Here is a 138,219-nt window from a genome sequence, read left to right as displayed (position 1 = left end):
AGCAGATCTGTCATGATCCACCTGATCCCCACGTACAGACAGAGGCTGAAGCTCTCCAAACCTGTCGTGAGGACCAAAAAACTGTGGAGCAACGAGGCTGTGGAGGAGCTTCGCACGTGTTTGGAGACCACAGACTGGGACACAATGAAGGCTGATTCTAACAGCTTGGACAAGTTTACGGACACTGTCACCTCCTATATCCACTTCTGTGAGGACAGCATTGTGCCATCACGCACCAGGGTGAGTTATAACAATGACAAACCCTGGTTTACTCCTAAACTCAAAAAGCTGTGGCTGGAAAAGAGTAAGGCGTTCAGAAGCGGAGACAGGGACTGCTACAGAGAGGCCAAGTACAGGTTCACTAAAGAAGTGGACATTGCCAAACATCAGCACTCTGAGAAGATGCAGCAGCAGATCTCAGAGAATGACTCGGCCTCTGTGTGGAAAGGTTTTAGGAATATTACAAACTACAAGCCTAAAACCCCCCACTCCACTGATGACTTGCTCTTAGCCAACACCCTTAACGACTTCTACTGCCGTTTTGACGAGCCATCAGGCAGCCTTCACACCTCCAACGACCCCAACAATAGAGGCACTTTGGACACTCATTCCCCCACCTCTCCCCCCTCCATAGAGCCATCACCACCTTCAAACTGTTCACCTGCAACACCCGCCCCCTCACCCCACACAAAAGAGGATTTCACACCACCTCCTCCGACCACAACTCTTCATATTCATGAAGCAGATGTGAGGAAGCAGTTTAGGAGTCTGAATGCTCGGAAAGCTCCTGGCCCAGACGGTGTGTCTCCTGCCACCCTCAGACACTGTGCAAACGAGCTGGCCCCAGTGTTTTCTGGCATCTTCAACTCCTCACTGCAGGCATGTCATGTGCCTGCCTGCTTCAAGTCCTCTACCATAATCCCTGTCCCCAAGAAACCTAGGATCACTGGACTAAATGACTACAGACCCGTGGCTCTGACATCTGTGGTCATGAAGTCATTTGAGCGCCTAGTTCTCTCCCATCTCAAGACCCTCACGGCCCCCCTCCTGGACCCCCTGCAGTTTGCATATAGAGCCAACAGGTCTGTAGACGACGCCATCAACATGGCCCTACACTTCATCCTGCAGCATCTGGACTCCCCAGGAACCTACGCCAGGATCCTGTTTGTGGACTTCAGCTCTGCCTTCAACACCATCCTTCCAGACCATCTCCGAGGCAAGCTTTCCCAGATGAATGTGCCTGATCCCATCTGCCGGTGGATCACTGACTTCCTGACGGACAGGAAGCAGCACGTGAGGCTGGGAAAGAATGTCTCGGACTCCCGGACCATCAGCACCGGCTCCCCTCAGGGCTGTGTTCTTTCTCCTCTGCTCTTCTCCCTGTACACCAACTGCTGCACCTCCACCCACCAGTCTGTCAAGCTAATCAAGTTCGCAGATGACACCACCGTCATTGGGCTCATCTCGGACGGGGACGAGTCTGCCTACAGGAGGGAGGTTGAACGTCTGGTGTCTTGGTGCAGCCACAACAACCTGGTGCTGAATGCCCAGAAGACAGTGGAGATTATTGTGGACTTCAGGAAGCACACAGCCCCACTCCCCCCCATCATCCTGACTGACACCCCCATCACCTCTGTGGACTCATTCCGCTTCCTGGGTACCACCATCACCCAGGACCTGAAGTGGGAGCCCACCATCACCTCCGTCATCAAGAAAGCCCAGCAGAGGATGTACTTCCTGAGGCAGCTGAAGAAATTCAACCTGCCAACACGGACGATGATGCAATTCTACACTGCAATCATCGAGTCCATCCTCACCTCCTCCATCACCGTGTGGTACGCTGGAGCCACTATCAGGGACAAACAGAGACTGCAGCGTGTTGTGCGCTCTGCTGAGAAGGTGATTGGCTGCAGACTCCCATCTCTGCAGGACCTGTACACCTCCAGGACACTGCGGCGTGCAGCCCGGATCTCAGCTGACCCTTCTCACCCTGGACACAGTCTGTTTGACCTGCTCCCCTCAGGCAGGAGGCTCCGGTCCATTCGCACCAGAACCTCTCGCCACAAGAACAGTTTCTTCCCCTCTGCTGTTGGACACATGAACAATAACCACATGATTGTCCCCGCCACTAACACATGACCCTACGCTGTGTCACTGCATCATTTCATGTTTGGCACTGATCACCACCTGCACTCATGTATATATCTTTCTACGTAGCACTCATAATTCTTATTCTCATGTATATATCTCATGTATATCTCATGCACATATCTTTCTTTCTACATAGCACTTTAATTCTTATTGTCTGCACTGAAGCACCGCAGCAATTTCCTAATGTTGTAAACCTCAACATCTGGCAATAAACCCATTCTGATTCTGATTCTGATTCTGATCTGGCTGCGATTCGGTCAGGCGACCGTGGACGTTTATGCATCCAGGGAGAATGCTCAGTGTCCCCTGTTTTACTCGCTGCACGATCAGAGAGCTCCACTCGGGGTGGATGCTCTAGCTCACGAGTGGCCGAGAACCCTCCTCTATGCTTTTCCCCCAGTGGCCCTCATTTCTCCAACTCTGGCCAGAGTGAGGGAGAGAAGTCACTATATGATCCTGATGGCCCCGCACTGGCCAGGGAAACACTGGCTGGCGGAGATTTTTCAGCAGCTGTGCGGCCCACCTTGGCCGTTACCACTACGCAGAGACCTCCTGCCTCAGGCGCAGGGGGAAATATTCCACCCCCACCCAGAGAGGCTAGCTCTATGGGCTTGGCCCGTGAGTGGTTTAACCTGAACACGGTGGGGCTCCCTCATAGTGTTATCGACACTATTCAGTGTTCCCGAGCAACGTCTACTCGGACGCTATATGAGCACAAGTGGCGTGTGTTTGAAAGCTGGTGCTTAGGATCACAGGCCATCCCTTTTCAGTGCTCTGTGGCTGTGATTCTGTCATTTCTTCAGGCCCTGATTGATAAGGGTAAAGCCTTCTCCACCATCAAGGTGTATTTGGCAGCAATTTCGGCCTGCCATATTGGTTTTGAGGGAAAGACTGTTGGCCAGCATCCCTTAATATGCCGTTTCATGAAGGGTGCACGGCGTAAATTGCCTACGTCTAGGCCGTTGGCTCCATCGTGGGACCTGCCCACAGTATTGGCTGCGCTCTCCTGTTGCCCATTTGAACCCCTGGAACAGGTTGAGTTAAAATTTCTGTCCTTGAAGACGGCTCTTTTGATTGCTTTAGCTTCTGCTAAACGTGTGGGAGAGATCCACGCTCTCTCAGTGCATCAGTCATGCATTCAGTTCTCCTCGGATAATACGAGGGTCAGTATGCGGCTCAATCCTGCCTTTGTCCCGAAGGTTGTCAGCACATGTTCCCCTATAGAACTGCCGGCCTTTTGCCCACCGCCTTTCTCCTCAGAGGAGCAACAGCGGCTGCATACCTTGTGTCCGGTCCGTGCCCTGCGCATTTACATGGACCGAACTCAGAGTGTCAGACAAAGTGACCAGCTGTTCGTGTCCTGGGCTAAACCACATATGGGAAAGCCTGTGTCTAAACAGCGCCTCTCCCATTGGATAGTAGGAGCAATAGGGCTTCGGAGCGTGATGTCACGGGGGTGGGCGTGGAAAGGATTTTGGCCCGATTCACCATTTTGGGGGTCTAAGCTAGGAGCGATAGCATAGCCATGGTTCGTACTTGCTGTGTGCTCGGCTGCAATGTTCGATCTTACGACCGGCACGGGAATAAGGTTGGATTGTCTTTTTATGCTTTCCCAACCTGGAAGCGACATGAGGCAGCTCGTGTATCGATGTTACCAAACGAAGGCGTCTAGCCTGGATAGCAGCCGTGAGACGAGCTGATATCAAGTTCTGTTATGTCTCCATTCCGGTAAGTTCTAAATATGTTCTTATCACACTTTATAGCTGAATAATATTACCGTTGATGGTCTCGGAAGTTATAGAAATTGCGATCAAACATCGAATGGAGTGACTTTGCAGACATATGTGCTATGTAACGATTCGCTAATTGTTTCGCACAACTGTAGGGAAGCCTGCCTATGAAATGGATCAAACATACCATTCTGGGCTCTTGTGTTGCAGTCTTGTGCGTTCCTCAATAGCTTCTGCCTGTTCTTCAGTTACTTTAGCTGTGTTTATGTACTTTACGCAGTGCAGTTGTAGCTCGGTAAGGCCAAGGGACTGTGCACCTGTGCTGTGCAAACACGCCAGAGACAGTGGTAATGTGGATGACTGTACAGTGTGTGATGTGTAGTATTTCTCCAATCCAGACAAACACACTGCTTTATTGTGTTTTTGAAGTGTGTCTAACACTGGTGACAACTCCTCAAACGTAGCAGAGGGAATCTTTCTTTTTGAAGGACGGCTTCTTCTGCCTTTCACCACAGACGGTCCGTTTATATTTTCATCAAGAGGGAGGACACTGATTGGCGTTAATAATTTGCCCGATTATCAATGTGTTAATTTGCATCTACTATACAATTATGGGCACATAATATGATAACGATATTTTAACAGTTCAATGATAAAGATTTAACATTAATTATGGTGGGGGGTGGAAAATGGCTATTTCACTCGATGCACTCCAGCTGACTTACCTTGGTATGAATGACGACGTACTCAGATTTTGGCGGCTTGAAAATAGCCAAATCTTGCACCCAGCCATTTGTAAATTGGATATGCGCCTCCAGTGACTTGTAATTACAAAACTGGTTCGCAGTGTAAGCACTTACTCCACAAACAAGATAGGTGAAGATATCGGGGTAGGACAGTGGTGGTAAGTCGTCTGGGTCTTTACTCCACTGCCGTATGTCGTATGGGTCCAGATTTGCGATGCACTCTATTTTTTTCAAATACCGCTGCTTCGCCTCTGGACGCAATCGATCTCTATACCGTCCGTTTTCTTTCGAGCTGCTTTTAAGCATGTTTCTTGTCGTAGTCGCCGTTCCAATACAGTGTATTTGTTTGGATCGTAGACCCCGAAAATGGAGCTGCGCTTCCACAATGCATTGCGGCGTGACGTCAACTCCGAAGCCCTATTTGAGCTTCTGATGAGGTCACGCAGGAGGCGTTCCCATAGTGAGACACTCACTCATGCTACTCAGAGAACCGGGGTTATATACATAACCTTAAGTTTTGTGGCTTTGGTTCACTTCACCTCACTCTTCCCCATTCTTGTCATTAAATCAGGCCGTTCTGCAACCACGGCAGCCATTCACTCTATGGCTTTATTCATGGTGTATTTTACCCCTTCACCAAAGGCCGTTCTCGTTTCCAACATTATATTTGCAGTGTTCGTTTATCTATCAATATCTGCGGAGTATGGTTTTGTACCGAGTATCCTATTTTCTAAAGCACAGCATGTAAAGGGTAGCTCGCTTAGCAGGATGCTAGCATGTAGCGCTTAGTGAGACACGCCTCAGATGAGTTGAGCAAAGACCCCGTCTGTGTACTTTATACGTGAGCAACAGATTTAAATAAAATTAATGTTTCAAAAGGCAAACTTGAAGATAAAAAAAACAATATACTTACCGGAGAACCGTCAGGGTTTGCTGCTCCTAAATTCAAAACTGCCTCTGCAGACAGGCAGGGGAGGCGTGGAAATTGTCTTTGAGTTAGTCAAACGTTTTCCTTAGTTCGAGTAGATGATAAAATGAAAGAAAAATGAATGGGATTTTAAGTAGGACTAGGCGTTCTGTAATGATCTTTATTTAGGAGAAAAACTCAATCACTCACCTTTAAACAGCTCTCTTTTAGGAGACACACTGCTGGCTAACGGTGTCATGTGATCAAACAGCGTAATTTAATTGGCTGAGAGCCGCTCGACTCGATCTAGTGCTGATTGCTCTGGCTTGGGTCATTCAAGTTCATCACTTTTGCAGGTGAATTTTTGCAGGTGAATATTTGATGGTGAATTTTTTTGCAGGTGAATATTTGATGGTGAATGTTTTGCAGGTGAATTTTTGGTGGATTGTCTTTTTATTACCAGTTAACAATATAAAACAGTATAAATCTTAGGAACTTTGGAAGCACAATCAAGCCAGCCCTCACGAGGTATTATGATAAGAGAAACTGAGAACCAAATTCAGAATAGAAGTCCTTTAGAATTGGCTGTTTTTTCATCTCAGTTCAGAATACTATTAAAAGGAAACATCTTGTTTCCACAGACTAATTTGACCTTAGATCAACTGTACACATCATCACAGTGGTATTCAGTCAATATCGAGTCAGTCTGATTTTAGATTTCAAAATTATATCCCTTGAACTTGCATATGAGTCACTTTCGTATGAATTCAGAAACTTATTGTTTCCGCAAAATAATTTGGCGTTAGATAAACAGCATACGCCCACACAGTCCTACTCAGTCAATATCAAGTCAGTCTGGTTTTCGGTTTCAAAATCATAGCACTGCAAAATTCCCTGTATATATGCAATATTTTTGTCTCAACTATTAAAGCTATTAAAACAAATTTTCCCGTTTCCATGGACCCACTTAAGGATTTGACTTAAGCCACTCAACATAAAGTCAGTAATATTTTGGATTTCAAAATAGTAGCCAGTTGGAATTTCTTACAGGCACTCTGACATGTCATCTGTTTTGTTTTTGTTGTTCTTTTTTCTTAATTTAACATGACATCATAGGGAAACTTCCTGGCTCCACAGACTGGAAACATGCAGGTACTATCCACTGCGGGTTGATCAGTTCATTGTAGTCTAAGTGGAACAAATGGAAGAAAAAAATATGTCGGCCCCACATGCAGAAACTGAGTAACATTTATAACACAAATAACAATATAATTGTAGCTATAATGTAATTACTGAATTTAATACAGCACTGTGTCACATTACTTTGTTACTGGAAATTTTAATATGATTACAGTAACAAATTACTTTGTAATAAGCTAACACTGGTAACAACACCAAAACAATGATGTGTTCTTTCAGTTAATATACACGATATATCAGACACATAGATTATGAGAGCTGACTGGGCTATAGACTCCTATACAACTGGACTTATCTTTTCACTGAGATAAATCATCCTTTCATGGTCATTAAAAAATACAATAAAGGCACTTTTAGATAGGCTTTGCTTTTCAGCCCAAGTGATGTCCATCATTTGCATCCAGTCTTTATAATATCATACACGGGAGGATGCAGTCTGTCATGTTTCTGCTGGAAGGGACAAACTGGGACTTGATATCCACTACATAAATGCCTTCAAAGGTAAGTTGGTCTTTAGTTTGGATTAGATTTGGAGTTTGTCACTTTGTCTTTTGTCACTCACTTGGTATGCCTCTGCAATTCAGGTCGGGGCATTTTCATGACTGTTCCATTCCAAAAAGGAGACTTTCTTTTGGAATACAGAGGTAAACTCATAACAAAAGAAGAATGTGAGCGGAGACGCAGAGTTTATCATGACAGCCTGAAGGTGTTCATGTTTGAATTCAAGTTTGATGGAAAACTCTGGTGGTGCGTATTATATCAGTGTAGTTTGATTAAGATTAAATTACACATTGCTTTTGATTTATGAAAAAAAAGCTTCCTAACTAACTAGTTAAGCTAATACTTTTTTGCCTAACCCCACAGTGTGGATGCATCTCAAGAAGATGGGTCATTAGGCAGACTTGTCAACGACAACCACATCAGTCCAAGTGCTAAGATGAAAATATTAAATATCAATGGAAAGCCCCATCTATGCTTATTTGCAAGCAGAGACATAAGTCCAGGCGAAGAAATAGACTATAATTATGGTGACTCGGATTGGCTCTGGAGATGCAAGGTATTTCTACAATTGTACTTTTTGGAACTGATAAATTGCATACCGTAAGCCATTTTTACATTTGTACCTACTCAAATTGGCTTAACGTGACTTAGGGCATCTAGTTTTTCACTGAAATTGAGTATCACCTACTGTGCCTGGGGTCACTATAGCAATGCAGCCGAGCATCCAGTGATATAAATGCCACAGCAAGCATGGACGTCAAGGTGACAAAATGCCTGCTGCTCAGTCTATACTTTAGTGTTCAATTCAGGGATCACGCTGTTAATTTTGGTCGCTATTTCAAACATTTCAGAGTTTCAAAAATGATGGCTTGGATTTTCACGAAGGAGGCGCACTCATAACTTATCGAGTGACACCATTGACCAGCCACCTGGTGGCATTCAGTCTATGTCAAATTTTCTGATCACTTTGGATCACTTGGAACCTTGGTGTAGTTACTGAAAAACTACATGGTACTATAACCTACTGGAAAAACAGGGGTAGGTACTAATGGAAAACAGGCAATTGTGATGGCTGCCACATCAAAGCCCTCTAAAAGCACTAAAAAAAAATATCAGCAGGTATGCAGAAATAAAAAATGGCTTTCGGTTTCTAAATTTTAACAGTGATTGATGTTTAATGTGATTCTACACAGCAAAATCTCCAGTGTTAAATTAACACTGGAGAGTGTCTATAAGGGTCCACACCTCTGAGTGTTAAATACAACACTGTTGAGTGTTAAATTAACACTTTTGACAGTGTTATATGTTTAAAAGTAACCTAGTCAGTTTTGAAGATTAACAATGGCTAACACTGAGCAGTGCTGATTTTCTAACACTGGAAAATAACTCAAAATGTTAGAAATATTCCAGTGTTAGAAAATCAGCACTGCTCAGTGTTAGCCATTGTTAATCTTCAAAACTGACTAGGTTACTTGTAAACATATAACACTGTCAAAAGTGTTAATTTAACACTCAACAGTGTTGTGTGGACCCATATAGACACTCTCTAGTGTTAATTTAACACTGGAGATTTTGCTGTGTAGCCTCTTTAGTTAGATTCATTTTAAATTTTGTCCCTCGAAGATAAATGGGCCCTAGTGACAGTTCGTTGCTGCTACAGGTGATTGTTTTACTCCTTTAGCAATGGCTTAAAAAATAAAGAAATCACACTGACTATTTGTCTCTTAATCATAGGGCCTTAAATTCTCTATACATGACAGTGAATATTTTAAAGACATTAGCTTGAAACTTATCTTTCTCATACAGTTTATTTAATGTTTCAAAAGCCTCTTCAAAAATGCACAGAACTTTCCTTTTCTATCTGTTACACACGAAGACTGAGACCAGCCAGATTCAGAAGACTGTGAGCTGCCTAAAGCCGCAACCAAACAGCTTTCCAAACAATGATCTGGACCTGAAACATCCAGAGCCTGAAAGGGTAAATATAATCCAGTGTACCACTTAATGAACTAATTTAATCTATCATCATTCTTTATGGATGCTGTGTGTGTGTGTGTGTGTGTGTGTGTGTGTGTGTGTGTGTGTGTGTGCGTGTGTGTGTGTGTGCGTGTGTGTGTGTGTGTGTGTTTGGCAGTCACCTGGGTGTGATGTGATTTACATGGACGACGTTTATTAGTTGATATCTGCAACTGAATTGAAAACACCTCACCTTTCCAACTGTCCAAAACAAATAAATGTTGCAATATTTTGCTAACAGTTTCACAATCATAGTCTGGTGTGCACAACAATATCATCTTTGGACAAGTGCATTCAGTGTGTGGGACCGGTTTCCTCCCTCAAGTGGCTTGGCTATAAGTGCAAAGGTGAGACATTTAGTGAATAGGTACAGTATATAGTAAAAAGCATTAATAGAGTTCAACAAGTTAAGACTAGCTGAAATGAACACTGCTCCCTTTTTAATTAATGGGTGGTCACGTCTAATTAAAGAAATGTAGTATTACCTCATTGGTGCAGGACCTTGTAAAAATGGTATACTTGGGATTGTCCTCAATTCCCCATTCCATAACATAAACTGCTCAAAATAATAAAGGGAACACTTAAACAATGCGATGTTACTCCAAGTCAGTCACACTTCTGTGAAATCAAACTGTTCACTTAGGAAGTAACACTGACAACCAGTTTCACATGCTGTTTTGCAAATAGAGTAGACAACAAGTGGAAATTATAGTCAATTCACCATAATAAAGGACTGGTTCTGCAGGTGGTGACCACAGACCACTTCTCAGCACCTATGCTTTCTGGCTGATGTTATGGTCACTTTTGAATGCTGGCGGTGATTTCATTTTAGTGGTAGCATGAGACAGTCTACAACCCACACAAGTGGCTCAGGTAGTGCAGCTCATCTAGCGTAGCACATCAATGTGAGCTGTGGCAAGGTTTGCTGTGTCTGTTAGTGTAGTGTCCAGAGCATGGAGGTGCTACCTGGATGTGGAGTAGGCCATAGGATGGCAACAACCCAGCAGCAGGACCGCTACCTCCACCTTTGTGCAAGGAGGAACAAGAGGATCCCTGCAAAATGACCTCAAACAGGCCACAAATGTGCATCTGTCTGCTCAAATGGTCAGAAACTGACTTCATGAGGGTGGCTTGAGGGTCCAGCGTCCACAGGTGGGGATTGAGCTTGCAGCCCAACACCATGCAGGATGCTTTGCATTTGCCAGAAAGCACAAAGTTTGGCAACTTCGGCACGGGCACCCTATGCTCCTCACAGCTGAAAGGAGGTTCAAACTGAGCACGTGACAGTCTGGAGATGCCGTGGGGAACGTTCTGCTGCCTGCAACATCCTCCAGCATGATCATATTGGCAGTGGGTCAGTAATGGTGAGGGGTGGCATTTCTGTACCTGCCAGAGAGCCTGACTGTCATTGGGTAACAAGATGAGGTCCTCGGACCCTTTGTGAGACCACATGCTGGTGCGTTTGGCCCTGGGGTCCACCTAATGCGAGACGACACTGGACCTCATGTGGCTGGAGTATGTCAGCAGTTCCTCCATGACAAAGGCATTGATGCTATGGACTGGCCCGCCTGTTCCCCAGACCTGAATCCAATTGAGCACATCTGGGACATCATGTCTCACTCCATCCACCACAAACTGTCCAGGGGTTGGCAGATGCTTTAGTCCAGGTCTTGGAGGAGATCCTTCAGGAGACCATCCGCCACCTCATCCCGAGCATGCCCAGGCATTGTAGGGAAGTCATACAGGCATCTGGAGGCCACACACATTCAACTACACACTTTCATGCCATTCAACTACCTAAAGAACAAGGTATTTAATAAGAATAATTCATTCATTCACATCTGGGATGTCCTTTTTTTTGGGAGGGGGGGGGGGGGGGGGGATTAGCAGTGTATGTGTAGTCATTAAAATATCCTTAAGTGTGAACAGTTTTGGGTTTTTTTTTCAGCATTTCACATTACTGCAATGCTTTGACAAAAAACTACTTCACTTAAATAGAACTGCAAAGCCAAATAAAGTCTATCAAAATGTGTTTCAGTTTGTTTAGGGGTCTGGCACAAATCCTGCCTTGCAAAATTGGCAAATCAGAATTGTCACCAGTCAACACAGGTGTGTATCCCATTCATATTTGGCTTGACTTTTTTTCAGTTTATTTTTTACCTGTCTAAAGTATTTATCAATTAAAATAACTTTTATTCTTACATTCCAGAAAGAAGAAATTTCTGAATATTCAGGGGAGGATGGATTGCCACATTCAGTTCTGGATCAAATATCAAGCGATGATGATGGCAACCACAGCATATCAGAAGAAGAATATGTGCCAGATTCAGAGTCATATGATGAAGATTCAGATGAAGACATCTCATTATTGCCAAGCACATCAAAAGGTCTGCTATGGCAAGATGACCTCTCCAAAGCGCATGAACAATCAGATTCAACGAATTTAATCCACAACTTGACAAAGGACAAGCCACAAGATAAAAGTGAGCTTTGCGAAACTGAATCAGAAAAAATCACTTTAAGTAAAAGAAATTACTGCTATTTTTGTGGCAAACCACAAGCTAAAATTTCCCGCCACCTGAAAACGCACAAAACGGCTCCTGATGTTGTGCATGCATTTTCCCTGCCTAGAGACTCAAACGAGCGTAAAAGCATGTTAGAGAAATTGAAAAATAAGGGAAATTTTAAGCATAATGCTGCAGTTTTGCATGGTGGAGTGGGACCACTGAAAGTGAAGAGAAGACCCAAGATTAAAGCAGTTTGTTGTTGTGTCTGCGTACCGAATTCTCAGTGCATAACATGGAAGAAGCTATTAAGCCTGCTAACTTCCAGAGAGTTGTGCAAGCAGTAAAGAAAGTTTCAGGTTTTGATGAAGAGACACTTAGGCACTTAGACTAAAACAGATATACTTGTGTTTGCTATGCCATAAAACAATAAAAGAAGGTACGACCTCTTCTCGTGACCCCAGGATGTGAGTGTGTATGCCAGAACACTCTGGAAGGCACACAGAGTCTTTACAGACTGCTAAGGATCAGACCTCTATCAACATGCAATTGATTATAAAACTCTAAGCATATATGAGTAAATACTTCTAAGCATAAATGACAATCCAATAATATAAGCCTGACATATTCCACTACAGATTACAGAATACATGCCCCAAAATGTATTTTGTAACGTTTTTACCTTACTCAATGAGAGTAACGTATTCTGAATACTTTGGATTACTTAATATATTATCATGCTTTTTACAACTACATGAATGTACAATTGCTGTGTGATTTATTACTATTACTGAAGATCCGCGGCTCCGAACCGTAGTAAAGGGACCTCTGGCTAATACGTGGGGTTCGTGTCGGGCTCGTAGCCGAAAACTAGCTTTACTTTGTTGTCTGGGTCAACTTTGCTTGCGAGAGACAGAGAGAGGCGTTGAAAGGCTGCTGCAACGGAACTTATTGTTTCGGAGGAAAACACGAACACAGTGTACAGTTGAGTCTTAATAGCTTACTTACAACTGGGCTCGTCAGGCACTCTTCTTGGCTGCAGTGGTTATTATTATATTTACATGCTTCTAGCTCCCGTTTCTGCTCGATGACAACTCGTACTTTCCACTCGCCTTTTTCTCCCTCCTTGTGCTCACAGACACATAACGGGTATGGCAGTCCATTCTCCCTGCAGCACGGACCACACTGTCCATGAGGCTACATTCTTTAGAGCTATGACTGTAGCATTCTGCCTATTAGCTTAGCACAACAACAACAACAAAAAGGTGCTCTGTCGCTACCCGATCTGTACCGGAAACCCGATCGGTACCCCGCATGCACAAATCTTACGTCACTTCCTCTCTTTGCCAGCATTGCGACATTCAATATATTTGAATGATACGGTTAGCGCCCAGTTAGCTCCTAGCATTTCTCAACATCTCTGCCTCCTTTTCGACTACCAGGACATTTAAACTATGGATAATCCGTATACAAACAAATTCATGCTTTTCTCCGATTGAACAACAGCACCGTAAAATAAGAAGAATGGCGCCTAATTACAGAGTTAATATTACAGACTTTGTAATATGTCACGTGAAGATTCATCAGCCAGATGAAGTGTTTACTGACAATTGACAGTGATAGCGGACATCATCATCACTATTCCGATCAATCCTCTCCACACAGACAAGCATAAACACACTCGACTATCACTAAATCAAAATTAATACACGTTTCTAATGACGCTAATTCAGTTTACATTAGGGTTCATTCGCTCGGTCAGCAGGTGGCAGAAAACATCTACACATGCGCGGTACAGATCGGGTAGACCCGATTTGTACGGTCCGACATTGCACATGCGCAGTAAGGATCGGGGAGTACTGATCCGTCACTATCTTTTTATTTTTTTGTTTTTGTCTACATTATATTAAATGTTTCATTATCGGAAATATTTTAAGAGATACTTATTATTCTTAACATCTTAACAGATACTCTGACCCGTAACTGTCGTAAAACGCTTCGACCGGAAGTAGACACCTTTTGCGCATGCGGGGTACCGATCGGGTTTCCGGTACGGATCGGGTAGTGACATGCTCTCTCACCCAGGAAACACACAGTCGCAGAGAGAGCGCGTCATCCTGTAACCATGGCAACCGTAACGCTGCCGTCTGGAACAACAGAACAAACAAAACCCAAACAGTCCTGACCAGCGACAATATGAAACAGGAAAATACCGCCATGTAATCCATTTATTTCAACAAAGTAACTGTATTCTAAATACCACCTTTTTAAATGGTAACTGTAATGGAATACAGTTACTCATATTTTGTATTTTAAATACTTAACGGCGGTACATGTATACCGTTACTCCCCAACACTGATGTTAACTGAAAGAACACATCACTGTTGTTAACCGTGTTAGTGCATTACAAAGTAATGTGTTACTGTAATCATATAACATTTTCCAATCTGTGGAACCAGGAAGTTTCAATATAATGCCACGCTAAATTAAGGAAAAACAACAACAAAAGATGAAACTGATGACATGTCAGAGTGCCTGTAACAGATTTCAATGGGTTATTATTTTGAAATCCAAAATGTAACTGACTTTATATTGAGTGGCTTAAGTGAAATGAGTCCATGGAAACCAGAAGATTTTTTTTTAATAGCTTCAAGAGTTGAGACAAAGCCTGAGCTGGTCCAGAGGCTTTCCGCGCTGACGAAGAAGTCCAGTCAGCGGCCTGGAAGGTGAACACTGACGCCGAACCAGACATTGACAAGGAGGTGGCATGGCAGCTGCAGGACCAGATGAGGCGGGACCAGACAGTAGAGTGGCAGCCACAGATGATGGAGTAGGTGGGTGCACTGCAGGCTGGATGGATCCCACTGACCCTCCAGCGGGGACTGAAGACAGATGAAGCGATCCCTGACACCTTCCAGCGGAGACTGAAGACAGGTGAATGGGCCCCTCGGACCCTCCAGCGGAGGCAGAAGACGGCTGGCACGGTTCTCCAGAACACTCAGTGGACACGAGGAACTGCTGGCCGGGCTCTCCAGAACCCCCAGCAGACACCAGGAAATGCTGGTCGGGCTCTCCAGAACCACCAGCTGATGAGGCAGACAGTGGCGTGGGAGCCGCGGAGTGCTGGGTTGGCTCACCTGAGCCTCCAGCAGGAGCAGATGCAGGGCCAGAAGGTGTGGGGACCCCTGGCTGTATAGGCAGTTGAATAATGGCAGTTCAGTATGAGTGGCAGACTGAACTGGAGACTGAGCTAAAGACTTCACTGAAGGCTGAACAGGAGACTGAGCTGAGCTAATAACCAAAGTGATGGTTGAGGTGAGAATGGAGCTGGTGGTGGAGCAGATGACTGAGCTTCAGGCTCAGTAGAGAGATAACATATTAACCAAAATTCTAGAAAAAGCACATTACATAAAAGGTATAAATTGACTTGCGTGTAATTGAATGAAATCAGTATTTGATCCCATACCACCCAGCCAAAATTCAGGGCATTATGCCACACAGATTGCAATCACTCAGTCAATTGTAGACAATCCTGATCTCAAATGAACACAGAATCAATTTCATTTTTCTCCATTCCAACCTCTCCAGCCTTTGGGCGAGATCAAAGAGCTGTCAAAGGGCATTGGGGACAAGATTGTTGACCTACACAGGGCTGAAATGGACTACAAGACCACCAGCAACTAGCTTGGTGAGAACTGTTGGCATTCAAATCAGAAATAGAACAAATGACCATCTATCACCCCTGGTCTGGAGCAAGATCTTCACCCCTGATGGGTGATGATCATCAGGAATTTGGTGGATAACCCCAAAATTAAAATTGTAATCATCTGAAGGCAGCTGGTACCACAGTCAGCAAGCACACCATTAGTAACACACTACACCAGGGGTGTGCAACTCCAGGCCTCGAGGGCCAGTGTCCTGCAGGTTTTAGATGTGTCCTTGATCCACCACAGCTGATTCAAATTGCTAAATTACCTCCTCAACATGTCTTGAAGTTCTCCAGAGGCCTGGTAAGGAACTAATCATTTGATTCAGGTGTGTTGACCCAGGATGATATCTAAAACCTGCAGGACACCGGCCCTCGAGGCCTGGAGTTCCCCTTCTCTGCACTACATAGTAATAGACTGACATCTTGCAGTGCCTGCTAGGTCACTCTCCATGTACAAGCCCATCTTAAATTTGCTGGTGAACATCTTAATGATTTATAGAGAAAGTGGCAGAAAGTGCTTTGAAAACCAAAATCAAACACTCTGACAGACTGATATACATACAGAAAATAATTACTTCAAACCATTCCTTCTAAAGGTGGTTCAACAAGTTAATGAATTATAGTGTCTTAATTTTTTTACAGGTCTTCATATCACCCCTGTGAATTTTTTTGTAACGACTGTATGTTGTAACTCAAGTAGTGCAGAGCTGTTGTTGCATAATGTGATTTTACTGTGTATTTTGTTTATACTGTGTGCATGCTTGTTATCAAAGTATGGTTGGCTATTGCCAGGAAACCATCTGCTATGTTGCTATCTGTTAAATATCGGTACATGTGATTATTATCATATCATGGTCAGGGTTTTATCAGCTTACTGTTTCCCTTAAGCCCGTGGTCATCCTCTGTACTTTGAATGCTGTCAGCAGTCAAAATAACAGAGCAGGACACCAGGGGCGATTCTAGTATTAGAGCTTTGGGGGTGCTGAGCACCCAGAGAGCTGCCCAGCCAGGCAAGATAAATCATAAGATTCTTAACTTCATCAAGTCTTTCTGTCCCTGGGTCCTCATCTCAAAACATGACATCATTGTTTTGTACATTTTAACACAATTTAATCCCCACATTTGTGAAAGAAAAGCAAAACACTTTTTTGAAAAGTCTGTAACAAAACCATCAAATCTGATCAAGGTTATTTAAATGCTGCTAAAGAAGAATGGATTGGAATAAAAAAAAAAATACATATCCTAACCTTAATTACTGGGGAGAATAATGAATGATGCTCATAGTGAGTAAAAAGTAAACTGAGTGCATTTTTTGGACAGAGATTCACTTTTAATGTGTGTGTATAATATAATACAGATACATAAAAAACACTCCCAAAACAGAATAAATTATTACAAATAAAAATCTTTACTGCAGACACTAATTTTACTAATTTAATAATACTAATTTTGCGCTGTAAGATTTATGAGGTTCATTCTTTCATAGTGGTACTAGGGAGAGCTTGACATTTTTATCAGGTGGTACACACTGTAAAAAGTTTGAGAAACACTGATAAGTGTATGTGTGCTTTTGGACAAAAATTAAAGCTGCTGTAACGAATCTTTGAAACAAGTTAGCTTAAAACATTTTTAGAATATAAACAGAGCATCTGCTTCTCTTTACAGCTCCTCACTCCACCAGGGCTGTTTGGCACTTTCTGATAGTGTGCAAATGTGGTGCACGTGCTGCGACAGTCATACAGACAACTGGACGGTCCAAAAGTTGGCCTACCTATTACTGGATGAGGTTTTAGTAGAGTTGTGGCTGAACCACATAAAAATATATTATTAATTATAATTAATCTCCCCGATCAATTATAATGTTATGTTGGAATGTTGTTAAAGAGGGTCAAAAATGTTCCAAACCAGTTTGTTTTGCAGATTCTGTATAGCAGCTTTAATATAGGGAGGACACAACTTCCAGATTGTGTGAGTAAAATAAGTTTTTTTCTCTTTGTCAGTTTAATAGTTTCTGTTTTGCCTGTCACTGTTCCCTGACTGTTTTCTTACTTTCAATCAAAAGGAAAATAACCAAACCACATGAACATCTAATAAAAGATATAAATACACATCCAGTCATCCACCCATTCACACACACATTCACACACTGGTGATGGCAAGCTACATTGTAGCCACAGCCACCCTGGGGCGCACACATGTCAGTGTGCCCCAGGGTGGCCCCAAAACACACACACACACACATACGGGTCTATGTGGTATGGAGGGACTATACTATGTCAATCCGCCCGGTGGTGGTTTAAGTGGACTACCGTTTTCAAAGGACTTAGAGCCAAGGGAGCGAGGTTAAAGTGTTTGAAAAAATCTGAAAAAAATTTGGGTCACTTCAGACCTCATACACTCCCTATAGAAGTCTAGATACACTGATACACACCAACCAGACTCTATCGTGTTTTCTGGAGACATTGTCCACTTGACAACGATGTGTTTTATGAGGTCCAAAAAACCCCAATATTGGGTCTTTAAAGGGACAATGATGTAATTTTTAAATAGGTCATCATTACCATGAATACACATCTGACAGGACACAGGATTACTGGAACATCATTTTATTAGTGTTCTTGGATCTGAACATTAATTTTAACCATAAATAAAAAAGAAATCTATGGACAAAAATGCCCACGCTTCCCACAGAAATATAAAAATATAGAAGACAGAAAAATTAAAAACATTTAAAATGAATTTTTGGTGGCTAGTTTCCCTTCATTTATGTGGTCTTTAAAATGCCTCATCACTGCAGCAACCTCAGCCTTGGACCACATGTTTTTGGGAGCTCTTCGGGAATTGTGGGATTGAGCAGCATTTTTATCTGGAAGATATAAAGTAGTAGTAGTTAAAACAAACAAAAAACCAAACAAAAAACATATGCTTGTTAAAAGAATGGATGCTACCCTGTACTAACTTCTGAAATGAGTTGCTACCATCAATATCAAAACGTGCTAAAATTCTCTTTGAAAATTTATTAAATTTCTAAAATGAGACAACATTTAGTGTTCCACTGTGAATAAAAGACTGAATAAAAAGTTGAATAAAAGTCTCTTGATGCATGCTCAATCATCCAGGTGAGTAAATCCCAAAACGTTGATTCTGTTAATCTGGACGTAGCGTTTTCAGTGGGAGAAACATTTTGTCACTCATCCAAGTGACTTTTTGCCACCACTCTGCAGTTTGCCATATGTTGCAAAGTGATGAAACAATAGACTTCAAGAACCTTAAAGCACAAACATCTAAGTGACGAAACATTTCTCCCACTGAAAAAACTACGTTCAGATGAACAGAATCCACCTTTTTACTTACTTACCTGGATAATGAGAATGCATCATGCAAGCACCATAGTATGTCACATGAAGTAGTCTGTAGACAGGCCTCACCCAGTCATTAAATTGTTTGTCAGCTATACAATTACCCTTGAGCTTCTTAGAATAATAGACTACGCATAATGGCTGTGATGTGATGATTCCGTCAAATCCCTAGAATTAAAGCAGGAAGTCTACTTTAACACATATGGATATTGTTTGATTTTAAAATCCATTGTGGTGGTGTACAGAGACAGAATTGCAACGAAATTACAAAGAACGTGTCCATAAGCTTAGAGAACCAACTGCACCCCTTACCTTCAGAGGTAACTTGCTAATAGTCTCACTTGCTGCAGGCATTGTGAGTGGTCCTTCATCTGCTGATTACACAATTTGATTAAGTTTTAATATTTGTAACAAACATTTTATCCACAGAAACCAAGCTAGTGGTAACTTACCACAATCTACAGTGTCTTGGAGCTGCACTGTGTTTGTGGAATCAGCTACTGCATGTACAGGCTCACTGGTGCCACACGCCGACATTGTGAGTGCTATGTCATCATCTGATTCACTCTCAATGTCCTTTGTTTCAGCATCACTTAATGCAATTTCATCTGAGAAATTGTGGAAAAAACCCCCATAAAAACCTAACACAAACCCCCCAAAAACCTCACATTAACAACGAGATATGATAAAATACAGAACAAATACTGGAAATTATAGTACATAGTTTTACTATTTAAGGCCACCACTCTGCAGTTTGCCAAATGTTGCAAAGTGATGAAACAATAGACTTCAAGAACCTTAAATCATGGACATTTAACAGAATGGTCTGTGCTTTTAGGTTTTAATTCTGTTGATAAAGCATAATATTCAACTACTGCCCTAATATTTGCTCCTTTCAATACAAACCTTCTATTTTGATCTCATCCAGTGATTTCCCCTGGATCTGGGAAAGATGTCCTTTTTCCAGTGTTAAAAGCAGTTTGGAAATCTTGGCCAGCTGTGTTGTGGGAACTGGTAATCTGTAGAATTCGCGGTGAACGCAGATATCATGACCCAGGAAATCTGCAACCTGATCAAGTTCGTTGTTTTTCAAATTAAGGACTTGTGAGAGTGTGGCAACATGTTTTCTGAGCTGTGTCGATCTTAGATACTCAGGCTGCTTTGCTCCACACTGGTGTGCATGAACACGCAAGGAGGCCATTCCTCTGTAATGACTCATTGATCGGGGTCTTGCAAAGAGGTAGATATTAGTGGCACAAATACCACAGTCAGGCCTCCTACTAACCAGTAGTGACAGAGCATCCAGCATGCTTGGTGTTAGCAGAACTGGAACATTTCTGTCCCTTTGTAACTATTTCTGTAGAATAGAAATAATGGGAAAGAGTCTCTGTTCCATTTCTGAGAGCCCCATGGCAACATCTGTGTGGAGTGCTGTTTTGTCTCTTTCAAGAAAACTTTTGAGGCGCATCTTTGAAACCTCTTCAGAACATCTTTGATTGAACACAATGATTTGTGAGAGTGTAACTTGTGCAAGTTGGGCATAATTCTGAGCTGTGGCTTCGTTCTCCAAGCTGCAAAAGGCACTTTCTGCAGATTTTTGAAGGTAGTGATGGAAAATCCGAACATCTTCTGTAAAGGGCAATGTTGATGTCTTGTTAAACTTTGCCTCACTCATTGTGTTCAAGGCACGGTGAGACACCATCTCGGACCATTTGGAGACATACAACTTCTTGAACACATCAGTGGACTTGATTAGGGCTTCATCCTCTGTCATGAGGGCACGACAATGGATAATGTCAGACATTTTATGCAGTGTATGTCCCAGTTTCAGCGCAAGGCTTGGAGTTTTGTATGACGATGGACTGCTGGACTTCCAGACCAGCAGGTTTAGGGAAGTCGTTTATGGGGTCACATCTTCGTCCAGTCCTCTCCCTCATGCATGAGTAACACAAAGAACTTTGGTAACTTGTGTCTTGCTTTTGCTGTGTAGTAGAATTGTCTTGAATGTTCCAGCGAATAGGTTTATGCTACGAACCTATCAGAATACATTTTAAAAGTAACCTTCCCAACACTGGTTAACATACACAGTATTACTCCTATACAACTGGACTTAACTCTGCACTGAGATAAGTTATCCTCTCATGGTCATTAGAAATACATTAAAAACACTTTTTTAAACACTTTGCTTTTCAGCCCCAGTGATGTACATCATTTGTATGCTGTCTATATAATACCATACACAGAAATTGTATGAAATGCACATTGGGTGTGATGGTTGCTTACATTAAAGTGTCCTTAAATATGTTAAATGCTTTCATAAAATATTATGTTTCTCCATGAATTTAAGAAGATCAGAACAAAATAAACACTGCTCACAGATACGGAGGATGAACATAGACTTACAGGAAACAGCAAGATGTTAGTGATAAAAGATGGTTTCCTGGCAAAAGCCAGTCATAATTTGATAACAAGGACACCCACAGTACAGGCACATTATGCAACAGCAGCTCTGTACTGGATGAGTTACAACATATAGTCATGCGAAAAAAATAATCATCCATTATTGCTATGAAGTCTGGTAAAAAACTAAGTGGACAACATAACCCCGAACAAGTAGACACCATAATCCACAACATTCACAAACACTAATTATCATCCATCCATATTCTTCAACATATCCGGGACTGGGTCAAGAGGGCAGCAGCCTAAGCGGAGAAGCCCAGACCTCCCTCTCCCCAGCCACCTCCTCCAGCTTGTCCAGGGGGACACCAAGGTGTTCCCACCAATCTGTCTGTCGATCTCCGGCTCCCTTCTCCCATCACTCATGAACAAGACCCCGAGATACTTAAACTCTGCCACTTGGGGCAGGAACTCATCCCTGACCCAGAGTGGGCACTTCACCCTTTTCTGGCTGAGGACCATGGCCTCAGATTTGGGGGTGCTGATTCTTATTCCCACTGCTTCACTTACGACCTGCGGTCTAGAGCGTCCTAGTGCCACGTGCACTTACACTTACGCTGAATATCAGATGAATGAATATTTCATCATTGCCTTCACACTGTTGGCCTCAATAGGTTATACATGACTAACTTTAGTTCTTGCTATGTTCCCCCCTGTCCTTTTTGTTGCCTTTTTTCCTTGTTTTTTTTTTTCTACCTATTTGTTATTTTTCCCTCTCCATGTTTATGTATTTGTGCTTATGGAGGGTGTTGTCATCTATTAGCATGGTAGTGGCACTCTTGGTAGTTAAAAATAGGATTCTCACAACCTGTTTATCAATAAAAGGCAAAATCAGATAAAGGTCTTCTAATTGCCACTCTCCACTTGTGCTAATCTAACAATTTTAGGAGCTGACCTGTTGTTTTTGTGCTGTTTCCAAGAAATTATAATGTTTATACAAGCTTCTGGATGTTTTAAAAAGCAAGAGCGAGAGGGAGAGAAATTCTCCCCTTTTAGCACTTTCATGTGTAACGTTATTATCTCATTCTTGTGTTGAGGTTATTTTTAATCACACAAATGTCTCTGCAGCAATGACAGTAAATAATCCATCTTTAAAAACTGATTAAAAATACTATCTAGCATGTTTCTATATAGTTTCTAAATAAGAACTTTAAAGGTCTTAGGCAGGAGCCTAAAGTTTTAATTGCTAACTTTCTGATTATTTTCTTTATATGAATCTGAAATCTGAAACTTTAAAGTTCTTAAAAAAAACTGCGTAAAGAAATTTAACTTTTATTAGTTTTCATGTGACTATCATATACAAAATTATCTTTAGAAAGGATCAGATCCACTTTTACTGGTAAATTAGTGCTGTGAAAATCATATCAACATCTGAAATGTGTGACATCCTCAGAAGTTCAAAAAAAGAAGAACTTGAAACTACTGATAATTTGAGGTTACAAGTGCTACAGATCTCACCATTTAGGAAATAGTTTGCCTGCTTGTGAGCAATGGAGGAAATTTCTGCCAGTGCTGAATCTGCTGAACAAGACAACCCAAAACTGTCAACACATCACACAGGTAGGAAGTGATAGATTTATTTTAACAGCTGTTGTTACTGTTGTATAATTCAGTCTTTTTTTCTTCTCTTTTCAGGTCCAAAGAGCCGTAAGGAGAATCGTTATTTAGGTGTTATTGTGCTGTGGAGTCTGCTGGGTGTTTTACTTCTTATTGGATTTGTCACTTATGGTGTCCACTGTGAGTCTGATTCTTCATAAATAATTGTTCAAACTGCCACTGAGTGCTGAATTAATATTTGACAAGCTAAGCAATGTTCAAAGTTTTATGGTTTAAAATAAATCATAAGCAGTCTAAGTATGAATGCACAAGATGTTTTGTGTCTCAAAAGCCTGCCCTAATTTATTTATTTCAGACTTTATTATGATTGAGGAAAGAGACAGCCTGAATGCAAATCTCTCCACTGTGAGTAAAAAACTTGCCGTCATGACTGAGGAAAGAGACCTGCTGCGTGCCAACTTCTCTGAAAATCTCAAAAAGCTTGAAGTGCTTCTGAGTTCTCTGAGTGAGTCCTTTTATTTACCGTTGTCTTTACAGTGATTCAATTCTCTAGCAAATACTGTTCTCCTTTTCTCTCACTGAGAAGAAACTTAATTAACTTAAATTAATTAAACTTAAATGCTTAAGAGACCAAATATGCATTGTCATTTGGGATTGTGGCTCTTCAAGACTTTGCACTCACTGAAATTATTCGAAATTCATAAAGTCAACCCAAGAAAGTTGCTGGATGATATTTAATTTAATTTATTTCCATCCAGCCATTCTCTTGCGTTTATCCAATTCAGGGTCACTGGAGCCTTTCCCAGCTACCATAGTGCAAGAGGCAAGGTACAACCTGGACAGGTGGCCAGTCTATTGCTGGGCCAACACATAGAAACACACAACACACAACCATTCACACTCACATTCTCATCTATGAACAATTTAGATTCACCAATTAACCTAACCCCAGTAGTAGCAACATTGCCGACTGCATCACAAAATCTAACCAGTACAAAAATGCTGAAATTGATTCCTTTATAGAAATTGTAGTTACATCTATAAATTAATGAGTCTACAACAAATAGACCTTAATATAGGTAGTTACAGTCATTCCATCTAAAGTCAGACATTTTTTTTCTTTAGAACATTCTGCTTGACCATCACACATTTACATACAAATTTTATGGTTCAGAGTTTGAACACATCTAATGGGTTTTGTGATAATTTAGCTTCATATATTTCAAGATATATATCTATATATAGCACTTTTCTACTCTGCTTGAGCAGTCAAAGCACTTTTTTCAACATGCCTCATTCATCTAGTCCAGGGGTCGGCAACCTGCGGCTCTTTTGTCCTTGTACTGCGGCTCCAGGTGGTTTGGGAAAATAAATTCGAAGTATTTAGCTGAAGTGTATTTTATTTGTGTTTAGTTCTTTTTTTTAACTTGTAGTTCTAAATTGGATTATTGTGATATTGAAATATAAAAATTAAATTATATTTTATTATTTTTCATTGCTCAAAATAAGCGTCACACTCGCAGAAGTCGGTATACCTGTAGAAACGCTGTGCATTTATCGAGACTTTCAACCCCAGATATGCCAATTATGGATCTTCGGATCCACATTATGTCGGCAGCTGTTCTCCACCGTGAACTATGTTAAAAACAAAAACCGCTCACGCCTCACAGATGACAACTTATAGTCCTGCGTAAAGATGAAAGTGACTTCGTACAGCCCCGATTTGCAGATGCTGTGCGCAGAGGTTCAGGAGCAGAAGTTCCATTGTAAACATACCACGGCAGACCCGACAACGTTTCCATGAACATGCTTTTCAGCATCTCTTTATTGACCACTTTTCACACGGTTGCTGTACGCATACAGCTGGCTGTAGCTTTTCAGCTCACAGGCCGAAAACACAACAGCAGAGAAAGCACAGACTTTAAGGCAGCGAGGCGTGATTGCTGGTGCCGCTCAGGAGCGTCCGCCTCCCCTGCAGCGACGCTGCAGACCACGCCCCGCCACACACATTAACCAGGTAAAATACACATTTAGGCAGAATTTTGCAAATGTCTATTTTTTTTAGCAGCATAGTGCTTTTTTTCCAATTACTTTTTAAAAGTCAGTTCAAGGCTCCAAAGGTGATATAAGGGTGGCGGCTCACAACAGTTTTTGTTTGCTGGATAATTTTAGTTCAGCTGGGTGTCTTTCCTTTTGTTATATTTCTTTAAGAGTTCAAAATGTGATTTTCTCTGTAAAACTTAATGGATTTCACACACCTTAGTTGCTCTGTGGATTCTTTTAAAAAGCAGTTAAAAACTTTTCTGTTCAAACAAGCCTTTTGTTGATCTACGTATTTTATATTCTTTACATTTGATCTTTTACATTGTGTATAATGTCCATTGATTGTATTGTTTATTTTAACCCTTGTATGGTGTTCGGGTCTGTGAGACCCGTTTTCTTTCAAAAGAAAAATTAAACAATTAATTATTTTTTCAACCTGAAATTCATTGGCTTTGGCTTATTTTCTGTGAAGAACATAAATCTGAACTAATTTTCAATGACCTCATACTGTACCTCCCCCCACGCATTTACATTACATACAAGGTGTTCGGGTCCACTGGACCCAGGTCTAATAAAAGTGTTGAAAGTGTAGGTCCTGTGTTCCCACACTCTGTCTTCCTCCTTTCTGGTGCTGCTGATAGTGTTTTCTTCGCCCCCCTGCTCCTGCACAAAGTTGCAACATTGTTGAAAATTCAACTATCAACACGTCTGCTCTGACATTCCCACACATTTTACCCTCTTTCTTGAGGGATCCAAATTTTATTTTCTCATACCCTGTCCCACCTGCAAATTAGGGGCATAATACTATAAAAAAGACTTTGCCAGTGTGGTTCTTTATCACAACTGATCAAGATGGCAAAAGATTATCTGCTGCGAGGGCCATCCAATTGATTTTGGAAGAGAGGAGCTTCGGATGATGATGTTGACAAAGAGGTTTCAGAATATTTCACATTTCTGAAAATTCAGAGTCTGACAGTGACTTTGAAGAAGAGGATGAGGTTGAGCACCATTTAGTAACAAAACAAAGACGAGTACCCCATCTGTAGCCAGCTCTAGGACCAGAACAAGCCCACCAGACAGCAAGTGAAGAAATATGGATGTCAATAACTGGTGAAATTGAATGGTCTTCTTGCCCAAGAAATGAGCCACCCTGCAGAGCTGTTACTGGGATAAGCCAGGGCCAACATGGCTGACAGTTACTCATGTGCAGGACATCAAGTCTTCATTTGAGCTTTTCATCCCAGATTCCATCCAGAAAATTATTCTGGATTGCAGTAATCTAGAAGGAAGGTGTGTTTTTGGAGAGAGGTGTAAGCAGATGGACCAAATTCATCTAAGAACCCCAAAGGCCTACTTTGGGGTTCTTATCCTTGCAGGAGTTTTCAGGTCCAAAGGGGAATCCACAGAATCCCTGTGGGATGCAGAAACCGGCAAGAACCTTTCCGTGCATCAGTGTCTCTGGAAAACTTCCACAAAATTTCCAGGATTATCCGTTTTGATAACCGAGACGACAGACCAGCTCGACGGCAGAGAGACAAGCTAGCTGCCATCAGGACAGTGTGGGATAAGTGTGTGCACCACCTCCACCTGTTTTACAAATCTGGGCCTAATGTCACCATTGATGAGCAGCTGATCCCATTTAGTTGTGAAACATGTTGCTTCACGTGTAAATGTGTTGTGTCTTTCCACTCACTCCACTTGATTATAACTGATTTTTTTTTTATAACATTTTATAAAAACAAAAAAACAAAAAACGAGAAGCACATTAATTCATAAATGTGATCTAACAAAGGTAAAGGGAAAAAATTAACCATGTTTGCTGTTCATATGGCTTGTAATTGGGATGAAGTAAATATCTATTGAGTAATTTAACATAAAATTGTTTGATAGTGTTAATTTGGAAAGCCAAAACTCTAGCGGGTCCACCAGACCTATGAACACTGGCTGAGTAACAAAAATATGAACACCACACGAGGGTTAATATTTTGTGTACAGCGCTTTGTGACTGCCTGTCTGTTAATAAATAAACTTTACTTACTTACTTACTTTAGTTGTTCACACAAAGCATAAAGGTAAAAAAAAACAATATATACAGTGTTATCTTCATTTTAGATGTCAAAAAGTATTTGCGGCTCCCAGTGTTTTCTTTTGCGTGGAAACCGGGTCCAAGTGGCTCTTTGGGTGTTAAAGGTTACTGACCCCTGACTAGGGATGGGTATTGATAAGATTTTCACGATTCCGATTTCATTTTCGATTCTGTTTAACGATTCTTTATCGATTCTTATTTTTAAAAAAGGAGAACACTAAGGGTGATTAGCTTAGAACTTTGTTTTACATCTTCTCTTTGAACAAGATAGAAATTTAGGAGTAACATGGCCTTACAAACCCAACAGTGAGATCTTAAGAGATCCACAGCCTACGGCTCTTTAATGGGGTGTCACAGAGTCCCCAGGAAAAAAATTTTTTAAATGTAAAACAATAAAATAAATATGATCATGATTTCTCGGAAATGTAGTGATTCATTTTCCAAACAAATGATGTAATCATTTTCTTCTGACTTAACACATTTTTAAAATCAAATTTCAGTCATTAGGAAAATATCATATGAACCATTATCCGTATCACTGCTTGTCACTATAAAGCTGCAGTGCAGCAGTGTACCTTATGCTTGTCACAAATTTACATATACAAATCTGAATGGTACTAAAATAATTTAAGGGCTGTATTTCATCGACACATATGTGAAATGTATTTAATGGTGTTTAGTGACTTATAAAATGATTGAATCCACAACAAGTATCCTTAATGTATTTTCATTAAGGAAGTTGAAAAGGAAGCTGATAGCCCTTACACTGACACTACATATTCTTATTTTTATCTCAATATCCTTTAAATCTTTTTTTAACTGTTATTTTACTTGTTTCATCTGTGGTCATGTTTGATTCAGTTGTGATGCATCTTTTCACCGAGACATCACTTTCTGATCTACAGGTTTGTTTAGAGATTCACAAATCACTGAGTCTCTAAACACAACCTTCTATCAGTTTCACCCAGTTATTAGAAGTTAGGAGCAGTTACTGTAGCTGCATTTTGCATATTGCGTAAAACTTAGGTAGATTGCAGTTTAATTTTTTTACTTTTACTCTGGGAAAGACAGCAACAATAGTGAGATGTTAACCTGCAGAAGACTGATAATAACAGACCTTCTTCACAGACCTTCATTATTATTATTATTATTATTATTATTAATAATAATAATAATAATAATAATAATAATAATAATAATAATAATCTTTTTTCTTTCAAGATATTTGTCTGACATGGAAAACTGTTTTCTTCTGCACACATCAAATTCAATATTTCACCTTCTAATTCTCAGAGAGGCATTTAAAGCACTTTTGGATTGGCCTCACTTTTCAGAGACGTCCCTTCTTTATTTACAGTTTATGGTTGTGCCAAAGTTCTAATTTGGATTTGGAATGATTGATATTGATTGATATAGATATTGACACAGTATAACATTTAACTTTTCAAAATGTGTTTTTTGTGAAACTGTATTTATTGTATTGAGTCATGGGTTGTTGTTGTTGTTTTTGTTTTGTTTTGGTTGCTGTAATACACTGATCACCCAACATGAGAAATATAATGTAGTGATAATAAATATAAAGATATATAATAGATATATGTAATATATAATCAATATAGAAGAAAAGGAAAAAAGTATTTTTTATATATATTAATACAACTGAATTAATATCTAATTTATTTATATTTGATATTAATCTAAATATGCAAGATAATGCTTGGAAAAACTTGAAATAAATATTTTCTAGTACACCCCATGTCCCCCCCCTCCCACCTTAGATTCACCCTTAGATTAGTAGGATGATTTAAGCAATCTACCTAACCATCCTATCAGGCTAAGCTAGCAGTTCATCTGCATATTTTAACTTTATTACCTTTATTAGTCCGATGTAGCTTTATTGCAGATTTTTGCTGTGTAAACCGAATAAGTCAGATGAGAACAGCTGCAAATAATTTTTTTCATGGTGGAGTTTGTTGAACAGCTGGCTTCATTAAGGACTCCTGGCAGGTTCCCAGTAAAGTTTTAGCCACAAGTGCTGCTGTTTTGGATGCAACAAACCAAGACCAAACATGCTTTCTTCACTCCGCCTGAGCTCACCCTCTTCATTAAGGTGGGGGGAGGCTAACATAAAATCATGTATTTAGCTAACTCTGACGTGAATAGAAGATGCTTTTATAACGTCATTTTCAGATTTAAAGTCAAATAATATAAAAAAAACTCTGTTCAATTTTTTTCTTTTGTAGGCTAGTAAAAAAATGCACAAGGCAAATATCAGAACACTGATATGCTCTCGTTTCTTCATTGCAACTCCCACATGCTCCTCTAAAGGCTTACAACAACACATTTACTAGAAAACTAAAGCACACAGACACAGGCACAAAAACACTTACACAAAAACACCTCATCCAGGAGATAAAATACTTTTTGCTTGTTTGTTTTTTGTCTCCTAATAATGTTTAAAACCTTGGAATGATTAGTTTAGGCTGTATTATTTCATTGGGCACTACTGCACTTGACATCATATATTTATTTTTGCATCTAAGAATTTTTTTAATGTGGCCTGTAAATACATGAAAGAGTTGCAACAGCAATTTCTAAAATATAAACTGATGATGAGTTCATTTTAAAAGACTTGTGATTTTTTTCTTTTGAACATTTATTATTGCCCATTAATAAGAAAAAAGTACTTTTTATCTGATTACTGAATGGAATAACTGATTATTAAAATATTGGTTGCAGCCCTAAAATAGATTAAGTACAAAAACTGTCACCATAGTAAATATACACAGGCAAACAAATATAAAAGTCAGGAGGTGAATAAACTATAGATAAATCTAATTAAACAGATCAAATGAGCATTGTTGTAAGGTTCATTAAATATTTTTCATTAACCTTACTGAAATATTACTTGTTTTTAATTTCTTCTAGTTATACAATGTCCTGCAGGATGGAGTAATTTCAGCTATAGCTGCTATCTCCTCTCTGGAAGCTCTGATTCCTGGGATGCAGCCAGAAGGGACTGCAGAGACAGAGGAGCAGATCTGGTGGTTATTGATTGCGCTAAAGAACAGGTACAGTTCCTATGTATGTGTTTTACTGTGTTTATACACGAATATTCATATTCGTACCCCTCATTCATTACTTCTGAGTGTGATGAAACCTGCATTTTTGGAATTTGTGAGATGTCTAGTTTTAGCGGTGTGGTGGTTGTTGAAATGGTTTTGTGAGCTTCCAGCTAAGATTCTGCTGTTCAAAGACACTTTGTATATAGATTATTTTCATTCAATACTAAATTGTAAATGTTGTTTTCAAGGAAGCAATTTTTTATTCAGTGTCCTCATAAATCCCTTATTTTTACGCATTTGCTACTACTAGATTAAACACACATGAGGTTTAAGGCGTGGACAAGTTTGAAACCTTTTGTCCTTAAAAATGGAAAATTGCTGAAAATAAAAACAGCTATCACTTCAGTCTTTTATTTTAGCTCCTAATTTGATCAATTCTGCTCTCAGCTTTGCGGTCTCCTGTATGCTGCGCGTCTCGTTTATGCTCCTTTCTTCACTTTTACTTGACAAGCTTCCATCTAGGCTTTCAGCAGGGCTGAAGATTCAGCTCCCAAATACTGACGGACCTATAATAATTGACATATGAAATTATTTTGCAGCCAGTTATAATTGATTATATAGTAAATTTAATTGTTAACTACAATTGAGCTGTTTTGGCAAATACATCTTCAGATGAGAACTAGAGGGTGGGTCAAAGCAGGAGAAAAACTATGAAAAATGACATTTTACAGCAAAGAAAACAAACATACTATACATATTTTTATGTCCCAGCAATTATTAAACCCTGAAACAGCTGTTACTCCATCTCACTCTGGATACTGTGGAAGAAGTCTAGTGTGTGTGTAGTATAATGGTATAGCTTACCACAGACATGAGCGAAAAAAGATAAATATGGAGCCATACAGGCTCGGACGTGACCGGATTAACAAGGCCTGCGTCAGGTGTTGAGGTACCAGAACATTCTGATGAGAAGTGGGCTGCTCCCTGAACTTAGATGGATGATATCCATCTTAGATGGATGATATCCATCTAAGTCCAGTACCCATCACTGTGATTTAACCATCACAGTGATTATCACAGGCCCTGAACATGGTCTAGTAATCATCACAGTGAAGAGTTAGACAGCACCAGACTTCACCATGGCCACACCTACTGGCTGAAGGGGCTGAGTATTCACTGAGTCAATGAGAGACACTCTGAATGGATGACTGAAGGCCAGAGAGTCCTGATCCCCAAATACCCCAAGAAGGGACTGGTCCTAGCCTTGGTACCAAATGGGAGCTTTTGTCAAGCATCGTAGTGGGTAAGCTATGGTTCATTACATGAGCGGGGCACAGAAAGGAGGCTACTGGTAGACCGAGCAGTTGTCTGAGACAGCAAGACTAGGCTCAGCAACCTGTGCGCTGCCTGGATAGATGCCCCACACCTGGGTTCCTGGAATGCCTAGAACTATACAAAATCAACAGGACCCTAAGAGCCGTCATCAGGAACTCAATGTGTATGTGGCGTACAACACTAAAGCCCATACATTAGAGGCCAACTTCAAGCCCATAGCACAAGTCACCATGAAGTGCAGGTTCTACCAAGGAGATGCACTGTCTCCACTGCTGTTCTGCATAGGCCTGAAACCGCTCAGTGAGATCACTGACAAGATTGGCTACGGATACTGACTACAGAATGGGCCAATCGTCAGCCACCTCCTCTACGTGGATGACATCAAGCTGTATGCCAAGAGTGAATGTGACAGAGATTCGCTGATCCACACCACCAGGATATACAGCAATGACATCGGAATGTTGTTTGGACTGGAGAAGTGTAGTTGGATGATAACGAAGAGAGGGAAAGTAGAACTGAAGGGATCAAACTACAAGAAGGCAACAACAGGTACTTGTAGCTGGGGTACTCAAGGGCAAATGGGAACCATAAGGAGAACACTAGGAAAGTTGCAACCACCAAGTACCAGGCAAGTCCCGAGGAGTCAGCTGAAAGGTAAGAATAAGATCCGGGCTGTCAACACCTATGCCCTGCCTGTTATCAGGTACCCTGCAGGGATAATAAGCTGGCCAAAGGAGGAGATGAATGGCTCACTAGAGCCGGCCAAAGCAGCGAACTCCCAGCACATTGTTGTCAAACCCCCTGCGGTCTTTCGCTACTCAGGTTAAACATGATATATAAGTCACTTAGTTAACTTCAAAATGTTATTGTTTGGCTTTTTTCAGTGTTTTGTTTGTGAGTAAATTGGTTTGGCTGAGATTAAAGTTTTCACACAACTGAATAAACGTCAAACAGATAACTGATTAAAGAGAAGTGTGAGATGGTAGAGATTTTACTCCAGTGTCCAGTGTTATATTTTAGGGAGCAAAGAGCAGACGGCTGAGTTTATTAAACTCCACCAAGACAATCTGCAAATTTCATTAAAGTGTATGTATAAACTAAATAAACTAAATTCCCAAATGGGAATTCATGTTTTTGTTCTTTCTGAACAGGAGTACCTTACTAGGCTCACCAAAACATCGACTTGGATTGGTTTACATGATATAGAAGAAGAGGGAAAATGGAAATGGGTAGACGGAACTCCTCTTAATCTGAAGTAAGCTGTCATTTTGGCAGATTATATTAATTATATTTATAATACATGCTGCTCACAAATAAACTCACTAATAGACTTAGATGTCAATCGCTGAAAATCATAAAAATTGACTTATTTTGATAGCCTTATGGTGGTCATACATGATATTAACTAAGCATTTTAGAATGAAGAATGTACTTTTAGCTGCTTCCTTATTTCCCATGGGGTTACCACAGCAGGTGAAAACACAGGGTTTTGATTTAGCACAGATTTTAACCTGGTTAATTGTCTCCTGGAATTAAACTGGGGATATTATTTGTGTAAGTCAAATGTGTTAACCACACAGTTAAAAATGAATAACAGAAATAAAACCACATATAGGAGACACCAGCCAACACTACCATCATCTCCTGACAGGGAAAAACAAACAAACAAACAAAAAACACAGAGTAGCTTATTTTTTTTTCACCAAGTTTTGTTTTGCATTTTGTTGCAATTTGTTCTTAACAGCTACAGAGTTTGTAGATCCGTAAATTCAGTGAATTAATCAAGCCAGGAAACTGATTTTATCATCTGTAATCTTTGATGTTATAAAAATCTTTTCATCCTTTTCTTGCTTTTATAAATGTTTCAGAACTAATTATTTTCTCAAAGATAATAATTGTGCTCACTGATCTGTCAGGTACTGGGCAGATGACCAACCTGATAATGGCAGTGGAGACCCACGGTGGGGTGAAGAGGACTGTGCTCATATCAGGACATCTGACAGCACTTGGAATGATGTTTCATGCAGGAATTCTCTGCCGTGGGTCTGTGAAAAAATACCATAATACCCACTCCTGATCCTTTATCATTTATTATTTTATTTTTGTTTTATTCCTCTCTGAATACCTATTTAGCTAAAGCATTGCAGTGCTGAGTTGTAGCTATAGCTATATACTGTTCACTTTTATAAATAGATTTACTTCCTGTTGTAAAAAAAGAAAACATAATTTAGCACATGAACTGAGGTCCAACTGCTGACTGCCTTTTCTGATATATCAGTTAATTTTACATTTTAAGAGAACCAGTGGCCAAAGCAGAACTACAGCAGATTCTCTGGCTCACCGCATATTAGTCATATGTTTATGGATAATCAGAAGTTGTCACAATATGTTAGTAGTTATACTGATGTCAGGATATTGTCCTCAGTCAACAGGTCCTTTTATGGCAGCAATGAAATGCAGTGGAAATGGGTTTTTTGGGATTAAGTTCATTTTCATGGCAAAGAAGGACTTTTCAATTCATCTGATCACTCTTCTAAACGTTTTGCATTATAAGCAAATTGCTATCATAAAAACAAAAAGCAGCAAACTTTGTGAAAACCAATATTTGTGTCATTCTCAAAACTTTTTGCTACAACTGTACCATGTGACTTGCTGCAATGCAGGGATATTGCATTTTTGTTTTGTGTGGTTTTTTTTTTTCTGGCTTGTTGTTGCAAGCAGTAAAGCTGGGCTGATTGTTTATGATTAATAAATGATTAAGCACAAGTCTGTAAATCACATCTTATGTGCACTTTGGTTTAATTAATTAAGTTTGTTCTTTCCACCATGAAAAGAGGAAGAGTGGGCCACCGGAACAGTCTGACAAAGGTTGTATCAAAGTGTTTTTCCTTAAGAAGTAAAAAGAGTGAATTTTGCATATACACTGCAGCTCCTCACCATGTGTGATGTGATAGCTCTAACTTTGGATAATAAGAAAGTTACTGCTGTATAGCTAGTTTCCACATAATGTGCCATGAGTCTAACAGCAAACAGGCCAGTTTGGATGAATTCACTTAGGTGAAAAGTTAACATATGGGTCATTATGATACAAAAAGGAAGTCAAGTGATCTAACTGGACCTATCAATGGACCACATATACTGTTCAAATGAACTCATGATTCCCCCCATGTGTGTGCAGTAACAGGCATCTCCGAGTTTTCTTTGCAGAATTTATTCAGTCAGTTGTTAAATATTTATTGACAGGTTTGTCAGCTAATTACTTGAATCACACACTACACAAGGAGATATTCTAGATTTTGGCAATAAAATCTTAATGAAGCTTCAGATAAGTCACTTGTCAGCATATGCAACTGGACCATCGTACAATCTGGCAATCAATGCCTTTTTCATTGTACTCATGTTGGCATCTCTGTCTTTCTATATTTGCATGTTTCTATAATGACTCGGGGCGGTGGCCCTTCAGGTAATAGACCCATGAGTAGGGCTTCCTGTGGCCCTCAGAGCTCTGACTGGAGATGGTCAAGGTGCCAAACCACGGTCCTGGAGAGCCATCTGGAGGAGCCTCAAAGGACACCTGGATGTTCTGAATCTCTTTGGATTTGATGCTTCCCCCTCCTTTGACTATAAAATGGTGGTTGTCAACCTATAGGCATAAACAGGGTTCAGGTTACATAAAATCAAAATAAGCTGCACTATTAAGTGAAGCACATAAACTGAAGCATTTATCAATGCTAAAAAAAATTGCTAAAGTGAAAGTTGTATCAGAGAGAAGCAAGAGTCAAATCTGTTGAAACATAGGGTTGCACAACAGAGTTGCACAATTCTGCCATCTGTTCCAGGCCAAATTTAATGTTTCATGGTGTCACAGTGAACACAGTGTAAATACTCCTCAGTAAAACATCCCTGTTTTTAATAACATTGACTTTTTTTTGATGTGTTTGAATTAGTATGTTGGAAATCACTTAATGTTATGTCAATAAGACATTTTTAGCTTTACGCCAACGCTTGGTCTGGTTTTCTCACTGTGCCCATTTTCACAAATTCTACTTGGTCTTTACCAGAAAAGAGAAAGCTGTGGTTTGCAGGAACACATTCTTGAAGGGGATGATGATGTTCCCACCAGCTTTAATGCTGAATGGGCCCTGAGACTGGGGGGGCAAGCATAACCCATGTAAGGGAAATATGTATTCTCCACCAACTCCTGAAGACAGGCTGAGCTGGCCTTTCACTTCTCCCAGCTGAGAAGGCTCAAAACAGACATCCACGCTGGCCTCTGAGCCCACGTGGAAACCCGGAGTTACACTCACACTCTTGTCCACGATAAAGTCTGGGTAATCAGTCTGGAGGAGAGAGACAACATGAGAAAATTTCTGTTTAAAACTGACAGAAAGATACACACAGAGTTGTGTGTTGACAAATTATAAAGAACACATAAAAAGGTGTCTTAAGAAGTGATGAAGGCTGACACTGAATGCATATAAAGTCATCCTAGCATGAACGTATACAAAGACAGAAGAGAGCTATTTCTTCTTCTTTGTTTTGTTTTTACCTTACAGAAGTACGTGGTTTTGAAGCGGGCATAGTTGATAAACTTTACAGTGACGGTGTGGCTACGGCCCAGTAAAGCGTTAAAGTGCACGGTTTTCTCTGGTGCTGGAGGCAGAGCTCTGAGAAGCAGATCATAGTGGAAGTGGCCCAGCTCACTGCTGAACAAAGTTAGCCGTGCTGTAGACTCGCCTGCTTGCAGAGGCTTGTACTCGAAAGGCAAAACACCCTAAAAGGAAAGGCAGACATTCACAGACAGTGCCTATTAGAGTTTGTTTATGGAAACACAGTTAGGGGTTTTGTTTGTTTGTTTTCCAAGTATGATGGAAGACGCATTCAGTATTCACCTTGGACTGGCCTGGCACCGTGTGCTGAGGTGGGACAATGATATCACGGCTTTTACACTCAGTGGTGAGGCAGGAAGCTGTGGTCAGGGGGTTCTCTACTTGAACGGTGGCTGAGGCCACCCGGCGAACTGGTGTCACTAACTCTATGGTGGACAGGACTCCTGGAGACGTGGCTTTGAAGGTAACGAGGTAGAACAAGTACTCACCTGTCTCATGGTGACGGAATGTCACCTGAAGAAAAAGATTAAATGATGTCATGATGGGTAACAAATGTCAGTTCAGATCTGGAAATGTGTAATGTTTGATCAAACCTTGGTGTTAAACTGTCCCTCTGTATATGTAAAGAAAGACATTTCATAGTCCCTGTTAGCATGGGCGGGGACATCGATGAACTTGATGCCCCTGAGGGACACTGTAGCATCTGGTTTATCAGGCTTCACTATCTCTAGCTGCACAAGGAACCTGAGAACACAGATGAGAACATTCATGACATGACTGAGATCATTCCCTCCACTTTTTATTAAAGTGCTAGAATATTAAAATTTTCGATTTCCACTTTACCCAGCTACAGTTTTTATCTCTGGGTCAGCATACACATATTTTAAAAAAAAAAATAGCTGGTAAAGACAGTGGTATATTTTGCTGCTAAATATTTAATAACAGATTTTTAACAAATGATTTAAATGAGCTTCCTCCGAAGGGTGGCTGGCCTCTCCCTTAGAGATAGGGTGAGAAGTTCGGCCATCCAGGAGGGGCTCAGAGTAGAGCAGCTGCTGCTCCACATCGAAAGGAGCCAGCTGAGGTGGTTCGGGCATCTGACAAGGATGCCCCCTGGGCGCCTCCTGGGTGAGGTGTTCCAGGCATGTCCCACCGGGAGGAGACCCCGGGGCAGACCCAGGACACGCTGGAGAGATTATATCTCTCGGCTGGCCTGGGAACGCCTTGGTGTTCCCCCAGATAAGCTGGAGGAGGTGGCTGGGGAGAGGGAGGTCTGCGCCTCTTTGCTTAGGCTGCTGCCCCCGCGACCCGGCCTCGGATAAAGCGGATGAAGATGGATGGATGGATTTTTAACAATGGCAACATGCAATTTAAAGTAGGAGAAAAAAAACATTATTTTTTACACTTGAATGTGTCAGTTACTGCTGCAGAGATTTAGGAGACGTTTCTGCACTCGTGTCACTTTATTTGGAAATCCAGACAAAGATGTGATAAAAACTTATACCAAGCCACCTGGGACCTCCAAACTAAAGGAGACACACAATATCAGCAGCAACAAAACTTAAATTTCAGTTTTTGGCATTAGGTTCTTTTCAACATTCTGTGGCTTCTGTGGCAGGAATTTCAACAAATATGGCTGAAGAAAAAAGATAATGCAAGGATGATGATGCTGAATTTGGACCTTATCCTGACAGTAATCATGCCTCGAGAAGTTTTAATAGCAGCCCATTTCTTATTTTGATGTTTTGTATTTGTTTGTTAGTTTGAAGCGGTTGTTTGTGTTTGTTCTGATCAATGCAATTACATTATTAACCTGCAAAAACACTTTTTTCCTTAATAAAGTTTTATTACACATAAATAAACAATATTTGGTGGTTCCATTAACAAACTTCTCCTGTTAGTAAATTAGCTGAATATCATCTCTTGACCTTGTGCTAACCTTGCTGATTCAGCATGTCATATTAAAGTGAACTGACTGTGCCTGTGCTTAGAAAACAGTGCAACTTCCCCATAAATATAACCACACCTTTCAGCGTTTTTACCCCGATTAGTAAATGTGGTCTTAAGTGTTTTACCGCTGTTGCCTAGAGAGCCAGTTGTGCACAGGGAGCAGCACAGTGTGGCTAGTTTTTGCCGGCAGCTCGTGCACAATAGTGTCCTCTGCTTTAGGAGGATCAGCAGTTCCCTGCAAGGAGTACAGCATGCCTGTCCCATCGGGAAAAGCAAAAAAGACTGATCCCTGTGCAAAAGGAAGGACAAATGTACAATTTTCAGGGATTAAATCCATTTAATCAATCAATCGTATCTACATGCATTTCATATTTAACTCAGTGCCACTAAAATGGCACTGCTCCTCTACCTGATGTTTCTTTCCAGATGTAGTCATGGTCATAGGTCGGTAGGTGATCGTGAATGCCGTGTTCTGGTGGGGCTCGAAGTTCACAGAGAGTGCTGCACTCCAGTGCTCACCCTCAATGACAGGTGCGATGCTGTAACCCTGGTTTGTGGGGTTGAGCACAGACAGGGTCTGAGTGTGAGAGCCACGAACTGGGCAAACAAAATTCACCACCTGCACACAGAGAGAGGGCAGCAACAGTTCAGTGACAGATGGCTCAAAGGCGCTGACATTACAAAGAACAGATGATGTGTGAAGTTTAAACTTCTGATGTCAAAACATAATCTTCCCACATCTGAGCTACATCTGCTGATATGAGAAATTAATTCCTGTGTCATGGTAAAAAATTAGATTACCTTCAACTCAATCTCTAGATAGACTTCTTGTAGACATTAGTGTTACAGAGCTCATTGAAGCCAAGTAATATTTTTTAAAAACTCTTATATATGTTTCACATTGCCTGATGTTGACCTCTAACCATTCCTACAATCTGAAACACTCACAGTCATCTTTACTATTGTGCCATCATCTGGTTTCAAATTTATTGAATTTATTGACTGGTTACTGGAAACACTGTCCCATGTGAGTGAGCAGATTTGTATTAGAAACCTGAAACTATGCCATGTGGTTATTTAAAATAATTAAATGGAAACAGAATTCGTTAGTTTACTGAATACATAAAGCACTGCTGCTCTGCATGTGAATACTGAAAGGTAAGATCAAAGTCTCTCACTTTTAACTCAATAGCACAAATAATCACTTACACATGTAAGTCAGTGGTTTTTAAAAGTTAGATCACATACATGCATCATGTAAATATGACACATTCTCATCCTCACTGGTCTTCAAAAGCATTCAGTTAACCTGAAATAGCTCTTAACAAGTAACTATCCAATGATCAATCAGATGGTTTTTTTTGTTTGTTTACTATATTACTCAACACTGTATTTGTCTGAAAAGGTGCTTCAGTCAAACCTCTCTGCTGGTGGAGGTGGCGATGCAGGAGCCAGTGACAGTAAAGGTGATGGGTGAGGAGGAACCCTCCACAAAGCAGGACAGATTCTCATATCTTGTGTCGTTACGCAGCTCCACAGGGGCAAACGTCACTTGAAAGGAAACTTCCATCCCTGGGTTGATAAATCCTTTTAATGGCACAATGGACAACTCTGCAGGAAAATCCTCTGTTTTCCAGTTAAACCTGTAAGAAGGTGGATTGAAAAGTAAAAAGCAAATAGGAGGATATAATCCTGTGCATGTGACACCTGATTGCAATAATACAATACTGTGTGTCTGTGTGGAGATTTGTTTGCTGGTAGCGTCTAACCTTACCTGGCACTACTGTCGCCAGTATTCGTCATGACAATCTTCTTCTTGACCTGGCAGTGCTGGACCACAGCTCCAAAGGAAAGGCAGTCCTGGTCCAGCTGAACTTCAACACCCTGGTAGTTTTTTGTGAATTATGTTAACGGTAATCGTTGTTATAAGATCATGGCATTCAGTTTAATTCATATTAGTAATACAGTCTATATTCAGAACTTTTTTAAAGGAAGTCTGAAGGAAAGGTTTATTAAAAAATATTTTATGTGACAATTTACTCCTAGAAGCTGATGCTGATCAAGACACATAAAGAAACAGATTATCTGTTTCACAGTGAAATTTATGTACCTGGCAAGAGCCTTGGATGGTCAGCAGGGGTTGGATCAAGCCTAAACACTTTGCCTGCAGCTCAGCAACGAAGGGACGAATGCGCTGATGAGGTGAGAAATGGATCTGAACATTACATGATCCGCCACTAGACTTCAGCTTCAGCTCACCTTCTGGACTGAAACACAGATCCTGGGAGAGAGGGTGACATGAAGTGCTGCTCGAGTGGACTGCTGTTTATGCATATCTTGCCTGCGTTGTCTGTCTGCATACCTTCTGATCAATTGGTGTATCTGTGCTGAGCATTAGGGTGCAAGAAAGGTCGATACTGCTGCGGTTTACTAGAACCACCTGTTTTTTCATCTTCTGACCCAGTTTCAGAGGTCCCAATTTCACCTTCTTCTGCCTTGGATGCTCAACTTCCAGCTACAAAAAGTCAGGATATGATATTAAAAACATACTGATTTTGATACATTTTATGGTCAAATTATGAAGCCAGTGGACATCAGAGCATCTTCACATTGGATCCAGGTTTTTGAAAATCTAATATCAATAAAATTATTAAATATGTAGCTTGATTTTATAAATCTTACATGTGTTCAAGTTGCTTTTTTCAAACACATAATACAGTTAAATGCTATATTGATATAAGCCTATATTAGATCTAAAAGATGCCTTTTAATCCATCCATAACCACTGTGAGGTGGGTATTCAATCTATGTTCTAGGTGTAGGCTGACAAGCTGCTCCTGGAGGTCAAATCAAATCAAATCAAATCACTTTTATTGTCACATCACATGTGCAGGCACACTGGCACAGCACATGCGAGTGAAATTCTTGTGTGCGAGCCCCACAAGCAACAGAGATGTGCAAACACAACAACACAAACGAGCAAAATACAAGAATGGCCAACCTGAAACTAATAAATATATGTACAATATATAATAGTATATGCATTTCTGGATGTGTATACTAAATATTTTCCTACGTGTGTGTGTGTGTGTGTGTGTGTGTGTGTGTGTGTGTGTGTGTGTGTATACACACATTTTTACAAATTAAATAGTAAAAAAAATAAAAAATAAAAAAAATAAAAAATAATAATAATAATAATAATAATAAAATATATAAAATATACAGAGTTGAATATGTGCAAAACAAGTGGCATTTATATACAGTATGGAGTGCATAATGTTGAAGTTCCAGTAGTGAAGCTGAGGTGTCTATGACGTGTTCAGCAGTCTGATGGCCTGATGGAAAAAGCTCTCTCTCAGTCTGCTGGTTCGGGACCGGATGCTGCAGAACCTCCTTCCTGATGGAAGCAGTCTGAACAGTTTATGGCTGGGGTGACTGGAGTCCTTGATGATCCTCCCCGCTTTCCTCAGGCAGCGCTTCCTGTAGATGTCTTGGAGGGAGGGAAGCTCACCTCCAATTATCCGTTCAGAGCACCGCACTACTCGCTGGAGAGCTTTGCAGTTGTAGGCGGTGCTGTTGCCATACCAGGTGGTGATGCATCCAGTGAGGATGCTCTCAATGGCACAGTGATAGAAGGTCCTGAGGATGCGGGGGCTCATGCCGAATCTTTTCAGTCTCCTGAGAAAGAAGAGGCGCTGCTGCGCCTTCTTCACTGTTTTGTTTGTGTGTACTGACCACGTAAGATCCTCAGCCAGATGTACACCAAGGAACCGGAAGCTGCTCACTCTCTCCACAGCAGCGCCGTTGATGGTGATGGGGGTGTGTACTTCTCTGCACCTCCGGAAGTCCACTATCAACTCCTTTGTCTTTGCGACGTTGAGGGTGAGATGGTTGTCTTGACACCAGTGGGTCAGGGTGCTGACCTCCTCCCTGTAAGCCGTCTCATCACCGTTGGTGATAAGACCCACCACTGTAGTGTCGTCCGCAAACTTCACAATGATGTTGGAGCTGTTAGTGGCTGTGCAGTCGTAGGTGTAGAGTGAGTACAGGAGGGGGCTCAGTACACACCCCTGTGGAGCACCAGTGTTCAGTGTGATGGGGGATGAGGTGATGCTGCCCAGTCTGACCACCTGGCGTCTGTCAGACAGGAAGCTAAGGATCCAGCTGCAGAGGGAGCTGCTCAGTCCTAGATCCTGCAGTTTCCTGTCCAGCTTCGAGGGAACGATGGTATTGAATGCTGAGCTGTAATCTACAAACAGCATCCTCACATACGTGTCTCTCTTCTCCAGGTGTGACAGGGCAGTGTGTAGTGTCAGGGCTATGGCATCATCAGTGGACCTGTTGTGGCGGTGTGCGAACTGTAGAGGGTCCAGTGAGTCGGGTAGTGCAGAGCAGATGAAGTCCCTGACCAGCTTCTCGAAGCATTTGCTTACGATGGGGGTCAGGGCTACAGGTCGCCAGTCGTTCAATGAGGAGATGGTGGAGGATTTGGGTACAGGGACGATGGTGGCCATTTTGAAGCAGGCTGGGACTACAGACGGAGAGAGGGAAAGGTTGAAGATGTGCGTGAACACTCCAGCCAGCTGAGCCGCGCATGACCTGAGGACGCGGCCGGGAATCCCGTCCGGACCAGTAGCTTTGCGTGCGTTCACCTTCCTGAAGCACTTCCGCACATCCTCCTCAGACACAGTGTGCGCACTGACGTCATCCGCGGTGCGCACACTGTCCGGTCTCATGGTGTTCGCTGTGTCGAATCTAGCGTAGAATACGTTTAGATCCTCACACAGAGAGGCCGTGGTCTGCGGTGTGCTGGTTTTCCCTCTAAAGTCTGTGATCGTGTTTAGTCCCTGCCACATACTCCGAGGGTTGTCAAACTGTTGCTCCACCCTGTCCCTGTACTCACGTTTGGCTGCTTTGATCGTCTTCCGGAGTTGGTAATGTGCGTGTTTGTAGTCCGATGTGTTCGCGGAGGCAAAGGCGGTGTTCCGTGCCGCCAGTGCCGCGCGAACATCTCCGTTAATCCAGGGTTTTTGATTTGGGAAGGATTTGACTGTTCTGGATGGGACGACATCTTCCACGCATTTCCTGATAAATCCACAGACTGAGTCTGTGTATTCATCAATGTCTCTGGCGGCCACGTGAAACATTTCCCAGTCCGCGTGATCAAAACAGTCCCGCAGCGCAGACTCCGATTGGTCCGTCCAACAGTGCACCGCCCTCCGGGTTGGAGCTTCCTGTTTCAGCTTCTGCCTATAGGCGGGCAGGAGCAGGATGGAGCAGTGATCTGATTGGCCGAATGGGGCGCGGGGGAGGGCTTTGTACGCATCCCGGAAAGAGGTGTAACAGTGGTCGAGTAGCCGGTTTCCGCGTGTGTTAAAAAGGATGTGTTGATGGAGTTTTGGTGAGACTTTCTTCAGGTTTCCCTTATTAAAGTCTCCGGCTGTGATAAACACTGCCTCTGGGTGTGCGGTTTCCTCGCTGCTGATCGCGCTGTACAGTTCCCTGAGTGCACGGTCAGTGTCGGCTTGTGGGGGAATGTAAACAGCCGTAATAATCACTGCTGTAAATTCCCTCGGTAGCCAGAATGGCCGGCACTTAATCATCAGGTACTCCAGGTCCGGTGAGCAGAAGGATTTGACCGGGTGCACGTTCGCATAATCACACCAGCTGTTGTTGATCATGAAACACACACCACCGCCTCTGCTTTTCCCAGTAAGATCCTGTGACCTGTCCGCGCGGTGCACAGAGAACCCCGGCAGTTGTATTGCGGAGTCCGGTACTTTGTCCGATAGCCAGGTTTCTGTGAGGCAGATCACGCAGCAGTCCCGCATCTCTCGCTGGAATGAGATCCGTGCCCGAATCTCGCACAGCTTGTTCTCCAGAGACTGCATATTAGCCAGTAATAAACTGGGTAACGGTGGTCTGTAAGTGCGCCGTCTCAGTCGAACCAGAACGCCAGATCTTCTCCCTCTGCGTCGGCGTTTGCGGCCTCCAGGGCCAGAGAACAAAGGCGTCTCAGGTGAGATGAATGGGGGGTCTGCAAACGGAGCGTCCGTGTTGCAAAACTTGAACTCCGGAAAGTTATAAGAAAGACCGTCTTTTATGTCCAGTAAGGTTTGTCGGTCGTACACAAGGAGACAAGTGCTGCTCGTGAAAAAATAAAGGAAAAGTAAAATTAAACACAGAAGAAAGCCGTTCCTTGGGGGAGCTCGCGACGAGGTACCCAGGTACAAGAGAAAGCTCAGAAGGGACAGGGCCTTCTCTATTGCGGCTCCTAATCTGTGGAACAATCTGCCCCAGCACATTGGAGAGGCCTCTTCACTGTCCACTTTAAAAACCCATTTTTACTCCTTGGCTTATGACACAGTCTGACCCTGATTTTATTGTTTTAATCTAATGTGCTGATTTTATTGTATTAAATGTAATTCTAATTATCATTTTATACTCTTTTATTATTATTGTTGCTCTTTGTGCTAATTTTATTATTTTAAATATCATTTTAATTATTATCTTTTTTTTTTACGACAAAATTGTATTTTGACGAAAAACCTAAATATAGTTGTTGAGTCCACCACATGCACAGTGGTTCTCACCTTCATCTCGATGCCCTGCCCCAGTATCTCCACCTGTTTTGTGACACAGCTGTTTAAGATGAAGGTGAGCTTCTCGTGGTACTGACATGGCTCACGAGGATAAAAGGTGAATGGTATCTCTTTTACACCAGCAGGTGACAAAATATCTGCATGGAAGTCCATCTCCAAGAAAGCAGTGTTCTCGAACTGGCACTGGATGCTGAGGAGCAGAAGACAGGAATCTAATTTTAGACTCTCAAAGTCTCATTTATTCTGATTATAGTAACAACTGAGTGGTGGAGAGAAACAGAACTGAGGCATCCTGCTGAAAGCACAAGATTTGAAGGATCAGATTCTGTGAGTCAAATTTTTGTTTATCTACACAGCAACGTGCTGTTCTCAGAGTTACCTGACACAAAAAAAACAAAAATCTGAATGATACTAGAGCCTGACTGATATATTGGTGGCGTCACTATCAGCGATATTAGCGATATGCTAGTATTTGTATTTGGGACGAATGATAAACACAAATTAAAAAGTAAAGAAGAGGCAGGAGAAACATCCTTTTACGATGTTCTGAGTGTTGATTTTGCAAAGTTTGTCAAACAGAAATAAACTATGCAACATCAAAATCTGCAGTTTCCCAGTGGCAACATATAAACTGAACAAATACAACAACTGGCTGATTCGAGCAGAATGTAAATGAGTAATCCATGGTTTGCTGCAGCAGTTAAAAAAAGCGTATTTTTAAACTGCGACACTGAAAAAATGCTGAGTAAAAATTTGAAATTGAATTAAAAGCAATTTATCAATCAGGCTCTAAATGATCCTCTTGTTTCTGGACCTTCTGTGTGATGTTACTTCCTGTTGTAGGAAGCCTGGGACAAGATTATGTGACATTGAGCTGCAACCACCATGAAGGGCTGACACAGTCATTAAGTTACTGTAATCAACTGTAAAGTGTTTTGAATGTGCACATGTTTGAGTGTAACTGATATTGTCATGTTGCTGCCCTATATGAAAAGAATTAAAGATCTGCTTCAGGCAAAGTTACAGCAGTGTCTCCCTCTTCTTCCCACGCATCATGCCGAGTTGGCCAGGACAGGACCAGCCAACGAGCCAGATAAGAGTAAAACCAGTAACAGCTTTTGAATGTTTGAAGAACCTTGAATCCTAGAAAAACTGGAATTCAAACTACGACAACAACTGTTTAACATTAAGTTACCATAAATCCAGAAAACTAGTTTAGAGATAAGAAATATCAAATGTCAGTTACCTTACATTTTTAAATAAATCTGTTCTGCTTTGATGATATTTGCAGCAAAACATTATGTGTTAATATAATATTAATATTACATATCATATTATATTATATTAATAAATATGCGAACTCTAATCCAATAGTTCATAAAAAAATCATGCTTATGGTTCGGAGACTTAAACACACCTGATGTCCCTCTTGCCATTGTTCCTTAACACTAGGGTCTGAGTTGCCGGTTCCATACCAGGACAGTACAAGAAGCACTTCCCAAAGTTAAGCTTGGTAGAGGAGAATTCGAGACTGGGTGATACAGCCTTGCCTTTTATATCAAAGGCAAATGTTGGCCCACGTTTCACCTGATGAGATGAATCAAGAAGAAATTTACATCAGAAAGGGAAATGCCCAGAAAGCAAAACTCAATAATTATTATCTTTCACACCTAAGGCTGGGCCATATCATACCGTTCACGGTAATACCGGTATAGTGTTAGGCAATGATAAGAAAATAAAATGTCGCGATAGAATATGGGTAAAACGCACATGCGCAGTGCCTTTGTTTTCATACGCACATGGCAGAAAAAGCATGGCGGCGACGGAGAATGAGAAGGCGAAAGAGGATCGTCGAATGAAACAGATGAACCAGAATTGGTTTGTAAAAATGGTGCAACTTCAGTGGTGTGGAACTGGTTTGGCTTTCATCCGTCAGATACACACCAAAGCACATTTTTTGGTAGGGCATGCAAGCGGGCCGTCGTTATTACCGTGTTTTTCGGAAAATAAGTCGCTCTTAAAATCCTTTGATTGTCTGAAAAATGGACAGTGCTCCTTATAATCCTGTGCGCCTTATGTATTCTGGTTGTGCTCACAGACCTCAAACCAATTTTATGTAGTACACGGCGCTCGAAAATCTGTCAAAAAATGTTTTAGCACGACCTTGATAAGCTACAAAGCCACATTATACATGGTTATGCTCAGGATATGTCAGCCCATTTCCACTGGAAATGCCTTTTGGTTAAACTGTCAGCAAGGAAACAAAAAAAACCATCACACAATACTCAGATAGACAGACTTAGTTCTAAAAGATGATCTATTTTTATGGTATAACAATAACTGCTAATGAAAATGATAACTTCAGCCAAACTGCCTACATGTACATGAGCTTTTCTTAAAAGAGAACTACAAGCATGATGTTTTCCTTTAGTCTTAAAAGCCTCGATGATCCTTTAAAGCATGTTACTTCTGTAAAAATCCACACCAGCCTATTACCTTGATATTTAGGTTGACGTCTTTGAGGTTGCAAATGCACTGGGGGGAAAAACACAGTGAAGACTGCAGCTGCTTCCCAGCATCGATGGCAGCATTTTGTGTTTTTGTGACTAAGTGCTGTTGCAGTGCTTTGGGACCCGTTAGTTCAAAGTTCACTTCCAGGATGAATCTTGACAGATTGGACACCAGAAAAGTAAAAGTGGATTGCTCTGAAATCCCCACCTGTACAGAAAGACACACAGGAAGCTCTAAGTTGTCATGTAAAGGAAGGTGACTGTACATATATACATATGAATATTTTTGTCTGTATCATCTCACCTCCCCAAAGTCCAGAGTTTCTTGGTGGTTGGGGGCAATCATTTTGAGGCCCCCCTCTGGCTTCTCAACTTGTACAGAAGTGCTCAGGGTGAAACAATCAGCCTTAATGATCAGTGTGAGTGGCTCTGACTTCTTCTTCACCCTCAGAACCACTTTGAAACTCACATAACCTTCACAGGAAGGTGTGAACGACACCAATAATGGCAACCTGCACAAAACAGTTTACAATTATCTGATGCAGTTTTCTCTTGGACTTTCTATAACATGCCATTGGGGAGCATATTTCATCGCTATCTCATTAAGATTATAATGTCATTAACCTGTTTTTGGGTGCCACTGTGCCAGTCATGGGCTCCAATATGAGCCTCGATTGCTGGTCTTCACAGAAAAGAGATGAAGGAACCACAGAGAAATGGAAGGGCTCTTCCTCTTCACTCACAAAATTAACTGCCTGTTCCACTTTTTGTCCTTTTTGTACATGGAAAAATTCAAAGTAATCTGTATCAGAATGTGATAGATTAATTTATTCTTAGAAACACCTATTGTGGCAACACATCTGCCATTAACACCAAGATATCATTAGAGACAGTATATTTACTAATCTTAAGGCATAAACTGAAAGAGGAGCTGTGTTGGAAGTGGGTTGCAAAGCAGCTTGCAGATGCACATCAACCGTAGGCAGGCTAAAGAAACTTAGGTAGCATGCCCTGTGTGAGAGCTGCCAACTGGATTTGTGGAAGGGCATTGGTAGAGCCATCAGCTGATGCAGGCAGGGACTGAGTTGGCAGAGCAGGACATCATCACACTTGCTGTAAATCTAAGCTCAATTGAATGACATGTATTCTTTGTTGCATTTCATTAGCCAAGCCAGTTAAAGACAAAAAATCATCTAATTTTACCATCAAAAGAAGCAAATACGCACAAAGTATGAGTATAAGGGATTATTTGAACGTTTGCTTTTGTATATATTAAAACTGAATTACCAAGAAGCAGTTCCCCAAAGTCAAAGTGAGGTCTGTCGAGATAGGTGATTGGTTCTCTAGCAGTGCCCACACATAGGAAGGGAACAGATAGCGAGAGAGTGTCAACAATGAAGGTCCAGAAGGACTCCACTGCATCCAGCTGCTCGGCAACATACTCAAAACACACCTACAAACAAAGCAGACAAAGCAGGTTCAGGGGTGGCCAAGACTCATTCATGAAAACATACAAGTTACTGGAGCTCAAATTGCCAAAAACGTTAATGGTGGTTCTGATAGAAAGGTATCAGAATACCCAGTGCATCACAGTTATTTGGTATTTTCATGGCAAAAGAGAGGTGGTGGTGGTGGTGGGGGTGGGGGGGCTAGATATCAGGCAGGTGGTCATAATGCTATATACTGTTAGTTCAAGAAAAACACATGGAGTGAGTGAGATGAATAAAGACAGATAAAGGTAAAAGAAGAGAACCCAAGACTGACTAATGGAGAAAATGAGATCAAGATGGGAATGAGGTAGTACACTCTGTGAGATACTTTACGACGAAAAGACCATCACTGTTATGTGGGGTGCACTCTGTCTATTCTTACTTCTGCTTTGTTCCCAGGGGGAATGACACCAGATGGAACGAGACAGTGGAAATGGCTCCTACTTTTGTCCTCACACCTCCATTTGAATGAGTAGGGCTTACTGGTTGGGTTCACCACACTAAAAGACCTAAAGAGTCAACCGAGAGCATGAAACATCCCGGGTTACACTGACAGAGATAGAAGTTCTAACCTTACTTGCTATTACCTTGTTGATGGTACAGACAAACCAATGGCATGAATCTCCAAAATTCTGGTGTTTGGGTCCAGAGGGCCACTGAATTCAGAGTTACGACGGTTCCCACTGACGTAGTCTGAATCTTCCAGGTCAAAGTGGAATTGGGGCAAAAGGCTGCGGCCACACACTGAGATACACGGGACCTGTTCCCCATCCTGCAAGTTCTGAATACTGGAAGAAAAGTGCATACTCACAAAAAGGAAAGAAAAGCATCCAAACCATTGACGCCATTTTCAAAAAACTTGAAGAAAATACCTAGTTAAACGTTTACCTGCATGGAAATGTTACACTTCCCTTACCTGCAAAACAGCTTTCCCTGAAAAGTGGACACCTGCAGGGGTAAAAAGCGAACAGTGAAGTTCTGCCTGGCACCCGGCTTCATGGTCCCTACGCTGGGTTCAATGCTGAAAGGAGGAAGCTCAGGGTTCAACATTAGAAGTGACAACAAGTTCGCCAGAGGACGGGCTTCAGTCAGCGATCCTGCTGATCTGCTGCCAGGTCGAGAAGTCGAGGTCCCCTCTGTTAAACACCACATGTAGACATTTACACAGAGTCAAGTCCAGGTTTTAAAGTATTCACGTGTAGGTACAGAAAGAAATAGCACTTATTTTCAGGATCAAATCCAACAATGACAAGTTGACCCAATAATATTGATGATATAATATTTCTGTCGTACCTTCTTGGTCACAGCTGACAATATTGCTGCTTGGATCCATGAGAACTTCCCAGGAGAATTCCACCTTCAAACTTCCCTCATTCACAACCTGCAGTCTACGTGCGTGTGTGCAGACAACAAAAAAAGTAACACTCAGAAATACTCAGAAAGAAAGACATATTTTTGAATTTACATTTATGGTGCCCACTGTTGAGCAATGTAATGTTAGATATACATCACATATAAGCCTTTAGTGGCTATCTTTTTGATCTTTAGTATTTTCATTTCTATCTGATGAATAAGAAACCCCAAATAATGTTTCACAAGAATACCATGTTATATATTATTAGGTTTGATGACTTGGAATATGTTGTACACAAAACCTGACTTACTGCTGCAGCCTGGTTTGGAAAAGCATGGTGTTCTCAAAGAGGATGATGTCTGTGCTGCAGCTTAACTTCACATAGTCGCAGACAGCACTGATGCGTAATTCAAGCTCCACCTGAGAGCCGTCGACCACAGAGCAGCAAGGCTCAGGATCTGTTCTTATCACCTGGATAAAAGAATGTGATTTATTAACTTGTCTCCTTATACAGCATTTGACACCACTTGTCTCTCTAACACAATAAGCTAGGGCCCACATGTACCTTGTCCTTTACAGCCTGTTTGGATGCATCTGAAGCTTTCTCTGAAGAACTCAGCCAGTGTACCATCTTGTGTCGGTCATCCCAGTCAGCTACCTCCTCTACAGGCTGCTGGAACTCCACCTGGCAAACTTTACATCTCATTTGCAGCTGAGACAGAGTCACTGCCTTGCTGGAGCTAAATGTGACAATCACTTCCTTAGAGCAACCAGCATGAAGGTGTCCCACCTGTAACAACAAGCAGCTAAATGTTTTCCTGAGCTGGCAGTAAAACAAGCAAGAGAAAATGTAAAATTACTACAATCAGTGTCTTAGGAAAGGAACTGCGTGTGTTCAGAAATAATGTCTATAGCTGTATTTACTATTTGTTGATGCTGGTTTGATTCAAGATTTTTTTTATTGTCATTGTCAGCACTACCTCAAATATTCAACGCAGAACGAAATTATGTTGCACAAGCTCACATAAAAACAAAAAAAACATCAATACAAAGTTTAAAAAAGAGCAAGTATAATAAATAAATGAATATAAAGTCATTGGTACATATTTAAAACCACAAATTATTTAATTATTGCACAAGAGAAATGCTGATTGCACTGAGGCATTATTTTGTTTCAAAAATAATGCCAAACTAACCAGCGACTTTTGACAATGCACATTTTATCACTGCTATGAAAAAGTATTTTTTGGCTCCACCATTTAACAGTTTTGACAGCCTCTGCCACTTTGTTGATATTTTACCTGTGGTGAAAAGCTGACATGAGGTCCACTAGGGGGCCACTCAAACCTCAGCACCTGGCTGCTGCTGTGGTTGGTCATAGTAAAACTTTCTTTGTATGGAACGTTTACATGGCAGTCACCAAAATCCAGCACCTCATAATTACCTATAAATGAGAAATTAGGTCTTTAATAAAAGACTCAAGCTTCTGTTGAACTAAATCACAAGATTAGGAGGTTTTGTAAAAAATCTTATGCCATACCTTCTTTTTCATCTTCATGATCTATATCCTGCAACGACCTGCTGATGTGATCTAGAGAGATGACTGGCTGGTAAGCCTCTCCTGTTACTTCTATTGTAGTGTTGCTCTGCTGGTTGTCCTTCACTTGCAGTGACATTTTTGCCTTGACACTCAAGGGTTTATCAGAGCAGAAGCCAACCTCAATCTCCACTGGTTCATTACTCTTCAGCTTTAGGTTTACTCTGTGCACCGATTTGTGCTCTGTGGAGAAGGAAAAATGTCAGAAACCATTGAGGAGTGGGAAGTGTGAATGGTTTAAAGCCTCACCCACTAGTTTTCAGTGCATTTGTTAAACTAAAACAAGATCACACTTGACCTCAAAGAAAAGACAGGGTAAAACCGAGTCATGTCGGTTAGGATCTATAAATCATAAATTGGGACATAAATTGAATGGGAAGTTCTTGCAATAAGGTCACGTTGATGCTCATGGACTATAAAGAACTGCCAGCTAATGCGATGAATAGTTACAACAATATGTAAGACAGTACCCAGCAATGTTAAGATGGCCACTTAGGAGAGAAAGTCACACTACAGCCTTAAGAACTCAGACTTAGATTAAAGAAATGTCAGCTGTATTTTCAGAGTGCCGTGGTAAAACGAGCATTAAAACATTACAGTTAAAATTACAGTGCACTTTTCTGTAGGTGTTGTTTCACAAATACAAGTTTTATTTACCTGAAGCACGCTGTGTGGAGTCCACTGAGGCGTTAATGTTGTCAGACGCAGCTTTTAGGGTGAACACACCATGCTCATCCAGCATGTCAATCTGGACCTATACACATTTTCAGAAAACACATTCATTATTCATGAAATCCTACCTAGACTGTTTGTTATGTTTCTGAATGCATTGTAAATAATAATATTTATATTTTGGTATAATTTGGTTTTACTGAATTTAAAATGGATAAACAGACAAATTTCCTTCTTCTCACCTCAGCTGGAACATTTCCATTATTTAACAGCACCAGGGGTCGGATATGTCTGCGCCCTACTGGTACCCGTCTGAAGTGCAGCACTGGGCTTCCTTTACTGCTCCTCAGACCTGGACGTACCACACAAACACTGGGCAGAGTGCCTTGTCCCAAAAGGTCAAACTCCAGCACGCTGGTCTTAATTGTGGGTGTCACTCTTAATCCAGCAGAGAGAAGAGAGCAGGGTGGGAGAAGTCAGCAGCAGAAAACAACCGGTGCTGTTATTGTTATTATATACAGTAGTAACAGGGATTAAAAAAGGGATAGAAAAACTAAAGACAACACCGCAGTGGCATACACAGTCATTTGCTTCTTTACCTTCCACTTCCCTCCACCTTGGCCTCAAACACAACACTGTAATGCTGCATTGCCTGAGGTGTGAAGGTGACAACAGCAAACGCGTGCGAGAGGCTGGGAATGCTCAGTGTTGTCACAGGCAAGTCAAAGACCTCAATGTGTCGGGATGACTGTAAAACATACATATTTTAGACTCAAACTTCTACCTACATTATGATAGACAGAAACAGTCCGATATACATTTATCCTTGTGACTTTAAACACTTCACCTTAGGCCCAGCACTTCTGATGGCCAAGCTGAGCATGCAGGGGACCTTGCTGCTGTTGGTGAGTTTGAAGCGAGCTCGGCTGGTTTGACCCACCAGGATTTTGTTGAAGATAAACTTATTTTCATCCAGCACAAAAATCCCTTTAGCATTGCAAAACTGCTCTGAAGAAAGCTGGCTACTGCTGCAGCACAGATGGTGTTCCTCAAAGATGGAGGCCATATCCAATACTATGCCTAGAAACCAAAAAAAAAGAGCTAGATATAATATGATTTAAGTCAAAGAACGGCTAGCAGTAAGTTTAGAACAGAATTTGATCTTTGATCAAAAATCTTTTTAATATGCCTTTGGTAATTTCAGGACTGTAGAGCTGAGCCTGACCAGCTTTACTGATCAAAAAAGAATCATGCAGCTCTCACCTGGCTTGCAGACTTCAGCCAGCAGTGTGTAGGGTATGCCATCAGGATGGTCTGAGGGGTCACGCCCAATGATGTCAATGTGCAGACCCTGGCTCCACCTGCCCAGCTGTTCAGCTGCACAGTCCACTGTCACCAGCTGCTGAGACCCTGGCTGTAGACTCCCAATGCAGGGAGACACTGAGAACATACCCACGCTGAGGCGATTCTGGAAGAATTCAGGAAAATCAGAAGAAGCAAGGAGAGGTGTTGAGAATACTGAAAGGAGTACTTACAAAAAGAAATCAAATTTAATGTCAAAGAGCAGAATTTAGTTTATTTTGCTTTAAAAATTATTAAGCATAAAAATCAAAGACACAAAATTATACACAATTTTATTTCATGACCATCATCACCGTTTTTTGTATTGCTTCCCTGTTAAAATTAAGGGGTTTTATCGTGTTTCTTATTAATTCACTTTATAGACCTTTTCAGTGTCTATTTTGTCTGTTTTACTTTTGTAAATCCATAACAACTCAAAGGAACTGAAAGAAAAAATGTCAGGACTGTTTTGTGATTATTCATGTGTTAATTATTAGCTTGACTAATCTCAAAATAAACAGAAAATGTAACTCTAAGAAAATTAATGAAGAGTCCAATGACTGTAAAACCACAAACAGGACCATCTATCAGGCACTGTCACTGGTGTGAAATTCACCAGTGTTCTCTCACCTGAAGAAAACTCTGAAAGGATTCTGGTGGTATTTTGGCAGCATTGGGCCTCCCTGAAAGGGTCTCTCTTGATATAGTCTTACCTGGACCCCTGAGACCAGAATGTAAAGAGAAAAAAAATACACAATTTATTAACAATAAATGTTACAAAATTTTGTTTTGTGAAAACTAAAACTAAAAATGGTGGAGCAAATAAAATATCTTTAAAATAACATGTGCTGGATGTGTTGTTTTCGTGTGTTCTGTTGGCCTACCCTGTCCTCACGGGATCTGTGATCATGCGGCAGATGGTGAAAGAGGCCTCAAAGACCCCATTGTTTTCGATGGTGAAGCTTTGGCTTTTCTTGTTGCCATAGATCAGAGGACCAAAGTTCAAGTCGGATGAAGGTGTGATCTTGTATCTGAAGAGAGACGAACATAAAACACGAAAAAACAAAAAAACAACTACTAAGCTGCTTCATATGAGCAAAATAAGAGGCTGGAAATGAGATGAAAGAAACACAGTTTTTCAAATTCTATACTATAATACGATAATACAATAATGTTTCTGCACTATTAATAAATAATATATTAATAGTGCAGAATTAGTGAAAGCGTGAATCGGCCTTCACCTGGTGAAAACAGATCGGGCTGAAACCCTGATCGCCACGATAGCTACAGTTTCTCCTCCTGTCCCAATGCTCGGTTCAATCACCTGCAAAAGATTAGCTCACTCAGTGTCAGCTATCAATTATTTAAATCTTTTAAATAAAGTTTTTACTTTTTATGGATCGAACCTGGCAAGGCAGGATAGGTTGGTCTTTAATGAACACTTCCACATCAGGTTTGAAGACGATGTTCACTGTTGCGGGCTTGTTGGGCATCAGACTACCACACTGAGGAGACACTTTGAAAATGGAGTTTAGGTCTGGCTGCACTGGGTCTGTCTGCTCAACATTAAACCTTGTGATAAGAGAACAATAAAATTAAATGACCGTTCCATGAAAACCTTTATATGAATAAAATATTGCAAAAACTATCAGTTTAAACTCACTTGTAAGATACTTCATATTTTCCTTGGTTTTTCAATCTGAGTGACAGTCTGACATCCTCAAAGACTCTGATGGTTCCAAAATTAAGACAGCCATCTGACAGAGAAACATGAGCATGTAGTACATTATTGGTGGTTATTATATCCTGCCACCCACTCAGTCAGTCATTTTGCAGTGCTATCTGTTAATGGTCCTTAGCTGCGTTAGATGCCGGTTCTCTGTGACAAAAATATTTCCTCATGATAAAAAGGCAGCTCTACTTAATTTTCATTATTTAAGGAAATATAAATGTATATAACAATGTCTGTATGATGGATTTTCAGTTACTGTAACATCCTTGTTACATTTTTTCAACTTAAATATCATTTTTATGTGACTCCTTCTTTTGCATAAAATGTGGAGAATGGAAGTGCAGGTTCAAAATGGTCAAAATCGGATTGTTTACTGCATTTAAATCAATAAAAGGCCCACATTCACTTTCACATTTAAACGAAAAGCTGTTTCATTTGTACCTGGACTGATTTCCAGGTCCACGTCATAGGCTTCGGCAGTAACCTGAATATTTTCAGTGTATACAACACCTAGGATTTTCTCCACATCGGCTACCTGGAAAAAAACCCACATGATGTACTTCTGTGTGTATAACATGTCTATAATATATTCATTTATTTCATGTTATTTATTAACTACAGCATGAGTACTGCTCTGGTTGTACTCTACCTCCAGACGTAAGATTCTCTTAATATTGAGTGGCCTTCGGGCTCTGAAGCGCAAGCTCAAAGGGAAAGAAGAGTTAGGTGAGATGATGCCCTGATCTTGTGGCACAGTGAACTCATCACCCAACTCTTCCACACCCTGCAATCTCCAGGAAACTGGCAGAGCTGTCTTATTATACATCATAATGCTGCGGCTGTCCCTCCTGGGCAGGATAAAAAAGGTTGGGTGAAGAGAGAGAAATCCCAAATTATCCACTGTGGCATATTTTATCATTGAAGCTCCTTTCTTTTGAGAAAATTCTTCATGTTTTTTTTTTTTCAAATTCACTTTTGAATCTGTAAACTGAGCAATAGTTATCCGTGTTCCCTGAATTACTGCGGTATATGTTGGTACCTGTGCAGCAAAATCCTGTCAAAGTGCAAATGCTTGCTTTCCAACTCCAACTCTGGCCGAACGCCCCAGCACGAAAGCTCAATGACCACAAGCTCAGGATTGTCTTTGATCTGGCAAATCAAGCCGTCCTTCATTTGTCCTACTTTTGTTGGGTACGACCAAAGCGTCAACTCCTTGTAGGGTGGAAAAGTATTTAAATGTAAGTAGAGAAAGTAGAGTAAAATTATCAGACAGCATTAGTGCTATTCTACCTGTTTCTGGTTCGGTTTGAGGGTCATGGCTGGGGGGTCCAACAGATATGTGGTGGCCTGCGTATCATGCTTGAAACTGAATTGGACCTCAGCCTCCAGACATGAGTTATTGTGAATCACCAGCTTCTCTGAGTTCTCGGGGTACCTGTTTTCCTTGTATCTAGAAAACACACACGTGAATCTGTAAATACAAAGAAAGCCACAACCACATGAAACCATTTATAGCCATCGTTCTGCCTCTCACCTGTCTCTGGTCTTGCCACAGAGCAAAGGTCCAAACTCAAAGTATCCAGGTTTAATTACATAGGTCTTCAGAAGCCCCTCTTTAGTTTGAGTGACTTTCTTACTGTGGGGAAACACAGTCCTGTGGAAATCACACACAAAAAGTCAGACTATTAAAAAGCTTCAAACTTAATTCATCTGTGAAAAATAGATCTAGATTTTTACAAAGTGAGGCAGAACACAACACGCCAACTACAACCTCCCCGTTTGCAGTTATTTCACTACATTAGTTCATCACACTACGCAGACTGACATGTAATCACTGCTGATGGAAGGATAAGTAGAAACTCCTCTGCAGATGAGCTGGTTGAGTCTCCGGGTCCCGACTATCTCAAAGTTGAAGGTATGTTTAAAAGTTCCTGGTGACTCTGAGTAGAACCAGATCTTGAGTACCACCTCACCGCCAGCTGGCACAACCCAGCGAAATGCTGTCAGACTAAATGCATACAAGCACACATTCAGACAAGCAGCACCAACAACAAATTAAAAAACACTAATGAACATTAGTGATTCTGCAGTACGTCTTACATATGGCTGCGTTTTTGTTCCAAGCTTGCTTGATGTTCTTCCTGGTCAGTGTCCTCGGGGTGGAAGGAGGCATGCGAACGTGACCCGAGACGCTCTGGTCCCTGTGCTTTTGTTTTGGCGGAAGTCTGTTTCTTGCTCCTGTGAATCTCTCGGCCCGTTTTATCCTTGTCCTTCGCCACTGTGCTGTCCTTAATGGTGGCCTTGCCATGACCTTTAGAGCCTGTTGCCTCTTCCTTTACAAAAACAGCAGACAAACAGTGTTCTGACTTAAAAACCTAAAATTTCATGCTTTTAACACCAAAATAAGCTTGTGTGGGTTAAATGGACATGAGGTCCATGTTGCTTGTGTTTCAGATTTTGCCTCAAATTAAGAATGATTTTTTTTGTTTAGACATTACCGATAACTTTAAAACGGATGCTTGCAGCTCGTCCTCTTTCTTGTCCTTGTCCTTTTCATCCAGCCCTGAAGGAACCAGGAAGGTGAAACAGGTCTGTTCTAGTTTAGCTTGCTCTCGTTTTTTGGGAAAAGGAACGACAGAGAAGGTGACAGAAGGAGGGATTGGAGGGCCACTAGGACCTATCCCTAAATCATCCAACACCTAATGAGACCAAAGCAGAAAAGAAAATAGATTAGGAATTCATCTTAAACTTATGAAAGAATAATTTCATTTTCAACAGAAACATAATTAATAATTTTATAAAAATGAAAGATCTGTGAAATGATGCTATACCTCATCTAGGGCAGGCAAAGAGCTGCTTATGATGCTCATGTAGTCTTTTTCTGTTACATTTAACACAATATATGGAATGTCCAGAGGAGATGCCTTGTCGTCTGCCTTCTCTGCTTCTGACAGTCCTGCTATTTGACTGTGCAAAGGTGATATGAGCTTGTTACTGACTCTCCTGCTCTTCTTATCAGCAGAGGACTGTGTAGATGGAAAAAATATTTTGGATTCAAACAAGGATAAAGAATTATAGCACACCTTTCCAATTTTCCAAGCAGTCTTACATTTAAGTTAAAAAAAAAAAAGGAGGGATTGGAGGGCCACCTGGTGGAGGACCACCAGGTGTGTTGGCCAGCTAACACACCTGCTTCTCTGTTGTAACTTCAGCTGACCCTAAAGCATCTTCAGTGGGGAGTGGGACCAACAACAATCCCCGGCGCCGGTCCCAGTGCTGCAGGATATGCTCCACCAGGGCTTGGCTCTCCTCGTATTGACAGAACTTAGACTGCAGGTTCTCCACCCGGGACTGAATGGGGGTATGGTGAGCAATGGAGAATGAAGGAATGGTGGCACTTGAATGGTTAGTAGGCAATGATGTGAGTCTGTTAACCTCTAATGTAGAACATAATGTGCACCAGAACAGGTTAGGTTTACAGCATAAGTTACCAAGGTGAGTACGAAGCATCTGAATGAGAAGTATGGAAACCCAGGATTGGACCCAAAGTTACTTGGACTAAATCCTGCTTTGTAATACAGGCCTCAGATTTTATGTTATTGACTTAACAAAGAGCCCTTAAATGGCATATTTGTACAAACCTTCCCAGCAGGTAAGCCCTGTCTTCTTGCTCTGTCTTTTTGATTCCTCTCCCCTGCTTGTTTTCCATCTTTCAACTCTTTTTCTTCTCCTGCACTCTTCACATTTACAGTTTCTGTATTCTGGCAACAACACATGATTCATGTTGGATATAAAAGCAAAATTAAATACTTTAATGTAATTAGATCCTGTGCAGAATGCAAGACACTGGATTGCAGAGTAAATCATTAATTCTTCATTGAGTGGTTTTAAAAACTAAAGTAAGAGAAGCTGAAGATTTCACAGCACACATAGTAACAGATAGGCCTACAAGAAGTACTTTTGTTTCTTGAATCCCTTTTTTCTCAAATTAAAATCAAGTAAGTATTCAAAACATACTTGAAAAAAATCAGACATGTTGTTAAAATAGTAAGATTTATTATTTATTATTCCATCATTCCTCATATCTGATTTGTTGTATAACATTACACAATCTTATGAAATAATGTATCCCAAACATGCAGTATAAAAACTCCAGTAAGTTACAAAGTAGGTAATTAGTCTGCTATACATATCTACCATTTTAAATAATGCACTGGGGTTGAGTGTGTTGACATCGTTGCTAAGCTCTAATCTACCTTGTCTATCTCCAGTGTGTCTGTGGGTTGAGGAGAACCTGTGGTTCCTTCTGTCTGCTTCTGTGGATCATCGGCCTCTTTGCTATGATGCTCTGTAGGAATAATGACCAGACGTCACTCAGTAACTGATTATGCTGCACTCTATAAACCGTTTCATTTTTTGCTCTATATTACATTTTATAAAATATTACATGTTTTTTTTACACTTGTCTGCACCTTCATTTAGATGACATTGCTCTCTTGTGTCCCCTAATTGCTCTTTGGAGTCGTTAACAGAAGACGCCCTTAGCACATTCAATGTTGACTACAGAGGAAAGGGGAGAAATTAATTCAGTGCTCTAATTTTTCTCTGTATTTGCTGGTCTTCATACTGGATACAGACCTGCTTTACCCCCAGCAAGCTCTTCTTCCTTGATGGTTCTTTAATGTCCTTCTTTCCACCCACCTCTTTTAACCTTTGGTTCTCTTCCTGTTGCCTCTTTTCTTCCAGCTCTTTCGCCATCTGCTCCCTTACACACAAGTGAATTGTTTTTAGTTACCTTCATTTGAACTTGAATATATTCCTGGTATTTGAGTGAAACTGTGCATGCTCAGCATAAATAAAACTGTGCACAATATTCCTGGATGTAGAAGGAAGCAAGAAGTAGTTTCAAGTCTCTATATTTATGATCCCTATGAGGGCTTTTATTACATGGTAGATATAGTAAATCTAAGTCTATAACTGGTTTAAGAAGAAAATGAATGACATCAAATACCTCAAAATGTGGTTATAGTGGCTTATGCCATATTCTAAACCATTATTGATATAAATGTTAAAGCACATATTATGTATTGATTATTTATTACTGACATACTGACATGAAAGAGATTAAACAGTTGCTGCAGATTTGTCAGCTGCATATCTGATTCGGCTTTCACTCCAAAGCTGCTATATTGGATAGAGACTGTGTGACTAGGAAAGTTATTTGAGTAAAATAAAATGAATTTCATGGAGACCATCAAGAAACCAGTTTGAGACGCTCTATGATCTGTGACATGGTGTGTTATCCTGCTGGAAACAGCCCTCAGCAGATGTGGTCACTGTGGTCATAAAGGGATGGACATGGACAGCTACAGCAATCAGAAAGGCGTGTGTGTGCGTGGTGTTTAAACAATGCTCAGCTGGTACTTAGGGAACAAGAGAAAATACCCCTGATACCATTACACCACCGTCAGCCTGAACTCTTGATACAAGGCAGGACGGACCCGATTTTTCTACATACCTTGGGTTGTAATAAGTGGTTATCTGAATTATTGTTGTCTTCCTATCAGCTTGAAGCAGTTTGGACATTCTCCTCTGACCTCTGGCATCAACAAGGCATTTTCACCCAGAGAACTGAGCCTCACTAGGCATGTTGATCATACCATTGATGACTGTGTCCATTTCATCAAGCTAAAACATCAGTTTTGACTTTGTGCAGTTTGGTAAAACTAGAAATTAAAACCTCACTGAAAAAAATAAATATTGTCAATACCTGAACTTCTGCTGTCGGAATTCCTCTCTGTGTTTTTTGTTGATGCGCTCCTTCACCTCCTGTGGCAGAGCATTATACTCCTCCTCATCCATGTCCTGCAGCCATTGTTCCTCCTTGGCAGCTTTCTCCTTCTGCAGAGCCTCTGAAACACACACACACACAGTTTTGGTCATTTATCCAATTCAATACATAAACGTGACAACTATAAGTTCTGTTCACAGGTATAAGAATTTCTGTCTGTAAATATTTTACCTTCAGCTTCGCTTTGAGCTTTTTCCCGTGCCTTCAGGGCTGTATAAGAGTCAGATAAGTTGACCAAATAGATGTGTTTGCGGTTACTTAAGGCCTTGAGAACAACCTGCAGAGTGCTCGCTGGAACCCGAGTGTACGCTGAGTCCAGGCCATCAATCACTATTCCACGATAACAATCGCTTAACTGTAATCACAACGTAAGCACCAACATTAGAGAGAATTACAAAATAACTAGAGAAACATGAGAGAAAACATTCCTTATTTGTGCCAATTTATTGCACAGCACTGGCTAAGAGTTATTCAGTTTGCACTTTTCTGTATATACACACCATGTAATACCTCACCTGAAATCTTTCTGCTAGGATATCAACCAGTAAATGTTCAGGCAACAGACTCCTCAGTGTGGTCACATCTCCTCCCTGAAGCAAAATCACACTAAATAAATTGGTTTTCTATGAGTAACAATTACTCTGTATTCACAGTTTATACAATAGTTTTGTATAGAGGTGTAAAGGAAATGAAATTTAAATGAATTATTTAACTGCAAAGCAAGGACCAGACCACCAATTCATAGAGAAAAGAAATACATTAAAACAGAAAGAAAAAGTAAAAACAAACAAAATAAAGTCCTGTGAAAAGCTCAAAGACAACAGATACGGAGATACTTTGAGAAAATGTACCAGACAATGGACAATGTGTTGATTTTCAGTCATCAGGGGAGCCTTGGAGTCATTTTCACTACTGTTGTCCTCACAGTTGTTGGCTGTATTTAGTATAAAAGGCGATGAATCTGGATCGGAGGCTTCAAGAGGTGCTGTGGGTCCTGATCCAGACGTTTCCTCAATGACCAGACCTGGTAGCAGGTGGGTAATTTTTAGTTACTCTTCTGCTATGGTATCCTGCCTTACTGTAAAAGATCTGAAATATCTCTAAGGATGGGGGTAAGCTTCATTTAATTTACGGCAGAGGATACAGTAAGTGTAGGTTCTAATGGTTTAGTCCCAAGGAAATTTTCATTTTTAGACCATTTTCTAAATTCTGATGAGTTTTTATACTGCCGTGTACATTTTCTTCATCACTTTGTAGTACAACTATTAATATGTGTTTAGCTAAATGAAAAAACAAACAAAACAGTTTAATAAAAATCAACAATCACATATAGAGAAGGTTTACTCTTCTGTCCTCTTTGTGTTTGCCTGGTTGCAGATGTGAGAGTCAGGCTATAAAGAGTTGGTATTGCTGCCTGATATCAGGCTATTTTTTGTGTCTTTTGTTTTGACCTGTTCACACCAACGATAAATTCATAATTTAATTTCAGTTTTCTAACCATATTAAAACCTTTCTGATTTTAAAACATGTATCTGTGTTTTGGGACGGTTTTTAAAGATGATGCTTTTTTCAGACCATGCAATAAACTGGCAATCTGCCCAGGTCGCACCCTCTTTTCCTTTGACAGCTGAATCACGCTGCAGCCCAGCTCTTAACCGTTTACTTAAAACTGAAAATGACCAGTTAAAGGTGTTATTCATTTTTCCATCACAAGCTGCTTTCTAGCTTCCAGCTTACCAGCTTCCTTAGCATTTTTCTGAGCATGCTCTGTAGCAGCAAAGTCAAAGAGTTGTCTTGCTGTCAGGCTAACTGGTGAAGTGCCATTTAAAAGCATATCTGTAACCACATCATCAACACAGAGGCACGCTGCTCCATACCGAAGTGCCAGAGCAGCTGCTATGCTGCTCTTATCTGAAAAAAAAAAAGAGACACACACACACATACACACACACACCTTTTATATCAAGTTAACTGACTCTAGCAGGGGATGATTGTTTTATACACTATCGTTATTTAAATTCTTTCATTGCAGAATGTGTTTTTAAACCTGTCAGTGGGGCTCCATATACGATAATAGCAATGCCTCTGCAGTTGCGTCCAATCAGAGCCTCAGGTGACAGGTCAACACCCATATGTCGGGCAACTGCTCTGCAGATAGGGGTCATCTCGAACTGTCTTAGACTCTCGCTGCTCGCCAATCTGGTCAATTCTGAGAAAACTGAATTTGAATTTAAATGTTAATTTTATAAGCAAAATAATGTTTGCAAAGAAAATTACACAAGTCTGAAAATTGATGGCATTTTTTTATGAACTGCTAGATGAGAAGTGAAACATCTTAAAGGACATTACAAAGAAGTCCTGTTGCTTTCAACTCAAGGTGATCATAGCCTGGATGACTGAGAACCAACAAAGAAGAAACTTGCTGTACTTACACATTTCAGGTGGTTTCACACCTGTAGTTCTAATTTCTGGGTGGTCTTCATCTAGTTTAGGCTTATTTTTTCCTCCCTGTGTGTCTTCATTTTGATCGTCATGACCCGTACCTGCCTTCAGCTCTGGGGCACACAGATCGATTAAAAGTGACATTATGACAGACATTAAAACAAATATGTGCTGACATAACTGTGTGTATATTATCAATAGCTGCTTAGGTATCTTTAAAGATACCTTCGTCTTTCATCTTGGAGCAATACTCCTTGTAATAGTCCAGCAGTTCTGAGGGAAGCCCTTCTCCCGGGACACGTGGAGGAAGTAGTAACACACTGTTGTCTTTATAATCCTGCATCAAACGCAGAATCTGCATGTGACCATGAGAAGAGAGGGCAGTTAAAAACCCAGAAAAAAATGTCTTATTAGAGACACCACATAATGCAAAAGACAAAAACAGATCATTTAATTCAGGAAAGCTGTGTGAGATTAACTGTAGTGAAAAAATTGCATTGCACAGCATTTCTACTTTGTCTCTTTCTCTGATGCCTTTTTAATCATGCCATATTTTACCAATGAAAGGAAATCACATAATCTCTTCATATTACTACACCACTTGTAGCCTTGCCTTTAAAAATCATGCACTTCATTTTAAAGTAAATTTGCAACAATATTTCTGAGACTTTAGAAAAAAAGTGCTACCTCTTCTTCCTGGAGATACTGTGTGTCAAACTCCAGGGAGTAAAACTCAATGGGGAAAGAACAGGGGTTTTTCACTGTAACCTCAGCTTCAACATCAGTGCTGGCAGGGAGACAAGGGCCCAGCTCGAGTACCGAAGGGCAGAACTCGAGATGTGGATCCTCACCCTGACCCTGAGCTGTGATGAACACCTCCTGGGTGCTGTCAGCGACTCGCACCACTAGCCGTCTGTTGTAAGGACACTGAAAGACAAATAGAGCAAAACAGTAGGTCTTTTGTCATATTTTATATCACGTTCTCTTGCTACTTTTTCATGATTAAGCAGTATGATGTTATGCTACTAATTATATCTAACAGTTATTGTTCTAATATTAAAAGCAGTTCACCCCATCAGCAGGCTTGAACTTTATGTGGACATTGACCCGTTCACCAGGGGACAGCACACCAGAGGAGGGAAACATCTCAAACACCACTGGAGGTGGGCGCTGCTCCTGCAAGGCTTTTTTACGCTTGTAGAGGGGCAGGAACTTATCGATCTGAGTGAGAACAAGAACAAATGCAGGCATCACATTTATTGTATTTCTCTCTATCTGATATCTTTCTTGGCACGACACAGATGGCCTGTGGATTCCATTTTTATATTATCCACAAAATAACAACAGTCATACCTTTTTAAAAGGCTTAACCTCCTCAGCTATGCTCCAGTGACACGGCACAGACTCATGGTTCAGCAGCTGTATTGTCTTCATCTGTTGGGTTATAAAGAAATTCTTACATTTTGCACAACAATATGTCATTAAATATAATGACATCGCATTACTGCAAGTTAAAACTGGTTTCAATTAAAGAGATTTACTCATGCCTTTAGAATACCAAAGGTTCGAATGTACAGTATAGGTCTGACAATTCACTGATTTACCGGAACTGTCTGTATGTATTTTTCAAAACGCCCCTTAAACTTGAAGCAGTCAAACATATTCCTGGATGGAGTAGAGCTTGAATTAGCTCCAGAATTTAAATATCCTGGGGTCATTCTAGACCCAACATTATCCTTCAAGAGTCACATAAATAAAGAGTCCCAGGTACTTAAATTTAATAATCGGAATTTTAATCATATACGTAATAATTTAAATATGAATGTTGCAAAAACTTATTTTTACTCAATGATCATCTCTCATATGGACTATTGTTTGACGTCCTGGTCACTTGCTTGTCCAACAACACTTAAAACTATTGAAAACATTTATAAAAGAAGTTTAAAACTACTTGACAAAAAACCGACTTCCCACCACCACTGTCATGTGTTAAAAAAACATAAATTACTGAACTTCAATAACTTAGTGAAACTTAAAAGAGTGTGTTTAATATATAAAGTCTTACACTAGCTTGCTCCACCACCACTAAAGCAGTTCATTAGGCATAAAGAAAGCTCAGACAGGACCACTCGAGCTACAATCTGAGGAGACTTGTTTATACCCTACAGACGGACAGCATTTGGGCAGAACGTCCTCTCTGTTAAGGGTGGCCATCTGTGGAACAGTCTTCCTCAACCAGTTAGAGAATGCTCTACACTCAATTTGTTTAAGGCAAAGGTTAAAAACTGGTTATGGACAAATCAAGTGTGTGATCATGTATGAGTTGTATAGTTTTAATGTTTTATTTGGGAACAGAATGGTGTGTATGTGTGAGTTTGGTGATGGAGTTTTTATTATGAATGATGAATTTTTATGAATTATTATGTCTATTTTTTATGCTTAAGGATAACAGATGGAAATTAGCCTTTGGCTATAATCTGGTATGTTTACATTCATGTCTTTTTTTTTTTACATTTATGTTCATTAACATGCACTGTCCTAAATAAATAAAATTAAAAAATAAATAAATAAATAAATTTCTTGGTAACTATATGTAGGAGGGCACCACAGTGAGCCCAGTTAGAGCTCTGTGCTTGACAGCTGTACCTACCTGCTGTTCAAAACTGTTAATTGTGAGGAACAGCCAATCAGAAGAAACTTGAATTAAAGGGGGAACTGGTAAAAAAGGCAAATTTAAAATAAAAGATGATGTGAAAAAGGCTGCACCATGGCCCAGTAATGATAACTAAGGACTGTGAATTATATAAAGATGCTCAAGTCCAAGAAAAGAAATATAGAGATGAGAAATTTGCAAATTTGCATCTTTCTGATTTGGCTTTAGTTACCTCGTTCTTTATTCTATTTTTGTTTTTAAATTTTTATTGTTTTTTTGTGAAGCACTTTGTGATCTTTGTCTTGAAAGGTGCTGTATTTGAATGAAAGTACCCACTGGTTCTCTGTATCATCTGACTGTGGATGGTTATATGATTCTACCTACATCTTTTAGTCCAATCACAAATGAAGAAAATAAATTCAATTTATACACAAAGTATATAAAAGATGGATTAAAAAGATGAAACATGAGTTAAAGTTGTGAATTTGGTTTTTGTATGCAATGAAATAACAGTAGAGCTTAAAAACAAAAAAAAACGCAGACAGAGAGTTAATATAAATATTTGAGCCTTATTTATACACTTAGATGGTGAAAACTAATCGCTATTATCGTTTGCTTGATTTTTGTAATAATTTTGTATACACTACAAATATTGTTTGTACTCTTTTTTTTGTATTGTTTTAATAAGCCTAATAAGCCTTTTTGCTTATTATGGTGGAATTAGAAGAAAGAATGGGGGAAATGTGCTGTGCCTTGGAAAATATTTTCAAGGCACAGCAATTTTTGACTTACTAAGTATTTCAAATTAAATATTAGACGAGAAAGGAATAGGAAGAGAAAAGAACTTTCACAGAGTCATCATCCATTGTTATCATGGTGTACCTGACACATGCCACACTGCAGAGTGTCAAATTGAATCGTATCACTGGAAATGGTGACAGCTGGCATGGTTACCACTGCACACAGTCGCACTTGCACCGTTGGACCACCTGCGACCTGTAACAGCAAAGAAAATCCTCTTAGATCCAAAATAACTTATAGAGGGAGAGTGAAAAGACACAAATTTAGTTTGTGGACATGTACAGGTGTAAGCCTGTGTATACCTGGATCGGGAGAATAGCACTCGTATAACCCAAATCCAGGTTGACTCCTTGAGGGTCAAATTTAATTGTGAAACTCTTCGTCTCATCACGGGGTTGGTTCTTCATGCTTTCAAAGTCTACTGTGAAACCTGTGAGGAACCAAAAAAAGTCATAAATTATTTTAAAATCATTTAAATTAAAGAGAAATTTAAAAAAATGATACTTGAGGTGAATACTTAAATTCACCACTGTGTACAAAAGCTTTAGACATGAAGATGGTTTCAAAACTGCTACAAATCTACATTTTCTATTATCTTCTTTCAGAACATGCTAAGCTAGAAAAAAACAACTATAAGAAATCAATACTTGATGCTGCTTTAAAGCAGCACCAGTTGTCTTAAATACACTTCCAAACATATCCTTATTCCATCCATCCATCCATCCATCCATCCAATCATCCATCCATCCATCCATCATCCATTCTCTTCTGCTTATCCTTGTCAAGGTTGCAGGGGGGCTGGAGAGCCTATCCCAGCTACCACAGGATGAGAGGCAGGGTACACCCTGGACAGATTCCCAGCCTGATGCAGGGCTAATGCAGAGAGACAGACAACCATTCACACTCACATTCACACCTACGGACAATTTCGATTCACCAATGAACCTGACCCCACTAATCCTTATTTCAAGCGTTTTAAAAAACACAGGTTGTCTTTGCCTGCCTTTAACAAACTATCCACATCCAAGATTGTAACCTTGTGTCTTGTTGTAATCTTTCTTTAACGATCTAAGGGTTTTAGGTAAAACTGTCACTTGTTCAGCTACCTCATCTTTGTTCTAGAGTTATCAGAGATCAAGTTTATTTTCCTTTTGTTCTTGTAAATTAGTCTAACAGAGAGAGAGAGAGAAAGCGATGATGACCTGAAAAAGTAGGAGGACATTGCATTACCTGTGTCCCCAAGATGTTTGTTAGTGGGATGGAAAGACACAGGTATTGATCCATTATTGCTGACCTTCACAGCACGACTCATGACTTTGCCAGGAATGACAAAACCAAAATCCAGAATGTACTCTGGGAGTTGGAACCTGGGAAAAAGATTTAAATAATAAGAATAAAACACTGGGCACAAACAAGCATGTTAGCAATATAACTTATTGTTATAGACTAAAGTCTGTAAAAATGTTTAGAATATATGTATTATAATTTTACTAAATATAATTTTGCTTTGTATACTGAACTGAAGTATCTTATACATTATATTATAGATTTGTGGACTTTCAATGAGATATAATGACATCGTATCAAGAGTGCACAAAGTAAAAAAGCTAAACAGTCACAAATTCCCCAGCACAGTTTGACAAAGTTCTCACTTCAAAACAGAGTCACCAAAATGCATGTGTGTAGTTGTGTTTACATACTTTATTAGCTTGTTCCACTTTCTGAAGGACTCTTGTGGTTCTTCAGTCTCCAGCAAGTTATTAGCCACAGCAAGAGCATTTTTTTTGACCAACAATCGTTCGATTTCCATGTGAAGCAGATCTTCATACTAGAGGTCAAAGAGAGAACAGAGAATAGCAGGGGATGCAAGAAGTGGTAAAAACACTCAAAACTCAACAGAGGAAACAAACAAACCTTACCAATCTACAAATACCTCTGCAATAAGGGATTTTATTTGTGCTTAATTTTCCCTACAAATCCTCATAAATTCCCTACATGTCCACAATATCAAGTCAGCATACATATTAATTAGGGGTGCAACGATATTCGTATCGATATTGAACCGTTCGATACAGTGCTTTCGGTTCGGTAGGCATATGTATCGAACAATACAAAATTTGTAATTTATTTTATCAACTTTCCTTCTGACGATGCTGTCTGTGTTGAGCGCTCAGTGAATCTGCGTTCGACTACTCCGCCTAGGCTGCACTGTCGAGCGCAGATCCACTGAGCGCTCAACACAGACAGCATCGTCAGAAGGAAGAGCGCAGGGCAAGCTAGCGAGACAGAAGTTAAGCTCTCCTTGCAACATGGCAAATTGAACCTCCCCACCCTCATTCAGATCTGGCGTTTGGAATTATTTTGGTTTTCATGTGATGTATGACCCTGAAGGTAAGCGCATCATGGACTAAAGTAAAACAGTATGTTGGATGTGCCACGCAATGCTTAATTACATGGGTGGGAGCTAGTGTGTTAGCGCAGTTAGCTCCTTAACGTGTTGACGCTGTCCAGCCCCATGCACGGGCGATCAGGGGTAGCTCGTTAACGGAGATTTGCCGTGTTGTGGCGTTAAGGTCATTTCAACGAGATTAACCTGAAAGCACTAGTGGGAACACAACGAATATGACTGCACATTTACGCCGACATCATCCTAGTGCAAAGACAAAAACAACAAGCATGCATGCTACAAACTTTATCCGAGTCATTTAGACAGCCGTTAGCACATGATTCTCCTTATGGGGACCTGATATGTTTAATATGCTGCTGAGAATATAGCCCGGAAGAAGCGTATAGTATAGCTTTTATTTTGGAAAGAGCCATTTCTCTGTAATAAACTCTCTTTTCCAAAGATGAGTGATTCCTCAATCAGATACAGGGCTCGCAAAATCGCTAGCCCGACGTCCTGGGGCTAGCGATTTTTCCAGTCGGGCTACCAAAATCTATCTCTGCCCTGCCCGTCCGGCTATTGTAGGAAGGAAAAATATATGTCAATGCTTTTGCATTCTTTCGGAAATGTAGCTGGGTAATTATGTCATTGGCATCGGTGAGCCACTGTCAATATGTGACATATTGAAATCGCGTTTGAATTTGCGCTTGTTTTTTGCTTTCACTTTGCAATTGCGGAACTGTGTATAGAGAGCGACAGTACTGATTGGTGAGTGATGATAATTTGCGCACCAATTCCTCTGACATCGTCTTATCAATCGTTAGCTTACTATGCAAACATGACAAGTGAAATCTCCCGCAGCAAGCTTAAACATGTGAGAGGTTGATCGCGCAGAGAATCGCTGACCGGTGTGTGTGTGTGTGTGTGTGTGTGTGTGTGTGTGTGTGAGTGCGTGTGTAAAAGCAGCAGGATATATATTTCAGTTCTGCTGAGCCAAATAAGACAGGTCAGGGTGAAGAAGTGACAGCCAAAGAAAAGCTTACCACAAAACGGAAAAGTTATGACAAATCAGACTAGAAGGCAAAAAGAAAGTGCAGCTTTATGGTTTCATGGACAAAAGAATTTCTGTGGCTGCAACATGACGAGCTAAATAACCAGGAGTGCATATAAGTGGTCCGCAGGTGCGCATTCGCTGTCAAAATAAAAAACACGCACAAGGGTTAGGGTTAAATTTAAAAACTCTACTTTTGAGTTAAAATATATATTTATAATTTTAATAAATGACAAATTAAAAAGGCATGAACATTTTTTTTGTATCGAAAAAATATCGAACCGTGACACCAAAGTATCGAACCGAACCGAACCGTGAATTTTGTGTATCGTTGCACCCCTAATATTAATAGGTATTTTTTCTTAATCCTCAACAAAATTATAGAAAATGTGAAGTGTCACTAATATTAAGTTACTGACTGTGAGTGTGCGCGTCGCCTCTGTTGCTGCTCCTCCCCGAACAGTAAATTCATATATAAGCTTCTCTTTGACTCCATCTTTCTCCACAGCTGTTCTGGCCTGCTGTAACACGTCACTATAACACTCCTCCGCTGTAAGAGAAATCACAGTGCAGAAATAAGAAGTTGAATTTGTGTCTCAAGAACTGTTATCACAATAGAGGTCTATTATGGACCGTTTGAGCTTGATGCTTTTCAACAAAACTGGTTTAAAGAGAAAAAGAGGGAAATATGAGTTCACAAGGATAATTGACAACATCCTTATATAGTTCTATAAGATGGTAACACACTGATGTAATCATATGTATTTATAAGTCCTATTTTCAGCCCTTTTGTCTGATGCAGAATCATTTATTTATTTTGAGCAAAAGCACTATTTTGAAGTAAATTTAAATGAGCTAAATATTCATCTTTTAGCTCATTGATTTTGGATTGAACATATCTCTGTGCGTGTGTGTGTGTGTGTGTGTGTGTGTGTGTGTGTGTGTGTGTGTGTGTGTGTGTGTGTGTGCATACACAGGATTCGTGGTAAATTCAGGCTGATCCTGGGGAACACTCCCACACCAGTCAGAGTGATCTCCTCCAGTGGTAGGAAAGCCACCTGCATCTGAAGCGTTTTCTTAAACACTTCAGGAGTGCCCGGAAGGTAGAGTACACGGAGAACCTGTACCATACCTGCATCAAGGTAACCCTGTCTCAAACACACACACACACACACACACACACACACACACACACACACACACACACACACACACACACACACATAAGGAAAGCCATCCTTTTCGTGATAAAATAGCTTTGAACATCCACAATTGAAATGGCAAACTCATAAGCTCACCTGAGCAGGAATGACTGTAGGCCAACCAGGTCTGACCTCATGTTCAAAGACCTTCATCTGCCGTGCTTCCTTCTCACCAACCCCTTCATCCTCCTCCTCTCTATGAGGGTGTATACTGTATTTGAAGCCCACCTTGCCCGTATTTGTCAGGGTTACATCAACTTCACCTACACAATGAAAAAGCTAGAAGCAAAGGACAAAGACTAAGAGGAGAGAGGAAACACTGTTTTGCCTTTTAAAGTTAACTGTACCTTTACTTTTATTAATGATCATGTCAAGCCGCTTACTGCAAACAGACAAAGTACTCCACCTAGTGACCGAGTATACTGAATTTGGTAGAGAAAACAATTTGTTTTTCAAAAAAAAAGCATTGACCGTAATGGACATTTTATTTTAATCTCAAGGTTTATGAAAATATGAGAAAGGATAGTTTTACACATAAGGGCCCAAGCAGGGCAAGCAAAAACATGTTACTCTGAATCAAATCCAATCTACTAACAGATGCCATGATGTAAAAAATTTAAAGTGTTATTCATTTCACTTGACAGTGGTCATAATGTTAGGCCTGATTGGTGTATAGAAATATGGTAAATGTAAGTGTTTAACTTTCTAAGTGTTCAAAACTAAGCTGAGAGATGCACATGGTGTCATTTCGAATGTTTCAGCGAATATCATTTGACCCTTCCTCCCTTTCTTAGGCATTCACACAGGTCAACCCAACTCACTTCTTGAAGGGTCTAACAGCAATTTGCAAAGCAATATGCTTTGGATCTGAGCAGTTTTGAATTGTATTCTCATTATTACCTTTAGAAATTTGTACTCTTTGCACCTCAGTTTAAATGTAAACTATTGTGAATTATAAGGCTCTGAGTCAAATGGGAGCCCTTTTATCGTTATCTTCATGTTAAAACTGCTCCACACAGTTCTTTCTATATTAATATAAAGGTACTAAAATTAAATCTGAGATTTGGTAACTTAATGTAGATTTCATTATTTTATTTTAAATTGAATGTGTTTAAGCTGAGAGTCCAAGTACTTACACTTTGAACTTTAACCACTGGAGAGATGGAGCTGGCTGGAATAAAGATACCCGTAAGAAACGTAAGAATTAAGGTGCCTTGTATACGCACCTGCTGGCCAAAGTCCAAATGGGTGGTGTCAAGGGTGTAGCTGATTTCTGATGCGTGTCCTCTGAGAATGATTTCATATGTAGGCCCGTCCTCTACATGGCACTGCGCGACCACCTGTCTGCTGATATTTTCGTGGCCGTAGAAAGAGAACGTGACTGCCTGCTGATCCCCAGGTTGCAGATGACCATGTGTCGGCAAAATATCAAATACCTACACACACAACGAGAAAACCAGATGTTATTTAGGTTTTACTCTCAGCAATGTTCTGAATCTCAGTTTTGAAAGATGGTGGACAATAAATTTAAAATATTTATAATGTATAGACAAGAATCTAATGAAATTTGATTATAAAAAAATTACTCTATGATTGAATCAGTGAAGAACATAATCGTAGCTGCAACTAGAGTCCAAATGATTTATTCTTTTTTTCAGCTGCTTGCTTTAAGCGTCATCACAGCGGACCATCTCACCAACCCTCTGCATGCCTTCTTTCACTACATCCATGAATCTACTATGAAAATTCATGGATGAACAAAAAGAAGAAAACAGGAGAAATGCCCTTCAACCATTATTCATGTTGCATGGGTTGTCCACCAGAGGGCACTGTTGGTAATCTGCTTGGAACGCCACAACACAACACAACTGGCTTTAAGGGCATTGTTGTATTATTTTAGCAAAGACTCATAAGTAACTGGACATAAATGTTATGTCTAGTTTCTTTTGATAACAAATCTGCTTATGTTTCGTGTGCCTGAAAGAAAAGAAGAAATTTCCTACATGGAAATATTTGCTTACCTCCTCCACACGAACAGAAGCTTGTGTGCTGCTCTGTTGATCTGCAGCTAGCAGGGGGGTTTGAGGAGCTGAAAAGGCAGGTGAAAGAGTTGCAGAGGAGAGCCTCCATTCTTCCTGTTGACTTTCTGAAAGTTTCTGCTTCTTTTTCTTTTTTCCTTTCAGCATCTCTGTTTTTCTATAAGAGCAAAATAGTCAAATAAAGCATCCCTAAACTTAAAAATATATTTTTCATAATCACTGCATTGAAATCTTACAATAAATGGAACATATGAAAAATTCTCTGCAAAGAAGGAAAAATATGATACTATCTTTTAGCATCTTGGTGGAAAAAACCCCAAACAAATTCAAGATCTTCTTGAAGTGGACCTGTTATTTCATTTTTTAAAATCAGAATCAGTTGATCGTGCAGTTGTATTTCCTCTCTCTTTAAGAGAACTTTACTCAGATCTGAAGTTAAAATATTTAGGATATTTCCTCACTTTGGCATCTTACAGATCCAAGATTTCTTTTTTTAAAAACAAGTACAGATATTAGAAATTAGTTAACTCACTGAAATGTTTTGATCATGTTTATACAAACACACGATTCTGTTGTGGATTTTCTTTAGCTGTCAGATACTTGATCTCAAACTTGACACTAGACTACTTGGTCAAAATAAATATCCAAATAGGTTCTGTATTAACACAGTAATAGCACTATAATCTCTTTCTTAAGTGATGTGGCTGGCTGTTTCTGACCCACATAACATCTAAAACAGAACAAATCTGGGTTTAAAAGACTTACCACACAATCACTTTACAATTATACAACAGGATACTGCAGTGTCTGGTTTATAAATGTGATACATGTTCTAATACTGTTTGGCCAGATTCTGTGTGACTATACCTGCTGTTAATGTGGTCATCCAGAAAGGTCCAGTAATAGGACACAGGAAGCAGGGAACAGTTTGTGACGGTCATGACTTTGTGAGTCTCGGTGCAGTTTAACACACAGTCAAAATCTACAGTGGTGGAGGGAAAGTCGAGGTTGGGGTAGTGGACCTCTGCATGCAGGTCCACTACATCCTGCTGTGGGTGTCCCAAGTAATTTACCTCAAGATACTGAAAACCATTTCAAGAAAGAGGGAAAAAATTATGTTAGTAAGTGAACATTTATTCAAAGCCAAGGATTATCTGATAGCTTAATTAAGACATTAGTTTTAGATCATTAAATGAGTAAAAAAATAAATAAACAAAAGTAAATGTTACTTCTATCCGGCCTATTTAATTTCAATGTAAATCCAGGTGAATAAGCCACTGCTCAAAAATGCACAACTGAAAGAAGATAACAGCATGATATATCAAAAGAGGCTGTATCGTAGTTACCTCATCCACATTGTGTGACACTCGATCCTTATAGAAAGCTGGATTAAAGCATACCCACAACTCAGCCTCACACTTGTCGCCTAAAACCACAGACTGGAAAAAATACACAAGACTATTATTGGAGTTATAGCACTTCAGTATATTGGGCAAATCAGTGTAAGAGCACTTCTTTCACAGAGCATGGTCTTGCACCTGGAAGAAAGAAATCATTTAATAAAATATTTATTATAATTCTGCCACGGGACCCAAGTTTATCAGAATTATCCTTCTAATCAGGATCATTCAATCACCACTACAGAAAAGTGCAATTCCTCAAATTCAAATTCGAATTGCATATTATGGATGCCCTAATTTGAACTACTATATCTGTATAGTGCACATACAGTGAAGTCCCACTACCACATACAGATATCCATGACACACAATAACAAAAACAAAATAACAACATTAATCTGGAGAAAAGCTCATCTACAAGACAGTAAGAACACAACATGTTTCCACAAAAATGTTCACAAACATTGGTGCATGGCTCTATCACAGAACAGTGAGAATCCAGGAAATCTGCTTTCCTGGAACTTAAAACGAAAACAACTAGCAAACAACAATGTGCACCTTAGTGGTGGCTGTACTGTGCTCCCCTGGGGCCTCACACAGAGAGAAAGGTTCTATGAGCGACAACTTCATGGATACAGGCAGAGAGGACACGTTCTTCAAGATCAGCTTCTCATACAGGGGCCGCACACTCTCCCCTTTGACCTGTAACACATATACAAATCCTTAATTAAATGAACCACAATAAAGGACAGGAATGAAGCTGCTGCAGTTTAATCGACAACTAGCTGTTAACTGTGAGCTAATGATGTCTTTAACAAGGTTAAACTATTGTAATTTTCAAAAATTCTGAATGTTAAAATAATCTAAATGCTTTCACTAAACTATACAGAGTTTGGAATATGCTAGACATCCTGTCACAATATCCCTAAACTAAACAACATCTATGTGGCATTTGGTTGTGAATCTCGAAATGCATTAAGGACACCTGTAAGACTGACATAGCTATCTATCAAAGTTGTAGCTTATGGATATTTAACTTTAGCCTTTAACTAGGCTTTAGATAATATTTAAAAATACATGCAACTTACAGAGCATTACAATAGAGAGCATTCAGTATATGCATTTATTCTAGACAAGGCACTGTTTCTAATTTTTGCTCAAGACTAACCTTCTTTATGTAGAAGTTCAGCTGCTTTGAGGAAATGCTGAGCAGCGGAGCCACAAAGCGACAAGCAATGTCTACAGACATGATTTTCTCCTGATACCCTTGCTGGCCAACTATAGCGTAGCACACCAGACGTTCACGTACAACCTGCGTTGTCGAAAAGAAGCATTATTTACATGTTCTATGCTGCTTACTATGCTACATCATGTCATTTAGTGCATGCGCAAACCTTTAACTTGCAACAAACCATTTCACCTTTGGGGAGTCTGCAGAGACTGTCAGCACCATGTCAGCAGAGCCACCTGGAAAAAGTTCCAGACGAGACGGTCTGAGGCTAACCATCGACTTCTCCCTGCTGGAAGGGAGTGAAGATCCACGTCTTGCATCATCTCTCTGTTTAGGAGTGAAGATAGGGGGTAGGAAGCTTTGGTCGGGCAAGGTGCCACCTTTGCAGAGTTTTGCAGTGGGCTGTGAGGTATCGACCTTCCAGTACATCCGGTGTACTCGCTTGCCATGGTTGCAGAGCTTGAAGTGGTACTGGTATGCTTCATGACTTACAAAGTAGAATAAAGACGAAGGATAGTGTCAGTGTCGTATTATCCACATCTACATCGTGAATTAATAACTAGGAAACGCTCCATTTTAGTCTATGAAAATGGGATTTCTACCTGAAGTGGGTGCCCAGGTCAAGGCTGGGACCAAAAGGCCTGTCACTGACAATTGTAGTGCCAGTGCCAGTGGCAGACAGGAGGACAGTGAGTGGCTGACTGTCCTGTATGGAAACCTCTAACTTGCCCTCAAATGGAACTGTATCCTTCAGATGCACCACGACCTTGAGCTCCACCTGGCTCCATGGTGGCACCTCCCCCTCACTGGGCTCAATACGCCAAAAGGGCTTTCTGATGGTCTAAGGAAGCAGAAACAAAAATCTGAGTCTATTCATAGTGTGAACATCATGAGCTGAGGAAAAAACACAAAGCAGCGTAGAAGCTCCAATAGGTCGTTCCAGCACTAAATGTGATGCATGAAAATATCAAGTGGGAGCATTTTCTATAACTGTGCTGCAAAGGTTTGCTATGAATGAACTCTGAGAGATAAGAGATTAAGAGAGAACAAGAGATGAAAGTTGAAGTCTAGTCAACAGTAAAGGTTAACAGCATTTTTTGTGCATAAATGTTACACCAAACAGTGAGACTACATAATTTTATCATTAGTCTATCTAAATTGGTAAAATGTCACAATTTGGTTTAAAATGACTAGTGCAAAGGAAGCCCCTTATTCTCATTCTCAAATTTAAGCAGCAACTAATTATTTCAAGAGTTACCATAGCAGTAAAATCATTAGCTCATAAATTACATATCCAATTAGACTGATAATTGATCAATCACAGCAATTAAGAAAGTCGGACTGCTAATACGTGAACAGATCTATGGTTGGACAGATATGAAGTAAATAGTATGCGCCTGCCTGTCTAAGTCACAAATGGTATTTTTATTTTCTTGGGTGAGTGTTTGTACCATTGGAGTGGTAAAGTGAGCTGGAATAGGCGAGTGGTTTGACAGGAGCAGGGTTTTGCCAATGTCCGTCAGAACTGGGATTTTGCCAAAGTGTAGCTGTGTGGTTTGAATGTGAACTAGTGGCCCGTGCCCAATACATGATAAGGCCACTTCCTGAAACAGAACAGAAGTAGGATTAGAGAATAAGCACCATGCCGGTATTCAGACCTACACACAACTTGCACTCCCACACATGCACTTCCACTGACCAGGGGTGGCTGGGAGCTCCCAAATACAGCAATACGTATCGTGTGATGCAGCATTCCAGGGGCCTTAGCTAGGAGACGCACAGGAAGCTCCTCGGAGCTGCCCGGATGAATCACTCCTCTGGGTGCAGAACTGCCTAAAAGCAGCGAAGAATTATCCTCATATTCCTGAAAACAGGGAGAGCAAAAAGAAAAACTAAATCATAAGTTTTAATGTCAGCATACAGATCGGGTACAAACTGTGTTTAGGTAAGTTGCTTCAGTGCATGTGTAATAACAGATTGCATTTATATAGCGCTTTTCTAGGGACCCAAAGCGCCCCCCTGAACCACGGTCGCCCACAAGTTGCCTCAGTGCATGTGTACACAAAGAATCTATCTCTGCTATATATATATATATATATATGAAGCACAGTCACTGATTATATAAGGAAAGCTTTTGTTGCCCTTTGTCTCAAAAATCCAAATCAATTCAAAGCAAAATAACACAAATAAAACTTAAACGCTTTCTTAGCAGTTACATGACACAGTTTTGTGGAACCACCTGACATAACTTTCTAAACTTAATCCCAAATAAACATCTTTTGAGTGAAATACAAGAAACACACGCAGAGTTCCAAAATAAGAAGAGTGAGCTGTTTATTAGGCTGAGAAGACGAAATCAAATCAGACACAGTGTTGTTTGTGGGCGATTGTGGCTCAAGAGTTGGGAGGTCGCCTTGTAATCGGAAGGTTCCAGGTCAAGACACTTCACCTGTTGCCTACTGGTGGTGGTCAGAGGTCCTGGTGGCTACAATGTAGCTTGCCATCACCAGTGTGTGAATGGGTGGATGACTGTATGTAGTGTAAAGTGCTTTGGTGTCCTTAGGGACTAGTAAAGTGCTATACAAATACAGGCCTTTTACCATTTGATTATATTTAGACAAAGCCAGTTCTTTTGTTTGCTCATTTCCAATCTTTATGCTCATGGCTCCACAGTGTAACTGTTTACACATTTGCCTAACAAGTGAAAGATCCCAGTTTGTTCTAAGGAAGAGACACAAATCCCTTAGCAGTTGCATCAGGAACAGCGTCTGATATAGAAATCTGCCAAATCAAATTTGTGGAGCTACCTGTGGTGACCCTTTGTGGCAAGCAACGAACTAAAAGTGGGTATTTCTAATTTTTACGCTAAGCTAACTTTCTCCTGGCTCCAACTTCATATTGATTGAAAAGGAAAGGTACAGTGTAAAACACTTTAGTGGCTGCCAAAACATGTAAACTCTATAATTGTTGTTGCTCCGGTGATCCATCCAACCTGATCAAGCATGCCGTAGCAGGCAGGCAAATTGCTGGGGTTGGTCAACCGCACTTTCTGTTCGAAGGGTTGATTGAGGAAACACCTTTCAAAGTGTAGCACTGGAGTATCCACCAAAATCTGAGGCACAACACACCTATCAACAAAGGGGAAAAAAGCAAGTCAGACAATCAGGAGAAAAACAAGGAAAAGATGAGGAGAATAAAAGATGTGTATTTGCACTTCATCATGCCTAAACTCTATCAATCCTCCAAGTTCAAGTTCAATGGATGCAAACAAACAAAAGTGCAACAGAGACTACCGGAAGAAAAAAAGCTACATTGCTTTAGGAAAAAAGATGACAGAAGAGATTACTTAACACTCACCCTACTAATTGGGATCCTTAAGGGATGCTTGACTTGAAGAGTTGGTAATGAACATAATATGTTCCATTTAATCTCTAATGACAAATACAGCTGAGTAAAAACTACTATACTTTGAATGGTTTTAAAGAAAAAATATAGTAATGTATGTCGTTTCATGGATTTTCTGGGTCTCATCCACCAACCAAGACACCACAACAAAGACATTTTATTCTATTTTCCTATATCAGATGGATGGTCATTCATTCTTATTCATCATTTTTTATTACGTTTCCCTTTTCAAAGGGAAAAAGATTTTCAGTCTTAGGCTAATAGAGAATAAAGATCTGTGTAAATGGGCCCAGTATGACATGTTAGATTCATTTTGCTGTGATAGAAATGACTTCAATAACTGTTTATTTGAGTACGTCTGGACATTAAGCATGTTTATGTACCTAGCATTTATAGGCAGAGTCAGAATTTCCTCCCCAACACCTTCAACATCCACCACCAGTGACAGCTGGTATGTCCTGACTGTGTTGGAGCACAGTGTGACCTGTACAAACATCGCACAGACATACAACAAGACCACAAATACACCAATACACAGACAGGACAACAAGTGTCTAAGGTTAAAAAGAAAGGAAAGTTCATTAATGTCACCTTCAGCTTTAAAGACCCCAGTATCGACAGGGTAACCACCATGATGATGACTGCTGGCTAGAGATCTGATTATTTTCTAAACCAGCAAAATATGTCAATGAGATTTACTAATCCTTCAAGATTGCCCAGATATTTTTTATATTATCTAAATAATCTACATAACTTACATGTATATAAAAATAAAAACAGAATATTTGAGGTTTTTTCCTACTATTTCATAACATGAAAACACTGATTGCTGGAATATTTTGTCAGTGGCGGGGATGGTGTTAATAAACTGTACCTTAATGTCAACATCGGACACGCTACGCACTGAGCCTGCTGCCGGGCTGACCGTGAACTCCACAGGGCATGGATGAAGATCTCTAGCAGTATAACCTTGCCAATCTTTCAGTGACTCATCCGAAATCTGTTTGAATGAGCTAACACTAGGAGAGCCCAGCCCGTCCCCCAAGACACGCAGGATGAAGTTCACGGGTACAAAGGAAGGGTTGAAGAGCGTACAACCAACTGTTACTGGAAAACCTATGCAGGGAGATTAAAAGAAGCCAATATGAGAAAATGTGAAAATATTAAGATGATGTCTGTCATTATTCTCTGGATATATGTTATAAAAACTAGAAGAGCAAAAGTGATGTACCAAAGGCTACATCCCCAAAATTAAGCTCTGAAACACTGAAGTGGATTGTGGGACAAATGACGGAACCCCTGCAAAGAAGAGACAAAGAAACCTTGAAACCTCGGGAACAATAAGATTTGAAAATATGCAGTGAGAGTGTAATAGACCCACTACTACAGCTGGGTCAGCTTTTATTTGTGCTGTGTTACATGTAAATGTCCTGGCAGAGAACTGGCTTGCTGCTTGCTAACTTTACCCAACAGTGAAGGTCAGTGGTTGAGGTTGTCCTGCTACACTTAGCAGCAACTCCTCAAAGAATGAACCCAGAATGGGACTGCAGAACGATACTTCCACTATCTGGCAGGTGCCAGAGGGAACAACACCTTCCTCGGGATTGAAGGAGAAACAGCGGCCAAAAGTGGTGTCAGGACTTGACCACCTGAAAGGGGCATCAATTGGCCCTTTGTTTGACAACTGCACCTGAAGAATGAATTCTTGTATGAGAACAAATACCCAATATTGATCATCTAAATACAAAATGTGTTTCATGGAGTAGATGAATTGATATAAGGTGGTAGAGTCTTTCAGCATTACATTTGTGCATTAAAACTGTCAAAAGAAAAACTTTTGATTTTGTTTTTATTTTATTTTACAGCTTTTTTAACAATATATGCTGTTTTGTTATCTTGTGGATAAGAACTATAACCTTGCAGTGCATCCACCAAGGCTGAATTCAACTCACACAAAGTTGTAGCTCAAGCATTCTACATTAGAGCCATACTGGGAATAACATAACGTGTTCACACTGGCTTGGTTTTTCTTACCTCTTGGCGAAATCTTTCACCTATGAATAAATCTTTTAAGTTCATCCCATCATAGTTAAGCACAAGTTGAGGGCCCGTGCCTTTGCCCTTGACTGTGAGGGGTAACGGTGATTCACATCCTAAGATGACAAACAGCCATGATAAAAGAGTTACAATAGAACTAAAGACAGAGAAAGGAAAATTGTAGGGCCACAGGAAAGAAAACATCACACAGATTTTATGCATGTGACGGTGAAGTTTAAAAGTTGCCTCTGTGTTTCTGTGATTTTGCTCTATTTTTTAACAATGTAAACATGACTAAAATGGACAAAAAGTACTGATTAAACTGATAACATTATGAATTATTATCTTTTGCTGCTGTATGTGTGTGTGTTTGAGAAACCGGAGTAAACCTGTGACATCGCAGTATATGGTTTGTTGATAAAGTCTGGCCTCCTCAGGCTTGAAGATGATGGTGAACTTCGCTGTGGTGCTGGGCCATATTTCCCCCTCCTGAAACACGTAAAGACAACAATAATTATTTTAGTGAATCAAAATGCAAACATTACAAAAACGTAAGAAGAAGAAAACGACTGATTTTTTGGTCAGGCTTTACTCTACACATACACACACACACACACACGCAGGTGACCTCCCTAACTCTGTGCTGTCTATCTCTTTGTCCAGGGAATGGGGCTGAGTTGGGGACAGAAGACAGAGCAGCTCATACTTTCTAAAGGTCTCTGGACAAAAAGGCCCTAATCTGTGGTTCTAATGTCACAGAAGAATCAGACAGACGTTATATGCAAACAGTCTTGATCACAAAGTCTGTGTGACAGTTTTAACATCAGATCTGATCAACCTTTTCAGAATTCTGTTCTCACAGCAATAATACAGCTCTGAGGGTAGAGCATGCTGCAAGAAATGATTCACGGAAACATCAACAAATTTCAAGTGCTGTTGCTCCTGTTCCTTCTCCCCACTTAAAACTATTACATTATGCAGACATACTATAGGAGGCATTGTTGCCTCTAGAGTTGATGGAAAAGAAACAATGGGCAATGTAATGACATTTAAGTATTCAACTAATCAGTCTGGCAAGAGGAAAATCATGTGAACACACGACAAGACAATGAAACACAAACACACCGGAGGCTCCACAGTTATACAGTGTGAAAGGGCCAAGAGGTAGTCGTTTGCATCCTGACTTCTGTGTTCCTGTGGGGCTCTGGACTGCAGCGGGAGGTAATGGATCCCTGCAGGGTCAGACTTAAGCAACTGTCCTAGCTCGACTTCTTCCTTCTGCTGGAGCACTGAGCCCTCCCTAGAGACAAGTGGGGAGAGACAGTGAATGAGGAGGGTCAGAGAGAAAAAGAGGCCAGTAGAAGGACAAAGATCTACACGACAGAAAGAATGTGATGGGTACCTGAGCTCATTTCTGGCAACACATGCTCTAATAAATACATTTTGTGCTCATGCATAAATACCTCAATAAGCTCAGGTCCTCTTCTTGTTGGCTGGGCCACACAGTCCAGCAGTACTGAAGAGGGATGCTACTGTGGTTGGTGAGGGACACTGTGCGTGTACTGATCAGGGAGACATAAGTATTCTCCATCCAGATGGAGTCAGGTTCAAGGTGGATGTTCAGTTCCTCACAAGACCCATGCAGGCTAATGTACACATCTTCACCTGAGTAGAAGATATCATGGTGCTTATGACCAAGTAACTGGTTACCACAGGGTAACATAAGTGGTGGAGAATAGGTATCAAGAGACCTTTTTTGTCTATTTTTGTTTTCATTGGTCATTTGTAAAAATATGGAGGAATACTGTCGGGATTTAAGTGAAATTTAACAGGGTTACTCTTGTCTAATTGAAAGACAACAGGAGATTCCTAAATACCAGATTCTGGCAGTATACCAAAGTCACTAAGATGTAACATGTACTATGAGAGGAAATCAGGGAGAAGAGAAAACAACCCCTCTGATCTAGCCATACCAAGCAGGAAATGTGATATAATACAGCCATTATGAGCTGAATTTTCATTCCCTAAAGACTGGCTATATTCTCTTTCATCACCTACAGTATGTCACCTTTACTTCACTGGCCCCCTAACCAACAAACACATACGCACCGCTCTCGCAAGCCCCTTATCAGTGTGTATTTATCTGTTACATCTTGAAGAGTCTTCAACACAAGTCTCATTGGTGTCACAGTTTTGTTTTCTCACCAGTATGGTAGTGCAGCAACAGATCCTGCCTGTGGTTTCCTGTGTTCATTGGGTGGAAAACCACAGTCACCTGCATACTCTCGCCAACATCAAGTGCCCCAAACTCAGGTGTCACTGAAAAAGGCCTGCAATAATAGGTTACTGTTTTAGAAACTGACAGAGGAAAAGCAAACTTTTAACTAGACCCAACAATAAGTACTGTAAAGTCTAGTTAAAGGTATACCCAAGACTCCATTGTGTAATTTTTGATAAGTAGGTAAAAAATGTTTTCTGTTCACTTATGATTCTGAATTTTTTTCTTAAATGTATTTAACAGTTTTCACAAGCTGAACTTTAAAAATAACTATTCACTGGGTACAAGAATGACTGTTTTACTCTCACCTCTCTGTGTGGAGCCTGAATTTGGCTTTGCTGTTTCCTACATTACAAACAAGTTGAGTCTTCTCAGTTGAAGCTTTCACGTGACACACGGGCAAGTCAAGCTTGTCTCGAAAGTCAAGAATGGCACGTGGCCCAATGGCCCGGATTGGAATCTCAAACTTTTCCCTCTCTGTCACACAAACCAGTCTATGGTGGTAGTCCTGTGTAGACAAGGAGAAAAGCCTGTTGCAACCACACAAACTCTATAAACTCAATATACTATATTATATCAGTTGTTAAATAATTTTGTGCCACTGAATTTGGGCATACAAGCAGTTCAATTTTATCCAGTTTGATTCTTACACTGAATTTTTATAGCATCAATTCACAACAACAGTCACCTCAAGGCAGCAAAGACCCTACAGTAATATAGAGAAATCCCCATCAGCAAGCACTTTGTGACAGTGGGGAGGAAAAATTCCCTTCTAACAGGAAGAAACCACAGACATAATGAAGCTCAGGAAGTGGCAGCCATCTGACGCTGCAGGTTTGGGGTGAGCGAAACAAGCTGTTTATTCCATGAGCTGCTCAGTTATTCAAATGTAAATAACAAACTAACCAAAAATATCATACTTGAGTCCTAACCCTTAAAACAATAAAAAAAAAAGATTCTTTCCTTAATAAACATGAACCAATAATTAAAAAAAACATTTTTTAAATTATATATGTGACAAAATCAGAAGGTTATTTGTTGAAATAATTAAACATTAAGGAAAATGTACACAAATCAAGTATATTCTCTTGATTGATTTCATATTGTATTTACGTACCAAAATTACACAGAAAATTTACGTGTAATTAATTTTGTTAAATTCAACATTTAGGACAATTTTTTTTTTAGTGGATTCTGATTCTAACTGAGACTTCATGAAACATTTATGCAGAAAGTTTTGTAAAGGCTATACAAGATCATATGAGGTTATCCTCATCCTATATGTGGTTATTGTGACTTTGTGTTTTGTTCTCTCAGTCTAGGCTTCTTTGTTTTTGTGCTGCAAAGTCCAATCAAATGCAAACGTCTCTTGTACCTTGTTTTCGTGTGGGGTGAAGAAGACTGTGAAAGTGGCAGACATTCCTGGTGCAACGTTGCTGCGTGCATCACTTGAAGGCAAAACACTGAAATACACGGAGTTCTGCTGCTCCAGCTTCACTTGCCGTGAAACCTGAACAAAAAAATAAACATAAACTGTTGATAAGTGCATAAACCCAGCACAGCAAGAAGGACAAAGGTAGTGATTATTAATCATTGCTTGAAAATGGTATCTTATCATGGTATCTTATTCAGATTTCCTCCAGTCAGCAATGACCTTTTCTTCACACTCCCCACATTTTCTCTTTTTCAAATAGTCATGCTGCGGCGGTGTTGTTTCACAAATGTTTCTGATTCAAATATAGGCTTGACAGTCATGCTGATTTCAAAATTATTTGATCTTCATTACTCTTATTGATTAATATACCTTGTCATTGTTGAGAAGCAGCAATGGTAACTTGTAGGTCTGTCCAGGAGAGAAATTCTGGAAGACCAACTCAGAAGGGTAGGGCTGAAAAAGCGGCTGATCTATATCTGGAAAAGAACCCTAGCCAAACACACATACAGAGACAATTCTTTAGATTTCAAATTCACCTCATACTTTGCACTAAATACGTATTGAACAGTGCATTTGCTTTGCTGCTTTGTGAGCACAAACACATGATAATATTTGTAAATATTTAAACAAGCTTTTTATTCATATTGATGTAATGATCAGAAAAGAAAACATGTTTTTCCTAATTAACAGTGAAAAGATGGGCACACAGTATGATGCCAATAATATTAATTATCTCTTTTTTATGCAGTCCTAGCTTTTGTGCAGATGCAATTTTAAAATATACAATCAATTATGGGGAGAAAATATAATGTGGCGACAACTCTACAAATGATGAGCGTGAAAAATCACCAGACTGGTGATCAGGCAAATGTGCTGTGATTGAGTCAAATTCCTGATTATTTCAACCGCGGCCTTTCTACAGTTCTTCACCTGAAGGGTCTGAGCTGTTTCTGCAGCACAAGAGTCTCTACATATTGCTAGGCAATAGGCTAGGCAGGAGTAAGTGATATCAAAGAAAATATTTAAAAATAAGAACTCCCTTTCAATTTGCACCTTTTACGGTAGACTGTTGCCACTGTTATTGTTGGTTCCCAGTTAATGTTATACTGTATCACTGTGTGTAATAGGAAGAAAGTTTTTAAACTAGTGTGATATCACAGAATTATAGCTGGCATTTACTTTGTGATGTGGAGCGGCGCTCAGGTCAAGCAACTCCAGGATGCGAGGTGGGTGCACCTCAGCTGTGTTACTCAGGCGCTCCTCTGTGGACTGCAACATCTCCTGGGAGAAAACTGATGGAGTCACCTGCAAACACACAGCAACACAGGCCTATTTACGGTCTCCTAATCAGCAGTAATGAGGCGCTGAGCTGTAGGCTATTGCTCTTGAAACAGCTCAGCTTACAGCTCTAATGCTTGCATATACATAAACTCAAATAATGTTCATTTTGTGCATCATTTTTTGGGTATTGTATTTTCTACATAATCCTCTGTCATTGGTGCACCTAAAGCAAAAAAACAACTAATTGCACTTAGTCTCTCTGAAGGAAAATGATTTTAGCTTAACTCTAAATCTAAATGAATAACATAACTGCAAAACTGCTTATGCAATATTTATGCTTTTATCATTAATAATTATAATAATTATTATTCATTTTATTATGCAGTTAGAGAGATAAATGCCACAAGATTGTAAAAACGAGCATCTGCAGCAGATAGAATATTTTTTACAATTTGATTTGATTATCCGTCATTACCTATCTTATATTTCTGAACATGTTATTTTCCATATCTAATGAGGGAGCTTTTATTTTGGAAATCTGACTATTTAAAATCTTGATGGATTCCAATATCTAAACGGAAACAAAGCAAACTGGTGGCTTCTCGTAACAAACTAAGTCTTTTAGTTTCAAAATATCACAGATTGAAGTCTTTATAAAATCTAAAGACTATCTGGATGCACTTATTTTGAAAATATTAAATATTTTAGAGCATGAGATGAAATGACAACTAATGCAGAGTAGAAAATGTTAATCCCTCCACTGCATCCCTGAACATTGTACCTAGTTTCTGTCAGGTGTGTAACAGCGCAGCTCACACTGATGATGAGCCTAATTTTTTCTTTTTAACAATCTTACCAAATAAGTAAGCAAGTATGGACATCAATATTCCACATTCTGACCTGAGAAAATTGTAAGTGAAGTGGAAGAGAGCTAAAATGGTTAGGCTGAGGTCAATGCAACAAAACACTGTAGTCATGTAATTCATTTTGAGAATTACATGAGAAGCCAAAGTGATTATTAGGACAACTCATCATTTTAAGCATTATTTAAAAAAGAATGGGACAGTGTGCAAGAAGTAGGTCACAAGAAAATAGAATGCTGTTTATTTGTCAGAAAATCCCACTTCTGACATCTGCTGTAACATCTTCATTTCCTTGTCACCTGAAAGCTGTCATATGGCTATATTTCACAACATAACTTGCAAGCAGCTTCAAAATTACAGAGGTAAAAGGGAAAAAATGCAAGTTAGAACCTCACCCTCCTTGTTTTCCCCTCCTTCACACGCTTATTGTTGCATAGCAGGGACGCCTTTTTCTTCACCTGAGTGACGCTCATTCTGAATATGTTGTATGGCAAAATCACCTGCAAGAAAGGAAACAGAAGAACACAAGAGAACACATGGAGTCATAAACTAGACATCCATTTTTTATGTTTCAGTTATCATATCAGGTTCAGAAGTAGCATTAGGGTGTGTCTTTAACAACTGAAATCTATATGCTGTATTATTATTATTATTAATCCTTTATTTATCCAGGTAAAAAATCTCATTGAGATTAAAAATCTCATTTCCAAGAGAGACCTGGCAAACAGTGGAGATGGTATACCATGTCCACTTCAGTTTATGTCATACATACTTATGGTACAGTAATTTGAAGATTTAGATTCAATTTCAGAAATCAAGTGCTTTCTCAGCATGGCCTCATGACTGTTTAATGAAATATGGGTTTTTTGAATCAGTAAAAGGAAATTTGTCGTTGATGTGACCGTAGAAACATTTGAGTAACCAAAAAGAAGAAAAAAATGGGATGTATATATATATATATATATATATATATATATATAGAGAGAGAGAGAGAGAGAGAGAGAGAGAGAGAGAGAGAGAGAGCGAGCGAGACCACGACATCACATTTATTCAGAAGTCGTTGTGTTAGCTGGTAAGTTTAAGAAACCCCTAGACGGAGTGCAGTGCTCCGTGTGAATAAGAAAATTTTGGAGCACTGACGAAGAAGAGGAGCATAAACAGTCTCTAAAGCCTAGCTGTTTTATTCATGTTTGCATTGTTTTTATGTTAACAGTTGTAGGCTACTGTTCGCTGAGCTTTGCACTTCATTATATTCTCACTCTCTTAAGCACTTCACAATACCGTGGATCCCGTAGTTGTACATACAGTATAGGCTGTAAGAACTCTATGCGTTCACTTTAACGTTAATAATGGATCGTTTAACAGACTGCACAAACAAGCATCTTAATAAGAACTCACCGTTGTGTCGAAGAACTTTTTACCTTACATCAAGCCCTCTGTCAGCCAGTTACCAGCGCGCAAGTCAATGTTGTCTTGGTTCGTTGTCGTGGCAACACACTCATCAACGTCTCAGTATAGGGTCTGCTGATTGGCTCGAGCTGTGACAGACAAAAAGAAGGCTTTCTCATACATGGTTGTTTTTGAATACAACAACTATCACGTAAGTTTGTAAAAGCAAGTAAAATGACTAATTGATTAAAAAGTGATTATATTTAATTGTTGTTATTCAGCATTATTATGAGCTTTATTTATATGTTACTCAAAGTCTCCATAGTTGTAAAGTTTTTGAATTAGTCACAGTGCATATATATGTTTTCACTTTTCTCTTTCCAGGAAGGGAGAAAAGCATATAACTAAGAAAAAACTGACAAAAATGATCAAACACCAGAGTTTTGCAAGTACCTCACAACTAATATTCTAACTTTGTTTGTTGGTTCTGATAGTTGGATTTGCTTAAAAGTACTAAGATGGTAAAAAGTCCGTTTTTACAGCAAACAAAACAGTTGTAAGTAAATGTAAGTAGTTTGTAAGTAATAGTTCCTAAATTATTACGATTATTACTTAATGCTTACTCCCACAGTCCAAAGACATGCAGTTAGTGGGGATAGGATAATTGACAGGCACGTGCAGAGGGGGGGCGGAAGGGGCTTGAGCACCCGCCCCTTTCCTGATGGGTGCCCAAAGTGCCCTTTTGTTGAGGCAATTGTTTTTTTATATGTGTGTGTGCGTGCGGAGTCCTGTCTGTGCCCCTCAACAATAATATTTAACTATTAATCACAGTTTTGCTAAATAAAAGGATCTGGCTTGTATTAGTCACATGATCACATTTAACCAATGATCGCCCTTGACGGCAGAACGCGCTGGTTACGAGCCGGGAACGAGCTCACAAAGAGCACGCGCATTTTTTGTGGTCCGGAGCTGTAGGAGAAACACAAGTTAACTCAGAGACACAGACTGATGCGACAAAACCAGTAAGTAGGTGTACAGCGTACACTGTAGTGTGTAGCACACAGGAGTATTAGCTTATTACGTACACGTTGGTAAGCTGTCTTGTTGCAACTGACGAACTGAAACAAACGAGCGTGCTGTGTGTGCAACAGCGCGACAAACATTACCTGTCCTTTTATTAACTGCACAAGTAGTGCTGGTCACAGCTGCTGGCTACCTGTGTAAGGCTGTCATGGGTCTGTAGCTCTGTCACCGTTTTAGGGAACATATTTAGTTTTAAAGTATTTAGAACATATTTTAAAGTAAGTTTCCGGGCTTTTCCTGCCTTTCTGGAGGGATATTTCACTAAAAAACGATCTAATATGCATGTCCACATAATAATGATTATAATTATAATATTTAAAAAAAACACGCTGTATTTTAAAGAACATACATTAAGAAACAGATTATATTAGATTTATTTTTTAAATAAAACAAAATGCTGATTTTACAGCAGCAAAATTATTGTATCTCTACAGTTTAAAAATGTAATAAGCTTTGCCCCTGCACAGAGTGGATAGTGAAACAAATGGAATCATCATAAATACATTATTTCATATTTATTACTTTTTTCCCCTCATTGCTTTATTATTGTAGCTCTAGTAATAAATAATAAGGGAAGGATTCTGGATCAGCACCATGATGGAAACTTGTGCCCACAGTATATACAGTATTCTGAAGAAGGTCTAAAATGTCACTGTGTGTGCATGTGTGTGTTTTATGTATATGGATTTTTAAATTATTACTCATGATATATCATTGTCCAGACATGGCTGGTAAGGACATGAGGAGGAAACAGTAGGAGCTGTGTGAGGCTACTAAAGGTAGTGGATCCCTCAGCAGCTGGATTAGAAAGAGCACAGGTAACATTAACACATGTACCAGTTGTTGGAGAGGTATTCCAGTATAAACAAAAATAATAAGCACAACTGAAATGTTTTGCTTCTATAGTCATCATTTTATTATAGATTAAGTGTAAGAGTTGTTAAGTGTGGATAATTAAATAATGGTTTATTGCAATAGCAAGTTGTGCCTTGTTCTCAGATGGACAGCAAGTGGAGAGTGATATACGAAATGATGGGATGGAAGGAAGAAGAGAAGCAAAGAGTGATTCACAGTCTAGTTTATTTCTCAGTTTTTTGTTGCCTTATGTCACCAATCTTTGCATTTTGTTATTATCTCATGACACTTGTTTAATCAGCTACCATCTCTCCTATGGAGTTTTTAATGTCTACAGTCTCAGATCAGCACAGCCCTGCCCTCCAGCACTATCAGCAGCAGGAGCAGCAGCAACACCTTAACAGCAACATTGTACCCATCAGGTAAAACATAGGCTACGTTTGCTTTGCCTCGTTGCCCATATTAGATTCTTGATGAATGTGTGTTGTTGTTATTCAGCCTGGTTCAATGTGCCCCTTTTTAGCTTTGAGCACTCGCCCCTTTAAACGTCTCTGCATGGCCCTGATAATTGATTAATCTAAATTGCCCATAGGTGTGAATGTGGGAGTGAATGTGAGAGCAACTGGTTGTCTATGGCTGTGTCCCTCCGTGTTAGCCCTGCGGCAGACTGGCCACCTGTCCGGGGTGTACCCCGCCTCTCACTCTAAGACAGCTGGGATAGGCTCCAGCACCTGCATCCTCCAGCATCCTGAAAAGGATAAGCAGAAACAAATGGATGGATGAATGGATAGGTGGATGGATTACTTAATAATGTAAATATTAAGATGAGATTATGCCCTTTGTAGGGGGCCCCAAGGATGCCCAAATTTCATTATGTTAATATTAGCGAACATAGGCTAGATTGCTAGATATTGAAATCTATTTTAGCTTTCTGAGCCATGTTGCTTCTTGCCATCCAAGGAGTTAATGTACTTTGTGAATTCAGTTTGTTAAAGTTTCCTATTAATTGTTTATCTACAGTACATTTATTGACAGTGTGTTGAAGCACAGAACCAAACAGAATAAATTATGTTTAATTCCTTTTTTTCCAATCTTGGACATATTTGTTTAAAGAAGAAAAAGTCAGTACAAGTCAAATGAAAGAGTCAATATTTAATTAGAAAATTGTTTTAAATTGATCTGAATCAGTTTATATCTTTTATCTGTTGTAAATTCTTTTTAATTGGTACAATTACCTTTGCAATGGCAGCACAAGGACAGAGAGAGAAAAAACATTCTTAATGAATACAGTATGTTTGTGTAATTGTCAGTGCAAAAAAAGAAGGAGGAGGAAGGAGAGGGATAGAGAGAAAGTGTCCAAGACCAGGAAGAACCAGGTGTGAAACAATAACCATTTAGCCAAAACAAAAAAAGAAAAAGAAAAGCTTTTCTTTTTTTCATTTTTAAAGAATACATAAATTCTGGGTATTCTACAGGAAAGGAAACACAACTTGTGGCATAAATAATTTCAAGTACCTCCTTAATGGGAGCCATGGTTTGTTTGTTTTTTCTCTCACTCTCTCTCTCTCTCTCTCTCTCTTTTTTCGCTTTTCGCCACACATAAGTCTTGTGTTTGCGCTGAGCAGATGGGGAGGGGCAGTAGTTACACTCGCAGTAGCATAGGAACAGAGCAGGAGGGAGAGTGAGAGCCAGGGACAACAATAAGAGACAACATCGTCACATTAGAAAGGTACAGTAAAGAAAAAGAGTGACATCACAAAAAGAAGCAAAATGTGGAACCATTTCAATTTTGTTGACAATACATAGGCAGAGTGTAGAGTCTGCTAGAAAAGGATATCATACAGAGCCGGCTCCATAAACAACCTGCACAGGCACCTGAGAACTCTCCAACCATCAGTGCAATGGGAAGATAAAACACAGTCAGTTGAGTGTGATATTAATGGTGTGTGTCTACTACAACTGTTGCTGTGGCTGCATCTACAGCATCTTGCAGTATACCACCACAACCACCTAAACCAACCCAGAGCTCTATTAGACAGTTTTTGCAGAAGTCTGTGATGCCAGCAAAACAGAACCCAATTGATAAAGACCTAGCAAAAATGATTGCACTTGATTTCCAACTATTTTCAGTTGTGGATGATAAAGGATTCAGAAAGTTTATTCACTGAATCCTATGTATGTCACGACGTACAAGGTGGACTCACGCGCTGGACTCCGGGGATGATGCACACAAGAGAATTTATCACAGAACAATGTCCAATGATTGTATATACACAGATAAGGGGCAGTGCTATTTACAAGGGTGCGGGGCAGTGCTATGTACAAAAGGTGAGGGGGGCAGGGCTCCGGGGAAAATCCAGGGGAACACGCTCGTCTCTCTCCACACAATCCAGACACAAATCAGCACACCAGGAAAACAGTCCAGGGAATCTGTACACAAAGAGACGCTTGTTAAATGCTAAACACACACTGCATGGGAGAGAGAGCTGGCCGTGACAATGTATGCAATTCTAAGCAGGAAAACACTGTCCCAAAAAAATCATCCCAGGCCTACATGAAAATATGTTTTGCATATTTTAATTTATATTTTATTGTGTTGTGGCTTGCCGTGTTTTGTTTTGTTTCACTTTAAATTTGTGTAAAAGGAAAACATTTAAAATTTTAATAGTTAAAAGTTGAATTATAAATAGTTGTTTTTTGTATTTTATAATTTATTTTTTACATTAGTAAAATTAGTATTAGTATTACTAATACATTAGTATTAGTATTAGTAAGTGAATAAATAAAAGCATATAATAATAATAATAATAATAATAATAATAATAATAATAATAATAATAATAATAATAATAATAATAATAACAATAGGCCCTACGACAGACTGGCGACCTGTCCAGGGTGTACCCTGCATCTCGCCCCTTGACAGCTGGGATAGGCTCCAGCGCACCCCTGCAACCCTGAAAAGGATAAGCAGAAGCGAATGGATGGATGGATGGATAATAATAATAATAATAACTATTCATAAAGCGCTTTCAAACAAAGTGCTGTACAACTAAAGAGATAAATCAAATAAAAGCGATACATAGCAATACAGGTAAAAGACACAATACAAGTTAAAAACAATAAAAACAACAATAAAAATTTATATGGTTATGTTTCACAGAATTTGATTTAAAACAATTTAAATAATTTACTTAAACCCTGTGAACCCAAATACACCTGATGAGTAATAAAAATAAAACAATCCTACTTCCGGGTCTAAAGTAGTCTGCGTTTAATATGGCATTTGTGTTGTTAACATGTTTAATGTTATGTATTTTCTTCTATTTGATCTCAAAAAGCTCCTAAAACAGTCAGCGATCACTGTTGACCTCCCTCGGCTTTTATTACCGCTAATCATTTATTTAAGCTCAGTTTTTAAAACCTTAGGATGTAACTACAGCCCAGCCCATGCAGCAGTATATGAATGACTAACCTCGTATTGTGGATGGATTATCTCAGTTGTTCTCCTGGCTGAAGTTTGGTCCGTTTACAGCATCCTGCCATGCAATTACATTTGTTCCTGACCACCGAGAACACTCACGGTAACTTTTATCAAGTGGAAAAAAAGTTAGCTTGTTTATATTATGCTAACATAGCTGTGTCACTAGCGGTCACGTAGCACATCATTATATACCAGCTAGCCAAACTTCAGTAACCCTACAAACGTCACTGCTGTTTAGCTTTCTGTCTTCATTTATGTTGGAAGTGATAACAGAGCTGTACGTTTTAATTTGTTTCCAAAACCCCGCAGTCAGGACATGCTATATTGTATTTAGATAGAAGCTAGCGAGCTAACTCCCTGCTAACTTCTAACTCCGTTAAATGTCATAAATTCCGTTTTCATGGATGCCTGGATGTTAAACTCAATTGTTACACCTGGTAGAGCAGAACGCTGATCATTTTATTAAAGATGAAAGACTTTAGACAGTTTTTCAACTCACAGTAATGCCATAGTGATCGTTTGATATATGGACCTGCAGTGGAGTTTAGACCTAGACACAGCTAGTGACGTCAGACTGAACAACCGGATAATCCTGTGTCTCTCTGTGCTGCGTGTGTAAATAGATGCACCTGTTTTGGCGGGAAAAAGTGCACAGGCTCTCTGATTGGTGGATTCAAATTCAGCAGCTCCATGGCTGACTGAGCTAGAAACTTACTTCTCTCTCCCTGTGTGAGTGTGAGTGTGTGTGTGTGTGTGTGTGTGTGTGTGTGTGTGTGACAGAGAGAGAGAGAGAGAGAGAGAGAGAGAGAGAGAAGGCCTTTTAATGGGATGATCTCATTCTAAGATTCAAATTCAATATATTTAGACTGGTTGACTGAATTGGATCTTGTGTGTGTGTCTCTCTGTGCATGTGTGTTTCCTTATGTGTACATATTTGTGATTGTGTGGCTGTTATATATTTTTTTGCTGATTTTTTTTTCATTTAACAAGTATATTTGAGGGACCCTCAGCATGTTCAGCATTTTTTCAGCTGTCCATTTTGCTTTTCCAATTTTTCTGTTTAACTTATTACTATTGTGCTAAGTCATACTATTTCTGCTATTTTATAAGATTTGTGCTTAATATAGTATTTCTGCTTTTTATAGGATTTGTGCTTAATATAGTATTTCTGCTAAATGTAGTATTTATGCTTAATCATAGTATTTCTATATATTTCTGCCAGGTCCCCAGGCAGCCAATCCTCTGTGAGGACTGAGACATTCAAATTTTCAAATGAGGGCCTGCACGGTTTCCCAGCCAATCATATATGTGGGCTGAGGAATACAAATTTGCATATTGGGGCCTTCATGGCTTCTAAGCCAGTCAATCATATCTGAGGGCTGAGGAATTCAAATCCACAAATCAGGGCCTGCACAGCTTCCCAGGCAGCCAATCATATATGTGGGCTCATGCATTCAAATTTGCATATTGGGGAATTCGTGGCTTCTAAGTCAACAAGTCATCCATGTCATATATCTCTAAAAATTCATATTTTAATGATAAATTGTCAACACTTGAAGATTCCCAATCACTTCTGAACAAAACGGTGTAAGAATGACCGTTCTAGCCTCTACGGTTAAGAAATTATGGTCATTGGTTTGAGGGGAGTCGTCACTATGAGAAATAGACTGTAATAATCCTGTGTCTCTCTGTGTGCTGCAGGCACCAGTTTTGGCGGGAAAAAGTACACAGCCTCTCTGATTGGTGGATTAAAATTCAGCAGCTCCCAGGCTGACCTAGAAACTTACTTCTCTCTCCCTGTGTGTGTGTGTGTGTGTGTGTGTGTGTGTGTGTGTGTGTGTGTGTGTGTGTGTGTGTAACAGAGAGAGAGAGAGAGAGAGAGAGACCCACTTTAGGGCAGCATCTCATTGTTGGAAAAACATATAATATATTCAGATTGGTTGACTGGCATAGACCCTCTGTGTGTGTCCCTCTCTGTGCATTTGTGTATACATATTTGATTTTATGTGTAATTGTTGGCTGTTCCTTCTTGTTTTTTAATTTATTTTTATTTCTTTTTTTTTTCACTTGAACAACAATTAGTTTTGAGGGAACTTAACCATGTTCTGTTTTTTTTTTCATCTTGTCATTTTACTTTTCCAATATTTCTACTTCAGTTATTGCTATTCTGCTCAATCATAGTATTTGTTCTAAATCATTGTTATTATGCTATATTGTAGTATTTCTGCTAAATCATTTTATTTCTACTATATTATATTTTTCTTTCTAAATATAGCATTTCTGCTATATAATTGTATTTCTGCCAAATTATAATATTTGTGCTAAAACATAGTCTTAATTTAAAATTACAATATTCATAGTTCATCACAGTGTCTCTGGTAAATCACAATATTTCTGCTATGTTGTATTATTTTTCTAAATCATAGTGTTTCTGTAATGTTTAAGTATTTTTGGCTAAATATATTCTTTCTGTTATCTTATACTATTTCTCCTAAATTCTTGTATTTTTGAGAAGTTATGTTTCTGGTAAGTTACAATATTTCTGCTAAGTTCTGCTATGCTATTGTATTTCTGCCAAGTATTATGTTTACTCTAAGATATTGCAGTTCTGCTAAATTATTACATTTTAGCAAAGTTCCTTTGCTTCTGCAAAGTTTTTACAATTTCTGCAACTTTTCAGCTTTTTCAGCTACTTTTTGCATGCAGCTTCAGCTTTAAGCATCCACACTGCATTTTCGCAGGAAATGCAAATTTTTCTAGTTTTCGCTATCCTTTCACATGGGTATATAAATACACAGGCCAAGAACAGATCAAGTTTCAGTGGTAGCAGCTCCACAAACCAAATATTAAGTAGGTGATTTCCACTGAGCGTAAAAAAAACCCCAGTGAGACGTTCCCACTTAATATGTCCTGTGCTGCAGAGCTGAGCTCTCATAACCACATCCACCTCCTTTCATGCAATGGAAGAAATTTATGTCAATACTGAACATCTCAAATGTGTCAACCCAACACATTCAACAAATCACACAGGTAAGAAAGAAGTGGCACAAATTGGGGAGGAAAATGCTAAAAAAAGAGAGAAAAAAGATAATAGGTGTTTTAACATCTCTACTGTTTTACACTTTGTTGGGTCCCTGTTTTATTTTATATATTTATTTATTTTTCCTGTCTTTTCAGGTCAAAGGAGTTTCTATTTGGTTATTATTTTGTGTCTGAGCCTGCTGAGTGTCTTCCTGTTGGCTGGACTTGTCACTCTTGGTTTCTTCTGTAAGTTGTGTTGGTTATTGATATCTGTTCTAATGATCACAAGCTTTTCTTTTTCTTTTTTGGATAGCCCATAGTTTACCATTTTCTAATGAAATATGGTAAACTTGGTAATGTTTACACAAAGTAAGATAAGTAAAACATTTTAGGATAAAATTAAACAGAAGAAGTCAGAAGCTGTCAAAGAACAAATGCCTGGTGTTGTTTGAGTCTCAAAAACATGCATCCTACTTTTCTTTGTTTTAGATCATGATTCAAGGAAACTTCTGTCTGCTATGAATAACCGACTTTCCTCAATGAGTGAGGAGAGAGACCTTCAAAATGCAAATGTCTCTGCCATGAGTGACCAAATTTCTTCCGTGACTGAGGAGAGAGACCTGCTGCAAGCTGACCTCACGGAAATGACCAAAGAGTTGGAGAGGCTGCAGAGTTTGTTCAACCAGAGTGAGTCCTTGTATGAGCTGTTTTGTGGCTCTTGTTTTAGTATTAGAGGTTGGTATTTTCCCTGGTTATGTATTTTCTCTGTTCGTAGCTTCTTTTTGTAGTCATATTCATAGGTTATATTCTAGCTGAGTCTATGTGCTTTGGTTATTTAATATATTATCTTTATTTTATCTTTTCTGTCTCATAGTCATATCTCCATGTCTGTCCAGTTTCCCTGTTTAGTTGTGTCAGGTTTGTATGTTTTAGTCCTGGCTTCAGTGTTAGTTACTTCTTTTTTTATTTACATAGTCTCTCATTCCATGTGCCTTATGTTCAGTTTTACTTCCCCATTATATTATGTTATGAAATGTATATTGTATTCCATTTGTCTTTCAGTATTTTCGCCTTGCAACTACTCCTCAGCCAAAACTGAACTGACCTAGTCCGCACAGGCATGCCATAATACTTCAAATATAACTTGGCACTCAGACGTTTAGGTGATAAGTTACAGCGCTGATGTGTGTCTTTTTTGTTCCATGGTTATCCATAACCATGATTTTAATCACACTTTGGAGAATGATGATGGCAAAAATTTGGGGGGGTAATGATGCTCCTTAATGACGCTCTTTCAACTTCCTAAATCACACATTTCTGATAATATAATGACAGCAGTAGTGTTAGAGCATTTATCTAAATATTTATTTTGGCTTTGGCATTAGTTGATGTGATGGCTGGCTTTGGCAACAGGGCATCAAAGCAGTCAAGGTGTAATTTGTGAGCCGCGGTCAAGCCAGTGACAATTTGATCTCACTGAACAAAATCAATGGAATATGATAATATGCTGAAAAAGAAGTCCAGAGGAATTAAAAGTCTTTTCTGGCAAAAGATCCCAGTTAATTAAATAGAGATCTGATGAGCATTACAGCTTATTTGCTGGTCTGGATTGTCTCTTGCTTGATGTTTCTTCCAGAGAAAACGTGTCCTACAGGATGGGAAATGTTCAGTGATGTCTGTTATTTCCTCTCTGGAACCTCTGGTAACTGGGATGAAGCTAGACGGGACTGTAGAGACAAAGGAGCAGATCTGGTGGTGATAGACAGTTCTAAAGAACAGGTATAGTGCATGTATATTGCAATTAATGTATTCATTCATTTTATGTGTTTCTGTTAACCTTTCAACATTCATTCAACATATCTGAACATAAAACCCAGAAACATCTGTTATTCAGTCTCACTGTGGAGAGCAATTCTGTATAGCACCAGGGTTATTGTTATGGTTAACTAAAACTAAACAAAAAACTAAAAGTAATGTGATTTTTTTATATAACTAAAATTAAATAAAAACTAGAATAAAAGTTAGGTTAATTAATAGTCATTCTAAATTGCCCAAGGCTCATGGGAACCCTGAGGAGTATAAGAGGAAGAGAATGGATGGATGGATTGATGGACAGAGAATGAAAATTAGGACTAACTGAAATATTTTTTGAACTTTGAAAACAAACTAAAATGAATTTTTTTTAAAAATGTAAAGATTAGTTATTAGATAGTTTAGGATTAGTTAGTGTTACGAGTTCAAATATTGAGGGTGAGCGCAGAAACAACAATTGGTCCAGGAGAGTCGGTCAAACAATGATTTTAATGAACACACGCGTGGGGAGATGAACACTGCACACAGACAGCATCGATCTCCGCCCAATGATACACAAGCAGTTGTTTTTATAACATATGGGTATTATTTATGACGCCCCCTCATGCGTCAAAGCAGATACAATACATGCATAAGTTTCAAAACCACAAATGTTCTGTTGACGACTTTTGACACATTTAAAAGGACATCTTCTCCGTCTCGAGGCCAGGTGCTTCCTATTAATCTTCTAACTCTCGCTTATCTCCTGGAACAAACTGTCCCTTAGGCAAACACAATTTTGCAGTCACAAGCTTTTGCAAACTATTATTTGAACTCTTACCTAAACATGAGTCTAACTACTGTTTGTGTGTGTGTGTGTGTGTGTGTCTCGACCTCCAACGCACTCAGCCTCACCCCGCCCGTTGGCGCTTCTAACCTTTTACCAGACAGAAGCTCTGTGTGATAGGTGTAATAATCTTAACTAAGAACATGTGTAATCTATTGAATAAATGCTTTGATGAAATGATAATTAATGTAACGGTAATGATGATGGTTATGAATAGTAGCAGTAAAATATTTCCCTGATCTCCACATTAGTTTGGTTAAAATTATTACAATTTAAATAAACAAAAGGAAATAAAAATAATTAGAAAATGGAATTCTGGTTAAAAAAAATGTTGTTTCTTTCATGTTTAACAGAACTTTCTCACTACAATCATCGAAGATAACACTTGGATTGGTTTGACTGACAGTGGAAAGGAAGGACAGTGGAAATGGGTAGATGGAACTCCACTGACTCTGGCGTAAGTCTTCACTTTGTTTCAGTTTATTACATTTACTGGATTTCCAGCAATGTGTTTTTTTATGAACATATATGTATGCAAAATAATCTCATCAGTAAGCTTACATGTCAGGTGGTTGAGCCAAAATAAGGGCAAAAGGTTAAAGATGGATGCTACTGACTTTTTTTTGGGGGGGGGGGCAGAAGAACTCAGTTACGACCTTTCATACCTTTCATGACAAATACATCGATCCATCCATTTTCTCCACCATTCAGCTAGCACACATGTCTTTGGACTGTGGGATGAAGTGGCAGAGAAAATGCAAACTGCATACAGAAAGGACACAGTAGATTTGAATCCATGCAACACTGTTGACAACTGCACCAGACAGTGGGGTCATTGTCATATTTTTTTATAGGGAATTAAATCCCCACACTCAATTTCTTCATCTTACTGATATGTTCTTATATAACACCTTCGTTCTTTAGGAACTGGGCGACAAATGAACCCAATAATGGAGGCTCACCAAATAGTGAAGAAGATTGTGTGCATATAAGAGCTGAAGATCGGAGGACTTGGAATGATATTTCATGTACAGCTTCTATGAAATGGATCTGCAAAAATCTACCATAACACCACTGTACAGTTTCTTGGAGAGCATATATTTCTAAATGTTTTGACATTTTAACTGTGATTCTTGATCTATTCTACATTTCCATTTTAATGTTGTCCTCTGTTCTGACTGCGTACATTTACTGTACTGTGTTTTTTAATGTAACCTTTCATTGTTACGCTGATGACCTGCAGGTTTATGTTCCTTTGACCATTTGAAATTGTGCTGAAGTCTCTAAACTAGAATCGTGTCTATCTGCAATTAAGGGCTGATTATCTGATAATTTCTTGCTCCTAAATACTAATAAGACAGAGTTGATGGTCATTGGGCCACAAAAATTTCAGCACTTGTCCCAAAATTTCATCTTGAAAATTGTTGACAGGTGTCAGAAATTGCAGGGACAAGGTAAAAAACTTGGGCGTGTGGTTCGACATGGTGCTCTGCTTTGAGTCTCATGTAAAAGAGATAACAAAGACCGCCTTTTATCATTTGAGGAACATAGCCAGAATCAGACAAGTTTTGTCAAGCGACACTGCAGGGGTTCCTATCCATGCATTTGTGTCTTCATGTATTGATTATTTTAACGCTCTTCTTTCTGGGCTACCAAAGAAAAGTTTCAGAGGTCCACAGATGGTGCAAAATGCAGCTGCTCACATTTGAGCACATTATCCCTGTACTGAGAGCTCTTCATTGGCTACTTTGTCAGGTTCAATCAGATTTTAAGGTCCTGCTGCTCACCTACAAGGCTTTAAACGGATTGGCACCTCTGCGACCTTTTACACCTTTAAGTTCCATCCAGTGCTCCACGATCTCAGGACTCTTCTCTAGGAACCTTCTCCTAGAGCCAGAAAAATGACAATTTTTAGTTTTTTTTTTAGTTTTTAAAACTAAGTTGAAGACACATTTGTTCACCCTATCCTACATGTTTTAATTCTATGGCTTTTAGTTTTTTAAATTCTTACTGTTTTTTACTTGTATTGCTATGTATCGATTTGATTTATTTATCTTTTTAGTTTCAAATAGATGTACAGCACTTTGTTTGAAAGCGCTTTATATAAAGTTATTATTATTATTATTATTATTATTATTATTATTATTATTATTATTATTAGGTGCAAATTTATATTCATGGCAAAAATAACCAGTGGTTGTATGTTATTTGGTCAGCAGAATGTATTTAATTCAGAGAATCAAGCACAGTGCCTCATTAAGAAACATACAAAATTTTTATTTTTTAAGTACTGGTAAAAAACAAACAAACCAAATTTTAAAAAAGAAGAAGAAGAGGGTGGCCCACTTTTGTCTCATTGTAGCATTACAGAAGCTACTTCAGTTTACTCCATGGTGTCTGTTAACAGGGCAAACATTTCAAAACACCAGCGCAGAGAGTTCTCTGTAGAAAGTCATGTAAGAGAGAATATGAAAGAGTATGACAGAATAAACTTTAAAATAATTGTTGATAAACTTCTGCTTTGCTTTAAAACTAAAAGTCTTGGTTGGTTTATTATATAAGAACATCTAGTACCTCTTAAGTATGACATTATTTTTGTGCCACTATTCTGAGCGCACGTAAAAAAAATTTGAGCGCACGTAAAAAAAAGGTTTGCGGGTGCAAGTGTTGCATTTTGAGGAGAAATTTATTTTGAGCGAAGAAAAGCTGAATTTGAGTGAACAAAATTAATTGCTGCGTGCAAAAAAATGTATTTCAGTGTTTGCTATTATCCATACACACACACACACAATTGCAGCCGCAATGTGTTGCTTGCGCTCTCAACATTTCTGCCCGTGCGCGCTCAACTCTTTTTCTACACGGTTATATTTGTGCCACAAAACCAGCCAATCACAGACTTTGATGCAAAAATACCTGATTGGCTGTTCTGGTCTCCAATCAGCTCGAACTGACGAAATGCAATATCCCAGAATCCATTTCGTCCAAAACTCAAACGAGGCAATGGCGGAGGAACACAGAGTGGCGGAGTTTGAAATATTACTCTTTCTGGGTCACAAAATAAACGTTTAAGATATTTTTATGCGAGAATGGTGCTGTGTAAACTTCAAATATCTGCTCGATTCATCAAGACATCACATATTTCCATAACTGCTCTAACGTTTTCGGAGATGCCTGTTACCCACCAGCTGACCGGGTGGTCACTCGGGGTAAACATAATATATAAGGCTGAACTGACAAAAAAAATCACAGACTACACCACCAGGTATTATAGAAAAAAAACAGTCTTTGAATGAAAACAGACGCTGCCCCCCTGGCAAAACTTTCCTAGACCCGCCCCTGCACAGTTACCAGCTGTCAGCTACTTAGAAAAGGATCCTGATGTCATTTGTCTCTCAGAAACAGTTCATAACGTCCCTTCAACTCATTCATGTCACCTAAAAGATAAACCTGTTTCTCCATCACCTGTTCAGCTCTGATGATTCAGTAAGGACGTCTCCTGGTTTCATCTTCATGTTTCCCTCTCACCACATATCCAAACCAACATCATGACCAGCAGCTTTTACAGCTGTGGCTCCAGCAAACATCAGCTGATACTAGAAATTATTATTAAATAAATTCTAACAACAGCTTATCAAGGTTAAACATGCTGCTGTTGTTTAGCGTGACATCTGCTGGTTTCCTCTTTCTGGCGCAGTGGGCGATAAACAAACAAGAGAGAAAAGCCAATCAGCTGATCATTGATCAGTTTCATGATTTAAGTAGCAACAGGAGAGGGAGGGTGAGAGAATAAGAAGCAGCTGACAGCGTAAATACACAGAATAACTCAAGCTTTGTGTTGTTTTCCATTCTAGCTGAAGTACGGGACAAACTGTTCCTTTTCAGCTCAATACGAAACGCGTAATATTTTCTCTGAATACGGCACGATTCCGTTTTTTACAGGACGGTTGGCAACTCTAATAACTAACCTTATGAATAAAATAAAGTTCACTATCAGTAACATCATAGCAACCGAACAGCTGTATAGAAACTCCGTCATGCTAGCTAGTACGCAGTACGAGTTATTGTAACTGACTGTAAAAATTCAGCACAACGAAAATAAACTCCACCTAAACTTGGTTTATATCTGACCTGGATAGACTGCAGGTCATAACTTCTTACCTGAAGTTCAGGTCACCTGACACTCGGACCGGCGGCCAGCAGATGTATTTTTATACATCTGCCAGCATCTGGCCAATCCACCACCTTTCATTGTTTATACCGTTACAAAAAATAAAAAATTATTGGCCCATAAAAATGAAAAATCATTTGTCCGGTGGGCTGATGGCCAGTCCAGCTATTGTCGTGCCATGAGTTAACCCTTCACGTGCCAATGGTGGCACGTGTGCCTAGGGTTGCCGACCCCTGGTCTAGACGCTGGTGGTGGTGAAGACAAAGACTGAGGTTTGGAAGTTCTGACTAAGGTGTCTGTGAGGTGAAGATGGGGAAGAGGTGGGCTGCATGAATGAGATTCTGAAAGAGAGAATGATGGAGAGCGCAAATCTAAACTATGCAAATTGGCGGCTGATTAATTCAAAAAAGGCAAGCAAGAAGGTGATTGGGCTAGAAAAATGATGACATTAATGAGATTGCAAATGTTGAAACAAGGTTGTGATGTGGAGAACAGAAACGCCCAGGAAAGCCGGAAGATGACATTTACAGCTCTTTCTTATTGAACTTGGGCATATGCTTCATTTAAACCCCTGAAAGTGGCAGTGTCTCTCCCAGAGCTCCAGTTTGGTGACATCTATGTGTATCTTGTAGAGAACTACTGCCAGAATGGAAGATTTCAAAGTATGGACAGCTACATGTATTTTCTATCTGGATTTGTAAATAATGCTGTCATGTCAGAGATGGACAACGAGAAACTGTTCACCATTAAAGCAAAGGCAAGCACTACATAACGTCATGTCGCAATGGTAACGTTGACTGAGGGTTGTTTTTTTTTTTTCCAGTGTCAGGTAAATCATTTCTATAGTGTAAATTAGCATCAAGTTGGCCTGAAGTCAGGGTTAGCAGAGATGTTCACATGTTGGTGCTATACTATATGCCCTTTTGGCAGCTGTAAATAAATGTAAATTACACTGGAGGAGAAAGGACTGCAGTACTGTTTTTTGCATGTCCCAGGAGCTGTGACATCAAATGAAAACTATGAATTGCCATCCCTACTCATTAGGGGTGCAATGATACACAAAATTCACAGTTCGGTTCGATACTTTGGTGTCACGGTTCGATATTTTTTCGATACAAAAAAATGTTTATGCATTTTAATTTGTCATTTATTAAAATTATAAATATATATTTTAACTCAAAAGTACAGTTTTTAAATTTAATGTTGTTGAAACAACAAAATAATAAAAAATCTATCTGATCGAGAAATCACTCATCTTTGGAAAAGAGAGTTTATTACAGAGAAATGGCTCTTTCCAAAATAAGAGCTATACTATACGCTTCTTCTGGGCTATATTCTCAGCAGCATATTAAACATATCAGGTCCTCATAAGGAGAATCATCCTAACGGTTGTCTAAATGACTCAGGTAAAGTTTGTAGCATGCGTGCTTGTTGTTTTTGTCTGCTTCCACTTGTCTTTGCACGAGGATGATGTCGGCGTAAATGTGCAGTCATATTCGTTGTATTCCCACTAGTGCTGTCAGCGTTAATCTCGTTAAAATGACATTAACGCCATAACGCAGCAAATCTCTGTTAACGAGTTACCGCGGATCGCCCCGCGCATGGGGCTGGACGGCGTCAACACGTTAACAAGCTAACTGCGCTAACGCACTAGTTCCCACCAATTAAGCATTGCGTGGCACATCCGACATACTGTTTTACTTTTGTCCATGACGCGCTTACCTTCAGGGTCATGCTTCACATGAAAACCAAGATAGTTCCAAACGCCAGATCTGAATGAGGGTGGGGGAGGTTCAATTTCGGGTAGCGTTGAGGCATTTGCCATGTTGCAACGAGCTTAGCTTCTGTCTTGCTAGCTTGCACTGTGCTCAGTGGATCTGCACTCGACAGTGCAGCCTAGGCGGAGTAGTCGAACGTAGATCCACTGAGCGCTCAACACAGACAGCATCGTCAGAAGAAAAGTTGATAAAACAAATAAAAGATTTTGTATTGTTCGATACATATGCGTACCGAACCAAAAGCACTGTATCGAACGGTTCAATATCGATACGAGTATTGTTGCACCCCTACTACTCATAATGCAGCTTTCAAAAAAGTTAGGGCATTTCTCATGACATAACTAAGAATCACCTGTGCAATAGATGCTAAAACAAAGCAAAGTCTTTTTCACATGTCAAAACATAAACTCAGTCTGTGACCAAAGAATTAAAACCCTTTCACCACCACTTTAAGACACCAAATGGCTTTATAATAATACTGCAAAAAATGTAGAGAAAAAAAACTGTAAGGCACAATAATGAAATGTGAAGGATTTATTTTTAATTTTACAGAATATGATTTCTGAAACAAAGAAAAGAGAAATGATACATAAAAAAACATGATTCCAAAAAATGTACAGACTATAGTGAAGTCATACTACATACGCCTGTGTGTAATTATAGCATGCACGACTTGCACCTGTGATACAAGACCAAAATCATGTCAAAATAAAATAAAGGATCACCATGACATATCTTTGTGGTAGGAACCCCCTTGAAGAATAGCTGTGCTGAGGGAAATTTTGGAGCACTGACAAAGAAAAGAGGAAGTAACTACCAAAAATACTCTGTAAAGCTTTATTTCCTTGTACATGTACATTCACAATAAAGGGCTATTCTATTCTATTCTGGGCATTAATAACTTAAAATCTTTTTATTGTTATTTTAGTAGTTGTACTATTAATGGGGTTTCTTTCTGAAGTGTGGATTTTGACCAGGCACCCCTAGTACAGGAAGGTCTGGAACCAGCTCTCCTTTTAAAGTCTCTGATCCTATGAGTATTACCCATTAGGCAAACAGAAATTGGATGGAGCCTGGTAGGAGACTCTCCCAGCTCTAGATGAAGGCATGCTTGCCAGGGTGGCCTTGCCATCCCCAAGCATCTGTAAATTTGTAAGGCCAGAGTAACCTGTAAGAACCCTTTGAGTGATATTATGATAATACACATTTTTACCTTTACTGTTTAACCATGTCATGGTCCTGGGTTCATGACCCAATGTTTTGAGTTTTGTATCATTATTGAACCTTGATTTTGTCATTGTTTATCCTCTTTTGGTTTCTGTTTCTGTGTTCCATGGTTGCTGTCTCCCCTAGTCAAGTCCATGTCTGTTATGTTTCCTGTTTTACTTTGAAAGTCTGTGTCCTATGTCAGTGTATTGAGTTTTACTTCCTCTTGGTCTTGTCATGTCAGATTGCTCCCAGCTGTGTTCTGCTCCTGTGTCTCATTCCCCTCGTTATCCCTCAGTGTATTTAAGCCCTGTGTTTCTTCATCAGTGTCACATCATATGTGTTTCATCCCTCAGGTCATGTCAGGTTTCAAGACTCTGTGCAGGTCATGTTCATGTTGCTTGTTCTTGTATATGTTTCATAGTTCTTTCATGTCTTAGCACAAAGTCTTGTTCATAATTGTCGAAGTTGTCTTAGTTTTCGCAGTTCTTAGTTTCACCAGTTTAGGTTCTAGTTTAGTTTAGCCACTATCCTTGTTGTTTTGTCTTGCCTTTGTATCAGCCACAATAAAGGCTTGCCTTTTGTTTAAAGTTCAGTTCCACCTCCTTGCTTGTGTCTGCTCCTGGGTCCACCTCACTCTCTCCACCAGCAGACCGTGACAAACCAATGGTTAAAAGGGGAGTGTCCACAATTTAGATTTTTGAATGTTTAATATTTCATTAAAGCAATTTAGCAGGAGCAGAACTGCAAATAAAATCATAAGAAACCTAATATGTTGTGTAATACTCCTGAACTAAGTCTGATTTCTAATGGAATACATAGCATAGAATAACCCTTTATCTGGTCTTTAAGTCTGACGTCATTAGTCTGGGCCCAAACTCTGCTGCAGGTCCACAAGTCAAACGATCACTGTGGCATCACTGAGAGTTGAAAAACTGTCTAAATTCTTTTATCTGTAATAAAATGATCAGCGTGGCTGCTCTACCAGGTGTAACAATTAAGTTTAACATCCAGGCATCCATGAAAATGGAATTTATGACATTTAACGGAGTTAGAAGTTAGCAGGGTGTTAGCTCGCTAGCGTCCATCTAAATACAATATAGCATGTCCTGACTAAGGGAATTCTGAAACAAATTAAAACCTGCAGCTCTGCTATCACTTCCGACCTAAATGAAGACAGAATACTAAACAGCAGGGACGTTTTGTGGGGTTACTAAAGTTTGGCTAGCTGATATATAACAATATACGTGATCGCTAGCGACACAGCTTTGTTAGCAGCATAATATAAACAGTGAAGCTGGAGAGTGAATGCTAACTTTTTCTCACTCGATAAAAGTTAACGTGAGGATTCTCGATGGTCAGGGACAAATGCAATCGCTTGGCAGGGTGCTGTAAACAGACCAAACTTCAGTCAGAAGAACAACTGAGATAATCCATCCGCAATGCAAGGTTAGTCATTTATATACCGTATTTATGGGACCATAAGGCGCACTGTCGACAAACGGGTCTGTGTTCATACATAAGGAGCACCGCATTATAAAGCGCATTAAACAAAACAAATCAGTCAGAAAAGTCAAACTTTACTCAACTCATTCTTGCTTCCTCCACTTCCATACCATTAATTCATTAATGTTGAATTCTCTGGTAGCTGCTTTATAAACACTGGAACATATGTTATTCCAGTGTTTTTCTAATTTTTGCTATGTAACTTTGCACTGTCCACTTTCTGCTGTAACAAATTTCCCACGTGTGAGACTAATAAAGGTTATCTTATCTTACATTAATGACTAACCTCATATTGTGGCTGGACTATCTCAGTTGTTCTCTCCTACTGAAGTTTGGTCCGTTTACAGCAATTTTCCATGCGATTGCATTTGTCAAAAAAGTGGAAAAAGGTTATCGTTCATTCTCCAGGTTCACAGTGTTATGCTTTGGTATGCTAACATAGCGGTGTCGCTAGCGATCACTAGCACAGCATTATATACTAGGGCTGGGTATCGTCACTGATTTCTAGAATCGATTCATTCCGATTCACAAGGTCCTGAATCAATTCGATCCACGATTCGATTCAAATCGATTCGATTCAATTCGATTTGAATTTGGGAAATTTTGCCTCAGACAGTCAGAAATATTATAATTCAGATAAGTACATTTACATATTTTTGTATCTATAAAAAGGAAGCTGACACTCGCAAGACTTTATCAAAGGTGTGAGCATCACAGCAGATGCCTTTGTGTCAAAGTAGCTGAAGATAAAACACAAAAACATGAAGGTGATTTTCCTGGCATCGGATTTTATAAAAATATTCTGCAGTACATCAAAAACAAAAGAAAACCATTAATAAACATATGAACATTACCTCTGGTTTTATTAGAGACACAGCTAAACGTTTTGCATTTTGTATAATTTTAAAAAGTTTCAATTTGTTCAGAATCCTATTGAATGGCAGAAATTAGGTTTTTTTAAAAGGAAAAAAAAACAGCGGCCGACAGCCTTTAAATAATAGTAGTCTTGTGTGTAACAAGCAAGCACAGATTTCGGGGATAGACTGGAAACTGTTCTTGAAGTACACTGAGAAAGAGTGAGACACAGAGAGAGAGAGCTGTGCATGAAGTGTGGTGGAAGCAAAACAGCAAAAGTCAGAGTGAATTCATGACGATGTTTATGGTTCAGTCAATAGGCTATTATTTGGAGAGAGATAAAACCTGCAGCTTCAGAATCAGCGAAAAAAGGGCGTAAACACAAAGCGCGGACCCGCGGATCAGAATCAGCGAGCTGTCAGCTTTCAGCCCCGACCGTGTCCGTGCCGTCGGTGAGAAAGGCGACATCTCACTGATTCTGATGCGTTTTGTGTTTACGTCTTTGTGCAGAAGCCGTATACCTGCTCTCATTTACTGTTTTAAATGTTTGGTGGTTGTCAAAATTTTGTGACGTTTCACCTGAGATTCTGGAATTTTGGGCAAAATACATTTATATTTTAAAAAAAAAATCGATTCAGGATTTTAATGAATCAATATCACTTTATTTAAGCCAGAATCGATTTTAATCGATGAATCGATTATTAAAACCCACCCCTATTATGTACAATCTAGCCCAACTTCAGTAATCCTACAAACGTCACTATTGTGTAGTTTTCTCTCTCATTCATGTTGGAAGTGATAGCAGAGCTGTACATTTTATTTTTTCTCCAGAAATCTCTCAGTCAGAACATGATATATCATGTTAAGGTAACTAGCGAAACCAGCGAGCTAACTATCTACTAACTTCCTGCTAACTTCTAAATTCTGTTTTCATGGATGCCTGGATGTTAAACTTAATTGATACACCTGGTAAAGCAGCAACACTGATCATTTTATTAAAGATGAAAGAATTTACACAGTGTTTGTTTCGGACCTGACGCGGACGGAGTTTTGGACCCAGATTACTATGAGCCGCGAGGCTCCTGACTACGGTAGCCATAACGCTCAGACAATTCATCAAGCGGTGCAGCTTCGTAGCTTAGCAAAGTCCTACTAAAACATTTTTTGACAGATTTTTGAGCGCCGTGTACCACATAAAATCAGCTCGAGGTCAGTAAACACAGCCAGAATTCATAGATAAGGCTCACTGCCGATTTTTGAGAAAATTAAAGGATGTTAAGTGCGCCTTATAGTGCGGTAAATACGGTACTGCTGCATGGGCTGGGCTCTAGTTACATCGTAAGGGTTTAAAAACTGAGCTTTAAAATGAATAGCGGTAATGAAAACCGAGAGAGGCCGACAGTGATCACTGACTATTTGTAGGGGCTTTTGGAGATTAAATATAACAAGATACAAAGCATTAAAATATGTTAAAAACACAAAAGCCGGATTTGTCACGTCATCACTTAAAGACCGGTGTTGTGCCAAAAAGAGATTTTCTGCCAAAAATTGATTTCTGGTATTTGCCAAAAACTGATTGCTTGTATTTACACTGCTATAAATAACTTGTTGGTCTATAATATGTGAAACATATGTCACATGTATCCTTCATGAATGATATCACGTCATCTTGAGCAACAAACAACATTCCTGTAACAAGGTAGAAGCCGCAATCAGTTTTTGGCAGTGACTTTTGTGTATCCTTTATTTATGCAGTTAAAAAAAAATTATTGTTGACTTTAAAAAATGTCTCTTTTAAGAGTAATCTGGCCAAGAGTACAGCTTAAATTGCAACAAATGCAAAAATAGTTCTGTAAACATATTTTAAGTGGACAATAGGAGCTGATTGATTATAATGTAAGTACAATAACACAGTTACAAAGATACTTGAGAAACAGGTAATTTTTTAAAATTTTATATATAACACCTTTGTAATACCTGTTCACCAAAGTATATTTAGCAGCATACGTAACGATATTACACATAAAAAACACACGAAAACATTGGAAATCACTTTTTGCCAGGCAATCACTTTTTGGCACAACACCGGATTGCCAATGTACATGTGTAATGGGGAAGTCTTTAGGACCCAGGGGACCCAATGGAGGGTATAAAAGAGGAAGTAGCAGCAGGTGCTCTTCATTTCCACTGACGAGCGGCTGTGAACAATGGTTGTGTGAGTAGGTGAAGAGCCTGAGAAGTTTTAATTGTCTGCTACACAAACAGTTGTTGTAAACCTCTACAGCAGAGGTTCGAGTAGTGATTTTCACAAGATAAGCCAAGATAAGCCAGGTGTGCAGCAAACACAGTTGTCTGCTGGAGGGCAGGCTGCACATGTGAATTTGTCGCTGTTTTTTTTTCCCTCCTTCTCCTTGTTGTTGTGTTTTTGGTTTTGGTAGGGTCACCTTTTAAAACTGTTTTTTTATGCCGGGTTTGTTTTTATTTCTACTGGGCTGGTGCAATATTAGTCGGGCAATGTGCAATCCCTGAGTGGGACTCTTACCTTAGGGGAATTAGGATCTTTAGAGGTGCTCTGTGTGGATTTGCAGTGAATAAGTTTTTATTAAGAGTGATTTTTAGTGCCACCGATTATTGCCTGAACTAGCACTTAGTGCATGCGATAAGTGTTCTGTTGGGCTCGTATTTATTTGGGGTGGATTTGTTTCTTTTAAAGCAACGAGCATCTGGGACCGCCAAGGGAGAGCAAGCCCTCAGGTGATAGTTGCATTGCTGGCAGGTTGCACCAATAACACTATCTTGTGGTCGTTAGTGACCTTTTTACCATTTTGATGTTTTAGGCCTTTTGCAAACCCTTTGTGTTCTTTTAAAATAATAAATTTTAACATATCTGACTGATATTGACCCTCTTGTCCTGTTTATTCTGGGCTCGTTCCTGTGAGAGCTTTGGGCCTGAAAGTTTGCACAAGTAGTATAGAGGCCCTTAGCGGTTACTCGGTGGCTTTCGCTCGCTACATTAATTGGCGTTGTCGACAGGATCCAGGTCATATCAGTTACGGTGTTTGGTTTTTATTTTAGTGTGGCCCTGTTTATTTTAGTAAGAGTGTTAGAGGAGAGGAGGAAAAACAGTGACATCTTCTACGGAGCGGAAGCCAACGGTTGGGCTGCTGCGGGGATAATAAACCTCCTTCGCCGACCCTATGGACGACGTACAGGCCCTCTTGGAGCAGCTGCAACAGCTAAAAGCAGCAAATGAACAGTTGAGAGACCAATTACAGGAACGTTCTCCTGTGACTGGTCTAGTGCCAGATCCAGTGCCAGGTCCATCTACTGTGCCATCAAATATGAACCCAATAAATGAAGCTACAAATGTGTGTTACGTTTATGCACCTCGGGAGCGTAAATGCCCAAGGTTTACTGGTAAATTGTCAGTGGACTTGTTAACTGTTGACCAGTGGGTTGAAGAAGTACGTAGATGCCTGGAGATTCGTCCTATGTCAAGAGCAGCACAAGTGATGTTTGTGATGGACCATCTTGATGGCAGTGCTAAATCTGAGGTCTGTTTTCATTCGAGTATCAGCAGAGACACTCCTGACAAGATCTTTGATATTTTGGTCGAGCACTATAGCTGCACTCAGTCATATGTAGCTGCCCAGCTACAGTTCTTCCAGCGCACCCAGCGAGAAGGGGAATCTCTGCGAGATTACTCTCATGCCCTTAAATCTTTAATGGACACTGTAATCTGTAAGACACTAGGTGGTATTCCAAATTCTGATATATTGCTAAGGGACCAGTTTACTGAACATGTCCATGATGATATGCTGCGCAGAGAGCTGAAACAGTGGGTCCTTCAAACACCAGACATGTCCTTTTTTGCCCTACGCAGTATCGCCCTTAAGTGGGCTGATGTAGGTAGGCAGGGAGGGAAAACTAGGTCCCGAGCCTATTCTTGTGATACGAACTGTCAGGTAGTAGAGGGAGTTAATGCAGAGATGCATGCAGTCACCCTTGGGCCTAATGATGACATTCTACAGATAAAAGAGTGCCTTCGTAAACAACAGGTTCAATTGGATACGCTCATGAAGCAAATGTCTGTCCAATTTTCACAGCCGTCTCAGACTGAACTACCCCTGACCCCTCCCACAACTAGGCCTTTTCGTTTCCAGGCAGATGGAAAGCCAATTTGCCATCGGTGTGGTAGGGCTGGTCATATTGCCAGGTTCTGTAGGGTAAAACATCCAGCTATAAAGAATAGTGGTGGGTCTCATGCTGATGCACATGTACAAAGTCAGGTTGTGGAACAAGGCCCTGAGTCTCAGCCATCGGGAAACTAGGTCCCTCTGGTGCAGAGAGCCAGGCATCAGGAACAGGGTTTATAGGCTCAGCTGAAGTTGTTATGGAAGATCCCTCTCGACTAATTGGGAATTGTCCAGTGGTGGAAATAGAAATGGGGGGTGTTATAGTTCCCTGTCTTTTGGATACTGGGTCCATGGTCACCACTATTCGAGAGAGTTTCTTTGAGAAGCACTTCAGGTCGCAGGGGGTGGGGCACTTAAAGAAATGCCAATGGTTACGCCTCAGGGCAGCTAATGGGTTGAAAATCCCCTATATAGGCTACATGGAGCTTGATGTGACTGTTTTTGGTGGCACCCTGACAAAAATGGGCGTGTTGGTGGTGGAGGACCCTCTAGATGGGAGCGTTCAGCAGCCACAGAGTGTGCCTGGCCTCTTGGGGATGAATATCATTAGCCGTTGTTACCACCTACTCTTTGAGCAGTTTGGCCCTCGTCTGTTTGAATCTCCTGCCCTTGAAAATGCCAGTAAGACGTGGAGAGAGACACTTCACAAGTGTCAGCGCATTAAGGCTTTGAATACATCTGGGTATTTAGGTAAAGCAAAAGTCCACGGTCGAGCTGTTTGTGTCCCTGCTGGTTCGTTGAAATGGATACGTACTAGCTGCCCCTCTGCTGCTAACATTAACCTTCCATCAGTGCTCCTGGAGCCCATAGCGACAGGTAATCACCTGCCAGGGGGCATCTTGGTTTCTCCGGCCCTCCTTTCTGTTGAACAGGGTGTTGTTGACATTCCGGTGGTTAATGTGGGAATTGAGGATGTTTGGTTACCGCCCTGTACACAACTAGGTGAATTGCATCTGGTTGACCCTCCATCATCTGGGGACTCTGTCATTACTGCAGAGTCTGATGATCCCACGTTGCAGATAACGATGCACGAAGTGACTGTACAGGCGCATCCGCACCTTGATTTTTCCGAGCTCTCATGGCCTAACTTGTCCAATGAACAGTCACAACAAGGAGTGTCACTTTTGCAGAAGTATTGTTCAGTTTTCAGCTATGGGGAGGGAGATTTAGGATGTACCACATTGGTGGAACATGAGATCCCTTTAATGGATGATGCCCCAGTGCGACAGCGGTATCGCAGGCTCCCACCCTCTCAGTATGAACAAGTGAAAACCCATATTAAAGATTTGTTGGATCGGGGGGTAGTGCGTCTAAGCAGTAGCCCTTATTCTTCCCCAATTGTGGTGGTTTTCAAGAAAAATGGAGAGATTAGGCTGTGTGTTGATTACCGTTTGCTTAATGCCAAGACACGGAAAGATGCTTATCCATTACCCCGTATTGAGGAGTCATTAGATGCCCTGACGGGAGCACAGTGGTTCTCTACATTGGACCTTGCAAGTGGGTATAATCAAGTACCAGTGGCCGAGAAGGACAAAGCCAAGACTGCTTTCTGTACCCCTTTTGGTCTGTTCGAATTCAATCGAATGCCATTTGGGCTTTGTAATGCCTCTAGCACCTTTCAGAGGCTAATGGAGCGGATTTTTGGGGATCAAAGTTTCCAGTCCCTTTTATTGTACCTGGATGATATTGTTGTGTTTTCATCCTCCTTTGAGCAGCATCTGGAGCGTCTTGACTTGGTCTTAACGCGGCTCAAAGAACACAATCTAAAGTTGAAGCTGGAGAAGTGTCACTTTTTCCAGCCAGAGGTTCAATACCTCGGGCATGTGATATCGGCTTCTGGGGTGGCGACCGACCCTTCTAAGATTAGTGCAGTGGCTGAGTGGGCACGACCGACTACTTGTACAGAGCTACAGTCATTTTTGGGATTTGCCTCATATTATCGGCGTTTTGTTGAAGGTTTTGCCAAGTATGCTGCCCCGCTCCACCGGCTGGTGGGCGAGCTGGGAGGTACCAAGAAGAAACGTAGAAGTGGTGCCAGTGGGGCAATGTGTCACCTTTGGAGTGAGGAATGTGAGAATGCATTCCAAACACTAAAAAGGCTGCTGGTTAGTGCCCCAGTATTGGCATATGCAGATTTTGCTAAACCTTTTGTCCTTGAGATAGATGCTAGTCAGGCAGGGTTAGGGGCAGTTTTATCTCAGGAGCAAGAAGGAAAGAGGCGGCCAGTTGCTTTTGCTAGCCGGGGCCTGCGACCTAGTGAAAGGAATATGTCCAATTATAGCTCTAGAAAGTTGGAATTCTTGGCACTAAAATGGGCTGTCACTCAAAAATTCCGTGAATATTTGTTGGGAAATAAGTTTGTCGTGGTCACAGATAACAATCCCCTTAGCTATTTGCAAACTGCTAAATTGGGAGCCGTAGAGCAGCGATGGGCCTCAGAACTAGCTGTGTTCAACTTTGAGATTAAATATAGGCCAGGTCCCAGCAATCGCAACGCTGATGCATTGTCACGGCAACTGCATCCACAGAGTCCATCTGGCCTGCTTCCAGGGTTGAAGGTTCCACAGGAAGTGCAAGATCAGACAGATGTAGGTCAACTGGGAAATGCTGTTGCCGCTACGTGTAGAGCCATAGGTGCATTTCCATCCCGACCTAAAGCTGATCTAATATCCCTTCAAGCTGCTGACCCGGTAATTGGCCCTTTTTCACAGTATTGGGGAAGAGGGAGGCTGCCTACCAAGCAGGAAATGGGTAATGTAAGTAAGGGAGTGAAAAAGTTGGTGCAACAGTGGCCCAGAATCAAGTTGAAGGAAGGTGTCTTGTATCGTCAAGTTCAGACACCTGGTAATGGCCAAGTTTTGTTTCAACTGTTGCTACCCCAGTGCTTGCAAACAGAGGTCCTGAGAAGTTTACATGATGATCATGGGCATCAAGGCATTGGACGCACTACCAGCCTGGTGAGAGAAAGGTGTTTTTGGCCCTTTATGGCACGTGACATTGAGAAATATTGTCAGGAGTGCGATCGTTGTGTCTTGGCAAAGGCTGTAAAACCAAAAGTTCGCACATTCAGGGGGGGTTTGGTGGCTTCTAAACCCCTGGAAGTCATTGCCATTGATTTCAGTGTTTTGGACAAGTCTAGTGATGGGCGTGAGAATGTACTTGTGGTCACTGACGTGTTTTCAAAGTTCTCTCAAGCATACCCTACAGTAGATCAACGGGCAAGTACAGTGGCACGGGTATTAACTGAAAAATGGTTTTATATCTATGGGGTCCCTAAGCGTATCCATAGTGATCAGGGAAAGAGCTTTGAGGGAGACTTGCTGAAACGTCTGTGTCACCTGTACGGCATAGACAAAAGCAGGACCACACCATATCATCCTGAGGGCAATGGACAATGCGAGAGATTTAACAGAACACTCCATGATCTGTTGCGTACGCTCCCTCCTGATAAGAAAAGAAAGTGGCCGCAATACTTGCCACAGGTATTGTATGCTTACAATACCACAGAACATCAGTCCACCGGTTTTTCACCTTATGAGCTTATGTTTGGTCAGAAGCCCCAGTTGCCCGTTGACTTCTTACTGGGGGCTTCCCAGTCGGAACCAATGTCTAGATCTGCGCAGGAGTGGGTAGAGGAGCATAAACAACGTCTAAGTTCAGTTTATGTGCATGCGAAAGAACAACTCCAACAAGCTGCAGAGAGGAGAAATAAACATTTTCAGCCCACAGTTACTTCCCTTCTCTCCCCAGGTACTCTGGTTTATCGGAAAAGTCATCCTTTAGGCCGCCATAAGATCCACGATGCCTGGGATCCTATGGTGTATGTTGTTGTGCAGAGTATGGACAAAGAAGGCAGGGTTTACAAAATACGCCCTAGAGATCGTTCAGGTCCAGACAAGAACTTAAATCGGGCCGAGTTGAGAGTAATACCCTCAGGTATTGTAGCACCTGCTCCAGACGAATATCCTCTCTCTGACCCAGGGCTGGTAGTTGAGTCACCCCGGCAGTCAACATCAGATACACCAGATGATGACAGTGAGGCTGGTGGAGTTGTACTCGCCCTTGTTCCAAACCCACCCAAAGATCAGCCACCCTCGGTATGTGTTCCCGAGCTTGTTAGTGAAACTAGTAGCATAGGCTCGAGCAACTTGAACCCTGTATCCATAGTTCCAGAACAGCCAGAGGAAAGTGGGATTGATAATAGGGAGAATGTTTTAGAGCAGGACTCGGGAAGAGTTCAGGGGCGGCCTAAAAGAAGTACAGCAGGAAAGCATTCTAACCCCTTTAATCTCCCACGGTCAGTAAATCAGACTACTGCTGTTCTCACTAGCGATTCACAGAGCTCTCTTGTCCATAATGATTTGCCCCAAAATTTATTTAGGCCCTGGCAGTAAGTGGTCACCGGGACGGTGACCTTTTAAAACGGGGGCAATTGTAATGGGGAAGTCTTTAGGACCCAGGGGACCCAATGGAGGGTATAAAAGAGGAAGTAGCAGCAGGTGCTCTTCATTTCCACTGACGAGCGGCTGTGAACAATGGTTGTGTGAGTAGGTGAAGAGCCTGAGAAGTTTTAATTGTTTGCTACACAAACAGTTGTTGTAAACCTCTACAGCAGAGGTTCGAGTAGTGATTTTCACAAGATAAGCCAAGATAAGCCAGGTGTGCAGCAAACACAGGCTGCACATGTGAATTTGTCGCTGTTTTTTTTTCCCTCCTTCTCCTTGTTGTTGTGTTTTTGGTTTTGGTAGGGTCACCTTTTAAAACTGTTTTTTTATGCCGGGTTTGTTTTTATTTCTACTGGGCTGGTGCAATATTAGTCGGGCAATGTGCAATCCCTGCGTGGGACTCTTACCTTAGGGGAATTAGGATCTTTAGAGGTGCTCTGTGTGGATTTGCAGTGAATAAGTTTTTATTAAGAGTGATTTTTAGTGCCACCGATTATTGCCTGAACTAGCACTTAGTGCATGCGATAAGTGTTCTGTTGGGCTCGTATTTATTTGGGGTGGATTTGTTTCTTTTAAAGCAACGAGCATCTGGGACTGCCAAGGGAGAGCAAGCCCTCAGGTGATAGTTGCATTGCTGGCAGGTTGCACCAATAACACTATCTTGTGGTCGTTAGTGACCTTTTTACCATTTTGATGTTTTAGGCCTTTTGCAAACCCTTTGTGTTCTTTTAAAATAATAAATTTTAACATATCTGACTGATATTGACCCTCTTGTCCTGTTTATTCTGGGCTCGTTCCTGTGAGAGCTTTGGGCCTGAAAGTTTGCACAAGTAGTATAGAGGCCCTTAGCGGTTACTCAGTGGCTTTCGCTCGCTACACATGTACAACAAAATTGTGGGTGCGCCACACCAGCTGGGCTGGAATAAAGTATAAATAGTAAGACAACAGGAATAAATAACAAACATATACAATCAAGAGGGATATAGTATACAAAAAAAAAAAAAATAGAAAAGGCACACATTGCAGAACAGGTTGGGGTACGCAGGGGCCCCTAGTGAGAACAGGAAGGCTACACGGAAGGTAACTAACAGTGCCCAAAAAATAATTGGCCATCACAAGTTTCAGTGGTAGCATAGCTGCAAAACCACATATTCAATAGGTTACTTCCTCTGATACTAAAAAAAAAGTATAACTGAAACCTTTGAGGCTTTTTACATTTTACATGTTCTGCACTGCAGAGCTCTCATAAATGATCAACATCCTTTCATGCAATGGAGGAAATTTATGTCAATCTGAAACATGACAACCCAACACATGCAACAAATCGCACAGGTAAGAAAGAAGTGGCAGAAACTGGAAAAAGCAGAGGTGTTTTAACTGTTGCACATTTTATTAGGTTCTCTATTTTGTTTATTTTTCCTTTCTTTTCAGGTCAAAGGAGCTCTAAGAGCAGTTTGTATTTGGTTATTATTCTGTCTCTAAGCCTGCTGAGTGTTTTCCTGTTGGCTGGACTTATTACTCTTGGTTTCCTCTGTGAGTTGTGTTGGTCATTGATATCAGTTCTAATGATCACAAGCTTCTCTTTTTCTTAATGAGTGAGGAGAGAGACCTAAATGCAAATGTTTCTGCAGTGAGTCACAGGCTTTCTTCCATGACTGATGAGAGAGACCTGCTTCAAGCCAATCTCACTGAAAAGACTAAAGAATTGGAGGGACTGCATTTTTTGTTCAACCAAAGTGAGTCATTGTATGAGTTGTTGTGTGTTTTTAAAAAAACTTACAAACACACATAAACCTTGTTTGTTTGTTTTTTTTTAAAAAGAAAGAAAACAAGAAAAAAGAATCCACAACAAGTAGATCTAGTCTTATATTTTGTTTTGCTTCCCCATTATTTAGATTTAGTTCAGGTGTATTTTCGGTGTTGCTTTTCATATTTTGGCTGCAGTAACATATTGATCTCCCACTTTGCTTTAGACAAGAAGAAAAATTATTTCCGATCAAATATACATAAACGTGTCACTTTAAAGACATTAGTTTGCCTTTATTAGACAGCCTTTTGGTGTGCTTCAGCACTTAAACAGCACTACAAAGAGGCAGGAGAATATGCATCCAAGTATGCAGGCATTATATTTGTGGGAAGTCTCATTTGGCTAATGAAAAAGCACATCAGTGTATCTGGTCCAGCTTTCATCAACAAAGTGATCACACAAACAAACAAAGTACAGTGTGTTAAACAGAGATCAAATAAGCATTGTTATAAAGTTCCTAAAAGATAATTCACTAACTTGCTGAAAAATTACTTGTTGGTAATTTCTTCCAGATAAAAAATGTCCTGCGGGATGGACCAGGTTCAACCATAGCTGCTATCTCCTGTCTGAAAGCTCTGGTTCCTGGGATGCAGCCGTAAAGGACTGCAGAGACAGAGGAACATATCTGGTGGTTATTGACTTCCCTGAAGAACAGGTACAGTTTTTATGTATGTGTGAGTTATTGTTTTGTAAATGAATATTGAAGTTAATATTCCTATTATTTTATGTAGATAGCTTTGCCCAGTATTCAATAGAAATTAAGCATTTCTATCAACCTTTCAGTCTTCAACTTAGCACATATCTACACAGGAAACCCTGACACAACTATAATTGTATCTTAGTGTAAAAAAAAATACTTACACTATCATGACACTTACATATAGGTCCTTGGGGGTGGGCACTAGGGCTGGGCCATATCATACCGTTCACGGTAATACCGGTATAATTTTGGGCAACGATAAGAAAATGAAATGGTGCTGGTGCCCACCTCTCAATTTTACCACTGGTGCTAGTGCCCAACTCTCAATTTTACATGTAGACATTGAGGGTTCTCTGTGTCTGGTTGCTTGGGTGTTTACTGGTTCACTCCCGGTGGCTGATTGGCAGGTCCTGGCTCCCCTGGCTTTGTCGGGCCTGTGCTGGGTGTGGGGTCTGTTCTGCCATAGCTGGCTCTAGTAAGCTGTTTGTAACACTATCTTCATCCATCGCATCGAACTATCGCATGTCCGCCATGACCTGCCCGAAACCGGAAGTGACGTCATTTGCGGAAATGTAGTTTTTTACCATCAGGGCCTTATGAGCCTATACACATATTATTAAAATTTGGGTTATAATGGGTGTAGCGGACCCCCGAATGACGGATGACACTTTACTGATGACATTTTGAAGGTTTAATGGCAGTAAACCATCAATCTCACCATAAGAGCTGGGGATGTATACATAGAAACAGCGTGTAAGCAAAATAATCCACACTCTTACAATCGTAAACCTTATAACATGAAGTTCGTTTCAACGTAACATTTAACAAATGTAGCGACTGTCACAAAAACATCTAAACGTGTCCTCATTTATATCATAACCATACCTTGTGCCTCTATCAAGGGGGCTGCTAATGACAAAAGAAATCTCCATAGGCTCCGTTAAGCCATCACATTTCAAAACTCCCGCGACTGCCGCTGAAAACTGCGCCAAAAACAGTTTTACAGGAAATCGTCCCACCAAAGTAAAAGCTTCTACACACGAACAGGAAGTTGGTAGTAGAAAACAGCAATGAGTGCCAAAATAGGGTGCAAGGAAACACATTCAGGGTTATTTACACTCCCACCAAAATTACGAATAATTGGTTTACATAAGAACCAAAATGAATAATTTTCCCAAACAAAATAACCCATGTAGGAGTTACCTTAGGAACTTTCTAACAACAATACAAGTTTTTGTACTGGACACTCAACAACTGATAGTTTAGTAGAGCGTTGACCTTTATTATTGAGTCTCTTTTCTCCAAGTGAGATCTTTACCCTTCGCACAAGTCCATCTTTTCCACTGACAGTCTCTACAACTCTTGCAAGTCTCCATTCCCCTCTGGGTGCCAGTTCATCCATTTCCAACACAACATCACCTACTTTTAGATTCCTCTTTGGTGAGTGCTACTTTTGCCTTGAAATGATGTTGTGAATGTATTCTCGTCTCCAGCGGCTCCAGAACTGCTCTGCAAGGAACTTGCTGTACAGGTCCTCATTTGAAAAGGCACCAGGTGGGGGCAACGGTGCATTGGATTTCATGTGCAGCAGATGATTGGGCGTGAGCGGTTCTAGGCTGTTGGGGCTGTTCAAGTTATCTATAGTCAGGGGTCTGCTATTGACTATAGCCATGGCTTCGTAGAATAACGTCCGTAATGAAGCATCATTGAGTCTGTCATGAGCCAGTGACAGAGTGGTATTCAGCACACTTCTGACAGTCTTTATCTGACGTTCCCACACTCCCCCTGCATGACTAGCATGGGGTGCATTCATCACAAAGTCACATTGTTTTTCAGTCAAGTATGTATTTAGTCTCTGAGTGTCTAGCTCATTTAAAGCTGCTTTAAACTCATTCTGAGCACCAACAAAGTTCGTTCCCTGGTCACATTGGATGTGTCGAACTGCACCTCTGATTGAAATGAAACATTTTAATGCATTAATAAATGCATCAGTAGACAAGTCCTCTAAGAACTCAATGTGAATGGCACGAGAACAAAAGCAAGTAAGTAGGAGTCCGTACTGTTTGTGTTGTTTTCTTCCCTCTGTTGTCACAAATGGACCAAAACAGTCCATGCCGCAGTGTGTGAAGGGAGGAGAGGGCTCTAAGCGATGTGGAGGTAGGTCACTCATCCTCTGACCCTCTGGAGCTTTGCGGAGTCTGCGGCAGATCACACATTGTCGGATGAATGAGGCAACTGTTTTACTCATTCCAGGAATCCAGTAGCCACTGGATCTGATTTCATTTATGGTGAATCCCTTTCCTTGGTGTTTTACTTTGTCATGACAGTGAGATATTATGAGTTTGGCTGCACAATGTTCTTTTGGGATCACGATCGGGTGTTTGAAGGTGTCACTCGTTGCATGCTGGAGTCTCCCTCCCAACTTGAGGAGACCATCTGTATCCATGAAAATGTCCAGTTTAAACAGTTTGTTATGATGTGGGAGCTGTTCTCCTTTCTTCAGCTGTTTTATTTCCTGTTCATACGCTTGACTTTGTACATGTCGAATGGTCACAAGTTCAGCATTTTTCTGCTCACTCACTGTAGCTGATGCATTTGACTTGATGTGTCTAGCCCTTCTTATGAGACGTGCTACAGCCTTAATTGCTTTGGACCAGGAGGAGAACTTACTTAGACATTCAGCAAGACTTACAGTGTCTGTGACTTTAGTTAACATTGTCTGTACTTTTCTGACTTCTGGATCTCCTATGGTCAGATCCAGCTCGACAGGTTGTGCTGTGGGCAGTTCATTTTTGTAGTTCTCATTCTTGTTCAACCTTCTCCTTAAGTGTTCCAGTCTGATCTCTGCAAGCCTTTTGTTGTCTGGTAAGTTTGGCCTTTGCTTGAATGGAAGAGGCATGTCACAGTGTCCTTGTTCGTTTTTCTTTATCCCTTCCTTAAGTTTTTCCAGAAAAACGAGATCCTCTTGTGAGACCGTTTTGTCACGTGCCTTTGTGTCCTTGAAATCCGATTGAAGAACATTGATCATGTCCATTGGTGTTACAACAGGCATTTCCTTTACCATGACCCTACGGCGCAGACTTGTTTCAGTTTCATTTGACTCTGATGAGCCACCAACAATGCTCCACCCTAGGTCTGTCTGTATGGCAAATGGCTCATTGTCTTTTCCGAGTAGAACCTGTTTTGGAGCTAGAGTTCTGGGACAGTTAAATCCAATGAGTAGTCCAACATCACAACTCAGGAGAGGGGGTATCTGATCAGCGATCTCTGACAGATGGGGGCATTGCCTTGCAGTTTCATTTGTGGGTATGTTGTCATAGTTAAATGGGATGTAGTCCTTTGTGTAGGAGGGTGGAAGGTCAATGTGAACATCTGAATTATAACCTCTCACACGTAACCCTGCTACTCTCTGACTTTTGACTGTCATGTGAACTCCCAGCATCGTGGTTAGTTTTAGCTTAACTGGATGGGATGCTGCTTGTAACTGGTTAGTTATCTCCTCACTGACAAATGTGTTGTCACTTTGTGTGTCTAATAAAGCGTACACAAGCTGCTCTTTAGATGGACTCTGAGTAGTGGAAACCCACACAGGAACAATCATGGAGGTACTACCTGATTGACCCACCTTAGTAACATTCAGAGCTGTGGCTGCCATGGTGTCATTTTCTGTGGTTGAAGCGACGTTTGTAGAGCTCTGAGGCCTTTCATTTGCCATGTGACTCTCATTGTGCAAACAGGTGGGATGTCGTCCTTTGCAAGTGTCACATTTGTGGCGATGACGACAGTCTCTGGCATTGTGGCCCACCTTTAAGCACCCGTAGCACAGTTTATTTTCCTTCACAAATGTCCGTTTGTGGTCTAGTGACTTCTCTGAGAAGCTTGGGCACTTTGACAACTGATGACTTTCATCTTTGCAGAACATGCAGGCCACCTTTAACCTTGTGTCATTTGACTTAGTTTTTTCTCCTTGTACTGTGGCTTGTGTAGTGAAGACTTGAGTCACAGATCTGTTTGGTTTGGTCTCCCTTATGTACCTTTTCTCCAAGGATGAGCTGCATGAATAGAGTGCATATGAAGAAGTCACAGGATTACATGCAATTTCTGCCTCGAGTGCTACAAACTCTGCAAAATCCTTGAAAGAGGGAAAATCTTTGCCTTTCATGAGAGCAACTGTGACTTGACGGTTCCAACGTGTGGCAAGCCATTCTGGAATCTTATGCAATAACTTTTGGTTTTCCTCACAGTCACTTAGTATCTCTAAGCCCTTTACATGTGGTGTTGCTTGCAGACAGGTTGTGAGAAAATCAGAAAAGGTCCGTAGATCTTCTGCATCTTTTGAGTGGATTTTAGGCCACTTTGACAGTTTGTCTCTGAATGCCTTTTGAACAACAAATGGCTGACCGTAGCGTTGGTCAAGTCTTTTCCATGCATCTTTGTATGCCTCTTCATCACTGCGGTAGAACATGCCCTCAAGACACTTAAGAGCAGGACCAGTGATATACCTTTTTAACAAATGCAGTTTTTCAGCTGGAGATATACCTTTGTGGCCCACCAGTGAGATGAAGGAAGCCTTCCATTCGATGTAGGTGATGGGATCTCCGCTGAACACGATGGGCACAGGCACTGGAATTCTGCTTACTGCTATGCTGCCTTGAATAGCTTTAGCCAGCTGCAATACATCTGTGGGAGGCGATGGAGTGACAATTTGTGATTGCAGTTGTTGTAGAGGATTATCGACAGGGATGGATGCATATTGTTCCACATGCGGGTGATATGAACCTGTAGAGAGCTCTGAGGCTGGTTGTTCAAAGCTTTGGTTGATAACAGACATCCCATTGCTCTGTAACATTAACTGACTGTCCATATCAACTTTAAACTCTTTGTCATAAATCTCTAATTTTGCACGTGCTGCTTGCCTTTCCTTTTCTGCTTGTAAACGCTCTAGTTCAGACCTTTGTGCATCCAATTCCCTCCTGTGTTTCTCTTCCATTTCTCTTATTTTTTGTTTTTGTTTTATTTCCTCTTGTGTGATTTTATACTGAGCTTCTTTTGCAGCTAATTCTGCAGCAGCATCGATTCTTTTGGCTGCAATGCTTGCTTCAGATTGGTAACTTGACTGTGATGCAGTACCAAATATGGACTTAGCATGTTCATAAGCTAAGAGCTGATGGAGGCGCTGCCTTTCTCTATCTGCATCATACTCATCTAGAGCTGCTAAACGCTCAGATATGATTTTCATAATGTCCTTTGTCACTGATTCACAAGAGTCCATTTTGCGCCTTATGACATGGGATGGTTCATTACGCTCTCTATATTCACTGTATGCTTTTGTCATATCATTTACTGTCCTTTCAATATCATCAGCCATTTCTGCTAACCGTGAATCTGATAAATCATTTTTCAGGTCTTCTCTGTATACTCTGACCTGGCCTTTCCAATGTTCATAAATGGTTAGCAGTTTCTTCTGTCTTTTATTCTGTTCATCCCTTTGATATAAGAGCATTTTCTCCGTGGGCACACTGGGCCGTTCTGATGGCCTTGGGAACGTTTCATTAGCTGTTTCATCAGCTTCGCATGTTAATTCCTTTCGTTGTTCCTTTTCGTTTAACTGACCTCCCTCTATATTTTCCATTTTGAGAGCAATTGCTTGTTACCGGACCGTTGCTGTAGCTTGCTGCTCCGTGCCGTGCCGTTACCGTTCCGATCGCAGGAAGCTCTCTCTCTCGTTGCTCCCGGAAGCAAGCTCTTACTGCTCCCGGAGGCAAGCTCTTACTGCTCCCGGAGGTAAGCTCTTACTGTAGCGAACCCCCCCGAATGAAGGATGACACTTTACTGATGACGTTTTGAAGGTTTAATGGCAGTAAACCATCAATCTCACCGTAAGAGCTGGGGATGTATACATAGAAACAGCGTGTAAGCAAAATAATCCACACTCTTACAATCGTAAACCTTATAACATGAAGTTCGTTTCAACGTAACATTTAACAAATGTAGCGACTGTCACAAAAACATCTAAACGTGTCCTCATTTATATCATAACCATACCTTGTGCCTCTATCAAGGGGGCTGCTAATGACAAAAGAAATCACCATAGGCTCCGTTAAGCCATCACATTTCAAAACTCCCGCGACTGCCGCTGAAAACTGCGCCAAAAACAGTTTTACAGGAAATCGTCCCATCAAAATAAAAGCTTCTACACACGAACAGGAAGTTGGTAGTAGAAAACAGCAATGAGTGCCAAAATAAGGTGCAAGGAAAGGCATTCAGGGTTATTTACAATGGTTGTATTGCTGTATAACAACTTGAAATGCTCCCAACAATGGCACTACAACATGTAAAAATATAATATAAGCTCTGGCCCACTTGGTTCTATGGTAGGTCTTAAAGGGTTAAACCCAGCATTTTGTGATTAATATTGGTGTCATCTTATGTTTCGGGTTAATTCTTGTTTTCTTAGTTCCTAGGATTTTGGTTTTTGTGTTTAGTGTTCTGTTATTCGTACCTGTGTCCTTCCCCGGTGTTCTGTTCGTATCTCTGAGTTTGTGTTTGTAAAACAGTCTATGAATTTCCTGTTTTACTTTGAAGGTAAAACAGGAAATCTCGTTATGCCCATTAGTTTTAGCTGTGTCCACCCTGCGTGTCATTTCCTCATTACCTGATGTGTATTTATAGTGTGTTTGCCTCTGCTCGACGTCGCTCCGTCTGTGTTATTCTGTGTATCTCTGCCCTACATTCTCCGTGCTGTTTTCCTGTATTTTGCATGATTTCAGGTTTGTTCACTAGTTTTAGTTTTTTAGTTTTATCCTCACTTCAGTTCATTATCGTTCACCGTAAATAAACTCACTCGCATCACCGCCGTTGTCTGCAACTTGGGTCCTCCTTCACTACATCACACGACTGCTGCCCCAGCCGTGACAATTACATTTTATTTATATAGCACCAAATCACAACAACAGTTGCCTCAAAGCGCTTTATATTGTACTACAATAATACAGATGAAACAGAGATAACCCCAACAGTTATAACTAATATTTTCTTAATATATGAGCTTTTAAGAAAATTGATATTTAGAGCTGAGGAAGAATGTTGCAAGAAACATGTAGCGAGAAAACTCAAAGTTTTAATTATTGCTGGTTTGGCATTTTTAAAAGAGATGCCTGATAAAATTGGAATAAACTACATAGGCTAAAATTGTGGTTCAAGACTAAAATAGCATGTTTTTTCTTCATGTTAAACAGAACTTCCTCTCTACAATCACCATAGAAGAAGCTTGGATTGGTTTGAATGACAAAGAACAGGAGGGAACATGGAAATGGGTAGATGGAACTCCACTAAGTTTGACGTAAGTCTTCACTTTGGTTAAGTTATTACTTTCAGTAAATTTAATCTATTTGATAACCTACACATCAATGCCTCATTGGTGAGTCAACATATTAGTGGGTTGAGCCAAACTACAAGGCCAAATGCTTAAAGCTAAATGATGACTTGTTTTGGCAACCTTAGTCAAAACAAGATATTATATCACACCTGATGTCCTGCTGGGTTTGTCTGCCTGTATACTTTGTAAAGACCTGTTTAACAAATGCTATGTCCTTAAAAGAAAATGGTTGTCATATGAAATTTTCCTATGAAACCCTCCATACCCACACCAAACATCTGAATTTAAACTTGATAAAAAATAAGCTGATGTTATTGTTACTGGTTTGGTAGGTACTGGGCAGAAGCTCAACCTGATGATAGTGGTGGAAAAGAAGACTGTGTACATGTCAGAAAAGATAAGAAGTCCTGGAATGATCTTTCCTGTTCAACTTCTCTGAAGTGGATATGTGAAAAAACACCAAACCACTGTACAGTTTCTTAAAGATCATCTATTCATAAATGTTTTTGTGTTTAAGCTTTGATTGTAAATCTATATTTTAATTTCGGTTAGTTGTATTCTGTAATGATGAGTTGTAGCTGTATGTATTTTGTTGTAGCTGATGTGCATTTTTCCTTTCAGTGGAGACTGTCAGAGGAATATCATTATACAAAACAAGCAGAGCTAAATATAGGTGGTTATGTTTTCTGTTTATTTTTGTATTTTTATTCCAGCTTTGCAGTTCTGAGTTTTGTATTTAGAAGAAATCCTGTTTTGATTTCATTGTTATGTCAATAAATTGTTTTATTTTGACACTATTATTGAGTCTTTAAAAAATTTATTTTACTTTATTCTTTCAGTTGTGTCACATTTGTTTCAAATATTGATTTTTATTAGGTAGTTTGAGAGGTAGCTTTATTTCCTGCAGTTTTTCTCTGTTCCTTTCTCCATTTGATTTCTGTGTTATTGAGTGTTTATATTCATGCCTGTGTTACTTCTCGTTTGCATGTTTCCTCTTTTCCATTTGCGTCCGGTATTAGTTTTACTTCTTGATTCTGTTTTCACCTGTTTTTGCGGCTGTTCTCATCTGTGTTACTTTCACCAGTGTCTTGTTTCCCTCCTGTTTGTCACTCCCCAGATCAGCCATCAGTGCATACATAGTTCTGGCAGTCTTGGTTGAATATTCCAAAAAGTTAACTCGTGCCTCCTTTTTAAAAAATTATTGTTCCTTGACATTAGTGGAAACTGTTATGTGGTCAAGGAAAGATGCAAAGGAGTATGTGTCACATATAGATATCTTATATCTGGCCCTTCCATTGATCTATCTACTATCTACTGTTTGTAGTTAAAATATGTGGTGGTATGTATAGTAGAGTGATGAAACCAAATTTAATTCAGGGGAGAGCTACAACAGTGAATGTCTACAGCTATCTGTAAAACATGGTGGAGGCTTTGTCATGAATTGGGGCTACATTTCAGCCAGTGGTGTTGAGGAATTTGTCAACACTGAGGGAAGTGTAAACATGGTAAAGTACCGTCAGATTTCTGTCCACCAGGTAATGCCATTTGGAAAGCATTTGACTGGCAACAAGTTGTTTTTTTGACAGTGACCCCAAACACACTGTTATTGTAGTAACAGCATGCCATATCAGTCACGATTAGCCTCAGAGCACAATACAGTGTGGGATCATCGTTACAGGCAATAGGAAAATCCTTCAAGTAATCTAAACTATTCCTGAAGACTACTTAAATAAATTACATTAAAGTTTAAGAGAGTTTAGGCTGCTTAAAGAGCAGTCATTGCCATACCAAATGTTACTTTTCAACATCATTATAATCAGTCAGATTCTAGTTTTGCTTTACATGGTGTATTACTATGCATGTTTGGACTTGTTTCAGTAAATTAACAGATTTTCCATTTTCCTTTCAAAATATAAAGAAATGTGAGGTCACCCAAGATTTTTGCACAATACTATATGTATGTGTTTATAGTTTAGAATACTTTGATAATGAATCATTTTTTAAAATTTCTGAAAATATTTTAGCATTATCTTGCATCACTTCCTGGAACCTTAATGTCATTTCACACACGCATTAGACCAACACAGCGCACTTCTTAAGTTGAAAGACAAACAAAGAATCTGCAGCAAACCTTTGCTCTTGTAAGGTCTTTACTTTACAATATAAAGTGCCTTCAGGAGATTGTTACTGTGATTTGGCAGTGTATAATTAGAACTGAATTAATCTGATGTTTAGCTCTTACAAAGTTTGAAAAACCACTGGTATAACCAGTATAATAAAATTGATTTAATTAATGGATTTTCTTCCATTTTCTTTTGTTTGTGTGTAAGAATTACAATGAAAAACTGCCAAATGGCAACAGCAATAGACCGCCTGCTCCAAAATGCATGTCTCTCTATTGGAAACAATTAATTGTCATGAATCAAGAAGCAATATATAACTTTCATTTTTGGCATAATATTTAGATATTAAAAAATTTTACTGCAAAAATATTTTTCTGCAAAATATGCTAAAAATACCATAACATCACAACCTAGTAATTACTGCAAAATCGTGGTTTTTGTCTAAATAATCTATTTTGCTCATTTGTACCATCATACCTTAATTTTTACAAGATAGCACACATACTGTTTAATAATTTCAATTTCAAGGTAAACCATATCTGGTTTACCACTGCGCAAAGTGAGGAAGTAAAAGTTTATTTATATAGCACTTTTCACAGACAGATGTCACAAAGTGCATAACAAGAGAGGCAACAAAAAAACAATACAATCATAAATACATCATAAAATCCCTGGTCTAATTAAAAGCTTTTTGAAATAAAATTGTCTTTAGCTGCTTTTTGAAGGTCTCTACCGAGTCCAGGTGCTGTAGAAATAGAGGAAGTGCATTCCACAGTCTGGGTGCAACAGCTTGGAAAGATCGGTCCCCTCGAGTTCTAAAATGAGTGTGGGGGACAGCTAAAAGATTTTGATTTGATGACTTCAGGCTACGAGAAGGGGTATGTATACAAGTCAGATAAGCAATATAGGGAGTAGCCTGCCCCTGTAGTGCTCTAAAAGTTAAAACTAGAATTTTAAAATGGAACCTAAATCTGATTGGTAGCCAGTGTAGCGACTTTAAAATGGGACTTAAATATGAGCTCCTTTCTTTGAGCGAGTCAGTCTCGCTGCAGAGTTCAAAGTTCAGAGTTCGCTGCATCTCCAAAGCAGGTTAAAACAAATTCTGACATACAAGATGAAATACAGCCAGGTGACAGTGTTTCAAACGTAGGAAGCAAAAAGAGTAAAATCAGTTCTTCAAGCTCAAACTCCAGAGCCTCAAGTACAACATCAGCACGAATAATGGCTGAAGCTAAAGCAGCTGCACTGATTGTAAGGCAACTTGGAGGAACATGAAGCACAGTTAAGGAGACAGCGGGAGCAACTGGAGCTGGAAACAAATATAGCTGCCACGGTTGCAAAAATGAAAGTACTGGGAGGCTCAAAAGGATCCAGTATTAAAAGTAAACTATCAAAAATATCAGATGGTATGGAGTCATATTTTGAAAAGGGACAAAAAGTAACTCAGGTGTTGAATACTCGTCCTGATAATCCTGTACATGAAAGGCAACATGTGCATATCTTTAGGAAGCATAATGTTGCAGACTCACAATCGCTCTTAACCACAGGCAGAGTTCCAACACAACCTCAGACTCTTTCTGAAGATCCCTTGACATATCAGTCAAACATTAGAAATTCACGTGAAAATAAACATGTACGTTCTCACATTTCTAGTCATGAAGAAGACTGTAACATCTTATCTGTCATAAGTAAGAAAAACGAACTCACTGCTTTATTAATCCAACAACATAGTCTTTCTTCATTACCTAAAAAGGAGATCCCAGTTCTTGATGGAGATCCACTTCAGTACCAGACTTTTATTAAATCGTTTGAACACAACATTGAAAGCAGAAATTAAAAACCCTGGAGATTGTCTTTATTATTTGGAACAACACACAAAAGGTCAACCAAGAGAACTTGTAAGGAGTTGCCTACACATGACTTCAGAAGCAGGATTCAGAAAGGCAAAGTCTTTATTACGGCAGCATTTTGGTAATGAACATAAACTTGCCACGACTTACATGAGCTAAGCACTTGCTTGGTCTTCAATAAAAGCAGAGGACACGAAAGCTCTTCAAGCTTACACAATATTCCTTAGAGGCTGTTGCAATGCTATGGAAGATCTGTTATATGCAGGAGCTTGACATGCCTGCCAACATGTTCGCTATAACAAAGAAACTTCCCTACAGGCAGAGAGATAAGTGGGGAACTGCAGTCAGTGATTTCCATGAGAAGTGTAATTGACAAGCTACATTTAAGGATCTTGTGGAGTTTTTAGAAAAACAAGTGAAGATCGCATCTGACCCAGTGTTTGGGGACATCAAGGATATCTGCACGACAAACAGAGACACAAGAAAACTTAAGTCTCAAACTCACACAAGATTCAAAGAAAGTTCTTTTGCTACCTCTGTGATGGCATCTGAAAAAGAAAATAACAAAGTTAAGGAAAAGGAAAGAACAACACAAATGAGGAGTTGCTTGTTTTGCAAAGGTTGAACATACCTTAGAAAATTGTCAGGAGCTGGAAAGAAAAATGCAAAAGGACAAAATCACTTTTCTAAAAGAGAATGGAGTCTGATTTGGATGTCTTTGTAAAGGACACATTAGTAGAGACTGCAAGAAGAGCCTCAGGTGCAAGACGTGTGGTTTAAAGCATCCTCAAATGTTACACATCTATCAAAAGACAATGAGTAAAGAACAAGAATCAAAGGAACAAACTCAAGATCGTGCCATAGTCTCTATTCAGACCAGTGCTCTTACTGGGGCCGGTAAAGATGAATTCAAACTTTCAATCGTGCCTGTGAAAGTTAAGGCCAAGAAAGGAAATGTAACATTGTACACCTATGCATTTCTTGACCCAGGCAGCACTGCATCATTTTGCACAGTGAAGCTGATGAATAAGCTGAAAATTCATGGAAGAAGATCCAACATTCTGCTGAGAACTATGGGACAAAATAAAGTTGTTGAAACGGATATTATTGCAGATTTAGAAGTCGCTGGACTAGACCGGAATGAGTTTTGTGATCTTCCCATTCTTTATACTCAGTTCACTATGCCTGTGCATAAAGGAAACATTCCTCACCAGAACGATATAATCCGGTGGCCATATTTGAAGTCTGTACATCTGCCAGAAATTGACTCTGATTTGCTAATTGGCTCGAATGTGCCAAAGGCTCTGGAACCACTGGATGTCATTAGAAGTGTTGGAGATGGACTGTATGCTGTTAAAACTGTCCTTGGCTGGATAGTAATCAGACCTTTGGGTGAGACTCAAACTGAACCTCACAATCAGCCACAGATAAGTGTCAATAGAGTTTCAGTGGTGAAACTTGAGCTGTGGAATCAGCAGTTTAAAACTGATTTTCCAGAGTGTGCCAGAGATGAGAAGGAAACTTCTAAGGAAGACCAACTGTTTTTGGATAAAGTTTCCAATACTGCTAAGCTACATAATGGTCATTATTATATTGGACTCCCATTGAAACACTTAAAGGTCTGCATGCCAGATAATAAACGTATTGCTGAACAACGCCTTCAGAATCTGAAGAAAAGACTTATGAAGAACTCTTCTTTTCTGCAGGACTATAACAGCTTTATGGCAGATATGATCTCTGAAGGTTATGCAGAAAAGGTACCAGAGGACAACTTAGAACGGACGGATGGCAGGAAATGGTATTTGCCACTCCATGGTGTTCTGCATCTGCAAAAGAAAACCCTTAGAGTGGTGTTTGACTGTGGAGTCAAGTATCAAGGAGTGACGCTAAATAGCAAGCTCTTACAAGGTCCAGACTTGACCAGCACGTTAACTGGAGTTCTGACAAGATTTCGTAAAGAACCTGTTGTCATTGCAGCAGACATTAAAGCCATGTTTCATCAGGTTAAAATACCAGAGGAGGATCGAGATATGTTGAGATTCCTTTAGTGGCCCAACAGAGATTACACTCAAGCCATGGTTGAATATAGGATGACAGTACATGTGTTTGGAGCAACATCATCTCCCAGTTGTGCAAATTTTGCACTAAGGAAATGTGCTGAAGATCATAAACAACAGTTTAGCCTTCAAGCCGTGGATACAATCTTGAACAACTTTTACGTCAACGATTGTCTCGTCTCAGCAGCCACAGAAGAGGATGAGATAGATCTCTATCATGAACTCTGTGCCATATGCTTGAAAGGAGGCTTTCCACTGAACAAGTGGATAAGTAGCAGTCGTAATGTGTTGGCTGTAATACCTGAAAGTAACAGAGCAAACAAAATAAAGGATCTAGACTTGATCAGTGATGAGCTTCCAGTGGAAAGAGTTTTGGGCGTTCAATGGTGTGTTGAATCTGACGTTTTCAAGTTCAGAATCACTCTAAGAGATCGACCTTTGACAAGACGTGGCATTCTTTCTGTAGTCAGCTCTGTTTATGACCCCCTAGGAATGTTGGCACCAGTAATCTTAAATGCTAAAAAGATTCTGCAAAATCTGTGTCGTAAAAAGATTGGATGGGATGATGCATTACCTGATGCAGTTATACAGGAATGGACTATTTGGATGCAAGAGTTCTACAAGCTGGAGGAGTTTAAGGTTGATCGTTGTTTTAAAACCAACATTTTGGAACTGTGAAAACTGCTCAATTACATCATTTCGCAGATGCAGGTGAGGACAGCTATGGAACATTGACTTATTTGTTACTAAAGAACGAACGAGACCAGGCACACTGTGCATTCATTATGGGAAAGGCACGTGTTGCTCCTTTAAAACCAGTTACAATCCCTCGAATGGAGTTAACTGCTGCCACCTTAGCAAGCAGAATGGATGTAATGTGGAAGAAGGAGCTGCAGATGGAACTGAAGGACTCAGTATTTTTGACTGATAGCACCTCTGTACTAAAATATATCAATAATAAAACAACACGGTTCCGCACTTTCGTCGCCAACAGAGTTTCTGAGATTGTCAAAGTTTCAAATGCTCAACAATGGAGATATGTGGACACAGATAACAATCCAGCAGATTTGGCTTCTCGAGGTTTAACAGTACAATCCTTTTTGAAAAATAAACAAACTTGGCTCTCTGGACCTCCATTTCTTCTACTACCACAAGAGGAGTGGCCTCAGAATCCTGATGAAGTGAAACAAATCTCATCAAACGATGCAGAAATTAAAACGGTGAATGCTGTTCAGACGTCACAAGAAATGGATCCGATTTCTCACTTCATTCAATATTTTTCATCCTGGACTCGGCTGAAGCGTGCAGTAGCATGGATTCTGAGAGTTAAAAGGCTTCTGCATTACAGTAGGATACTGAGGAGGAGGTGTTACGTCCCTCTGCAGCCTCTAATCTGCTCAGTGTGTTCAGCTGGTGCTAATTGGCCACACCTAGTCAGGTGTGGATAAAAGCATACCTGAGGCAAGCTTCCCAGGGAGCTCACTTGTCTTTGCCTTGGTGGCATCAGCCATTTTAGCCAACCTGGTTTTCCATTTTAAGATAAAACCTCTTCTCACCCATACTCTGGTATTCGTCTCCTTTTTTATGTTGCGGCTTTTGAGCCGGGTCGTGACAGCATATAATATAAAGTAGATATCTAGATTATCAATCACTCTTGCTAAAATACTTATAATAAAAATGTTGTCCACCATATATCTGCATGATATTGTTTTCAAAAAGAAAGGGCAGCAGTCTACACCTTTTATAACTGTGACTCAAACTAACGTTTTAGAATGAAGTGTAAATTTATTTCTTCAAAACACAAATTTGCATTAGACTTGTTCCTTTTCACATTTCATTGCTGGTATATTTTTGTGCGAATATAAAGGCTAAATTGTGACTTCCTCAAACTCTCCAAATAAACTAACACGAGTGATATGATTTGCATGTTCTCTGCTGCAGAGCTGAGCTCTGAGATATAATTTGCATCCTTATCAGCCATGAAGGAAATAGATGTCAATGGTGAATGGGCCAAACCTAATAATCATTAAATACCACAGGTATGAAAGAACTGAAAGAGAAGCAAACAGATGTATGTCAACATGTTAGTAACAAAATGCCAACTCAACACTCAAAAATGTTTAAAATGCTGATACTAAAACTGGAGTCAGTTTCCTTTGTCAAGTTATGAGGAAGTCAGTTTCTAAAACGATAATGGATATTTTACTGTTTAATTTTGGTCATTAAAAATTAACAGTTCCTCTTGTGTTATTTTTTTTTTACATCATGAGGAAGTCACACATGTTCACAACAACATCAACAAGAATGTTCGGAGGTAGATGCTACCTAATTCATTTTTTACAAATTTTGTTATTGAAGTGTTTATTTATTAATAATGTTAATAATCTCTGATTACAGTTGAAAAATCCTATTCTGTGGGGGCAGGGAGCACTGTTTGTATAGTCCCTCATTAAGACCAGGCTGAACACTGTTAATTCTCACCTATCTGTCAGCTTTTCTACCTATAACTAATAAATAAATACTGCAAGTGTGACACTTATTTGTGCAACATGTACCAGTTGTTGAATTTAGTGTCACTTTCACACACAAAGTACTAAAATAAATGGGATTTACTTTACCAAGATTAGCGACAGAGCAGGCGTGACTGTGACCGTTGCTGCTATGATGGTTATTTAGAAAGCGTAAATGGCGAGAATGACCAATAGTTTTACGCACAGTGCCAGAGGTTTGTGGTTCATTCCTAAAACAGCATTTCACTGACCTTATTGAGAACAAAATGCCAAATATTTCTGGCAGAAATACACACACATACATATTGTTGCACAGAGTTTATTTAAATTTAAATTTAAAATCAAAGGAGCTACTGCACTGTTTTATTATCTGAAAGGTTGGACTCTTTTTTTTGTGGGACAGGCACTGTATCTGTTGTAGCATTTGGAGTGTCCACATAACAGCTTTCGGGAAGACACACAAACTCAAAGTCTAAGTTTTCAGATTTTATTATTTAGTGGTTGGAATCTCAAGTTAATAATTTAATTTCTAGAATTTCAACTGTCCAGCACTCCAGACAAAGAAAAGAAGGGGCCACTCCCTAGTGTGCAGGGTCATCTTCCTGTTTGTGTATGTTAGTGTCTGTGTGAAGTCTACTTTCAATACTCTCTTCTCCTTGACTCTGACTTGATGAGTGATGAAATATTTCTCCCTCTGAAAACGCTATGTCCAGATGAACAGAATCAACTTTTTAGGGGGGATTTCCTTACTTGCATGCATCAAGACAATTTGCATTTGAATTTAAATTTAAATTTTCAGTTTTGAATGAAAAACAACATGACAGTGCCATGTTTTCATGTTCAGAAGCATTATTCAGCAATAACCACAGAATGCAAACATCACTTTTTGTTTTCTGCTGTATCTCGCTTCAGTGTGCACAACCTCTATTTGTATCTCTACTTTTAGGATTAGGCTTTAAACTTTACTTTTTGCTAAAGCATATAGTTAGGGCTGGATCAGGTGACCCTGAATCCTCCCTTAGTTATAGTTAGGCAGTTTAGGCAGCTGGGGGATTCCCATGAGCATTCAGTATTTCTTCTTCAGTCACCATGTGTTACTACACCTTTCTGCACTGAAATATACTTGTTATTAATCTCTGGCTCTCTTCCACAGCATGTCTTCTATCCTGTCTTCCTTCTCTCACCTCAACCGGTCGCAGCAGATGACTGCCCCTCCCTGAGCCTGGTTCTGCCGGAGGTTTCTTCCTGTTAAAAGGGAGTTTTTCTTTCCCACTGTCGCCAAAGTGCTTGCCCATAGGAGATCATATGTTTGTTGGGCTTTTCTCTGTATGTATTATTCTAGGGACTATCTTACAATAAAAAGCATCTTGAGGCAACTGTTGTTTTTGATTTGGCACTATATAAATAAAACTGAATTGAATTGAATACTTATAGAACCCCTGATCAACACAAGGGGCTCTGAAGGGCCTCTCTCTCTAATGTCTAATGGTGTGTGCGAGTGTAGCAATCTACTTGTAAAACTACCAAAAATACTCTTAAGAGTGGAGACTATTATTAGCATCACAGCAGATTCTTTTCTCACACATA

The 138,219-nt window shown here is 40.1% G+C and overlaps 4 protein-coding genes across 13 annotated transcripts; 3 read left to right on the top strand and 1 right to left on the bottom strand.

The window, feature by feature from the left end:
* The first annotated feature begins 22,749 nt into the window (after nucleotides 1-22,749).
* Nucleotides 22,750-34,119, top strand: LOC309691570 (C-type lectin domain family 4 member E-like). The gene is made up of 6 exons (XM_082509309.1): nucleotides 22,750-22,844; nucleotides 22,920-23,021; nucleotides 23,197-23,346; nucleotides 29,899-30,041; nucleotides 32,522-32,625; nucleotides 33,287-34,119. The coding sequence occupies exons 1-6, from the start codon at nucleotides 22,775-22,777 to the stop codon at nucleotides 33,432-33,434; spliced, it is 717 nt and encodes a 238-aa protein (XP_082365435.1). The 5' UTR covers nucleotides 22,750-22,774; the 3' UTR covers nucleotides 33,435-34,119.
* Nucleotides 34,120-34,204: 85 nt separating this feature from the next.
* hydin (HYDIN axonemal central pair apparatus protein) lies at nucleotides 34,205-89,108 on the bottom strand. Its single transcript, XM_082507609.1, has 93 exons — nucleotides 88,982-89,108; nucleotides 87,979-88,083; nucleotides 86,619-86,744; nucleotides 85,809-85,928; nucleotides 85,380-85,514; nucleotides 84,313-84,512; nucleotides 83,932-84,056; nucleotides 83,190-83,391; nucleotides 82,852-83,026; nucleotides 82,116-82,215; nucleotides 81,724-81,842; nucleotides 81,156-81,379; nucleotides 80,921-80,988; nucleotides 80,564-80,805; nucleotides 80,073-80,173; nucleotides 79,277-79,412; nucleotides 77,984-78,148; nucleotides 77,736-77,888; nucleotides 76,887-77,125; nucleotides 76,474-76,771; nucleotides 76,222-76,365; nucleotides 75,612-75,755; nucleotides 75,000-75,092; nucleotides 74,521-74,735; nucleotides 73,636-73,810; nucleotides 72,841-73,050; nucleotides 71,711-71,893; nucleotides 71,386-71,560; nucleotides 70,832-70,962; nucleotides 68,676-68,803; nucleotides 68,206-68,342; nucleotides 67,278-67,405; nucleotides 67,057-67,170; nucleotides 64,875-64,955; nucleotides 64,593-64,742; nucleotides 64,209-64,448; nucleotides 63,747-63,876; nucleotides 63,512-63,634; nucleotides 63,127-63,297; nucleotides 62,817-62,990; nucleotides 61,931-62,103; nucleotides 61,595-61,669; nucleotides 61,251-61,434; nucleotides 60,999-61,140; nucleotides 59,867-59,993; nucleotides 59,701-59,788; nucleotides 59,485-59,576; nucleotides 58,870-58,989; nucleotides 58,418-58,579; nucleotides 58,060-58,254; nucleotides 57,727-57,927; nucleotides 57,329-57,561; nucleotides 57,054-57,236; nucleotides 56,763-56,882; nucleotides 56,519-56,678; nucleotides 56,268-56,440; nucleotides 55,878-56,076; nucleotides 55,670-55,763; nucleotides 55,160-55,253; nucleotides 54,903-55,068; nucleotides 54,738-54,820; nucleotides 54,381-54,527; nucleotides 54,127-54,217; nucleotides 53,419-53,623; nucleotides 53,003-53,235; nucleotides 52,755-52,903; nucleotides 52,398-52,593; nucleotides 52,141-52,237; nucleotides 51,427-51,666; nucleotides 51,188-51,330; nucleotides 50,452-50,676; nucleotides 50,197-50,357; nucleotides 49,826-49,920; nucleotides 49,449-49,668; nucleotides 49,120-49,320; nucleotides 48,915-49,041; nucleotides 48,330-48,495; nucleotides 47,667-47,814; nucleotides 47,347-47,554; nucleotides 47,029-47,250; nucleotides 45,950-46,119; nucleotides 44,524-44,722; nucleotides 40,293-40,445; nucleotides 40,041-40,211; nucleotides 39,705-39,814; nucleotides 39,351-39,573; nucleotides 38,340-38,549; nucleotides 38,056-38,219; nucleotides 36,574-36,724; nucleotides 36,263-36,493; nucleotides 35,920-36,144; nucleotides 35,429-35,710; nucleotides 34,205-35,013 (listed from the first exon to the last, which is right to left on the bottom strand). The coding sequence occupies exons 2-93, from the start codon at nucleotides 88,054-88,056 to the stop codon at nucleotides 34,804-34,806; spliced, it is 14,889 nt and encodes a 4,962-aa protein (XP_082363735.1). The 5' UTR covers nucleotides 88,057-88,083; nucleotides 88,982-89,108; the 3' UTR covers nucleotides 34,205-34,803.
* Nucleotides 89,109-89,857: 749 nt separating this feature from the next.
* On the top strand, nucleotides 89,858-102,639 carry LOC309690312 (CD209 antigen-like protein C). Of its 4 annotated transcripts, XM_082507312.1 has the most exons (9): nucleotides 89,858-89,994; nucleotides 90,778-90,873; nucleotides 91,055-91,117; nucleotides 91,248-91,332; nucleotides 97,572-97,661; nucleotides 97,905-98,102; nucleotides 99,052-99,194; nucleotides 100,407-100,510; nucleotides 100,978-102,638. In XM_082507312.1, the coding sequence occupies exons 3-9, from the start codon at nucleotides 91,055-91,057 to the stop codon at nucleotides 101,120-101,122; spliced, it is 828 nt and encodes a 275-aa protein (XP_082363438.1). In that variant the 5' UTR covers nucleotides 89,858-89,994; nucleotides 90,778-90,873; the 3' UTR covers nucleotides 101,123-102,638. The 4 variants fall into 4 exon arrangements, with proteins under 4 accessions (XP_082363438.1, XP_082363440.1, XP_082363439.1 ...); XM_082507314.1 differs by lacking the exon at nucleotides 89,858-89,994 and having other exon boundaries at nucleotides 90,806-90,873; nucleotides 100,978-102,639; XM_082507313.1 differs by lacking the exons at nucleotides 89,858-89,994; nucleotides 90,778-90,873; nucleotides 91,055-91,117; nucleotides 91,248-91,332 and adding an exon at nucleotides 97,161-97,424.
* A 4,443-nt stretch (nucleotides 102,640-107,082) lies between these two features.
* Nucleotides 107,083-128,889, top strand: LOC309690315 (CD209 antigen-like protein D). 7 transcript variants are annotated; one of them, XM_082507322.1, is made up of 7 exons: nucleotides 108,662-110,775; nucleotides 119,446-119,539; nucleotides 119,639-119,740; nucleotides 119,839-119,943; nucleotides 120,527-120,669; nucleotides 127,953-128,056; nucleotides 128,425-128,889. In XM_082507322.1, exons 2-7 carry the CDS (start codon nucleotides 119,479-119,481, stop codon nucleotides 128,573-128,575), a joined length of 666 nt encoding a protein of 221 aa, XP_082363448.1. In that variant the 5' UTR covers nucleotides 108,662-110,775; nucleotides 119,446-119,478; the 3' UTR covers nucleotides 128,576-128,889. The 7 variants fall into 7 exon arrangements, with proteins under 7 accessions (XP_082363449.1, XP_082363445.1, XP_082363448.1 ...); XM_082507323.1 differs by lacking the exons at nucleotides 108,662-110,775; nucleotides 119,446-119,539 and adding an exon at nucleotides 107,083-108,654; XM_082507319.1 differs by lacking the exon at nucleotides 108,662-110,775 and adding an exon at nucleotides 107,083-108,654 and having other exon boundaries at nucleotides 119,446-119,740.
* Nucleotides 128,890-138,219: the final 9,330 nt, after the last annotated feature.

This window comes from Aulonocara stuartgranti (assembly GCF_965226115.1).
Source record: "Aulonocara stuartgranti genome assembly, chromosome: 16".
In the NCBI taxonomy this organism is placed as follows: domain Eukaryota; kingdom Metazoa; phylum Chordata; class Actinopteri; order Cichliformes; family Cichlidae; genus Aulonocara; species Aulonocara stuartgranti.
This window is presented reverse-complemented; position numbering and strand designations above follow the sequence as displayed.

What these genes read in the sequence shown, in the direction of transcription:
- LOC309691570 (XM_082509309.1), top strand. Translation starts at nt 22,775, where the DNA reads ATGGAGGAAATTTCTGCCAGTGCTGAATCTGCTGAACAAGACAACCCA. An exon ending in ACTGTCAACACATCACACAG is followed by an intron (nt 22,845 to 22,919) that starts GTAGGAAGTGAT and finishes TTCTCTTTTCAG; the next exon opens with GTCCAAAGAGCCGTAAGGAG. An exon ending in TGTCACTTATGGTGTCCACT is followed by an intron (nt 23,022 to 23,196) that starts GTGAGTCTGATT and finishes TATTTATTTCAG; the next exon opens with ACTTTATTATGATTGAGGAA.
- hydin (XM_082507609.1), bottom strand. Translation starts at nt 88,056, where the DNA reads ATGAGCGTCACTCAGGTGAAGAAAAAGGCGTCCCTGCTATGCAACAAT. An exon ending in GGCAGGGCATCGAGATGAAG is followed by an intron (nt 40,446 to 44,523) that starts GTGAGAACCACT and finishes GACTTTTTGTAG; the next exon opens with CTGGAAGTTGAGCATCCAAG. An exon ending in AGGGACAGTTTAACACCAAG is followed by an intron (nt 36,494 to 36,573) that starts GTTTGATCAAAC and finishes CTTTTTCTTCAG; the next exon opens with GTGACATTCCGTCACCATGA.
- LOC309690312 (XM_082507311.1), top strand. Translation starts at nt 97,355, where the DNA reads ATGGAAGAAATTTATGTCAATACTGAACATCTCAAATGTGTCAACCCA. An exon ending in TAGACAGTTCTAAAGAACAG is followed by an intron (nt 99,195 to 100,406) that starts GTATAGTGCATG and finishes CATGTTTAACAG; the next exon opens with AACTTTCTCACTACAATCAT. An exon ending in GGAACTCCACTGACTCTGGC is followed by an intron (nt 100,511 to 100,977) that starts GTAAGTCTTCAC and finishes TTCGTTCTTTAG; the next exon opens with GAACTGGGCGACAAATGAAC.
- LOC309690315 (XM_082507319.1), top strand. Translation starts at nt 119,479, where the DNA reads ATGGAGGAAATTTATGTCAATCTGAAACATGACAACCCAACACATGCA. An exon ending in GCATTTTTTGTTCAACCAAA is followed by an intron (nt 119,944 to 120,526) that starts GTGAGTCATTGT and finishes AATTTCTTCCAG; the next exon opens with ATAAAAAATGTCCTGCGGGA. An exon ending in GGAACTCCACTAAGTTTGAC is followed by an intron (nt 128,057 to 128,424) that starts GTAAGTCTTCAC and finishes CTGGTTTGGTAG; the next exon opens with GTACTGGGCAGAAGCTCAAC.